The 144,179-nt window shown below is 36.0% G+C and overlaps 2 protein-coding genes, 1 long non-coding RNA gene, 2 other non-coding genes and 5 pseudogenes across 8 annotated transcripts; 8 read left to right on the top strand and 2 right to left on the bottom strand.

Annotated features, from left to right (window-relative positions):
- The first annotated feature begins 856 nt into the window (after window positions 1-856).
- LOC146904403 (malonyl-CoA:anthocyanidin 5-O-glucoside-6''-O-malonyltransferase pseudogene) lies at window positions 857-2,461 on the top strand (annotated as a pseudogene). Its single transcript, XR_015020356.1, has one exon. The product of XR_015020356.1 is annotated as a malonyl-CoA:anthocyanidin 5-O-glucoside-6''-O-malonyltransferase pseudogene (transcript).
- Window positions 2,462-37,618: 35,157 nt separating this feature from the next.
- Window positions 37,619-37,725, top strand: LOC146904404 (small nucleolar RNA R71). Its single transcript, XR_015020767.1, has one exon. It is a non-coding gene; the product is annotated as a small nucleolar RNA R71 (small nucleolar RNA).
- Window positions 37,726-46,488: 8,763 nt separating this feature from the next.
- On the top strand, window positions 46,489-55,026 carry LOC146904405 (uncharacterized; annotated as a pseudogene).
- A 9,543-nt stretch (window positions 55,027-64,569) lies between these two features.
- LOC146904406 (phenolic glucoside malonyltransferase 1 pseudogene) lies at window positions 64,570-66,554 on the top strand (annotated as a pseudogene). The gene has a single exon (XR_015017940.1). The product of XR_015017940.1 is annotated as a phenolic glucoside malonyltransferase 1 pseudogene (transcript).
- Window positions 66,555-69,044: 2,490 nt separating this feature from the next.
- LOC146904407 (uncharacterized) lies at window positions 69,045-70,520 on the bottom strand. The gene is made up of 2 exons (XR_015017941.1): window positions 70,252-70,520; window positions 69,045-69,538 (listed from the first exon to the last, which is right to left on the bottom strand). It is a non-coding gene; the product is annotated as an uncharacterized LOC146904407 (long non-coding RNA).
- Window positions 70,521-77,008: 6,488 nt separating this feature from the next.
- On the top strand, window positions 77,009-78,711 carry LOC146904408 (phenolic glucoside malonyltransferase 1-like). Its single transcript, XM_085724147.1, has one exon. It carries the CDS (start codon window positions 77,451-77,453, stop codon window positions 78,543-78,545), a length of 1,095 nt encoding a protein of 364 aa, XP_085580273.1. The 5' UTR covers window positions 77,009-77,450; the 3' UTR covers window positions 78,546-78,711.
- Window positions 78,712-86,035: 7,324 nt separating this feature from the next.
- On the top strand, window positions 86,036-87,617 carry LOC146904409 (phenolic glucoside malonyltransferase 1-like). The gene has a single exon (XM_085729756.1). The coding sequence runs from the start codon at window positions 86,624-86,626 to the stop codon at window positions 87,524-87,526; it is 903 nt and encodes a 300-aa protein (XP_085585882.1). The 5' UTR covers window positions 86,036-86,623; the 3' UTR covers window positions 87,527-87,617.
- LOC146904410 (malonyl-CoA:anthocyanidin 5-O-glucoside-6''-O-malonyltransferase pseudogene) lies at window positions 86,084-86,482 on the top strand (annotated as a pseudogene).
- A 3,891-nt stretch (window positions 87,618-91,508) lies between the features above and the next one.
- LOC146904411 (malonyl-CoA:anthocyanidin 5-O-glucoside-6''-O-malonyltransferase pseudogene) lies at window positions 91,509-93,134 on the top strand (annotated as a pseudogene). Its single transcript, XR_015020357.1, has one exon. The product of XR_015020357.1 is annotated as a malonyl-CoA:anthocyanidin 5-O-glucoside-6''-O-malonyltransferase pseudogene (transcript).
- An 18,365-nt stretch (window positions 93,135-111,499) lies between these two features.
- LOC146904412 (small nucleolar RNA R71) lies at window positions 111,500-111,606 on the bottom strand. The gene has a single exon (XR_015020974.1). It is a non-coding gene; the product is annotated as a small nucleolar RNA R71 (small nucleolar RNA).
- Window positions 111,607-144,179: the final 32,573 nt, after the last annotated feature.

Consider the following 144,179-nt stretch of genomic DNA (forward strand, 5'->3'; position numbering starts at 1 on the left):
ACTTATGTATGAGCAATTAATGTACAAAAATAATTTAGTTGTTTCTCTATGACAATATTTATGAGTTAAGATCCTCTCCGTTTGCTAAAAATAAATGGACAATGTCATCTAGTGATAGATAGATATAAAAAGCATGTAGTAGGTCCTACCACTAAGTAGATCCCACTTATTTTTTGTGTTTATCTCTCTCCAAATTGCAATAAATGGAACAAATTACAAATGGAGAGGATCTTAACCCCTATTAATTAATTGTACGGACCAACTTGAAACGAAATTCAACGAATTGGTTAATTGACTAATTTTGTTAACAACCACCCATGTATTCATTTAAAGGAGACTATTATTGTATAATTTTTTAGAGTAATGATACTTTGACATCTATTTAATGACAACTTTGTTGACAACCTTGGTTTTCTCACTTCTTATTGGTCAAAAACAATGGAGAGAGAAAAAGGAAGAGAGAGGATAACAACATCATGTGAGTATGAGAGAGAAAGTTGTCAAAAAGTTGTTAAAAAGTGGTTGTCAAAATATCATTTCTCAATTTTTTAATAAAATTTAATTCTGCTCCTAATCAGCCCGTGTATTCCATAAAGGAGTGCTATGTTATTAGCTTTCTATTATATAAAATTGCAAGTGCTATTATATAAAATTGCAAGTGCTGTGTCAATTAACCAATTTGTTGCTACTATTACTCTACCAACTACAATCAATAAATGTGCTTTAATAAATTATACCAAATTTATCTTTAAAATCAATTTAACTAGTCATTTTCTTAAGAATCACGCATAACTCAAACGATTATTAAAATGAGACAGAGGGAGAGTATATAACACACGTAAATGTTTCTTAGACCAAACATCATCTTCCAAATGGCGTCTCCAAACAACCACATCAAAATCCACGAACAATGCAAAGTTTCTCCTAATTCTGCAAACCAATTATCTCTCCCTCTCACTTTCTTTGACTTGTTTTGGCTAAGGTTTCACCCAGGTGAACGTATCTACTTCTACACCCTCCCAAATTCACAATCACACCCTTCTTTCTTTTTTGAAAACCTTGTTCCAAAACTCAAATCTTCACTCTCTTTAACCCTCCAAAACTTCCTCCCTTTAGCTGGTAACATCGTTTGGCCTTCTGATTCTCCAAAACCATTCATCAAATTCAATCCAAATGATGACGGAGTTTCCTTGCTCTTAACACAATGTAATGACGATGATGTTTCCTTCGATAAAGTTTTGGAGCACAATTCACCACAAGAAGCTTCTTTGTCTCGTTCGTTTGTACCTCACTTAGAATCAACAGATTCTTTTGCTTCTATTATTTCAATTCAGATAACCCTTTTTCCAAAACTTGGTTTTTCTATTGGTATAAGCACACACCATGCTGTTCTTGACGGAAAATCTTCAACCATGTTCATCAAAGCTTGGTCTTCTATATCTAAATCTTTTCAAGAAGAAGAAATGAAACCACCAAACTTAGATCCTTTTTTAGAACCCTTTTTGGAGAGGGGAGTAGTAAAGGATCCAAATAATTTTGACAGTCTGTTCATAAATAATTGGGACAAAATCCTATCACATTTTCATAAGTCCAATGTGAGAAGCTTAAAGATTATGTCAGACTCATTTGAACCAAAAGTTAAGGATTCTGTTCGAGTGGTATTCAAGCTCACACGCGGAGATTTAGAGAAATTAAACAAAAGGGTGTTGTCCAAATGGTACATTGTAAAAGGAGCACAAGAACATGAACAACCTAAGAAATTGTCAACTTTTGTTCTTACATGTGCTTATGTTTCCGTTTGTATAGCAAAGGCGATACAACAATCCGAAAGCGATAAAAAACAGAAATTTTCTTTTAGTTTTCCTGTGGATTGCAGATCAAGATTAGATCCACCAGTTCCTGAAAACTACTTTGGAAATTGTGTATGTAATCATATAGTTGATACTGAGTCAGATGATTTTACAAAGGAAGATGGTTTGGTAATTGTTGCTAATAAAATTTATGGCAAAACAAAAACGATGGATAAGGGTGTTCTTGATGGGATAGAGACATTGACGTCTAAATATTTGGCTATGATTGGTGAAGGAATTCAAGGAATAGGAGTTGCAGGGTCAACAAGGTTGGGAGTATATGAAATTGATTTTGGTTTCGGAAGGCCTTCAAAAGTGGAGATTACTTCAATTGATAGAGGATTAACTATTGGTTTAACAGAAAGTATGGATTTGAAAGGTGGTGTTGAATTTGGACTTGTTCTTGAGAAGCAAGTGATGGATTTGTTTCAAGCAATTTTTCGTGAAGGGTTGTATTTTGATTGATGGGTGAATTTTTATTTTTTTAATCAACAAGATTGGAAATTTGGTTTGTATTGGAATTTCTTCTAATTTCATTTGTTGTGGCAACTTTGTTATCTTTGTGTAATGGTATTGAATCACAAAAACTAAAGTTTGCTGGTTGCTACTTATTTGCATTGCATTACTAGTGGGTGTACTTGTTATTAAGAATTAGCAATGTGAAATTGATTTTTTTTTTAAGAAGCTAAATTAGCCTATCCAAATTGGTACCGGGGAAGAATAAAACATGAGACCTTGAGGAGAAGCACACTCCCAGGTCCCAAGCCAATACCACCAAGCCAACCCAAGTGGGTTTGTGAAATTGATTGTTGAATACATGTGAAAGAGTATTATTCACACAGCGAGTGGCTTATAATGACTAGCTAGAAAATTTAATTAACTTGTTTGTTGCCTGTAATGACCCAAAATAAGCTCAAGAGACTATAATAATCTAAGGGTGCGTTTGACCCAACTTTTTTCAGAGTTAGAAGCTACTTTAAACTTAAAGGTGATAATAACAGCTTCAAAAATATTAAGTAAAAGTTGTTTGGAAACTCTAATTTTTTTATTTAAAAGTAAAATTTAAACTAAAATTTCTGATAAATTATGTACTCATTTTTTTTCTTTGACGAAATTATATATTACAAAAAATGTCTAGAAATTGATTAGTAACATAAACATTATATTTATGTATTTTAAATATTTATATCCATGCATATACAATTTTATTCAAATTGTATATTTTTTTTATGATTTATAAACAATCAACTTGCTAGAATTATATTTTTAAATGAAAATATTTATCGTTTGAGATGTCATTAGGGCTGACAATGAACCGAACCAACTCGAAAATAGTTCGAGACTCGATTCGATAATTGATTCGTTGAACTTGGTTCATGAACCAAATGAGTCGAACTTGAGTTGAAAATTAAGCTCGTTAAATAAATGAGTCGAACTTGAGTTGAGTATGGTTCGACTCGTTTGGTTCATGAACCAGCTCGATATATATAAAATATTATTTTGCATATTTTTATATAATATGTAATTTATTACAAGCTTCTTCTAATAATTATGTACTTTTCTCATAGGAATTATTACTAATTTGATTAATAATCAACGATAATTGTAATGATAGAGGAAAAAAGTTAATATCTTTTGAAGGCTTTTAAACAAACATTTGTACACAAATAGTCCCACATCGGGTGTTTTGAAAATATTAGAGTAAGAGTGTATATATAAGAGAGGTGGATGATGATGAGTACAATGTAAAACATGTATGCGCTACACTAGTAAGTGCTACTGCCTTTCTACCTTTCATAGTTTTATTTAAGTTATATTTTTGTTTTTTTTTAAGTCAAAGACATGTATTTTGGACAAAAAAAAATTGAAGAAAAAAAGCTTTTGAAGTATACAATTCGAGTAGACGAGTTGAACCTAACGAGCTGAACCGAGTTGTTCGCGAACTTTAAACGAGCCGAACTCGAGCTAAAAAAAAGTTTCGTTTCAAACTCGAGTCGAATTTCGAGCGAACCAATTCTTATCGAGTCGAGTCGAGCTCAGACAGGTTCGACTCGACTCGACTCATTTCCAGCCCTAGATGTCATGAAGCACCACAAGTCTTCAATTAGAATTTTTTTTATAATGATATTGTCTGCCATTATAAAATTAAAGTTAGCAAATTGGAACGTGTTAAGAATTAAAAAAACCAAGTTGTAACAATTTATTATTTTGAAAGAACCAAGTTCTGACCATTAGCAAGCTTTACCTTTTTTTTTTTCGAAAGAATTCGCAAAGCTTTACTGGTTTATTTAACAAATTAACAAATAAAAATGAAAAACAAATGTGGCTGGCGGGATTCGAAACATAAGCGTGCAAAATGGTCAGCGAATAAGTTAACATAAAGTTCAAATACTGGCTTCTCCTTTTTCAGTTTTTTCTTCTTTAATTTTAAGCCTTTTTTTTATTAAGAGCTTCTTATGAAATGTGTTTGGCCCAACTTCTTCCTTAAAGTAGAAGAGAAGTTAAAATTAAGTCTGGTCAAACACTACCTACGATAAAGATTATGATGAATTAGTTGCATTAGATATTTTAGAAACTGCATTAATTTGTTAGAATGTCAATGCTATAAATAATGGATTGGTCATTGTAATCATTATCAAAAGAAATAAAAGAAGAAAGTAGTTATGTTAGAATAGTCTTTAGTGTAGTTTTTAGTCCCATATTTGAGTGATTTCTCCTTGCTTGTAGGCACCATCAAAAGTGGTACCTTACTATTGGTGCTTTCATTGAGAGTTAGACCACGGAAAGAGCTACCTATAGACTGGATTAAAATGTTCCACCAACTAATGATAGGTGAGTGAAGCTGCCAAAAAGGAAAGGGCTATCATCGGACCAGTGCCAATGCCCAATAGAGTGAAAGCCGTTGTGGTCATCGGCTCTTAAAGTGCGTGACAATGTTAGAAGTTCCATATCGAGTAGATAAGAGTGCTTGGTGTGTGGTATTTAAACCATGAAGCTTTCCCACCTAATGGACTAGTCTTTTGGGTTTGTCTCGCCTCATGGGCTTATGTCCTAACAATTGGTGATGTCCTTATAATATACATAATTTCGTTTTTAGTCCCTATAAAAAAATAACCTTTTAATCTATGTAATATTTTCCTTTGAGACAAAAAAATGTTGACGGAATATTATGCAGTAACCAAAGAGTGCTTTTTTTTTTTCAAGGACTAAAATCAAAATTTTAGATATCTATAAGGACCACTTACATAACTAAACAAAAAAAAAAACTTGTTTGTTAACAGTAAGATAATGGAGTGCGTGAAATTGGGTGAACATGGAAAATGAAACATTGTGGTTCAACGAAGCGCAGTGTATCGAGAAAGGCTCCAAAAATTAAGTCAGTGAAGATTTTTAGAAAACCAACGATTTTATTATGATACTCCATCCGTTTCAAAATATAAGCAAAATTCACTTTTTAAGTTCATTCATTTAATGATGTATGTTGTTCATAATATGAACCACATACATCATTAAATGGATGAACCTAAAAAGTAAATTTTACTTATATTTTGAAATGGAGGGAGCAGAGAATAATATTCGTTTTTTGAAGGAAGAGAATAATATTCGTTGATGACCTTGTTCAAAAATACATATTCGTTGATGACTTTTTATAGACAATTTTTCAGAATATACCGTTTACCAAGAGTTGATGACCTTTTATAGGTGCATTTGTTTGGATCTCGACCAATAACAGATCAATGAATTTTTAATAGTGGAGATATCTTATATATAAATTTGTAGCATCCGCGAACATATCTTAATTGGTAGAGACAATGTGACATGAATTTTTTGTCACTAGACTATTTGAACGGAAAAAGAAATATAAATCATAATTGTCCTTTATAATTGTTGATATTCTCAAGAACATTGAATAATTTGTGATAATTTTATTTCATAATAACTGTTATTGTTTTTTATTTTTAGAAACATGAAGGTTGTGTTTTTTTTTTTTTTTTGACCAAAACATGAAGGTTGTGTTGTTACTTATTGTGTCAAGTGATTGTATGTGTGGGCCAAGAGAAAAAGTATTTGTAATATGTGTGGGCTAGTCAAAATATCATTTTTTTTGACTATATTATACTACTAAAAAAAATAAATTAAGAACTTAGTGCAGACACAAGCCTACATAGGCTTCAACCTGCATCTGCTCCTGATCTTGACCCAATTTGTAGATCTCTGTTTGATTATCATCAGATTAAGAAAATTGTTTTTACCCAATAAGTTTTGCTTATTCCCTCCCGAGTCTTTATATAATAACCCCCATGTGGCTTAAGTCTCGTTCGATAGTATAGAAACAGAACAACAATCATTTTCTCCATTGTGTTTCAAACTCAAGGCATACAAATTTTCTCCCACAAAGCATGAATTTGATCAAACTCAACCAAATCAACATCAACTTCTACTTGAATCACAACTAAGTGTTTATGATCCTTTTACATTGCCTTTTTTTTTTTTTGTTTTGTTTAAAAGTTAGATTTCTTGGATGAAATTGTGAAACTTTTGGTTTTTAGGGTTTATTTTTCATGTTAGATTTTTTTTATTGTTGATGACGAAATAAGTTTGAAATTGTACTTTAGATGTTGATTAGAGCACATTTGACTCAAATATAGTAGGTTAGAGTTAGAAATTGTTAGATTTTATGTTGAACTATAGGTGTTCGATAAAATGTCTCAATGAAAAATTGTTTGATATTTTGCATGTTAATGATGAAATTAGTTTGAAATTGGATTGTTAATATTTATCATAATGATTTTGAGTGCAATGTGGCAGTTTAGAGATCGAAATGACACTAACAAAATTGAATTGTTGATGTTGATTAGTTAGAAATGACACAATGTCCCTGTGAAAAAATTCATTTATTTTTTGCATTGTTTTATGTTGTGTAGATATGTCTAAGAGACTGGACAGACAGAGAGGAGGCATGGAGACCATGACCTGGAGTGCATGGGCCGATAGGCAAGCTAGGCGCCCTCATGTTAGAAGGAGACATGGCGGTGGGAGTGGGGATGGGGAGGGGACGTCGTCCCAGACGGGTCAGTCCCAGGTAGTGTGAAGAAGATTTCCTTCTTAGACTTGGCTGAGTTTTGATGATAACAAATACATATCACAAAAGAAGAAAAACCATGGAGGCTCAAGTTGAAGAATGAAGACAATGAGACTTAGGCTTCATAGTTATATTTTTGTAAGTATGGTCCTTATCTTTGATTTATCATTCTTAACTTATGGAACAACTTACAGTACTCAGAAAATAATTCCGAACATTTTTCTAAGTCTCCATATGATGCAATGTTAATACTCATGAAAATAAATCACACACTCACAATATTTTTATTTAAATGTGATTTTGCCTTAAATAATTTTTACATGAAAATGTGCATGAAAATGTTTTTAATTAGAAAAATCATATAACCAATTATGCCACAAATAATTTTGTTTCAACACATTTATCTTTGTAGGCATGATTATGTATACATGCTTTAACGTTCAGCATATATTTTGAAATTCATTTAGCATGTATACATACTTTAACCTTAAGTACATATCGGCTAGTTTCATTTTTTTAAAACGGCTATTTTTTATATTAAAAATGGCAACGGCTAATTTTTTCTTAAATACATTTTTATGAATAGGTGCTATTTGAAACATGTGTCTATTCATTGATAAAACCTTTTGAAAAATAGCATTGTTTCATAAACATCTTTTTAGCCTCTATAAATTCAATTGAGAATCAAAACAAATGACTTAACATTATTACTACAACTTTCAATCTCAATTGTCATATTCAATATCACTTGATTTATCAAACTTTGACCATCTTGCTTTGAAAACTTTGTCCACATTTTTAACATTCATAAAGAAGTTTTCTGAGCACTAAGTTCTTACTGTTAATGTGATATTGATCAAAGCATAACAGCCATACATTCATTATTCTTCAATTGCCTTTGTAAAAAGCTTCTCACCATTGTTGGTGAAATCATTGTAAAAGATAGTGGAGTGCTATCTTGGTGTGTAGAGAAATATTGTTAGGGGGCCTTGGGATTAAGGTTGCTTTGCAACAAAGATTCTTTACATAGTGAATTCCTTCGCGGGGTGTGAAGGGAGTGGACTGACCCTAAGGTTTAGAGGGGAACCACTATAATTCTCTTGTGTCTTTTCTTCTTTCCTTACTCTTTTATTTTTCCGCATTCATACCTTCATATTAAGTTTCCGGAAAAATTATCAAGAACACTAATCTAAAAAAAAATTAACTAATATTCCTAGAAACCTAATTCACCCCCCCTCTTAGGTTACAATCTGAACTTACAATTGGCATCAGAGCAAGAGTAAAGATAACTTGCTTCTTTGATCCAGAAAATGGCTTCCACTAAAACATTTTTAGGAGAAGGTTCCGATGTCAACCGTCCACCAAGTTTCACCGGCGAACATTATGATTTCTGGAAAATTAGGATGACAACGTATCTAGAAGCCCAAGGTGAAGAAATTTGGGATGCTGTCAAGAATGGTCCTTATGTTCCCACAATAATTGTGAATGGTGTGACTGGTGTCAAACCACAAACATCATGGGATGATGATGACCGCAAGAAAGTGTTATTTGACAAAAAGGCGAAGAACATTCTTCAATCCTCTCTTGGGATGGATGAGTTTTTCCGAATTTCTAAATGTAAAAATGCCAAAGAAATATGGGACACTTTGGAAACAACACATGAAGAAAATGAAGAATGTGCAAACTTGACACTAATGGCATCTCATCATCCTGATGATGAAGAAAATGAGGTTAGTGATTCTGAATTAAATTATAAATATTCTTATGAAGAATTGCAAAATGCATTTAATGAATTGTATGAAGAATGCATTAATCTCTCTAAAACTTGTGCAAAGCAAAAGAAACAAATTGTATCTCTTGAAAGAAAAGCTTTTGATGCACAAGTAGAATTAGAAAAGGTTAAAAGTTCTTCATGTAATAAATGTAAAGAAAATGAAACAAAAATTATTGAATTAAATCAAGTGATCAAAAATTTTGAAAAAGGTCACAATGGTTTGGAAGAATTGCTTAGTAAACAAAGATATTCAAATAACAAAACCGGACTTGGTTTTTCAAATTTTAATAAACCAAGCACAAATAAAATGGTCATTGTTAAAGCAAGCACAATTTTCAACAATATAGAAACAAAGAAAATGCATGTGGTAAATTCTTCCAAAAGTATGAATCATAGAAATAATTATAAAGGAAGAAATTATAGTAGCAAGTTTTATAAGAAAAATAATTCTAATGTTAGAAATAATTTTTCCAATGGAAATAATTCTAATTCATATCATTATGTCCATAAATTAGCATGTTTCTATTGCAACATAAAAGGTCATACTCCAAATACTTGTTACATAAGAAACTTTGGTGTTCCTTATGGTGAATTTATTTGGGTAAAGAAAGGTATTAACCCACAAGGACCCAAATCACAATGGGTACCTATAAAGTACTATTAATTGTTTTGTAGGTACTTGAAGACCTTGTGCTAAAATTGTCATATTTTGATTGGGTTCTATAAGATACAAGATCATACGATACAGTTTGATTTATGAGTTATTTGTGGTTAAATAACGCTACAACTTTGATAGAAAGATGGACATTCATACATGTTGATGATGATGGTGAAAGTGATGCATGTGTTTGATGCTTCGTTTCTTTTTAGAAAATTACTGTAAACAAAAAGAATATTTAAGTTGATTCATATACATAACTATGATATTTCAAAAATCTATGTGAATCATTGAATATTCATTGTGAAGAAGATCAATTATTTTTACATAAAATTTATTATTTCCCTATATTTCGACCCTTTAGATTTTACCCTTTTTCTTCTTTTTGATGATGTCAAAAGTGGGAGAAAGTGTATGTTTGTGTTTTGTGCTTAAATTGTTTCAGGTATCCAATTGCAAAACAAAGGGGGAGATATACAAGATAGGGAGAGTTTTCGTTGAGCAAACATTGTCAAAAAGATATGGTTTGTCATCATCAAAAAGGGGGAGATTGTGAAGAAGATTTCCTTCTTAGACTTGGCTGAGTTTTGATGATAACAAATACATATCACAAAAGAAGAAAAACCATGGAGGCTCAAGTTGAAGAATGAAGACAATGAGACTTAGGCTTCATAGTTATATTTTTGTAAGTATGGTCCTTATCTTTGATTTATCATTCTTAACTTATGGAACAACTTACATTACTCAGAAAATAATTCCGAACATTTTTCTAAGTCTCCATATGATGCAATGTTAATACTCATGAAAATAAATCACACACTCACAATATTTTTATTTAAATGTGATTTTGCCTTAAATAATTTTTACATGAAAATGTGCATGAAAATGTTTTTAATTAGAAAAATCATATAACCAATTATGCCACAAATAATTTTGTTTCAACACATTTATCTTTGTAGGCATGATTATGTATACATGCTTTAACGTTCAGCATATATTTTGAAATTCATTTAGCATGTATACATACTTTAACCTTAAGTACATATCAGCTAGTTTCATTTTTTTAAAACGGCTATTTTTTATATTAAAAATGGCAACGGCTAATTTTTTCTTAAATACATTTTTATGAATAGGTGCTATTTGAAACATGTGTCTATTCATTGATAAAACTTTTTGAAAAATAGCATAGTTTCATAAACATCTTTTTAGCCTCTATAAATTCAATTGAGAATCAAAACAAATGACTTAACATTATTACTACAACTTTCAATCTCAATTGTCATATTCAATATCACTTGATTTATCAAACTTTCACCATCTTGCTTTGAAAACTTTGTCCACATTTTTAACATTCATAAAGAAGTTTTCTGAGCACTAAGTTCTTACTGTTAATGTGATATTGATCAAAGCATAACAACCATACATTCATTATTCTTCAATTGCCTTTGTAAAAAGCTTCTCACCATTGTTGGTGAAATCATTGTAAAAGATAGTGGAGTGCTATCTTGGTGTGTAGAGAAATATTGTTAGGGGACCTTGGGATTAAGGTTGCTTTGTAACAAAGATTCTTTACATAGTGAATTCCTTCGCGGGGTGTGAAGGGAGTGGACTGACCCTAAGGTTTAGAGGGGAACCACTAAAATTCTCTTGTGTCTTTTCTTCTTTCCTTACTCTTTTATTTTTCCGCATTCATACCTTCATATTAAGTTTCCGGAAAAATTATCAAGAACACTAATCTCAAAAAAAAATTAACTAATATTCCTAGAAACCTAATTCACCCCCCTCTTAGGTTACAATCTGAACTTACAGGTAGTGGAAACTCAAAGGTTTTCTAGTCTCTTTGGAAACTCAAAAGAATGAAGAGAACATATTTTGCATTCTACCAAATCATCTATATAGGTTTTCACATCGAATTCCTTCATATAAGATGAGTGTGATGAACGAGAATACATTTCTAAGATGTTGTTTTGAGCTTGATCATGCTAGCTCCTCTTTCAATTGAAACTTGTTAGTTGGTAGGGCAATACGATTAAGTTCAAAAGAATATGTTGGAATACATTTCTTTTTGTCATGGCTCATATTATATGAAGAGATTCGATGTGAGAACATGTATAGTTGATTTGGTAGAATACATGTGATGTGTTCTCTTCATCCTTTTGAGATTTTGAAGTGACTAGCAAATTTTTACACTAAGTATAAAGCACCTTCAATGCCAACATTTTCGGCAAACTTTCAAGAATTTAATTTAAATCCAACATCATTATGATACCACATATTTAGGGAGAATGCAATGTAAAATAACGTTTGGTTTATTGCCCGATTTGAACGGAGATGAAATTAAAACTAAATAAATTTGTTGTATTCTATTATTTTGAAATTGATTTCGCGTACTTGTGTATTTTTAGTTATGATTTATTTTGGATCATGACTGAAATGAAGCTAACCATGCTTTTTAAAAAAGGAAAAGAACATATTGTACGTTTAGGGGCTTAAAAAATAGTATCTTTATGAAGAATGGATGTTTTGTTTTCTTACCTAAAACCAACATGAGTTATCTCACGTTGACCACCAACGCAAGTTAAGTCACGTAGCTCAATGTGAGTTAAGTCAAGTTGTATTTACCAACATGAGTTAATTCACGGTGGAGTTATTTTCGGCAGTTTGAGGTGGAAATGAGCAAAAGTGTTTAAAAGAAAAGCATTTTTCTCATATTATAATGATTTGATCACAAAGATTTATCGGGTATATTGTAGAAACACAATGTTTGTTGTTAACTTGGACCTTAGATCACTCTAAATTTGGGCCATGGCTTAATCAGAAGAGTATTACTTTTCCCACCCTATGGCCTCCTCGCGCGCCCTATGCAAATTACCAACATACCCTCTGGAATATATATTCCGGAATAACTATGAAAATTCCGGATTATATAATCCGGACAATTGCGACGTATAAAAGGAACTTCACCCCCCATTTTTACAGTTTAACATTTTCACTTTCCCCATTCTCTCTCTCTCTACATTATCCCAAATTCCGAACACAACAAATCTTGTCCAAATTTGGAGTTTTTTTTTGCTCAAAAGCACCACATTTCAACCCTTGTCAAACATCATGGAAGGTAAGTTCGATTTCTGTAGTCATGCAAGTTCAATTAGTTCGTTTTTTTTTTAAATTCTGTCGAATCCAATCCGGATTTCGTTTTCCGGACTAGGTTGTTGCACTTCCAGAATTCGAAATCCGGACAAACCTAGAATGTTGTTTTGCTTCTGTTTTGTGCTGTTTGATTGTGCTGTTTGATTGTGATGGTTGATTACCCTAATTTGAATGTTACAGAAGGTTCAACGTCTAATACTCAGTGCATAAGGGAGGCAGGGTATGCTTCCCATAGGAGAGCGCATAGGCAACAGATGGAGGCTGAAGGTGTTGTTCCTCCGAGGCGTCAGGGTGCTAGAGGACGCCGTGCTGATGTCGATCCTGATGTCGAGCAGCAGCCGGATCAGCAAGAGGACATAGAGCAGGAGATGCCTGATGTGGAGTTGCAGCGTATGGAGGAGCAGGAGCTTGAGGAGGAGCTGCAGGGTATGGACGAGGAGATGGAAGATGCCGAGCCACAGCAGAGGAGAAAGAAGACGGAGAAGGTGGTGGACCCTGAGCCATTACAAGACTATCCCGGTGGCCCACACCAGACTGACCTGCTGTAGAGGTACCATGTGCACGTGGCAAGGAAGGTGGCTGATGGCGTGGTATGTATTGTTTAACTCACTTTATATCTGAAGCTCAGTTTATATCTGAAACTGTTTGGTTATGTACTGTTTATATCTGACTGGTTTATTTATTGTTAAATATGTTTTTAAAGCCATGAATTTAAACTCACTTTATTAATTATAAATATTTGCAGTGGCGTGGAAAATTAAAATGCATCAACAACGGAAAGAAGATAGAGGCGATGCATGATGATGACACCAGACCTATCATGGCTGCACGTTGGTGGGAGAGCAGATTGCGTCGCACAGGCCTTGGTTGGCTCCAGGATACGAGCTACACGATTATTGATCATGGGCTGATCTGTGCGTTCGTGGAAAGGTGGCACGAGGAGACTTCCAGCTTCCACCTTCCGTTTGGGGAGATGACAGTCACACTTGATGATGTGGCCTCTTTCCTGCATATCCCCATTGACGACATGCTCCTGTCCCACGGCTCCATATCACGGGACGAGGCGGTGGAATGGATGGTGGAGTACTTGGGGTCTGATCTGGGTGATGCACTCAAAGAGGTCGACAAGACCAAAGGTGCACATTGCAGATTTAACTACTTGGAGAGGATATTCAAGGAGCGGTTGAAGGAGCAGAGGGATTTGGCGGAGGAGTATGGTGTGACTGAGGAGGTGGAGAGGTTGCGGGACCAGGTTGTCCGCATATATTTGCTGTACTTGGTGGGCATCACGATCTTCAGTGACAAAAGCCAGTGGAATATCCATGTTGTCTACCTGAAGTACTTCAGAGACCTTGATATTTGTGCTAGTTTTTCATGGGGAGCTGCGGCACTAACTCAGTTGTATAAGGAGCTCAACAATGTTGCACGTTGGAACACCAGTCAGGTGGTAGGATACCTGAGTTTGTTACAGGTATAAATCAAGAACTTTGTTTTATTTTTTTTAATTTAAGTGTATATGGTTTGTATATTTATATGTGGTTGTCTTTGATGCAGGCTTGGGTGTTTCATCACTTCATAGGTATGGGAAGCAAGGATGTCTGGGACGGATATGTGGAGAATTTGTATCTACGCGCGATGCTTTTTGTGCCACTGCATGGTTTAGGCACGGTGGACAACTACAGGAACTATCTAAATGCGCTGGATTTGACGAGGGTTGTCATGGCCCCATATGGAGAGCACTGTCAGGCACGTCCGTTTGAGCGGATCAGCCTTTACTCTGGATGGTTGAGATGCGGAGACCGCATGGTGAGATATCTGCAGGAGAGGGTGCTTCGCCAGTTTGGGTTTGTTCAGACCAGACCGAGACATCCCGTTCAGAGTGCACCTGTTGATGTGAACTTGGAGGAGATCACAAACCGCTTTCAGCGTGCACTTGATTATGCGCTGACACCTCAGGAGTTGGGAGAGACTGCAGTCCATGGTGTGGAGGTAGTAGATGGATACATTGAGTGGTTTTACCAGGTGTCTCATCCACGCATGATTCTTCCAGACATGCCGGTACCGGTGCCACAACCACCAGAGCGTGAGGTCCTTGATGCCCGAGCTGCTGAAGATGATGGAGACCTTGCGTACTTACAGCTTAGCAGAAGGATGAGCCGCATCAGAGACCACATTTATGCTGTGATGAGAAGCGGTCTGGCGCCGAAAGAGAGTGAGGAATGTCAGCATTTGGAGGATGCCTTGAGAGAGGTGCATGATGCCAAAGTTTACCGTCGTCGGAAAGCTACTGAGGGTGGCAGGGGTGGTGGCAGAGGTGGTGGCAGAGGTGGTAGCAGAGGTGTAGTTATTAGGGACTGATACTATTTTATGTAATTTTAATGTTTGAATATTTTGGATAATTATGTAATGTACCATTTGGATAATTATGTTTTATTAAAGTTTAAAAATTATATTATGTTGTTAATTTTGATGTTATAATTTGATTTTCTGGTTTGCGTATGGTCAAAGGCCAAAAACATTGACTGAATTTGCTCTAAAACAGAGGCTCAGCCAAAACAGATGGCTTCTGCCTCTGAACTGATGCACTCCAGATTATTAAATCCGGACATATTTAGCGCATTTCGGATTATATAATCCGGAACTGTCGTTCACACCCCCTTTTGTTGACTTTCAACGGGGTGATTTACATGTTTCAGATTATATTTTCCAGAATATCTCTAACTTTTCGGATTATATAATCCGGACCACTATTTTTATAACTGGTATCATCAACCATCAGGGTGAATGGAGAGTCAAAATACACGAATGAATCCCGAATATATGTTCCGGAATACGTTCGGATTATATAATCCAGACTAAGGGTATTTTGGGAAAAAAAAGGGCGCGCTAGGAAAGGCATAGGGTGGGAAAAGTAATACTCCAATCACAATAGAGGTAAAAAACTTTGACAATTTTTTAACTATATAAGAACATCATACTTAAAATATGGGACTTTTCCTAAAATCATACACGGGAAGTGCGACTTTGCCTAAAGTCAAACATGTCAATTGTGCCATGGTCAAGTGCAACTTTGATGAATTTCAGAAAAAAGAAAAAATTAAACATGTCAATTGTGAATTTTATGAAAAAATAATGGATTCTAGCACATCATTCCATATACCATTCAAATAATAACTTTTTGGATTACATTATATTGAAAATTTTGTTGGTCAAACTACATCAGTGAAGTAAAAAAACCATCAAAGGTATGACACTGTTACTTTTTTCATGCTATTATTTTCTCACACGTCCTATTTTTTTTATTTTTTCTTTTTTTATAAATTTCTCCATGAGGTTTCGGATTATATAATTTGAATGTGTTCAGATTATATAATATAAATTGTGTTAATGTATGAGCAGCAATCAGAATCTTTTCCATTTCAATAGTTGCGAATTTTGTTTTTAAAAACAATCAAAAAAACAAATTAGAAAATAATAAAACATGTAAAATAACATAATATATATATATATATATATATATATATATATATATACAAGAAAAAAATTCTAAAAATCAAATAAAACTAACACAATTTTTTTTGAATTTTTCTGAGAATATGAAAAAAAATTAAAAAACGAAAAATGGGTCTAAACGATGAAAGTTTGGATTTTGAGGGGTGGAGTCCCATAAGAAGTCCCTTCTATGGGAATCTTGATCCCTGATTTTTCTTCTAATTTTCTATGAAAGTTTCAGAACAATCTGATCAAGTAGCCCGAAAACCGGTTTTTCGACAGGGAACAACTAACAATGACCTAAAACAGAAGGATGACTTAGAAAAATTTATATGGTACTAAATTGGTTATCCATGTTAGAAACGAGGTTCTTAAAGAATTAAAACACTAGGTTCACAAACAAAGAGGGGGGACTGTTAGAAATAGTCTCGAGGTTGCAGTAGGTGATTGCAGTGCCTCAACTACTACTTCTCAGGTGTCTGTTAAAAATGATTGGCAAAATTGGGTTGTATTGCATAGTAACGAAGAGGTGGCGGTGTAGGATGTATGGGGTATAGGGAAGGCGATTGATGTAAAATTTAATGGGGATAAATCTAATATGTTTAATGTGTTGTTCCGAAGAGGGAGAAGGAGTGTGATTGGAGAAGGTGGGTCAGTTGGGGAGGGTGGTGAGGTTAACGTAGGGAAGGTGAAAGGGTAGGTGAATGTGGCGTGAGGGGTGGGTGTGTGGGGTGTTGGTGGTGGTCAATGAAGATTATTTCTTGAAATGTCAGGGGTCCGGGGGCCTTTGAAAAGAGGAGGGAGGTCCATAAGTTGGTGGATGAGAAGAAACCTTTTACTCTTTGTCTTCAAGAAACTAAGCTCATGTAGTTGGATGATTTTATGTGCTCTTCATTGGGGAGACCCGTTCCTCACGGTTATTCATACAAGTCGTCTATAGGTGCCTCTAGTGGTTTACTCATTATGTGGGATAGAGAGGAGGTGGAGATTTTTTCCTCTTTCTATGTTGATCATGTGTTGGCCGTAAGTGGTAGGTTTGTGAAGTCAAATGAAAATTTTGTTCTCTTCAATGTTTATGCTCCTTGTGATGCCGGGAGTCAGAGTACCTTGTGGGGGTTGCAATCTACTAGACTGGGAAATTTTTGTGGCTATAATATATGTGTATGTGGTGATTTTAATGTAGTTCGGGGTGTGCAGGAGAGACAGAGTTCATCCACAACAACTCGATTGGTGGGTGTTTCCGCCTTCATTTGTTTTATTGACAATAACACATTGATTGATCTTCCTCTTGTTGGGCACCGGTTTACCTGGTATCGCGGTGATGGTCACTCTATGAGTCGGATTGACAGATTTGTATTATCAGAGAATTGGTGTCTGAGGTGGCCTCATTGTCTCCAAGTGGCTCAGTTAGGTGGCTTGTCTGATCATTGTCTGTTAGTTTTGTCAGTAGACGAGCAGAATTAGTGACCGGAACCGTTACAAATGTTAAAATGTTGGGCGGATATACCAGGTTATAAGAGTTTTTTTTGTTCCAAGTGGAGGTCATTTCAAGTCGAAGGTTGGGGTGGTTACATAATGAAGGAAAAATTGAGATTGATCAAAGAGGCTCTCAAGGAGTGGCATACTCATAATTTATCAGGTAAAATTACTAATGCAAAACACCGTATTGCTGAGTTAGATGAAAAAGGGGAGACTTATTTGTTGGGGGAGGAGGAGGTGGAGGAATTACACAATCTCTTTGAAGATTTGCATCCTATGTTTCAGATTCAATCTAATATTTGTTGGCAACGGTCTCAATTGATGTGGTTGCGGGAAGGGGATGCTAATTCAAAAAAAAAAAATCATGGCACTTTGGCTAAGAGGCATCGTGTTAATAATATATCTATCCTGAATGTCGGTGGAGTCCAGGTTGAAGGGGTTGGTAACGTTAGGGCGGTCGTGATTAATCATTTTCCGGACTATTTTAAATTAGATAATGAGTTGCACCCCCGAGCATTGGACTTACACTTCCGCCATCTTTCATATAGGGAGGGGGCAAACCTTGTTAAACCTTTTACTATGGAGGAGGTGAAAGCGGCGGTGTGGAATTGTGATAGTTTCAAGTGTTCTGGCCCAGATGGTGTTAATTTCGATTTTATCAAAGACTTCTTGGGGGGATGAAAGAGGATCTGTTGCATTTTATTTCAGAATTTCATCGCAATGGAAAGCTAGTGAAAGGTATAAATTACACTTTTATTACACTTATTCCTAAAAAGATTGCCCTCAAAGTTTGCATGATTATCGCCTTATTTCCTTAGTGGGAAGTTTGTACTAGGTGCTGGCAATAGTTTTAGCAAACAGATTGAGAAGTGTCATTGGAAGTGTAATATCCGATACCCAGTCTGCTTTTGTAAGTGGGTAACATATTCATTATGGTTTTATGGTTGCTAATGAGGCGGTCGATGAGGCCAGAAAAATGAATAAGGAGCTGCTTCTTTTTAAGGTTGACTTTGAGAAGGCATATGATTCGGTAGATTGGAGATATTTGGATGACGTTATGGTGAAAATGTCATTTCTGGTTCTATGGAGGAAATGGATGAGAGAATGTGTAACTACGGCTTCAGCGGCGGTTTTGGTGAACGATAGTCCCACCGAAGAGTTTCTTTTGGCCCGAGGGTTACGTCAAGGAGACCTTTTATCTCCCTTCTTGTTTCTTTTGGCGGCGTAGGAGTTTCATGTGATGATGGAGGCGATGGTTACTAATAATCTTTTTTCTGGCTATATGGTAGGTAGGATTCGACCTTTAAGGATGTCTCACCTCCAATTTGCAGACGACACCTTAATTTTAGGGGATAAAAGTTGGGCTAATGTAAGAGCTATGCGAGCTGTTTTGCATCTTTTTTGCGGTTATGCTCGGTTTAAACGTCAATTTTCATAAGAGTGAGTTGGTTGGGGTTAATGTTAGCCTATCCTAGTGTAACACCCATACTAGACGTATCTAGAAAGTCTAGCATGTGCGTTAGATTAGTACTGGATACATTAAAATTTACAACAAAACAACTACGAATGAATATATATGTATACAACCAAATGCGTTCGTACATAATAATACAACTCAACTTTTCTAAAGTATAAAGAATGCATCCTTGCATATCCATCTCATCCTGCAGCGGTACGAACGAACACTTGTCGCATCATCCATTCGGCTACTAGCTTGCTAATCCAACCTATTTATCTGAAACAAATAAGGATTGGGATGAGACATAATGTCTCAGTGAGTTCCCCTAAATCCTAGGCTATAGGTAACCTCAGGGGAAACCTACGGTCACCACGTGTCTAAAATACAACCTGACGGTTGATTGTACGTGTGTGGGGACTTGCATACTTAGACGGTCGTGCATACTAGGGCCGTCGTAGTCTTATCTCACTTGTTATAGGCTTCACTTCCTATACGTGTCATGGCGGTCAAGGGGAATCTAAAACCGCAATGCCAAGAATACGCTCTACGCATCAAGGCCTAAGCATACTATAATCATGACACAATTCTAAACCGGACGATTAGGGGGAACCTAAGATCGTCATCGGTATATCTTTCTCTATTCTTGCTCTATGCATAACTATGTTGTATCTAACAACATATTCTATCTTGTTATCATGCTAGTTTTGACGATCTACGTCTATGCTCTACTAATTCTTGACGATCTACGTCAAGGCTCTATGACATAACATAAATATATCTAATAAATATGCATAGTCAAGTTCATTCATAAAGTTAGCGTTTAACAAACAATTATTATCTGAGTTCATTTTATGGAAAGCCCCGAGTGGAGTAACCCCGAGCGCAATCCCTATCTATCCGATGGAAACCTATCTAAGGTATAACCAACTGCACTCCTGCAGTGACGTGCGGGATCCTTACGGCTAACCCCATTTCACCTAATGGAAACCTTTTGAACCAACCTAGTGTGGACACAAGAGACACGACCACTACATCTTACTTACTAAGTGACATGCGGGTTCCTTGCGGCTAACCCCGTTTCACCTAATGGAAACCTCTTGAGCCAACCTAGTGTGGACACAAGAGACATGGCACCTTAACTTTAAAGTCTTGGTCTATGTATATACATGAGTATTAAATCTATGCTAGCTATCTCTTTTACCTCAGATGCCTATACGATCCAACTAGAGGTAAACTATATGCTTGTTTAACTTGCTATGTGAAGAGATGTCTAATCAATTCACGTCTTGCCATACTCGTATGGCTCTCTAGTTTCTATACGAGGAGAATACTCTATATCTCTTTGTTTTATCTTGGTTTTTCGGGTGTCAAACATTGATTAAGTTTGAACCTTTTAACCGGTTATATCTCATTTTTTCTCGGGAAGGGAAAAATAAGAAAAACCCTTGAGAATCGAGGTCCGGGAGTTGTTTTCGCTACAGGAAGGTGTTAGGCACCCATAACGACTATAGTATCCTATAGGAACCGTCTTTAATTCTACGCGCGCGCTTTATTTTTAAATGCTATTTGAAAGTGTTTATTTAAACCTAAGAGTTTCTAAGTGAAGAATTGGAGGGAGAAGAATGTGTTTGAATTTTTATTTTTATTTGAATTGAAGGAATTTTGTCCTTGCCTACGTACCCGTTTAAGGGATCAAATCCACCGTAGTTCTCTTCCAAAAATATTTTTGTTTTTGTTGGTTGATTTTAAGTTTGAAAATGGAATTTTGAAGAATGAGAGAGAGAGGCCTCAAGGGCATAAGATTGTGAAATTGTGAGGTTGAATTAGTTATTTTGCAAAAGAAAGTCAAAGTATGATTAATTTTCATTGAAATTTGATTAAGAAAATAAAGAGAAAATGCAAAGGAGGTTTGACTCCTATATTTTTTGGAAAAGGTTTTCAAGTGATGTTGTTCAAGTTTTTTGGAAAATTGATTTTTCTAAGTGTAAATCCTAAGCATTCATCTAAACATGCATAACCTAAGCATACATCTAAAAATATCTATGTGATGTGTGTGCATGTGTCGGTGCTTGTGTCGGTGTACATCATTAGAGTCCATTGTCCTTTACATCATTGGCCTAAATACATGCTATGGTCTTGCAAGAATTTAAAAGCAATATTACAAAATACCTAAATTTACATACTAGTTCTTGGCAAAAAATTAAATTGCAAGAAAATAAAGGTGAATATGAGATGAGATGGGGATGTTTATGAAGTACTTATAGAACAAGAAATGAAAGGTTAGAAACACAATATAGAGAAATATCATGATGATTATAAGCAATCAAAAGGCTATTAAACACATAACTAGAATTAACAAAGAGAAGATGCTAAATACACCTAAAAGTTCACTACAAGATAGTGGCAAGTGTAGGACTTATAATTCCCATATTATGGCAGTTTTATAGAGCATTTTTCCTTCAGCCATAACATGGAAATTAAGTGAAAACAATCAAGCCAAGCAATCCTAGCAAGATTTTAGGTGTATTCATCACTTTATTTCTACACTTTTTTATCAAGATTCAAGTACAAACTTAACAAACGAACAAGAATGAAAATCACATGTATTTTCCACATTTTGGAGGTAAAAGTTAATATGCACAAATTCAAGAAACACACACAAGAAAAGACGATGCAAGAAATACATGATTAGTTTGGAATTTTTCTCAACATTTTAACAAAAAATGAGAATCAATGAATTAACAAAGAAATCAATATATTTTCACATGTTTTAGATCCAAACTAATCATGTATTAATACTAAAAACAATTAGAATTAAGAAGAAACAAGCATTGCAAATTTTAGAAAGATTCTAGTGCAAGATTCAATCAAACAGGGGGTGCAGAAGCACACATAGGGATTTAACAAGTAAAATGGTAGAGATGCAGAAAACAAGATAAGCTAATAGGCCCAAAGGGAAAAAGGGTTGGGTTTGGTTTATGGAGCAAAAACGGGTCATGGGTCAAAGAACCACATACTTTCTTCTTCTCTTCTTAAACATGAAAACGGTGCTGCTCTTTCTTTCTTCATCTTTTCAAAACGTTTCTTTTTCCTTCCTAAACACACAACACCATAACAGATACACACACGCACCTCTCATCACTTCTCTTCTCCTATCGAAAATAACATCACACAGAAACCAAACGCAGACATAAGTGCAAACGTGTACACTTCCACCAAGACTCAGCATCGAACAAGAAAATGACAGGATCAAACACATACACCAGCAACGAATCAGACTTAAAACACGTTTATAAGCGCTAAACAGACGGTAGATCGGGGAAAAGGAGGAAAACGACGATACCTGAGTTAGAAATAGGGAATACGATGAAGCTTAAGCCGGAAAACTTCTAGCCAAACCTCTGTGTCGATCTAAACCCTTGCAGCTTGAAGATTTGATTCGAAGAAGATCTATTGAACCAGTGCGGTTTTGATAGAACTGAGATTGCCTTGCTTCATATCGTCGCTGAACAAATCGATCCGGTTCTGATTCATTCTTTTGATTTGGTTTCGATTCTGAATCTTCTTCTTCTTGCTGCCGTTTTCAGTTCTGATATGTTGTAGCTTCAAGTCAGTTTCAGAATGTGTCGTTGTGGTTGATAGGATCGGTTTATGTGATGACGGTTATGGAATGATTCGAATTCACAGTTTCGTGGTGGATAGGTTCGCAATCGTTGTGATATGGTGATTTCGATTGAAGATTTGATGATGATGATGTTGAGGGTTGAATGATGAAGATGATGATGGTTGTTGTAATGGTTTTGTGGTGGTTATGGAGGTTGAGGTGATGAATGTGGGGGTTTATGGAGGTTGAAGTGATGAATGTGGTTGTTTATGGTGGTTATGGAGGTTAGAGGAGTTAGTTAGGGTGGTTTTGGTGGTGGTGAGAATTAGTTACGGTGGAGGAAGAAGGAGGGAAAAAAAGAAATTGGTTTTTTGTTATTCTTTGTGTATTTTTGTGAAAAGTGATTAAAAAAATGGTGAAAGAAAAAAAATGATTAGTGTGTATCAACCTTGACCATGACTTTGACCTATTTATAGGTGATGTGGGAATGCTTGGACCAATGATGTGATGCCATGTGGCACTTGGACAAAAAATCTGCAAGATGAACAAACAAGGACCAAAATGCAAATATAAAACTAAAAAGGACTAAAATGTAATTAAAATAAAATTGGTAAAAAATGTAATTTGAAAATAACGTAAAGCGAAACTATTAAAAATGACAAAACGGACTAAAACGAACCAATTACTTAAATGAGGTACTTTAAAGTAACCTCTCTCTGCCGAAATTTCGTGTGAAAAGACCAAAATGCCCCTGGGGACTAAAATGACTCGAAACGACTCAAATGCAATTTTGAAATGGTTTTTGACATGGTATTAAAGCAAGAGTTTATGCAAGCAAAGTTAAAAGACTCAGAGACAAATTTTAGAAATTAAACAGGGTTTTAACATATGAAAAGACTAAAATGCCACTAGGGGCTAAACGGACTAAAAATGATTTTAAATGCAATTCTTAAAATGGATTTTAACATGGATTTAAACAAAGACTCATTCAAACCAAATGAAAGGACTCAGGGACAACTTTTCCGAGATTGATAGGAATCTTGACATAGAAAATGACTAAAATGCCCCTAGGGGCTAAACTGACTCAAAATGACTTCAAATGTAATTTTTTGAAATGGATTTTAACATGAGAGTGAAACAAGGACTTATACAAACCAATTGAAAAGACTCAAACAATTTTTCAAAGATTGAAAGAAATTTTAACATAGGAAATGACTAAAATGCCCTTTTCCCATGAATTTTGCAAGTAACATTGAAATAATATGCAGAGAAAGATGCAATTGATCAGAGACAATTTTAAATGACTTAAAATGCAAGAAAAGGAGAATTGAGCTAGTATTTTTAGGTCCAAAATTAGGGTATAACAGCTGCCCCTATTTAAGTTTCTTTGTCCGAAGAGTCAAGAGACGGAGTCTTTGACTTGACGGGATGAAGATACTTAAATATTAACATCTGCACTGTTTTTGGACATAAAAATACGCTCTTAAATTTTCAAAACATGAATGCCATGCAACATTTTGATTATGAATGCAAGACAAGCAACTGGAGTCTAACAGAGCATGTCATATCACTGGGGATTTAGGTAGACATTGACAGGGTAGACAAACCAGGGGACAAAAGATAGGTACAAGCTGTTCTTTGGATCGAACCTGCCACTTGACCGAGAGATACAAACAAGAGATGGGTACAAGCTGTTCTTTGCATCGAACCTGCCACTTGACCGAGAGATACAAACGAGAGATGGGTACAAGCTGTTCTTTGGATCGAACCTGCCACTTGACCGAGAAATACAAACAAGAGATGGGTACAAGCTGTTCTTTGGATCGAACTTGCCACTCGACCAAGAAATACAAACAAGAAAAGGGTACAAGCTGTTCTTTGGATCGAACTTGCCACTTGACCAAGAAATACAAACAAGAAAATGGTACAAGCTGTTCTTTGGATCGAACCTGCCACTTGATTGAAAACATAGCCATATAGGCAGATACAAGCTGTTCTTTGGATCAAACTTGCCGCTTGATCAATACCACGACATGTAAGTAGGTGCAAACTGTTCTTTGGATCGAACTTGCCACTTGATCGGAGATATAGACAAAGGGTAGATACAAGCTGTTCTTTGGATCGAACTTGCCACTTGATCAATACCACAACATGTAAGTAGGTGCAAACTGTTCTTTGGATCGAACTTGCCGTTTGACCGATAACAAAACATAAGAAAGGGTACAAACTGTTCTTTGGATCGAACTTGCCGTTTGACCGGAAACATAGACATATAAGTAGGTACAAGCTGTTCTTTGGATCGAACTAGCCACTTGACCAATAACGAGATACAAATTGGAAGTTGGATTTAGAAAGATTCAAATTGAGAGTAAGTTGATATTGGCTTGATTTGAAAATAGACATGACCATTTTTGTTGGCCCAAAAGCAAATTGAGAGTGGATTAACATTGACACAGACATTGAATCGAAAGTTTGAGATTGAAAGAGAGATTGAAAACTTGAGATTGATCAGAGACATAGACATAGACATTGAATTGAGAGTTTGAAATTGAATTGAATTGGAGATTGAAACTGAATCGAATTGGGAATTGAAATTGGATTGAATTGGAGATTGAAATTGAGTTGAATTGGAGATTGAAATTGAATTGAATTGAAAAGGGAGATTGGACTGAATTGAAGGTGGAAACTGAGTTGGATTGAAAGTTGAAATTGGAAATGCAGCATGTATGTATGGTATAACAAGATTATTGAATGTATGAGCACATAAAATGCATGATTATGCATGTATGAATGCTTGAAATGCGTGATTGGTTTGCAGTTTGAGAGAGAAGTTTCACAGAGACAGACAAAACATTGGAAGATTGGGCACGTAGTGGCTCGTGCTGCAACATATTCACATAGAAATCCTCTTTGGAGAGACCGTCATTGAGAGACGTATCGAAACCATGGCTGAGGGCAATAAAGCTTATAGAGGAGGGACCTTTGGAAGATTCTTGGATACAAGTCGCCGTTGTTAGGCGTGTCAGTGCTGGGTAAACATTGGATGTTCGTATCTGTGGTCAACGCTTTTCAATATTTCATTTTTATTCTTTCATTTTTCATTTTTCAATCCCATTTTTGTCTGAACCGCCCTTTCAGGTTTTCGATTCACCGGGGAGTAAATTCTTTTCATTGCCCCATTTTTGCCTGAATTGCCTTCATAGGTTGTCAATCAGCAGGGTGCTCATTTTTGCCTAAGCCGCCCTTTCGGGTTTTCAACTTAGCGAGCTTTTTATTTTCATTTTTCAATTTTTTCATTTTCATTCTGTTTTTTCATTCTTGCCATTGACCACAGATCATCCTGGGGAGTAACCTGCTCGTAACATGTATTGAAATAGACATTGACATTCATTTATTCATGCATGTTTCATTGAAAAGTACCCTATTGCTCAGGTTTGCTTTCAAAATAGACAGGAAAAGATTTTTCAATTTTCAAAGATGTTTGTTTCAGACATTGACATTATCAGATAGAAAGAAAATATTTTGTATATAGCATTGAAAATAGAAAGAAAATAGAGTTTCAAACAATAGCACAGGCTCAAATTGATGTAGAAGAGTGAAAATTAGCCAAAGGCATAACTCCATGGATTTACAAAGCTTGGAAAATGGTAATTTTTATTGTTTGGTGATACATTGAACACGATGACCGCTACATTTCATAGAAATTTTGAATTCACAAGTACAGAAGCTTCTGATGAAGACGATCATTGACCGCTGCAGATGCCCCAAGGGGTGATGGTGATTTGCCAGATATAGTTACTTGTCTTTTATTGTCAACCTCATTTTTGCATGAACCGCCCTTTCGGGTTTTCGGCTCATCGAGGCGCTCATTCTTGCCTGAGTTGCGTACAATCTCAGCGAGCTTTTTCATATTCATTTTTTTGTCCGTAACTTTTGCCTGGATCGCCCTTTCGGGTTTTCGATCCACCGGGAAGCGCATTTTTGCCTAGGCCGCCCTTTCGGGTTTTCGACCTACCACGCTGTTCTTTTCTTTTTAGACAAAGTATTTCTTAATTATATCGGCATTAACAGGATTCGGAAGTTCAACACCATCCATGTGTGTAAGAATCAAGGCACCACAAGAGAAAGCCTTCTTGACAACATAAGGACCTTCATAGTTAGGTGTCCACTTGCCCCTTGGGTCGGGTTGCTGACTTATCCTTCTTTTCAATACAAGTTCGCCTTCCTTGAATTCTCGAGGTCGGACTTTCTTGTCAAAAGCATTCTTCATTCGCACTTGGTACAACTGTCCATGAGCCATAGCATCCATACGTTTCTCTTCAATCAAATTCAATTGATCGTACCGACTTTGACACCATTCAGCCTCAGTTAATTTTGCTTCCATGATCACTCGAAGAGATGGAATCTCCACTTCCAGAGGGAGAACTGCTTCCATACCATATACTAAGGAAAAAGGTGTTGCCCATTGAACTGCGCACCGTAGTACGGTAACCATGCAAGGCAAAAGGTAGCATCTCATGCCAGTCCTTGTAAGTAGTGACCATCTTCTGAACAATCTTCTTGATGTTCTTGTTAGCGGCCTCAACTGCACCATTCAATTGAGGTCTATAAGGAGAAGAGTTGTGATGTTCGATTTTGAATTCTTCACATAAAGCTTGCATCATGCTATTGTTCAGATTGGAACCATTGTCAGTGATGATTTTGTTGGGAACACCATATCGACAGATGATGTTATTCTTGATAAACTTGACAACCACTTGCTTGGTTACATTTGCATAGGAGGCAGCCTCAACCCACTTGGTAAAATAGTCAATTGCCACTAGAATGAAACGATGACCGTTGGAAGCTTTTGGTTCAATTCTTCCGATCATATCAATGCCCCACATAGAGAAAGGCCATGGGGAAGTCATAACATTGAGAGAATGTGGAGGCACATGAATCTTGTCAGCATAAATTTGACACTTGTGGAATCTCTTAGCATGTTTGTGATAGTCACGCTCCATGGTTATCCAGTAATAGCCGGCTCTCAATAGTTTCCTTAACATGGTGTGGCCCGAAGCATGGGTCCCAAAAGTACCGTCATGTACATCATGCATCAATTTCTCAGCTTCCTGTTTGTCAACACACCTCAATAGGACCATGTCATAGTTCCTCTTGTATAGGATTTCTCCGTCCAGAAGGAATCTGCTAGCCCATCTTCTCAAGCTCTTTTTATCCCTGTTGGAAGCACCAGGTGGATATTCATGATTCTGCAAGAATTGCTTGATGTTATGATACCAAGGCTTTCCATTATTCACATCTTTATCAGCTTGATCTGGCATATTTTCAATAGTAAACACATGAGCGGGTCTATCAAGACGCTGCACCTTGATTACGGGCACGTCATTCTAGTGATTTACATGAAACATGGAAGACAGAGTAGCAAGAGCATCAGCCATCTGATTTTCATCCCGAGGGATATGGTGCAACTCAACCTTGGTAAAGTATGTCAACAGACGTCTTGCATAGTCACGGTAAGGGATCAGCTTCTCATGATGAGTCTCCCATTCACCTTTTATCTGATTAATAACAAGTGCAGAATCTCCATAGATGTCAAGGTGCTTAATTCTCAGGTCAATGGCTTCTTCTATGCCCAAGATGCATGCTTCATATTCAGCTATGTTGTTTGTGCATTCAAAAGTGATTCGAGCAGTGAAAGGAATGTGGTGCCCCTGCGGAGTTACAATAATGGCCCCAATCCCTTTACCATAAGCATTAACGGCACCATCAAACACCAATCCCCATTTGCTATTGGGATCCGGCCCTTCATTGATCAATGGCTCTTCACAGTCTTTTGCTTTCAGATACATGATCTCTTCATCAGGGAAATCAAACTTGATTGGCTGGTAATCATCAAGAGGTTGACAAGCAAGATGCTCAGCAAGGATACTTCCTTTGATTGCTTTCTGAGTTTTGTACACAATATCATATTCAGACAACAACATTTGCCAACGTGCAATCTTTCCAGTAACAGCGGGCTTCTCAAAAATGTACTTGATTGGATCCATTCGGGATATCAACCAAGTTGTATGATTCACCATATAATGACGCAGGCGTTTAGCAGCCCAGACTAAAGCACAACAAGTCTTTTCAAGCATTGTATACCGAGTCTCACAGTCGGTGAACTTCTTGCTCAGATAGTAGATAGCATGTTCTTTCTTTCCAGTCTCGTCTTGTTGACCGAGAACACAACCCACTGAATCATCTAACACTGACAGATACATAATCAAGGGCCTTTCTTCCACTGGCGGGACAAGGATAGGTGGTTCCAACAAATATTCTTTAATGCTATCAAAAGCTTCCTGACATTCATCATTCCATACAACAGGCTGATTCTTTCTGAGTAATTTGAAAATTGGCCCGCAAGTAGTAGTCATGTGAGATATAATCTTGAAATATAATTCAGGCGTCCGAGGAAACCTCTGACTTGCTTTTCAGTTTGAGGGGCCGGCATCTCTCTGATGGCTCGGACTTTGTCAGGATCAACTTCAATGCCTCTTTGGCTGACAATGAAGCCTAGCAACTTTCCAGATCTTACACCAAATGTGCATTTGTTAGGGTTCAACCGCAGCTTGTACTTTCTCAACCTTTCAAACATCTTTTTCAAATACACAACATGCTGCTCTTCATCACTTGATTTCACAATCATGTCATCAACGTATACTTCAATCTCTTTGTGAATCATATCATGAAACAGAGTGGTCATACCCCTTTGATAGGTAGAACCAGCATTTATCAAACCGAACGGCATCACCTTATAACAGAATGTTCCCCATGGAGTAATGAAGGACGTCTTTTCTCTATCTTCAGGTGACATTCGTATCTGGTTGTAACCGGAGAAACCATCCATGAAAGAGAACACTTTAGACTTAACAGTACTGTCGACAAGCACATCAATATGAGGCAATGGGAAGTTATCTTTTGGACTGGCTTTATTCAAATCTCTGTAATCAACACACATTCGAACTTTCCCATCTTCCTTTGGTACTGGTACAATGTTGGCAATCCATTCAGGATATTCAGCTGTCATGAGGAAAACCGCATCAATTTGCTTTTGCACCTCAGCCTTGATCTTAAGAGCCATGTCTGGACGAGACCTTCTCAATTTCTGTTTGAGAGGAGGACAATCAGGTCTTGTCGGTATCCGATGTTCCACAATCTTGGGATCTAGACCCGGCATATCTTCATAGGACCATGCAAAGACATCTGGATAATCATGGAGAAGCTGAGTAATCTTCTTTTTCACTTCTGGCTCAAGTGCAGCACCAATCTTGATCTCTCGCTTATTCTCTTCAGTACCCAGGTTGATAAGCTCAATCTCTTCCTGGTGAGGCTGAATGACTCTTCTTTCTTGTTCAAGCAGTTGAGTGATCTCATACGGTATCTCTTCATCATCTTCCTCATCTTCGGCTTCATATACAGGGAATTCAAAATTTGGAGGAACCATAGGGTCACTGTGTTCAACGGGTTTATTGTGGTTCAATCTGCATAATATGATTGGAATGATTTTTAGAAAAATGTTTTTCATGCAGATTTTTGAAATTAATAAGAAAATAGAGGTGTTTTGGTTTTTTTGGCATTACCATTATTTCCAAGAAAAAGGCACTAAAAAGTAAAAAAAACAAAGAGTCGTGAGAAAGACGACAACTTTTATTGATAACGGCAATGCCGAAACAAACATGCCCTTACAATGATATCACTTTCGCCTTGGGCAGAGCGAAAGGATTGTTATTTTGAAAACAAAGAAAACATGAGCAACAAGACACATTACATGGAAGTATGCATGACTAAAGGAACATCAATGGCTTTCCAATTTCTCACGGTGCCTCCTGGTATAACAAATGTAGGCACATAACTACTCTCAGCAGCATCTTCAGCAATAGCATTGATAAACCCAGCACTGTAGAAAGTCCCTGTTGAAACGCCTGAGGTCGGGGAGAACCCAAGGCCCTTTTTGCGCATGTTTTCCAAAATCTGAATCACTTTGCCCCAGCCGGCAGCTTGCCCTTCTTGAACAGCTTTCTGGGCGTCTTTCAGTGAAGCCATACTAGCACTAGCTCTCCGAGGTTCTGCCCCTTCAACGGTCAAGCCTTGAAATGACGTCCCTTCAGCGGACCCTGCTTCAACACAAGAGAAAGATGACACTTGGCTAACCAGATATGCTTCTTCACCATGTACAGTGACAATCTTACCATTCCTCAAAAACTTGAGCTTCTGATGCAGAGTAGAAGTTACTGCTCCAGCGTCGTGAATCCACGGTCTTCCAAGGAGACAGCTGTAAGAAGCATTGATATCCATGACCTGGAAAGTGATCTGAAATGTCTCAGGACCAATGGTGATTGGCAAGTCTACTTCCCCAAGAACATCTTTGCGAGATCCGTCGAAAGCCTTAACCAGATAGCTGCTTCCCCTCAGAGAAATTCCATGATGACTTAATTGTCTCAGTGTAGATTCAGGCATTACATTTAAGGATGATCCAGTGTCCACCAACACATTGGATATCATGTCAGACTTGCAGTGCACTGAGATATGTAGAGCCAAGTTGTGGTGTTTCCCTGCTTCGGGGAGTTCATCGTCACCAAACCCCAAGTTATTGCAAGCAGTAATGTTACCCACTATTCCATCAAACTGATCCACAGAGACTTCATGATCAACATAGGCCTGTTCCAGTACTTTCATCAACACTTTCCTGTGAGCTTCTGAACTCAGGAGCAGAGACAAGATGGATATCTTTGATGGAGTTTGCAGCAGCTGGTCAACAATCTTATAATCACTCTTCTTGATAAGCCTCAGAATTTCGTCCAGATTAGACTCGTCAATAGATTGGCCTGATGGACCGGCGTTCTTGTCGACAGGAGGAGCAATTGGCGGAGTTATTGTAGCAACATGTGTAACAACCTTCTTTTGGAACAAGGGTGGACGGACTTTTCCACTTCTCAGAGCTGTAATTTCACCGGCAACATTATCAACCGTAGCTGGGGATACCAGAGGCACTTTGATAGGGCCAAACCGCAAGTGCACGGCCTATCGAAGTAATAGTAGTAAGTAAGAGTATCGTTCCGCTAGGGAGTTGGTCAATCTAATTAACTTTTAGATATTGATTAGAGGAGAAAGAATTAAGAAGTTGGAGAGTGCAGTTTTTGAAAGTAAATAACAATGATAATAAAAAGCCTCGGGATCATTGGTTCATCATAATAACGAATCTTTTCACAAGCAAGCCTTAAACTTATAATTAAACGTTAATCCTAATTACTAAGGACAAGTTTCTCTTTAGCATATCACAGCTCCTCTCGAAGTCAGTGAGTGTATCCCTCCAACAACCACACCTATTCTCATGGGTGATTGCCTTTGGGACCCTTGAAGATCGAAACTTTATGTGTCCCAAGGTTTGCTAGACTATTCTCATGTTTCGCAAACCTTGCCTAAATTCACTTGATCGGATATCAAAGCTCCGCGTTCGCTTTATGAATTGATATCTGTGATGATGAATTAACCATTATCAAACCCTCCGCGTTCGCTTCCACAGTTTGATAATAATTAATTCATGTTAAAACGGTGAATTTAGATTAGGAATTAGGGTAACAATTAATTAAGGTTTAAGACTTGGCTTGATCCGGACTACGTCATTAGACTTATCCAACGATCCCAAGACAAAGAAGTCTACTCACTCATGTTCATCGTAGACATGGGGGAAGAAGAGAGAATGCGATAAAAGTAAATTGCAAAGGAAGTAAAAGGAAATAAAGACTTTATTGAAATAGCAATTGAAATAAACAAAGTAAAACGTGATTGTTTATGGTGGAGAGCTACTCTATTTATAGCTTTACAATCGACTTAGAAACTAAGCAACTAAAAGGGTAAAACAGTAAAGCTGCAACAGGGTAACTTGGGCCCGAAGAAAAAGCAGCAAAAGAGGCTCTGGGAGGTGGCACGGCCGTGCCACATGTTGGCACTGGCCGTGCCAAGCTTCTGACTTGGTGGGAACATATTTTTGTCCCGTATCTTCGTATTCTTGCGCTGTATTTGCTCCAGTCCTCTTTCTTTTGCTCCAAGATACCTTCCACCATATATTTATTCCTAAAATAAAATAAAACACAATTTGAAGTAAAATATTCTAAACTAAAATAAAATGCAATAAAATAAAATCAAATCTAAAATAAAACTAAACTAAATAAGGCAATAATTAATACTATCTATGACTCATCAAACTCCCCCACACTTGAATCTTTGCTTGTCCTCAAGCAAAAGGCAACAAACATAGCAGCAACAAAGATTGATTTATGGCAATATTAAGAACATAAGTCTCAAAGAAAGGTTTTGCCTCAAGTACACTAATTACAATTTCAAATACTTCTCATGAGCCTATTCTACCCAACATCAAGTCTCAAGTGAGTGTGTGTGTGCAGTCCAACCCTTTTCTTGCTCCTGTATAAGACAGATATTATGAGGAATAGGTTCTATCCTTAGTGCTAAAGTAACCGAGAAAAGTCCTTTCTTCATTTCATATAAGAGTGATGGGAATTTTGAGTTAAACATTAAATTAGATATAACAATTAAGCACAAGGGGCTGCAGGTGCTTAGGGGCTATCTATCCTCGTAGGGAGTCTTCTCGGATGTAATTGTCCTTTCCCCCTAGATTCAAAATCACCCTAAGTAGTGCTGCAAAATTATTGTTTGTTTCATCTCCGCGTAGGAAGTCTTTTTGGATGTAATTGTCCTTTCCCCCTAGCATTGATGAATTTGTTTCACTTTAGGTTCAAATTAAGGAGTCACCACCACAATTAGGAAGTTAGGGATTGTCCTTTCCCCCACATGTTGGTGCCATTCTCCCGCCCCATTTAACATTAACAAATTAATAAGAATATAACAATTAAGAACAATTTGATTAATTTTCCCACACAAACTTATACTACTTTTACTCTTAAGACTTTAAAGGGTCTAAGTTAACACTAAAGATAGAACGTGTTCCTTAAAATACCTATTCATACATTTACTCAAGGATTGCAACCGGGTGCTTTTCTCATTGGAGAATTTTCACAATAAAACATGATATGGGTATAGCAAGAACATAAGAAACACAAGAAACTATTTTCATGTACAAGAAGCAACCTAAAGAAGAGACAAAACAAAAATTTTCATGCCATATTTACATTAAAAACAAGCTACTAGTCATGCCTCTTGCTATAAAAACAAAACAAAAGAATAAAGTTCAAGGGAGTTTGGGAACACTACGACTCTAGACACTTTATTAGGCCCCCCCCACACTTAGGGGAAGCATTGTCCTCAATGATTCAAAAGAAAAAGAAATTAAAAGAAGAAGAAGAAGAGGAAGAAGAAGATGAAAGAAGGAGATGAGTAGAAGAATGAGAGAGATAGGGAGAAGAAGAAGGGAAGGGAGGAAGAGGAAAGCTCACATTTGTTTATTGAGGTCCGTAAGGAGGACCTTGAAGTTGGAGGTGTTGCATCATCCGACGGAGCATCTCATTATTTTCATCATTGACACGGTTGCCCCTTTGAACTTCATTGCGAAGGCCGGAGATCTCAACACCTTGCCTTTGTTGCTCGGTGCTCATCCTCTCGATTTCATTGTGAATCCATGTCCATTGTTGATTTTCATGAAGCTCACCGGTTTCATGGCCATGGTGCCCCTCTTCATGGTGCAAGTTAGCACCTTCTCCTTCATCACGGTGCAAGTTAGCACCTTCTCCCTCATCATCACCAAGAACCTGCACATCATTAACATACAACCAATTTTCTTCCACCTCGGTGGTAGTCCGAGATGGGTTAGGCAATAAAAACATGATTGGCACATTTATCTTAAGTTGGTAATGGAGGGGTGGACGATGTTTGATGAAATTCATAGCAATAAGGGTTTCTATGTTAAGCCTATTATTTCCCTCAATTGGTTTGATCCCCTCATCTTCACCCACTCCAAAACACCTAGCTATATATGTAATGATGCCACCCACCACTATGTCTCCTCTACCGGCCGGTCTAGTACCGACAAAGTCTAGGTGATCAATCAAATAAAAACAGGTATTGACGGGGTGGTTGTGGAGCATTGCCCATAGCATGAACAACTCATCGGTTCTAGTGTTTCCTAGCTCGGTTCTACCCCAAATAGTGCAAGCCATTACCCTCTGAAGGTACCTAAGTACGGGGTTGTGAATATTGCTTGCTTTGTTCGCCCTAGGGACGTATTTGTTAAGACCGGTGATTTGTTTCCAAAAGGCAGCTGGGTCATAGTTATCCGGTTTAAGGCTGGGATCCCAATGATCATGAATATATCCCTCATTTGCAAAGCCTAAGGCATCACAAAAGTGCTGAAGTGACATGTCATAATCAATATTCATTAACCGGAAAACAACTCTATGGTTAGGGTTATCAAAATTCATCTTATCTTTAGTAAAATCTATTGAGCTCAAGAATTCATAAGTGAAATTTTCATAACCCCTCATAGGTTTCAGCAATTCAGTCCAACCTAACTTTCCTATCAACCTAGAAACATCATCAAGCAGCTCTAGCATATCTAAAGTATGGGAATCAGGATAACGAGAAGGGTGCAGATGTTTAGGGATAAGATTTTTATACCTGTCCCTTTGCTTGTTGTTTTTGAACTGGATCCCATGATTCTTCACTTGGGCTTGCTTCTTTGGGGGAGGTCCTCCTTGAGAGCTTGCTGGTTCTTTACCACTTCTTCTTGAAGCCATTGACCTTTGGTAGAATTGGTTTTGAAGGTTTAGGGTTTGGGAAAATTTTTGGTGGAAAGGATTGGTTTAGGGTTGGGGTTGATGTTTAAGGAAGTTTTGTTGGTTTGGATATGGAGATTGGTTAAGGTTTTGTGGTGTTTGGGTTAGGTTTTGAAGGATTAGGGTTTTGGTGAATTGTGGGTTTGGATGGATGAAAGATGTTTTTGATTGGTGGTTTTTGTTTTGGGTGAAGTTTGTGGTTGATTGGTGAAAGAATGGAGTGATTTGGTTAAGAATTGAGGGAGATATGGTGGTTTGAAGGTTTGAAGGTTATGGAGGTTTAGAGAGAAGTTTGAAAGATGAAAGAGGGTTGTGGTTTGTGAATGAGGAAGAAGGAAGAAAAATTTGATGTTATAGGGTGCTAGAAGTCGGGCACGGCCGTGCCACCTATTGGCACGGGCCGTGCCATCATTCTGACTTTGAACCTTCAGTTTTGCTTAAAAAAACTGGCACGGCCGTGCCAGTCTTAGCACGGGCCGTGCCAACCTTCTGGTCCAGGGGGCTTCAAAAATTTTCATTTTCTTGAATCTTACTCGGACAATTACCTATAAAACATCCTAGAACAAAGAAAAACAAACAAAACAAAAGCAATTAAATGCGTGGGTTGCCTCCCACGAAGCGCTCTTTTAATGTCATTAGCTTGACGGTTAGAAAGAGTCCTTAGAATGGATCAAAGATATCATATTGTGTAGATGACGCTATAAAACGTTCTTTCACAACATGATCGTTAAGCAAGCAACAAGAGTAAAGAGCGGGACCTTTCATAACGTTTTCCAACTCGTATCCTACCATTTTATCACTCACTTGAAAGACTATCCTACCAAGTTTCACATCAATGAGAGCTCCCGCAGTTGCAAGGAAGGGTCTACCTAGGATTATAGGGACGTCATCGTCCTCTTCAATGTCAACGACTACAAAATCAGTGGGGATGTATATCCCCTCTATCTTAACAGGTATGTCCTCGACAAATCCTACAAGTTTCATGGTAGAACGATCAGCTATCTTCAGTTCCATTTCGGTAGGTTTCAATTCTCCTATCCCTATCCTTTTAAGAAGAGACAAAGGCAGCAAACTAACACTAGCTCCTAAGTCACATAAGGCCTTGTTTATGGTTTCATTCCCAATTTCACATGGTATGGCAAAGCTACCTGGATCTCTAAGCTTAGGGGGTGCTTCTTGGATGTTTGCACTAGTTTCCTTAGCCAAGGCTATTGTCTCATTATGCTCTATAGCCCTTTTCTTTGAAAAAATTTCCTTTAAAAACTTGGCATAAAGAGGCATCCTAGACAAAGCTTCAGCAAAGGGAAGTTTAATGCAAATCTTCCTAAGTATGTTAACAAATTTTTCAAATTTACCCTCTAATTTAAGCTTTTCGGGATTTAAGGGGGATGGAGTTTTGTTTTCTTCAAGTGGTTTAGCTTCTTCTATCACAACTTTATCACCTAAGGGCTTGACATTTTCTTTCCCAATGTTTTTAACCTTAGCAAAAGTTTCGCCTAACTTACTACCCCTAAAAGATATGACATTAACTTGGGCTTTAGGGTTGGCTTCGGTTTGACCAGGAAAGACTCCCGGTGTTTGGGAAGATGTAGCCACTTGTTGGGCTATTTGAGCGATTTGAGTTTCAAGCATTTTAGAGTGAGTAGCAATAGAATCAACCTTGGTATTGAGCTTGGAAAGAGAGTCATTCAGAAATCCAGTTTGGTTTTTAAGTTCTTGAAGTTGTTTGTTTTGGTTGGCAATAGAATTTTCCAACAAAATTTCCAAATTGGATTTTTGAGTGAATCTTTGGTTGTTTGCATGACCGGGTGGTGCTACTTGTCCATAGGGATTTTGGTTTTTATAAAAATTTTGATTTTGTCGCATCCCTTGGTTGTATTGAGCATAATTCATTTGCTCAACACCACTAGTAGCACTACCTAGTTGGCAATCAACACCAGCATGACCAGTTATACCACATATTTCACAAGAAGGAGTAGAAGCAGAATTGATAGCACTAACATTGAATTTTTCAAGTTTTTCAGTTAGTGTATCAATTTTAGAAGCAAGGTGATCATAGTTAGAGACTTCGTGTATACCTGCCTCCTTTTTGGAGGATGAAGAGCTAGGGATGGCTCTCTCGTCGGTCCATTTGTAATGATTTTGAGCCATGTCTTCAATTAGGGCATACGCCTCCGTGTAGTTTTTGTTCATAAGTGCTCCACCTGCAGCTGCATCAACAGACATCTTAGTGGTATAAGACAAGCCATTATAAAAAGTGTGGACTATAAGCCACTTCTCTAGGCCATGGTGGGGACAAAGTCTTAGCATTTCTTTGAAACGCTCCCACGCCTCATAGAGAGATTCCCCATCTTTTTGATTGAACCGTGTGATTTGGTCTCTAAGTTTAGCGGTTTTAGATGGTGGAAAGAAACGGGCAAGGAATGCTTGCCTCATCTGATCCCATGAAGTAATGGAACCGACTTCGAGGGAATGGAACCAAGCGCTAGCTCTATCCCTTAAGGAAAAGGGAAAGAGATGAAGTCTTACGGCTTCTTGGTTCTCCTTCATGGTTCCACTAATTCGTAGGAAAACAGAGATGTGAAGATTGGGATCCTCAGTGGGGGATCCCGAGAATTGGTTTTGCTGCACCAAGTTAAGTAGGGCAGGCTTGATTTCAAAGTTGTCATCCTCAACCGTTGGGTACACGATAACAGCTTGTGGCTCAGCCGTAGACGGCGTTGCATACTCTTTGAGAGTGCGATTGGCCATGTCGGTGTTATTTTGTGCTGCTCTCCTCCTTCTATGTAAGAACCTTTCGATCTCGGGTATGAATACCGCTTGATTTCTAGTTCTTCGCATACAAGGTTGAGAACCCAAGAAGTTAACGATAACAGAAAAAAATAAAAAGAAAAAGAGGAAGAAGAAGAGAGAATTCTAATCACTAAGAAAAAGCTAATTAAATTAGTTAACTCCCCGGCAGCGGCGCCAAAAACTTGATAGGGCCAAACCGCAAGTGCACGGCCTATCGAAGTAATAGTAGTAAGTAAGAGTATCGTTCCGCTAGGGAGTTGGTCAATCTAATTAACTTTTAGATATTGATTAGAGGAGAAAGAATTAAGAAGTTGGAGAGTGCAGTTTTTGAAAGTAAATAACAATGATAATAAAAAGCCTCGGGATCATTGGTTCATCATAATAACGAATCTTTTCACAAGCAAGCCTTAAACTTATAATTAAACGTTAATCCTAATTACTAAGGACAAGTTTCTCTTTAGCATATCACAGCTCCTCTCGAAGTCAGTGAGTGTATCCCTCCAACAACCACACCTATTCTCATGGGTGATTGCCTTTGGGACCCTTGAAGATCGAAACTTTATGTGTCCCAAGGTTTGCTAGACTATTCTCATGTTTCGCAAACCTTGCCTAAATTCACTTGATCGGATATCAAAGCTCCGCGTTCGCTTTATGAATTGATATCTGTGATGATGAATTAACCATTATCAAACCCTCCGCGTTCGCTTCCACAGTTTGATAATAATTAATTCATGTTAAAACGGTGAATTTAGATTAGGAATTAGGGTAACAATTAATTAAGGTTTAAGACTTGGCTTGATCCGGACTACGTCATTAGACTTATCCAACGATCCCAAGACAAAGAAGTCTACTCACTCATGTTCATCGTAGACATGGGGGAAGAAGAGAGAATGCGATAAAAGTAAATTGCAAAGGAAGTAAAAGGAAATAAAGACTTTATTGAAATAGCAATTGAAATAAACAAAGTAAAACGTGATTGTTTATGGTGGAGAGCTACTCTATTTATAGCTTTACAATCGACTTAGAAACTAAGCAACTAAAAGGGTAAAACAGTAAAGCTGCAACAGGGTAACTTGGGCCCGAAGAAAAAGCAGCAAAAGAGGCTCTGGGAGGTGGCACGGCCGTGCCACATGTTGGCACTGGCCGTGCCAAGCTTCTGACTTGGTGGGAACATATTTTTGTCCCGTATCTTCGTATTCTTGCGCTGTATTTGCTCCAGTCCTCTTTCTTTTGCTCCAAGATACCTTCCACCATATATTTATTCCTAAAATAAAATAAAACACAATTTGAAGTAAAATATTCTAAACTAAAATAAAATGCAATAAAATAAAATCAAATCTAAAATAAAACTAAACTAAATAAGGCAATAATTAATACTATCTATGACTCATCACACTTCCACTCCATTCTCAATCATGGTTGCATCGTACTTGTAAGGGATTGCTTTTGTAGAGGCATAAGATACCGGACCAGGTAACCTGATCACCAAAGGTTCAACATTCCTTGTCTGAGATGCAGTTTCAACCGGGGAATCATGAAACACTGGCACAATCACGCAAACATCACTGGCAATCAAGTACTTGTCATTCATCAGGCTCTGAATATCATCTTGCACCACACAACAACCCATAGGATTTTGAAGGCATTCTGAACAAGAAGCATGATCGTGATTGAACAAAGAAGCCTGGCAAAGTTTGACATGTAGCGGTACCAAGGGAGCAGCAACATTGCGGACATCCAACATGGGATCCTCTTGAGGAACAGGAATTCTTTCGAAAGCCTCGATCATGTTAACAGCAGCATGGTTTGGAAGTGGATTGTCAAGAACATGAGGAACACTGTTCTCAATGGTCAACCTTCCTCTGTCTATTAGATCCTTCACAACATATTTCAAAGCATAACAACCTTCAACATCATGGCCTTGGGCGCCCTGATGGAATTTACATGTAAGATCCTGTCGGAACCTAGGAGGCAAAGGATTAGGCGGAGGCCTGCCTGGTCTGGTGACACAATGTCCCTTAGCAAGTAGAGTTGGGAGCAGATCAGCATACCGCATTGGTATTGGTGGAAAATAAGTCCTGGGCCGAGGACCCTGTTGTTGCTTCTGCTGTTGAGCAGGAGGCTGTTGTTGTACTTGTTGAGCAATGGCATTAACGGGCACTAGTGGTTGACCTGGTGGCAAAGGATATTGCTGGTAGAATGGTGCGAAGAAGGGATGTTGAGAGTACTGCATGTATTGGTAGGGTAAAGGTAACTGAGTAGCATTAGCAGGTGTAGACTGATTACCAGATACCATCCCTACTTCGGATTCTTTCTTCTTATGGTGGCCATTACCATACTTCTTAGGTGCGCTAGTTGAGGATTCACCCTTCTCAAGAAAAATAATACCCTCTCTGACAGCCTCCTCTAGACGAGTTCCCATAGTAACCATGTCGGAGAAATTATTTGGAGCAGAGACTATCATTCTTTCAACATATTCCTTCTTCAAAGTCTTCAGGAACGTCTGTGTTAATTCTTCCTCATCAAGCCGAGGAGAAACACGGGCAGCTGCCCCTCTCCACCTCTGAGCATATTCACGGAAGGTTTCATCTGACTTCTGAGACAAAGACTTAAGAGAATCCCTATTCGGCTTCAAGCGGGTATTGAACTCATAATGACTCTCAAAAGCAGCTGCAAGTTCTTCAAAAGTATGGATGTTGTCTTTGCTCAAGCCAGTGTACCAATCTGCCGCATCTTCCATCAAGCTATCCTGGAAGCAGTGGATCATTAGGGCATCATTATCTGCGTGGTTAGCCATCTTTCGAACGTACCAAATGACATGGCTATGCGGACAAGAGGTTCCATTGTATTTGTCAAAATCTGGCACTTTGAATTTCTTAGGAACCTCAAATCGGGATACCAAGCATAGATCACGAGCCTTAGCAGAAACACCGTTCCCACGGTTAGCTTTAACCTCACGGAGTTCTCCAGCTAACTCTCTCAACTGTCTTCTCATAGCTTCCATTATAGGGTCTTGTCCACGCGGAGTGTCAACATCAATCACCTGTTGCACAGTGTGTACAACAGGGTCGGTAACAACAGTAGTCACTTGAGGCATAGAAGTACTTGCACCAGCAAAAGTTGTCATAGGAATCTGTCCTTGACCAGCAAAACCAGAGACACTAGCAGCAGTATTAGGAGAATAGAAAGCCGAGAGCCCATAAGGACGTCCATTGGGCATAACAAAACGAGCATCAGTAGCCACAGTAGAGAGTGGGATAGTCGGGATCCCTTCAGTAGAAACTGGAGCATATGTGGCAGGTTGTTCTTGTGCAGCCATCATAGTGGACATAGCGTCATGAGCCTTAGCCAAGTCTTCTTTCATAGCAGCCAATTCGGCATGGAGCTGAGCATTTTCTTCTTCAAAGTTAGCCATGATTCTTCTCTTGTAAAATCTTGTTTGATGAATTCTATCTGGTTGGTAAACTTTACGAGCACGAGCCACCTTTCAGACTGCGGCGGACAAAACCAGGAGGCAATGAGCACGAGAGAAGTCTTTTGTGACCAATGAATGCATATGATGCATGAAATGTGTAAATGCATATGCAAAAAGATTCTTTTTATGTTATCGAAGGGTTTTAGACAAATTGGAGCTCTTGTAAACATTACTAAACAACAATTAACATAAACGGGAAACCAACATATAGTTTTACAAGATGATTCCCTTTGAAATGCTAAGCCAAGGGATAGACTTTGAAGTGTAAAACAACATAAACAAATGGAAATAACAACAGGAAATGGAGATCCTCAAGCATAGGAAGTGGAAGCATCATCCTCAGACTCGGACTCATACTCATAGCTGCAGTATCATGCATAGAAGTCACGGGCCCCCTAGCCCTCTTAGAGTCCCTCATAAGCAATCTATCCTTTTCTTCAATTTCCTTCCTAGCTTTAGCCAACTCTTTCTTCAGTGTCATCACCTCATGAGTCTGCTGTTCATCCTTTCCATCCAAAGTCATAATCAAGTTCTTAGCCTCATAATATCTAGTCCTCCACTGATGCTTCTCCCGGCTCTCCATAGCTAGATGCTCCTGATACATCTCCTGAGTAGGTGGGAGTAGAGGTAAAGGCATGGTAGGAATAGACGCAGACACGTATCTCATAGAGGGGTAAGGCATACCAATCTCCTCAGCTTGGTTTATCACCCACTGTGTATAGGCCTCATGAGCAATACCAGACCTTACACCCATATGCTTCACCTCTTTCTTCCGAAGCTTGGACCAAGCTTCCATGAAATCCTCTCTAATTCCTATGGGTGCATTGGAGTAGTGGAAGAAGTAGGGAGATGTAGCAAGATTGATGGGCTTTTCTTTCATCGGGAAACCAAATTGTCGCAAGGCGAGCTCCGGGTTATAGTTGATTCCACCCCGGGTACCAAGAAGAGGTACATTAAGAAACTTCCCGCCACCGAAGATGATTTCCTTGACTCTAGAAGCTGGAGTGAGCCAAACCACTTCATTAGGAGTGAGAGCCATAATCCTCTGTGAAATGGACCAATTCTCCAGATTGTCGTGGAAAGACTTCGGAAGGTGCGAAATAAACCACCTATAGAGGAGAGGCACGCAACAAAGAATGTACCCACGACCCTTGCCGGATCGATCGTGAATAGCATGGTATGTGTCAGCTAGCAAGGTAGGAACCGGATTCTTGGAGTGGAAGATCATAATAGCATTCATGTCCACGAAGTCATCAAGATTTGGAAAGAGAATAAGCCCATAGATGAGAAGTGCAAGAATGGCTTCAAGAGTGTCTTGACAGGTGGTCTTGAGGTTGGCTTTCTCAAGTAGATACTTTGAAGTGAACCCTCGGATGCGAGCCTTAGTGACAAGATTCTTGGAGACATCGGTGGTCTTGAGATAGAGATCTTTAGCAATAACCAATGGAGTAGGAGGATTCTCAAGTCCCGCGAAGGGTACCCCCTTAGCAATAGATAGACCCATCAAGCAAGAATAAGCCTCTAAAGTAGGCACCAACTGAAAGTCCGGAAAAGTGAAGCACCGATAGTCCCGATCATAGAATTGCACTAGAGTGTGCACAAGCTTCTCATCCACATTAGTCTGGAGAATAGTAAGTAAAGCCCCGTAACGATGTCGGAAACCAGTCGGATCCTCGATCTTGAGTGCCAAATCTCTCAAACTAGCCAAATCCACTTCCTTGAACTTGTACGACTTAGTCTTCCCCATTCCTACAATGTTTACAAATTCAATTCGTCTAAGCCCTTCGATAACAATGCATGGAAAAAGTTTATGCATGTATGCATGTATGCATGAATGCATGATCATGTTCAAATTCGGAGAAAACATGGTGGGTTGAAGTTCAAAGTCGAGGAGTCATGGGTGGACACGGTGTCCGGTGAATCTAGGGCTTTAGGATAATAGTAACCGGGTTCTAAAAAAGTTCCCAAGTTGCAACCTCTCCGACGTATATCATGGTGCCACGAGACGAACACTCGCTCCATGATTATCCGTAAGAAGGTCTAACTTGAGTGTAGTACCGCGTGACGACTAAAATTCGAGACAACACTCGGTTTAGCCTCCGCACTACATCCTAAAAAATGGCCATGGATGGGTTTGGTTATCTACGGTTCATAGCGTCATAGAACAATTGGAAGTAAAGTGCCTAAACGCGACAACACGCGCCGACAACATCACCCCCAAAATGCCTCAGCTATGTGGGATTGATCGCATAATCCAAAACACGAGGCAACCCCCGGAATGAATTGTCGATTATATCCCTCCTAAATCCTAAGTTCACTCAGCCCGGGTGTAGGACTTTTGATATTTTCACCCCACACGTTTGCAAGAAATTAAACATTTATTCACATAGGAAAGCAAGTAAAAGAAACAAGTAAAGTGTATTTTGGGAAAAAAAAGGGCGCGCTAGGAAAGGCATAGGGTGGGAAAAGTAATACTCCAATCACAATAGAGGTAAAAAACTTTGACAATTTTTTAACTATATAAGAACATCATACTTAAAATATGGGACTTTTCCTAAAATCATACACGGGAAGTGCGACTTTGCCTAAAGTCAAACATGTCAATTGTGCCATGGTCAAGTGCAACTTTGATGAATTTCCGAAAAAAGAAAAAATTAAACATGTCAATTGTGAATTTTATGAAAAAATAATGTATTCTAGCACATCATTCCATATACCATTCAAATAATAACTTTTTGGATTACATTATATTGAAAATTTTGTTGGTCAAACTACATCAGTGAAGTAAAAAACCATCAAAGGTATGATACTGTTACTTTTTTCATGCTATTATTTTCTCACACGTCCTATTTTTTTTTTATTTTTTCTTTTTTTATAAATTTCTCCATGAGGTTTCGGATTATATAATTTGAATGTGTTCAAATTATATAATATAAATTGTGTTAATGTATGAGCAGCAATCAGAATCTTTTCCATTTCAATAGTTGCGAATTTTGTTTTTAAAAACAATCAAAAAAACAAATTAGAAAATAATAAAACATGTAAAATAACATAATATATATATATATATATATATATATATATATATATATATATATATATATATATATACAAGAAAAAAATTCTAAAAATCAAATAAAACTAACACAATTTTTTTTGAATTTTTCTGAGAATATGAAAAAAATTAAAAAACGAAAAATGGGTCTAAACGATGAAAGTTTGGATTTTGAGGGGTGGAGTCCCATAAGAAGTCCCTTCTATGGGAATCTTGATCCCTGATTTTTCTTCTAATTTTCTATGAAAGTTTCAGAAGAATCTGATCAAGTAGCCCGAAAACAGGTTTTTCGACAGGGAACAGCTAACAATGACCTAAAACAGAAGGATGACTTAGAAAAATTTATATGGTACTAAATTGGTTATCCATGTTAGAAACGAGGTTCTTAAAGAATTAAAACACTAGGTTCACAAACAAAGAGGGGGGACTGTTAGAAATAGTCTCGAGGTTGCAGTAGGTGATTGCAGTGCCTCAGGTGTCTGTTAAAAATGATTGGCAAAATTGGGTTGTATTGCATAGTAACGAAGAGGTGGCGGTGTAGGATGTATGGGGTATAGGGAAGGCAATTGATGTAAAATTTAATGGGGATAAATCTAATATGTTTAATGTGTTGTTCCGAAGAGGGAGAAGGAGTGTGATTGGAGAAGGTGGGTCAGTTGGGGAGGGTGGTGAGGTTAACGTAGGGAAGGTGAAAGGGTAGGTGAATGTGGCGTGAGGGGTGGGTGTGTGGGGTGTTGGTGGTGGTCAATGAAGATTATTTCTTGAAATGTCAGGGGTCCGAGGGCCTTTGAAAAGAGGAGGGAGGTCCATAAGTTGGTGGATGAGAAGAAACCTTTTACTCTTTGTCTTCAAGAAACTAAGCTCATGTAGTTGGATGATTTTAAGTGCTCTTCATTTGGGAGACCCGTTCCTCACGGTTATTCATACAAGTCGTCTATAGGTGCCTCTCGTGGTTTACTCATTATGTGGGATAGAGAGGAGGTGGAGATTTTTTCCTCTTTCTATGTTGATCATGTGTTGGCCGTAAGTGGTAGGTTTGTGAAGTAAAATGAAAATTTTGTTCTCTTTAATGTTTATGCTCCTTGTGATGCCGGGAGTCAGAGTACCTTATGGGGGTTGCTATCTACTAGACTGGGAAATTTTTGTGGCTATAATATATGTGTATGTGGTGATTTTAATGTAGTTCGGGGTGTGCAGGAGAGACAGAGTTCATCCACAACAACTCGATTGGTGGGTGTTTCCGCCTTCATTTGTTTTATTGACAATAACACATTGATTGATCTTCCTCTTGTTGGGCACCGGTTTACCTGGTATCGCGGTGATGGTCACTCTATGAGTCGGATTGACAGATTTGTATTATCAGAGAATTGGTGTCTGAGGTGGCCTCATTGTCTCCAAGTGGCTCAGTTAGGTAGCTTGTCTGATCATTGTCTGTTAGTTTTGTCAGTAGACGAGCAGAATTAGGGACCGGAACCGTTACAAATGTTAAAATGTTGGGCGGATATACCAGGTTATAAGAGTTTTTTTTGTTCCAAGTGGAGGTCATTTCAAGTCGAAGGTTGGGGTGGTTACATAATGAAGGAAAAATTGAGATTGATCAAAGAGGCTCTCAAGGAGTGGCATAAGAACAATACTCATAATTTATCAGGTAAAATTACTAATGCAAAACACCGTATTGCTGAGTTAGATGAAAAAGGGGAGACTTATTTGTTGGGGGAGGAGGAGGTGGAGGAATTACACGATCTCTTTGAAGATTTGCATCCTATGTTTCATATTCAATCTAATATTTGTTGGCAACGGTCTCAGTTGATGTGGTTGCGGGAAGGGGATGCTAATTCAAAAAAAAAATCATGGCACTTTGGCTAAGAGGCATCGTGTTAATAATATATCTATCCTGAATGTCGGTGGAGTCCAGGTTGAAGGGGTTGGTAACGTTAGGGCGGTCGTGATTAATCATTTTTCGGACCATTTTAAATTAGATAATGAGTTGCACCCCCGAGCATTGGACTTACACTTCCGCCATCTTTCATATAGGGAGGGGGCAAACCTTGTTAAACCTTTTACTATGGAGGAGGTGAAAGCGGTGTGGAATTGTGATAGTTTCAAGTGTTCTGGCCCAGATGGTGTTAATTTCGATTTTATCAAAGACTTCTTGGGGGGATGAAAGAGGATCTGTTGCATTTTATTTCCGAATTTCATCGCAATGGAAAGCTAGTGAAAGGTATAAATTACACTTTTATTACACTTATTCCTAAAAAGATTGCCCTCAAAGTTTGCATGATTATCGCCTTATTTCCTTAGTGGGAAGTTTGTACTAGGTGTTGGCAATAGTTTTAGCAAACAGATTGAGAAGTGTCATTGGAAGTGTAATATCCGATACCCAGTCTGCTTTTGTAAGTGGGTGACATATTCATTATGGTTTTATGGTTGCTAATGAGGCTGTCGATGAGGCCAGAAAAATGAATAAGGAGCTGCTTCTTTTTAAGGTTGACTTTGAGAAGGCATATGATTCGGTAGATTGGAGATATTTGGATGACGTTATGGTGAAAATGTCATTTCTGGTTCTATGGAGGAAATGGATGAGAGAATGTGTAACTACGGCTTCAGCGGCGGTTTTGGTGAACGATAGTCCCACCGAAGAGTTTCTTTTGGCCCGAGGGTTACGACAAGGAGACCTTTTATCTCCCTTCTTGTTTCTTTTGGCGGCGTAGGAGTTTCATGTGATGATGGAGGCGATGGTTACTAATAATCTTTTTTCTGGCTATATGGTAGGTAGGATTCGACCTTTAAGGATGTCTCACCTCCAATTTGCAGATGACACCTTAATTTTAGGGGATAAAAGTTGGGCTAATGTAAGAGCTATGCGAGTTGTTTTGCATCTTTTTTGCGGTTATGCTCGGTTTAAACGTCAATTTTCATAAGAGTGAGTTGGTTGGGGTTAATGTTAGCCTATCCTAGTGTAACACCCATACTAGACGTATCTAGAAAGTCTAGCATGTGCGTTAGATTAGTACTGGATACATTAAAATTTACAACAAAACAACTACGAATGAATATATATGTATACAACCAAATGCGTTCGTACATAATAATACAACTCAACTTTTCTAAAGTATAAAGAATGCGTCCTTGCATATCCATCTCATCCTGCAGCGGTACGAACGAACACTTGTCGCATCATCCATTCGGCTACTAGCTTGCTAATCCAACCTATTTATCTGAAACAAATAAGGATTGGGATGAGACATAATGTCTCAGTGAGTTCCCCTAAATCCTAGGCTATAGGTAACCTTAGGGGAAACCTACGGTCACCACGTGTCTAAAATACAACCTGACGGTTGATTGTACGTGTGTGGGGACTTGCATACTTAGACGGTCGTGCATACTAGGGCCGTCGTAGTCTTATCTCACTTGTTATAGGCTTCACTTCCTATACGTGTCATGGCGGTCAAAGGGAATCTAAAACCGCAATGCCAAGAATACGCTCTACGCATCAAGGCCTAAGCATACTATAATCATGACACAATTCTAAACCGGACGATTAGGGGGAACCTAATATCGTCATCGGTATATCTTTCTCTATTCTTGCTCTATGCATAACTATGTTGTATCTAACAACATATTCTATTTTGTTATCATGCTAGTTTTGACGATCTACGTCTATGCTCTACTAATTCTTGACGATCTACGTCAAGGCTCTATGACATAAGATAAATATATCTAATAAATATGCATAGTCAAGTTCATTCATAAAGTTAGCGTTTAACAAACAATTATTATTTGAGTTCATTTTACGGAAATCCCCGAGTGGAGTAACCCCGAGCGCAATCCCTATCTATCCGATGGAAACCTATCTAAGGTATAACCAACGGCACTCTTGCAGTGACGTGCGGGATCCTTACGGCTAACCCCATTTCACCTAATGGAAACCTCTTGAACCAACCTAGTGTGGACACAAGAGACACGACCACTACATCTTACTTACTAAGTGACATGCGGGTTCCTTGCGGCTAACCCCGTTTCACCTAATGGAAACCTCTTGAGCCAACCTAGTGTGGACACAAGAGACATGGCACCTTAACTTTAAAGTCTTGGTCTATATATATACATGAGTATTAAATCTATGCTAGCTATCTCTTTTACCTCGGATGCCTATACGATCCAACTAGAGGTAAACTATATGCTTGTTTAACTTGCTATGTGAAGAGATGTCTAATCAATTCACGTCTTGCCATACTCGTATGGCTCTCTAGTTTCTATACGAAGAGAATACTCTATATCTCTTTGTTTTATCTTGGTTTTTCGGGTGTCAAACATTGATTAAGTTTGAACCTTTTAACCGGTGATATCTCATTTTTTCTTGGGAAGGGAAAAATAAGAAAAACCCTTGAGAATCGAGGTTCGGGAGTTGTTTTCGCTACGGGAAGGTGTTAGGCACCCATAACGACTATAGTATCCTATAGGAACCGTCTTTAATTTCTATGCGCGTGCTTTATTTTTAAATGCTATTTGAAAGTGTTTATTTAAACCTAAGAGTTTCTAAGTGAAGAATTGGAGGGAGAAGAATGTGTTTGAATTTTTATTTTTATTTGAATTGAAGGAATTTTGTCCTTGCCTACGTACCCGTTTAAGGGATCAAATCCACCGTAGTTCTCTTCCAAAAATATTTTTGTTTTTGTTGGTTGATTTTAAGTTTGAAAATGGAATTTTGAAGAATGAGAGAGAGAGAGGCCTCAAGGGCATAAGATTGTGAAATTGTGAGGTTGAATTAGTTATTTTGCAAAAGAAAGTCAAAGTATGATTAATTTTCATTGAAATTTGATTAAGAAAATAAAGAGAAAATGCAAAGGAGTTTTGACTCCTATATTTTTTGGAAAAGGTTTTCAAGTGATGTTGTTCAAGTTTTTTGGAAAATTGATTTTTCTAAGTGTAAATCCTAAGCATTCATCTAAACATGCATAACCTAAGCATACATCTAAAAATATCTATGTGATGTGTGTGCATGTGTCGGTGCTTGTGTCGGTGTACATCATTAGAGTCCATTGTCCTTTACATCATTGGCCTAAATACATGCTATGGTCTTGCAAGAATTTAAAAGCAATATTACAAAATACCTAAATTTACATACTAGTTCTTGGCAAAAAATTAAATTGCAAGAAAATAAAGGTGAATATGAGATGAGATGGGGATGTTTATGAAGTACTTATAGAACAAGAAATGAAAGGTTAGAAACACAATATAGAGAAATATCATGATGATTATAAGCAATCAAAAGGCTATTAAACACATAACTAGAATTAACAAAGAGAAGATGCTAAATACACCTAAAAGTTCACTACAAGATAGTGGCAAGTGTAGGACTTATAATTCCCATATTATGGCAGTTTTATAGAGCATTTTTCCTTCAGCCATAACATGGAAATTAAGTGAAAACAATCAAGCCAAGCAATCCTAGCAAGATTTTAGGTGTATTCATCACTTTATTTCTACACTTTTTATCAAGATTCAAGTACAAACTTAACAAACGAACAAGAATGAAAATCACATGTATTTTCCACATTTTGGAGGTAAAAGTTAATATGCACAAATTCAAGAAACACATACAAGAAAAGACGATGCAAGAAATACATGATTAGTTTGGAATTTTTCTCAACATTTTAACAAAAAATGAGAATCAATGAATTAACAAAGAAATCAATATATTTTCACATGTTTTAGATCCAAACTAATCATGTATTAATACTAAAAACAATTAGAATTAAGAAGAAACAAGCATTGCAAATTTTAGAAAGATTCTAGTGCAAGATACAATCAAACAGGGGGTGCAGAAGCACACATAGGGATTTAACAAGTAAAATTGTAGAGATGCAGAAAACAAGATAAGCTAATAGGCCCAAAGGGAAAACGGGTTGGGTTTGGTTTATGGAGCAAAAACGGGTCATGGGTCAAAGAACCACATACTTTCTTCTTCTCTTCTTAAACATGAAAATGGTGCTGCTCTTTCTTTCTTCATCTTTTCAAAACGTTTCTTTCTCCTTCCTAAACACACAACACCATAACAGATACACACACGCACCTCTCATCACTTCTCTTCTCCTATCGAAAATAACATCACACAGAAACCAAACGCAGACATAAGTGCAAACGTGTACATTTCCACCAAGACTCAGCATCGAACAAGAAAATGACGGGATCAAACACATACACCAGCAACGAATCAGACTTAAAACACGTTTATAAGCGCAAAACAGACGGTAGATCGGGGAAAAGGAGGAAAATGACGATACCTGAGTTAGAAATAGGGAATACGATGAAGCTTAAGCCGGAAAACTTCTAGCCAAACCTCTGTGTCGATCTGAACCCTTGCAGCTTGAAGATTTGATTCGAAGAAGATCTATTGAACCAATGCGGTTTTGATAGAACTGAGATTGCCTTGCATCATATCGTCGCTGAACGAATTGATCCGATTCTGATTCATTCTTTTGATTTGGTTTCGATTCTGAATCTTCTTCTTCTTCTTGCTGCCGTTTTCAGTTCTGATATGTTGTAGCTTCAAGTCAGTTTCAGAATGTGTCGTTGTGGTTGATAGGATCGGTTTATGTGATGACGGTTATGGCATGATTCGAATTCACAGTTTCGTGGTGGATAGGTTCGCAATCGTTGTGATATGGTGATTTCGATTGAAGATTTGGTGATGATGATGTTGAGGGTTGAATGATGAAGATGATGATGGTTGTTGTAATGGTTTTGTGGTGGTTATGGAGGTTGAGGTGATGAATGTGGGGGTTTATGGAGGTTGAAGTGATGAATGTGGTTGTTTATGGTGGTTATGGAGGTTAGAGGAGTTAGTTAGGGTGGTTTTGGTGGTGGTGAGAATTAGTTACGGTGGAGGAAGAAGGAGGGAAAAAAAGAAATTGGTTTTTTGTTATTCTTTGTGTATTTTTGTGAAAAGTGATTAAAAAAATGGTGAAAGAAAAAAAATGATTAGTGTGTATCAACCTTGACCATGACTTTGACCTATTTATAGGTGATGTGGGAATGTTTGGACCAATGATGTGATGCCATGTGGCACTTGGACAAAATATCTTCAAGATGAACAAACAAGGACCAAAATGCAAATATAAAACTAAAAAGGACTAAAATGTAATTAAAATAAAATTGGTAAAAAATGTAATTTGAAAATAACGTAAAGCGAAACTATTAAAAATGACAAAACGGACTAAAACGAACCAATTACTTAAATGAGGTACTTTAAAGTAACCTCTCTCAGCCGAAATTTCGTGTGAAAAGACCAAAATGCCCTTGGGGACTAAAATGACTCGAAACGACTCAAATGCAATTTTGAAATGGTTTTTCACATGGTATTAAAGCAAGAGTTTATGCAAGCAAAGTTAAAAGACTCAGAGACAAATTTTAGAAATTAAACAGGGTTTTAACATATGAAAAGACTAAAATGCCCCTAGGGGCTAAACGGACTAAAAATGATTTTAAATGCAATTCTTAAAATGGATTTTAACATGGATTTAAACAAAGACTCATTCAAACCAAATGAAAGGACTCAGGGACAACTTTTCAGAGATTGATAGGAATCTTGACATAGAAAATGACTAAAATGCCCCTAGGGGCTAAACTGACTCAAAATGACTTCAAATGTAATTTTTTGAAATGGATTTTAACATGAGAGTGAAACAAGGACTTATACAAACCAATTGAAAAGACTCAAACAATTTTTCAAAGATTGAAAGAAATTTTAACATAGGAAATGACTAAAATACCCTTTTCCCATGAATTTTGCAAGTAACATTGAAATAATATGCAGAGAAAGATGCAATTGATCAGAGACAATTTCAAATGACTTAAAATGCAAGAAAAGGAGAATTGAGCTAGTATTTTTAGGTCCAAAATTAGGGTATAACACTCTTCGCCTCTAGTCAAGCATACCACTCATGCCTAGCATTCTATTCTTTACTAACTATTCTAGTTCTTGACAAGCTATGTCAAGGCTCTATTTTCATCCCATGCCTAGTTCTTTGCTACCCGAGTAACTCGGCTAAACTCTCTTGAATCACTCTTGCCATTCATGTTAAGATTGCCATGATTTTCATTTCTAGAATCGTTTGATGTTATGTGCATTGCCTAGATGTTGTTTTGGGGTTATAAAGTTGTAAAACATCGAAAGAAAGTCTTCGGAATGCACCACCGACCCTAAAATGGGCCAACAGGCCAAAATCATATTGGCAAGGTCAGAGGCCTGCGCTATTAGCGCACCTGGGGCGTGGCCTGCCTGGAGAATTTCGCTATTAGCGTAGATTTCGCTAATAGCGTAGTTCTTCGGGTCTGTGGTACCAAATTTCCCATTTTGACCCAAAACTTGTTCAGTTTGATCCTGCAATGCACCATAATCATCCAACAACATATATATACATTTATAAACATATTTCATGGCAATTTAACATCTAATCAACAAGAATTTATCAAAAGGGTATTAGGGTTCTAATCCCCTCATAAACATGAATCAATCCTTTAAACATGGAATTGCACAACCCAAAGGGTGGTAATCTATCTATGGAACTCACCTAACATGATCCTTGCAATTTCCAAGCATCAACCCTAGCGTTGCTTCATGCTTGATCTATAGCCCTTTCCTCCAAAACCTTGCTTTAATCTCTTCCTCCACTTGTTTCTTGGTTGCTAAGCTATCCAAACCATACTTGATCATGTATTGAAGGAAGATTGGATGTCTTGGAGAGGAGAGGGAGGCGAAATTCTAGAGAGAAGGAGGAGAGAAATATTTTCCCAAAAACCTAGAGAGAGAAAGTGAAGTGGGAAATGAAGAAAAATGGCCCTTGTGGCCTTATATAGTCACTTGCGACATTTTACCACTTTGCCCTTCGCCTTAGTCGTGTTTACCTGACACTGACACATAAGCCCATGCTTGACTGATATTTCATAAAAACATCTTCCGTCGTACTTGACGTTCTATAACACTTAATCTCTGATATCTAGCTCATACCTGACTTATGCCATTAATAGACATTTCCATGATCATTTGTCCTCTGACGCGTCTAATGGGTAATATTCTGTTACTGTTAAGCGGGATATTACACCTAGTTACTTGAAGCAGCGTCGGTTCTGAATTGTAGAGTCTCTACTTTGCCTATTGTGTGCCTTGGCCTTCCTGTGGGCGGTGACTTTCGTCGGTTAAATTTTTGGGAGCCCGTTTTGAATCACATCAAAGCACGCCTGTCAAGTTGGAAGAATAAGTATTTATCTTTTGGCTGTCGTCTTGTTCTTCTTAAGTACGTCCTGACCTCGCTTCCTGTCTATGCTATTTCTTTCTTCAAAGCTCCCTCATGTATCATCTCTTCTATCCAATCTCTTTTTATTCTTTTTTTTAGGAGGGTGTGAGGATAATAGGAAAATTTCATGGATTGATTGGGAGGTCCATTTGTTTGGAAAAGGAGGTTGGAGGTTTGGGGGTAAGGAGTCTTTGGGAGTTTAATTTAACTTTGTTGGAAAAATGGTGTTGGAGGCAGATAGTGGATAGAGAGGGTCTCTGGTTTAGAGTGTTGGTTGCCAAATATGGCATAGTGGAGGGTCGGTTACAGGCTGGAGGTAGGGAAGGATCGACATGGTGGAGGGAGATTGTTAATATTCGTGATGGGTTTGGTTCTCTGTTTGGTAGTTGGTTCCCCGACATCTTACGCTTAAATGTCGGTAATGGAGCTAATTCTTTTTTTGGCTGGATATGTGGGTTGATGATGTCCCTCTTCGAGTGCGCTTTCGCAGGTTATATGATTTATTAGAAAATAAATTGTTGACTGTTGCGCAAATGTTCGACTTGTGGTGGGAGGAGGGAGAGGAGGCTTAGAAGTGGAGGAGGAGATTATAGGTGTGGGAGGAGGAGATATTAGCAGAGTGTAGAATGTTAATTCTTAATGTTGCTTTGCAGGTTGATATTGCCGATGTGTGGAATTTGATTCCAGATTCTCAAGCATGGTACACGGTTAGAGGGACGTACCGTATTCTCACTCGTGGGACGCCTCCAAATATTACAAACACTTTGGTTTCGACATATTTGCTTTGGAGGAAGGACGTCCCTCTTAAGGTTTCAATTTTTGCTTGGCGTCTTTTTCGGAATCGATTGCCTACGAAGGTGAATTTATTTCGCAGGGGGATTATTTCAAATGAGGCTTAGTTATGTGTCTGTGGTTATGGAGTGCAGGAATCTGTCATTCATTTGTTCTTGAATTGTAACTTTTTTGGTCAGATATGGGATCTTGTTCGAAACTGGATGGGTGTTCAATCCGCGGTTCCTTCTACCTTACATGAACATTTTATTCAGTTTGGTAATTCTTCAGGTTAAGCAAAATCACGGGTTTCTCTCATGGTTTTAGTTTGGTATGCAACTTATTAGACGATATGGAAGGAAATAAATGCTCGAATTTTTTGAGACACTAACAAATCTCTTTTTTAGATTTTAGAAAGTATTAAATTGCTTTCTTTCTGGTGGTATAAGGCCAATTTTGCTGTTTTTCATTATTGATTGAACTCTGTTGTATCTTTTTGCCTTCTTTCTCTAGCACACCTTGTGCCAGGAAAGTAGTCTGTTGTTGTTAATATATTTCATCCTGATTTCAACAACAACAAAAATGCTCAAAATTTGTGCTGTTACAGTTTGGATTATATAATCCGAACTGTTTTTCCCCACCTATCCCACCCCAACAAAATGGTAAAACACATTTCGGATTACAGAATCCTAAAATCACGTGGGATTTTGGTAAAAAAAAAGTATGGTGCACAAGAAATGTGCATGGTGTGAAAAGTAATAGCCAAGGTATAATCGGCTATACCAGACACTAGAGTAGTTGTGCAACTAAACTCGTACGCAACAACGAGAACCAACATGACTTTATGAAAAACTAGTGAAATAGTGGGTTTTTTATGTCAATTGTTTTGTTTAAAAAAGAGAGTAAATTACACTCCCCTCCTCTGAAAGATGTTTGAATTACACTCCTCTCTTCTCTTATGTTAAAATATACACTTTCCACCCCTTTTATTCAAAACATATTAGAAAATATTTCACTCCCCTCCCCTGACAAAAGCTTGAATTACATTCCTTTTCCCTCTTATTTTAAAATCTACACTTACTTTACTCCCTTAATAATTATTTTTATCTCTAATAATCAAGCAAAAAAAGTAATCTAACACACTTCGAAGAAAAATAGTATTGCATGTTCGTTTTATATAATCAAAATTTGAATGCATATTTTTTGCTATTTTTTTATTCACAATTTCATTAACATAAGAGGAATAATATAAATTTATCATTGACATTTAAATCATAAAGAAATTAAATTTAAAACCAATTAAATTATCATTGGCATTTAAATGTGAATTTTATACTCAAAATTATATAATTAATAACAAAATAATTAAATTTAATTATCTTTGACATTTAATTAATTAAGAAATTAATTTATTTAAATGGTGCTTCAAAATTAGTTTATATCTTAAAAATATTTATTTATGTCAAAATAGATTAAAGTGCATTGTATATTTATTTATTAAGGGATTAGATTGTAGGGGAGGGAGTGTAATTCAAGCTTCTCTTGGGGTCTGTTGGTTCAACGAAGGGGAGGGAAGGGGAAGGGAGGGGAGATATTTTAATTAAACATTGTTGAAACAAGGAAGGGTCTTGTACAATTCCTCTAAGGTTTTGATGATAACAAAGTATTGAAGAACAATTGGACATACTAATATTTGTTCAAGTGTGCAAGATCATAGAATATATCCATCAAGTATTAAACAAGTATAAAAGCATCAGAAGCACAAGAGAAGCTCAAAGACTTTGGTAGAAGATCTGAAGAAAGGTCAACTAGAAGTTAACAAAGTGGACCAGAAGAAAAGGACGGCTCTTCAGAAGCTGAGGAGATCATCAGACTCAGAAAACGTAGCAGGACACATAAGACACCTTCAGACTTGAAAGACCTTCAGACTCCAAAAGCACCTGAGGGACCAAGACTCCACGTCAGTTTTGTCGTCTTCTGCAGTTGTCCACATCAAAGGATCTGAGCACTGTTTTGTCTTCTTCTAACCACGTGTAGAAACAGACAAATGACTTCATAAGCAAGAAGAATGAACAAATACTTCATGTTTGAAGAAAGGATTTTCAAAAGACTATCCAACGAAATTATCCATATCCGGCAATGGTTGAACATCCTTGGTCTGAAGCTTCTCAATGACTCTTTATGCGCTGGCACTCTTCTCCAACGTCTCTCAAATCCCTTCCTATATAAGGAGTTTAAGATCATGAAGAAGATTAACAATACTATGCTATTTTAACTGCGCCATTACTTTGCCAAATCAAATAGCGCATATACACTTAGGGTTTTCGTTTTAACTTGTGTAATCTTAGAAATCCTAGAAGTTGTAAGAGTTTGTTCATATTGTTAAGTCTATACCGAAATTGTTAAATCCGATAGGAACAAGTTTGTTTCTATTTGCTGTAAACAAACATAAGTCTCTTGCTTGTTAAGCTTAAACATATAATTCTTTTGGTGAAACCGTGAGCATCAAAGTCTCAATCTGTTGTGATTGAGCAACATAAGTCTCATTCAGTTGTGTTTGAGCAATAGAAGTGTCTAGGTGAAACCTAGAGCACCAGAAGTCTCTTAGGGGAGCCCTTTGAGCAAAAGAAGTATTTTGCCTGTGTGCTTGAGCAAATGAAGTCTCTCGGAGTTCTCCTTGAGCATTGGAAGTCACTTGATAGTGAACTTGAGGAAAGAAGTCTCTTGCAAGTGTGTTTGAGCATTGGAAATCTCTTGGAAGAGTCCTTGAGCAATTGTAATCCAGAGTGATTATAGTAAAATCTCTTAGAAGAGCAAGGGGACTGGACTACTCCTGCATTGTGGGAGGAACCAGTATAAAATTGGTTGTGTCTGCTTCCTCTCTTCTATTTTTAACTTTGTGTTCAGTATTTTCGCTGCACTCAGAATCTGAGTCAGACTCCAAACCATAAGAATATGACCGATACCAAACACTTAGAAAAAGAATCAAGAAAAAGTCAACACAACGATAATATGACTAATAATAAGATAAATTGTTACAAGGATAATATTGAGTTTTTTAAATTAATCTAAGGATAATTGTGTAATTTACTCCCCTCTCGTTCTTAAAATTAAACCAAAAAACGTCAAATTAAAAATATTCCCTCCCCTTCCCACCAATGCTCTCTAACCAAATGAAGAAATGTGTAATTTACTCATATTTTAATAATATTCAATTGCTCTACTTTTTGTGAAAAAATTACTCTATTTCTACTATAATTTTTTTTAAAAGAAATTTTGTGATCAATTTTTAGTAAAATCACTAGACATTGATTTTAATATATTAGAAATAGATATCTAATTCTTACACTTTTGTAAAAAAACCGATGAGAGATTAATAAAATTGTTACACATAGATTTTAATTTTTTTGAAGAATACATATATATTTTAATATATTAGTAGTAGTTATCTAATTCCTACACTTTTTAAGAAACAATAAAAAAATTGCTCATCTTTATACTATAACCGTCTTTTTTTTAAAAGAAGTTTTTTATCAATTTTAAATGACCATGTGTCGCAGATGACCATATAGTCCATTAAATTATGAACATTAAGAAATTGACCTAAGGTCCACCCATGCTCCTTCCTACATGATTAGCAATAGTAGGTATATGTACATACTTTCCATTCATACTATGGGAACATTGTTTAAATGACAAAACTAACCACAGAAAATTATTAATTTACTGTGTAATCCTTTGGTTCATTCACGATCTAGAATTAGGATAAGATTGATTAAATAAATTCTGGTTTCCATTCACCACAAAACTTCATCGTCCTTGCTATTCCACTCTAGAAACAATTTTTCCTATTTTCCCTTCTACCTGCTTAACTGCCATGGTGACTAACATCCATTTTTCTATTTTTTTTTCACATAAACATAAATATATTTGTGTCATAATCGGAAGTAGTGATGTTAATTATTTAAATTATGAAGATTATGAAACAAATTTAAAATTAAACTAGGAATTTGATTACCATCACCATGGAACTTGTGTATCTCAATGAGATTGTGATAATGGTTTTGGGCATCCATTTGAATAGTATATATATCAATAGTATATAAATAGTATATATATAAAGTAATGTTTTTTATGCCACGTGTTGCATCTATGTTTATTCAAAATAATTTTTTTTTTTTATTTTCCAAAACTAATATTTTATTTGGCATAATTATCTCAACAAACTTCATATATATTTTTTTAACAATCAACAAACTTCATATATTACTTTGATCTTATCATCTAAATTTTTTATTAAAAATTTTAATTTATTTTTAAAATTTATGTAGTAAAGATATAATATATATCTCAACAAACTACTTATTATATTAAAAAAAAAATTAATCATCAATAGTATCAATCAATATTATATTTATTATTGATGAGTCATTAGTGTTTTTAAATGGTTATTTGAGTCTATTTTATTTAGATTTTATGTGTTTTTATTTACTTTCTAGAACTATTTTGCTACAATTGCTTGTTATTTAATTTCAGAAACAAATATATGAAAGATTGAGTCTTGGAGCAAAAGAAAGGGGATTTGCAGCTGATTGATGCCAAAAACATGAAGATCTAGTGCAAAAATATCAGGCACATCCGTGCCTAGCAATGGTGTGGCCGTGCCTCCAATGTATCAAAGGAGGCCACTTTCCAGAAGGATAGGCACAACCGGTGCCTCCAGGCGCACAGCCGTGCGCGACATGGCCTCCCCTTTTTGCTGTTTTGCCAGCCAAGCTGGCACGGCCTGTGCATGTGGTGGCACAGTCGTGCCAAGGTCCCAGCTGCTTTCTTTTGTTGTTTTTCTAACCTAAAGCCCATGGGTTGCTTGTGGAACATTCTAGTGATGTATTTCTTGGGACTTAAGTTAGTTTTAGGCTATAAATAGAGCAGCTAGCAGACATATCGAATCATCTTTTGTTCTTGGGAATTATATGTGACAATTGTTTCCATTAATAAAAGTTCTTCTTTTTATTTTCTTATTTACTTTCATGCTCCTCCTCCTCCTCCTCCTCCTCCTCCTCCTCCTCCTCCTCCTCCTCCTCTTCTTCTTCTTCTTCTTCTATGTATACGATGAACATGGGTGAGTAGACTTCTTTGTTTTAGGATTAGGGCTGGCAATGAACCGAACCAACTCGATAATAGTTCGAAACTCGATTCGGTAATTGATTCGTTGAACTTGGTTCATGAACCAAATGAGTCAAACTTGAATCGAAAATTAAGCTCGTCAAATAAATGAGTCGAACTTGAGCTATGTATAGTTCGACTCGTTTGGTTCACGAGACAACTCGATATATATATATATATATATATATATATATATATATATATATATATATATATTTGTTAAATCAATTACACTAATCTTAAATGACATAGTATTTCTACCTTTTTTTTCAAAGTTTTTTTTGGTAAACTTGTCAAAGTTTTTTTTAGAGGATGTCAAAGTTTTTTATTATACCACTTTATTAACAATATAAAATAAAAACGTACACTTGAGTAAAAAATTATGATAATACTCACAACCATAATTTTGATAGAGTACTATATGACATAATCCATAATTCCATATACACTTGATAGATTTAAGCTTGTTTGTCAAAAAAAATAAAAATTAAACGCAGTTTATGTCCCACATCGGTAGTTTTATGAAGGACACAAAGCAAGTTAGCTATAAAAAGTGGCGTGCACAGTGATTTAAAATGGCAATAGAAAGACAGTGATATTAATATTAATTAATTAATTAATTTAATATTAATAATGCTGTTACCCACTTACATAAGTTGTTTTTACACAATTAAGAGGTTTATGAGTTGTTTTTGTGCTCATTTAAACCATAGTTTTCTTTGTCTCTCTCTTGGTTCATTAAGCTATCGAGCTGAATCGAGTTTTTTGCGAGCACGAATCAAGTCGAGTTCGAGCATAAAAAAAAGTTTGTGACGATCTCGAGTCGAGTTTCGAGCTGAGCTGATTTTTATCGAGTCGAGCCATGCTGAACTAAGTTCGACTCAGCTCAACTCATTTCCAGCCCTACTTGTTATTGTTGGATGAGTCTAATGACCTAATCCCTATCAAACAAAGCCTAGAACCCTAATTTTATGTAAATCTATTTTCCAATCAATTTCACTGTTTTTCTAATGAAATAACAAGTATTAATCGACGAACCGAAATGTGAAGTTTAATAGTTATTATTTCATCATCATAAATATCAAGCGAATGATCGAAAGATGAAGTTTTGATATTGGAACAAGTGAAATTAGACAAGGATTGCAAAACATGAGAATAGTCTAGCAAACCTTGAGACATTAAAGTTTCGTACTTAAAGTGTTTCAATAGCAATCAACCATGAGAATAGGTGTGGTTGCTATTGAAATACATTCATTGAGACCGAAAGGAGATATGAAAAGTCAAAGAGAAACTTGTCTTTAGAAAATAGATCCAACGTAAGATTTAGGTTTAGGGTTTGGTTTGTGAAGGATTTGTCACCAAGATGAACCAATAATCCCAAGGCATTTTTTATTATTGTTATTTTAAATCAAACAAAAATCCCAACTTTTTAACTTTGAACTTTCAATCTACTCATTGTTTAAAAGTGAATCAAATTCATAACTCCCTGTCAGAACGATAATCTTTATTACTGCATCGGTAAACTGTGCACTTGCGGATTTACGACATCAATTATCTATTTATGAAATTTGAATCGTACATGATACCTTGAGGAGGAGCACGCTTCAAAGTCTCAAACTAACACCAGCATACCAACCCAAGTGTGGTTCTATTTATGAAAGTTAGCGACAAGCTTAACGTCTCTTTTGAGCCAAACAATCCAACGTCAAACAGGTAGATTGATGAGGGTTTTGAAAATATCCAAATTCAATCAAAAAATGATTATGACAGATTGAAGATCACAATGGAACAAGATGAGTTTAACAAAACCCATCTTTCTATGGTGTATAAGCTGACTGCCAACACAAACTCATTCACAGACGAATAACCCCTACAATAAACACATCAAGCATCAAAGCTTTTTCGAGCCCATCAAACTCTGACCAAGCAAAGAATCCACAAACAGAGGATTCATCATGGTGCGAGACAAGTCTTTGAACAGCAAAACCAATATGCGTGGTGGCAGCAACCCAAAAGCCTTGAAAATTGCAGATCTTAGCAGATCTGGACACAACCAAAGATCATAGGCAAGAAAAAACCACCAAGCATATGTTACACAGTCGCACAATGTCTCCACCATAAAATCAGCAACACTGTCATTATGAAACAACGAACAAGAACTGCCAGTGCCTTTCAGCAGATCGATGCTAGCACACACCAAGAACGACGTATCAGACAAAGGACAAAACAGATCGCGAACAAATCGTGTCAAACATTTATCAATTTTGAATCAATTATCGTAAGGTTGTGTTGTTCTTTGTACTCAATTAATACTTTTTTTCTTCTCTCTTTATACTTTCAGATTTTTTTTTAAAGAAAGTGTTACTTTATTATTATTTTATAATAATAATAATAATAATAATAATAATAATAATAATAATAATAATAATAATAATAATAATTTTATTGTTGTTGATGCTACTATATTATTATTAAGGATGACAATGGATGTCCATGGGTATACATAGTAGTTAAGTCTATCTATTTAACAAAAATGATATTGTTCCGACTTTCGTGTCAAGATATTTACAAATATTTGTAAATATCGATGAATAAATGATTTTTATACTAAAAGATGCATTATTATAAAATAATTGAAATTAATAATTGTGGCACCAATTATCATTTCACAATTCCCTAAAAAAAATCATTTTACAATTGTTCCATGTGAGATTTAGACAACATCTCTTGAAGTTACAAAGTCAAACCTCTTGAACTTATTTCTTATATTTTTTTAAGACAAAAATATTATACCACATATTTTACTTTGACAACAAATTATTAATAAAACAAAAACCATAAATTAGGAAATCCTGTTAAATTTTATTTCATGATGAGAAGATTTTTATTTTACAATTCGACAACTATATAATTTTACTAATTTGATAATGGGTACAAATTTCTACGAGTTTGGTACTTAAAATGTTTAATTTATGCTATGTGTGTTAATAATTTTATTAAATGCAGTTAATTTCATCTGTCTATGCATCTATTAAATTAAGGGTACTTAACGTGTGGGTTATTTTATTCTATTTGTGTATATCCATTAAGAAATTCATTATGTACCGATTTTCGGATATCATGCAGACAAAATTTTGTTCATCTTTAATTATATGTTTAACCCGAGCAACGCCGGCTAAATACACTAATAGAAATTAAAGTCGAGTTTGAGTTCAGGGTGTTTTTCTTAAGTTAGGTAAAAGATTTAAGAACAATTTGAGAATTATCAGAAGATGCAAGGTGAAGCGGCACCTACAGAAACAATGGTGGAAGGGGGGAGAAGATGAGACCTTGAATATCAACTTTTGATTTCATGTTTTTAAAAAAATTAATGACGTGTCATTATTTAATTTGTGTGCCTAATAGAAGTGTAAACTACCTACCTATTATTGCCGGTAATGTAAGAAGGAGCATGGACGGACCTTAAAAAAAGGGTCCATATTAGAGGCTCCAAAGAGAATTGAAAAGATAATATTGCTAACATTTCTCATAATAGTTTTATAGCGATCCCACGCTTTGAGCATGGTGTACTTCGAAAACACAAGAGTAAATAATAGTGACTGCATATAAATATACCATCAACCAAATACCAACATCTTGTCCAAAAAAAAAAACAAATACCAACATCTTTCATTAAAATAGGGGCCAGTATATGGTTGAAGTTGTCAACACACGATAGAGAAATCTTCATTGTGCAATAAATATGATTGCAGGGGAGGATGCATTCATAGTGGTGGACCGTCATTAAAAATTTAATTGAAGATGGAAGAGGACTCACTTGACATTGTTGTATGATCTCCACCTTATGTATGAACAATTAATGTAAAATAACATTTTTGTAAGTTTTTGACAGTACTCTTTCTATTCCATCTAATCATTGAGAGCTAAGAAATTTTATTCAAATCATTTGAATACTCATGCTTCCGGATCTGCAATGTTGATCCCCAAATCATTGACTGAAATTGATATTTCAATAAGAACCAAACTAACACCGCAACAAGACGCAAAATCAAACAACACTGCACAATACAATGAACAACACAACGCCGCACTCAGACGACAAAATCACGAAAAAATATAAAAGAAAAAACTTGATATATGTGGAAATCAATATTTAGATTGCAAGAAAGAGGAAAAAAGATGCAGAGAGATGATTCTAGATCAAAAAATGACCTAAAATCACTTGTCCTCGATGAGTGAAAGAGAAAGAGAACTTATAGAGAAGAAAGTGGAATTTCTCTCTCATTATAAAATTTTATCTCAAAATAATTTTTTTTAAGGAATGTCTCAAAATAATTGTTAATTTAAAATATCAACGTAACATTTATTATTATTTTTTATTAATATACTCTTATTTATTGAATTTATTTCAATTAATTACTCTACTAAGTACAAGTAATAAATGTGTTTTAATAAATTACAATTGTCCTCGTGAACTTAGCTCAGTTGGTAGATACAATGCATAATATATGTAAGGTTCAGGGTTCAAACTAAAAAGAAAAAAATTATAATAATTTTACCTTTAAAATCAATTCAACTAATCATTTTCTTAAAAACCGCGCACAACTCTCAAACTTTTATTAGAACTAGACACCGGGAGTATATATCACAAGCAAATGTTTCTTAGATGAAACATCATCTTCATTCTTCATAATGACTTCTCCAAACAACCGCATCAAAATCCGTGAACAATGCAAAGTTTCTCCTAACTCCGCAAACCAATTATCTCTCCCTCTCAATTTCTTTGACTTGATTTGGCTAAGGTTTCACCCAGTTGAACGTATCTTCTTCTACACCCTCCCAAATTCACAATCACATCCTTCTTTCTTTTTTGAAAACCTTGTTCCAAAACTCAGATCTTCACTCTCTTTAACCCTCCAAAAATTCCTACCTTTAGCTGGTAACATTGTTTGGCCTTCTAATTCTTCAAAACCAGTCATCCAGTTCAATCCAAATGAAGATGGAGTTTCCTTGCTCTTAGCACAATGTGATGATGATATTGTTTCCTTCGATAAAATTTTGGAGCACAAATCACCACAAGAAGCTTCTTTGTCTCGTTTGTTTGTACCTCACTTAGAATCAACAGATTCTTTTGCTTCTATTATTTCAATTCAAATAACCCTTTTTCCAAAAAAGGGTTTTTCCATTGGAATAAGCACACACCATGCTGTTCTTGATGGAAAATCTTCCACCATGTTCATCAAAGCTTGGTCCTTTGTATGTAAATCTTTTCAAGAAGAAGAAACACAATCACCAAATTTAGATCCTTTTTTAGAACCCTTTTTGGAAAGGGGAGTAGTAAAGGATCCAAATGATTTTGAGAGTATGTTCATAAATGGTTGGAACAAAATCTCATCACATTTTGATAAGAGTGACGTGAGAAGCTTAAAGGTAATGTCAAACTTATTTGAACCAAAAGTTAAGGATTCTGTTCGAGTGGCATTCGAGCTCACACGCGGAGATTTAGAGAAATTAAACAAAAGGGTGTTGTCCAAATGGTACATTGTAAAAGGAGCACAAGAACAAGAACAAGAACAAGAACAACCCAAGAGATTGTCAACTTTTGTTCTTACATGTGCTTATGTTTCTGTTTGCATAGCTAAAGCGAAACAACAATCTGAAAGCAATCACAAACAAAAATTTTGTTTTTATTTTTCAGTTGATTGCAGATCAAGATTAGATCCACCAGTTCCTGAAAACTACTTTGGAAATTGTCTACGTAATCATATAGTTAATGCTGAGTCAGATGATTTTACAAAGGAAGATGGTTTGGTAATTGTTGCTAATAAAATATATGGTAAAACAAAAATGATGGATAAGGGTGTTCTTGATGGAATAGAGACATTGATGTCTAGATATATGGCTATACTTGGCGAAGGAGTTCATGGAATAGGAGTTGCAGGGTCAACAAGGTTTGGAGTATATGAGATTGATTTTGGTTTTGGAAGGCCTGGAAAAGTGGAGATTACTTCAATTGATAGAGGATTAACTATTGGATTAACAGAAAGTAGAGATTTGAAAGGTGGTGTTGAGTTTGGGCTTGTTCTTGATAAGCATGTGATGGATGTGTTTCATTCTCTTTTTCATGAAGGGCTATGTTTTGATTGATGGAAGAATGGTTGAACAAGAGTTTGTACTTTCTACTTTCTTTAATAAATAAAAAGTAAAATATTCTTTTGATCTATGCAAATATGACGAGTTGGAGTTTTGGTCCTTGAAAAAAAATCTTGAGATATAATTTTGCAATTTTTTTTTGTTTTTTTAAAAAGTACCGGAGCTCAATTTCTTGCTGATTTGACTCATTTTTATTTATGTGGTAGTTGTTGACTGTTCAAAGTTTGCCATGTGGAATCCAGATATCAATTATGTTATTTTTACATATTTAAAAAACATTTTATAAATCCAATAATTTTATTTTTTTCCGAGACCAAGACTCTAAATCGTCATATTTGAATAGGCGAGAAACATATTTTAGCCATAAATGTTATTTGTTATTGTTACTCATTTTGGTTTTCACATGCCATGTGATTTTCGACTCGCCATCTTTTCTTTATCACCTAGTTTGATTCACTTGTTTGTTCTCGAACCTTACAAGATTTGAATTTTCTTTGAGTTTAAAGTATCTTTTGCTAGAGTTTTCTTTGTTCATGTACTTGAGAAAAACTCAAGTGTCACATCGAATAATGACAGAACCTAAATAGAGTTTATAAAGAGTGACACCGATTATCACATCACTTGATTTTATAAGGAAGAAATAGGCTAAATATAAAAACATAATATTGTGTCAGAGTCTCTATACGGACGAGTTTGGATCGATGAGTTATTCCACAACTTTCTTTGTCAATGTTTTCTTGAGAAAACTCTTATTGAAGCACTCAACTTATTCTTCAACCTCAGAGAAGTGGCAACAACGAGCAAATGATGGTTCCAGAATGGGTGTACCAAATCAAAATGCTTGCAGACACCACATTTTGGATTGCAACTTGCAAGAACGTATGACAGCAGAACCGATTTAGATATTGCAGCCAACATTATAGAAGAACAATTGGATGCATTCAAGAACGTAGTGTTAACCATTATCAACAATTATAAATTCTATCCATGAAGAAAATTGATGGTTAAGCAAAAGTTCATTTTTTTAATCTAATTGGCATTTTGGATTCAATCCAAAAATAAAAAATGGTGGTAAAATAAAAGATGTATTTTTCCTTATTTCATATTCTTTTCTGTTGATGATTTTCCAAAGTTCTTTATTTATTTATTTATTTGTAATTTTAAAGCTGGAAATGTAGATAAATTCCATCTTGTCGATGATTTTTATCTTTGTTGCTTGTTATGTTCTCCTCCTTTTATATTTGTATCTATTGTAATTCAATTCATCAAACTATCTATAATACTAGTCTAGTACCCGTGCGCGACGCACGGGTGGAAATAAGATGAAGAAAGACAGTACGCAAAAGACAGATGCAATGAACCAAAAGACTATGATTACTTGAACAGATACCATACAACAACATTACAACCAAATACACAGATACTTAACATACACAATATTCAATAAAAAATCAATGGCCGAATAAGAGAAAGACACGGGTGAATATCATCGTTACTTTCCAAGTCTATATCGATTGGCTTCAAACTATCAAGACAATAAAAAGAAGTAGAGAAGCTACATACAAACGATGTCAAATGATAATGATGATCGAACTAAAAAGGATAATATTAGAAATAATTAAACACAATACTACCAGTCAACGAAATATACGATGCATAACATTATTGAAATAATTAAAGTAACCTAAAATTGAAACAAAAATTAAATAAAAAAGCTAAATATTTGAATAAGATATCCCAATACATTATACATATCAGACAACAACCAGTTACTAACACAAAAGAAGTTTGGCACAAAACAAATATCATAATCAACTAACTTCAAACATGTAGATCCGTAACATGAGCACACAACTATTTTATATAAGAACATTGCACAATAATAGCTGTATTTAATTTTAGCATTATCCATGATAGTTTGATATCGGCATGAATAAATAAATTAAGTATTAGTTTGCAAAACAATTTTTAGAATTTCTATGGAGGTTTAAGACAAACTCAACTTCAATTTCATCCCAGGATTTAGTAACATGCAAGAAATATAAAGTAACCTTAAAATTTAGATAGACTTCATAAGAGTTTATGCATTCTTCTGGATCATGAAGTACCGTTTAAAAAGTATTCTTGAAGTTCTATGAAGATAAATTAATATTCACTGTAAACTTCTAAATCTACCATTAATTTTAATTATATACAAATCAATTTAGTTGTTTTTACAATTTTTAAAATAAAAAAAATCCGATCAGCCATCAATTCGAATAGCGTAGGTTTAAATAAAAAATTTATAGGTAAATTAAAGTTCAACAATAAGAAATAGCATCTAATTTCTCTTCTTAAAAAAAAAAGCATCTAATTTCTCAAAAAAATAAAATAAGGAATCAAATATTTTTTTTTCAAACAAATTTAAACAAATTACTATTAACACCACCATTTTTGGTGTGCAACCCCATGCACTAACCAGAATAATTGGGCCAAGCCCATTGTCTCTAATCAAACCAGCGGTCTCTCTCCCAAAATATTCCTTCTTGTTGCTCTCCCTTTTATTTCTTCTTTAACTTTGCTATGTGATTTATTGTTATAGATACATACTCTTTGCTTTGCTATATCTCCCTGTTTCTTTTAAATTTAAAATGATTTTTAACTGAGTTAATTTTTTGTCCTGCGTTTCATTTATAATTAACTCATATTCTGATCCTTATCTTAAGATACATGTGTTGAATTTCCTTTTCTTTAGCCTCACAATTCATCTTTACAGAAGAAAATCTAGTGTCCCGTAATATTTGATTTGTACAATTTTTTCATATATTTTTTTTTTTTTTTAAATTTAACCATTGTTTCAGATTTCGAACCAACAAATCAAATGAAAAATCCATGTGAAAACTTGTGTTTAAATATGCAATATTTTATTAACGACTTGCTATGCTAGGCTTTTGTTTTTATGTACAACCACTTGCAACGCCTTTTGTGATACTACAATACTATAATCTTATAGATATGCAGCAACCACTCTATCAAATATTAAAGTAATGCAAATTATAATATTAACTTTACATTATTGACACTTTGAAGCTACTTTAAAATAAAAAACAATTTAAACTTGAATAAAATGTTTTACTAGTAGGGTTCATTCAAGATGCTTAGAATTCGAATCATCAACTTGAATATAACATAAAAACTGCTCCATAATAATAATAAAAATCACCGATAGCATTTTATACGGTTAAGGTGTTTTACCACTTGGTTTTAATCTTTCCATATCACCAAAACTAAAGGAAAGTTTGGACTTTTTTTAATGTCCAAACATGCACTATCTCTTTGCATTTCTCTAATTCAATCTGCCTGTCTTTCTCTGATCACTTCACTGACTCATAATCTATACCTTCAGTGCTCGGATTACATTGTAAAGGTAAAGCCTTGTTTGAAGCATCACTACCATTTCACTGTGGAGTCTCAAGATTACTCACATGAAGGCTGGTATTTTAATGCACTCTGTCCAGAATTGCAGGTAAAATTTCATGTCGGTGTTCAAATAAATACTGTGTTTGAATTGAAATTAAAGACCTCTAAACTTATGTTTGAACATCAAACATTATTTTCTTCGCAATTTCTGCCTCAAATGTTTGCAAAATATAGTTAAAGTTAGCAAACTTTAATCCAAATAGTTAAAGCAAATCAGTTTGCACCTATTTTTTATTATATGGAAGAATTACTGATTTTGTTGTCTTGCTTATAAGGGCATCCAACTGTTGTTAAGATTTAAATGTGTGTTTAGATAGATTGCATTTTATAATAGAAAATACAAAATTTAAACTTGAATATAACATGTTGCTGGTGTGGTTGCTTCAGGCACTGCTCAATAACTAATAGACTGAATTCTTGAATAGACATGAGAACCTTTTTGTTAAACTATATTTACACTTTGGACAGATTGTATAAAAATCAGAAGATTCAATATTTCTTTCACACTTTAATCATCTTTCCTTTCAAAATAAAATTTAAACCTTTGGGACTAATTGTTGTGTATTTTTTTTTGTGCCTTTGTTGCCGGTGTGGTAGCTTCAGAAGTCCCATGTGTAAACCTATGGATTGGAGACTAAGAAGAGGCATGAAATTGCACTCATAAAGATGATGACAGACAAATGAAGAAATATAGACAAAAAATTTCATGGATTTTTACATATTTTGTATAGAAGACTACATACCAATAACAAAACCTGTTGATCTATATCCTCCAATGGACCACATGCATCATCACAAATTTAGAGCATGGAGCATAGTCATGAAGATAAATCTAGAATGAAGGACAAATTTATCAGACAACATGAGAAATGCATATAACATGAGATATGCATAAACAACAGTAGTTCACTTTGCAAAGAGAGTATGAAGGGGTCAAGGGATTCATCCCAAAGAGAGAGTATGAAGGTCTCAGGAGCACAAGGGATGGAATGCACTTCAACAAAGGTAACATATATAGAAAAATAAATCCGAACAAGACAAATTTATATAGTAGGTTTGTAACCTATATAGTAGCTCTGTGGGTATTATATGGGGAAGGATTATTTAACAAGTGGATGCAAAAAATGACAAACCATTGCAAGTGGATGTTAATTTAATTTGATTTAATTCATTGATTGAAATAATATGTTTTATTTGTGTTTGAACAGTATAATTTTAATAAGGCTGTGGTTAAGATTATTGATTAGTGCATCACTTTTCTATACTTTTCTCTCATTTATGAATTCTATCAATAATTGTAATAATTGCAAAAAAACAGTATTAGTGAAATTAATTTTATGAATATTTGAAGCAAAGAAATTTCAAATGTCTTTTCAACGACATTAATTAAATCAAAAAACATTCCAACGTGTATGATCAAACTTCTCATGGACTCAAAGTAATGCGCTAACACATCTCTAACGTCTCTCAGATTTCTCTATATATAAAGCTGAAGACTTGAAGAAATTAACAAGACTCGGCATATTTTGAAAGTGACTTTACTCTGTCAAAATCAAAGTGCATTTATATTTAAAATTTCTTACAAACTTTATATCGTAGGAATTCTTAAGTCTTAAGAGTCTATTTTGTTTTGTATTGCTTATACCTTTAATTGTATATCAAGTGTAAATCTCAAACAATTATTTATTTGATTAAGTTAGATTGTACAAGTCTCTTGCTTGTGTGCTTGAGCATTGAAAGTCTATTTCTTGTGTGATTGAACATTTGAAGTATCTTGTTTGTGTGTTTGAGCAACTGTAATCTTGAGTGATTATAGTGAAAATCCCTTGAAAGTGTAAGAGGACTAAGCTACTATCGTTTTTTGTGAGGGACTAATATTAATCTCTCTCTCTCTCTCTCTCTCTCTCTCTCTCTCTCTCTCTCTCTCTCTCTCTATATATATATATATATATATATATATATATATATATATATATATATATATTTCCTTCATTTTTAAACTAATTTTCTTTCCAAAATCTTTATGGATCGATCCCTTTTGTGCTACAACAATTTCGTTTTTCAGTGGACAATTGAAAGAATGTTGAATTTCATAGTTTTATTACAATGAATTTCATATTGAAAATATGAACATTATAAGAAAAATCAATTATCCAAAATTATGTTTCATATTTGATTCAACAGCCTTGTCCATTGAAAGAAATTCAAAAGCTGTGATGATTTTCTAAACAGAAAGCATAGCACAATAATGGCCTTGAGCAGGAAGTTGAGAAGTCAATTTTAAAAGTGCAGAAAAAGTAACTATGAGAGAGAAGAATGTTGAATAGTCGATGCATCCAAAGTTATTTTCCAGTAGTAAATTCAAAGAGTGTTGAATCTCCTAGTTTGTTTTACAATGAATTTAATTGTTAAAGGTATCGATTATCCCGAATTTGATTTCATAGTTAGATTCAAAGTCATGTGGGCAAACAAAATTCAAAAGTAATTTTTTTTAACAAAATAATATACAGTTGATGAAACAAAATGGCCTCAAGCGGGAGTGGAAAAGTCAATTTTAAAACAAATAGAATGGAATTGTATTGAGAGAGAAAGACACAGAGATGGGTTCAATACTTTGATGGTTTGGATTTTTCGGTAGAATTTGAATGATTGGTTTAAAAAAGGCTTGATTCTTTGGTAATAAAGAAAGAAATATAACTGAATCCATAAACGGGTTTTGTCAAGAATTAGAAAAGCCAAGGAAGAAAGAAAAGATGAAGAAGGAAATGAGGTTTGAGTATCATGCGGTTGTTAAAATGAAATAACACAATAAAGATTAGTTCAAGGGTCAGGATCTAACCCTCTCATCTCTCATTTTAAAAAGTGCTCTCACTTGATATGCCCTATATATATATATATATATATATATATATATATATGGGTAATGCTAATGCACACCCACTCAAAAAATAGAAGGTGTGTTTTAGCATTGTACACCTTTTACATTTTGACCAAACCCACACTATTCTTTTTGAATGCCACTAAACCAAATGGGTATGAAGGTAATTTAACTATTTTTCTCTCTCATGCAATAAATGAATCATCCCTCTTGGACAACATTCTTATCTCTCATGGCTCCAAATAATCCATGTTCTCAGATTAATACCATTGTTTCTCACACGTCTGGAAGCTTTCTCACTTTTTTTTTCTTTTCTTTACGGATGAAGCATCTTCACTCTTGTTTAATTAGTCTTTAGATTGGAATCACTGTTTTACCATTTCAATTTTGTTTCCTATTTGACTAAGTATTAATGCTCAAATTTGTGGACCTCCTGTTCTGGAAATTTTGCGTTGCCAATATCGTCAAACTTAACAATTCCGTTAAGTCTTTAAAAAAAATCCATTAAGTTTTAAACAACTGTGCAAGGCATTTTTGTTAGAAAGAGCTGTGCAAGGGAACATCAAATGTTTATGATTCTTGTTTTTATCTTCAACTCCAATGGAACAATGAATAAAGAGGTACACGTGAAGGTAAAATTCATATGGTTTTCTTTATAAATGAAGAGGTACACGAACAGGGATAATGTTGCTTCCAATTCTTAACAAAGAGGGCGACATGTTTTAAACCGCTGCATTTCATAACTCAGCTTCAGACTCTGAATTGTAGCTTCAAACTTTAATCAATTTAAAAGCTTAGAAAAAGTTTGAAAAGACCAACACAATTCAAACCCCTTCTTGTGTTTTTCTCACATTCACGGTGAACCAAAAGAGTGAGAAGAATATCAGGGTGGACATTGCGACTACGTCAGTACCCCCGAGAGAGAGAGAGAGAGAGAGAGAGAGAGAGAGAGAGAGAGAGAGAGAGAGAGAGAGAGAGAGAGAGAGAGAGAGAGAGAGAGAGAGAGAGAGAGAGAGAGAGAGAGAGAGAGAGAGAGAGAGAGAGAGATGTACAAATAGGGGGATCAAAATAAAATGGGCAAAATAAATAGAAGGTCCGTAGAAAAATAAATTAAGGAAAGATAAAAGTAGGTAACTCAAAATGGTTCCTAAAGAAATCCTCCTGAATAAAAACCCTTTGAACGTTATGATGTGAATCACAAATTCTTGAACGCAACCTAGAGTCAGAATTGTCAATTTCCCTAATATTCCAATAGAGGAACTTCATTGACATGGAGGGGAAGGAGGACCCTTTGAACTGGTTTGGTATCCTGCACAATTCATCTTTTTCTTTAGACTCTTAGAAGTTCAAGATCCTTTATTATTACCATGTATCTATGAGGAATAACTGTAGCAAAAGAATGTTGATCCGTATGCGTTTGAACCACATAGCAAGTTGCAGGGACAACCTTGTGGTCAATGTTTTTAGATATTTGTTCTGAAGTGATTACAATATTCGTGTCAAGTGCAGGGGATGTTTTTCTAGAGTCCTGTCATGGCGGATATGATCATTCTTAGGTTGCTATATTGATGGTGTCGATGCATTATTACTAGGTCAAACAATTTCATCTGTCACATTCTGCAATAATGATTAACATCGACATTTGTTTCGGTTTCTGGAGGCACAATTAGGGAAGTATCTGGGACGTGAGGAATAATAGCAACCTACTGTGTGTGCAACAAATGTTGTGCATCATTATTTACATCAACGTTGGTTTTAGTTTTTGGGCACTCAACTTGGGGAATATTTGGAGAGGCAGTAATAATAGCAACTTGATGATTGACAACCTTATCAAAAGCTTTAGATGATCCAGTACCATCCAGATTCTCTTTTTCCTTCCATCTCTAAACTTTTGTATTGTGAATTGGCATTGGCTTTTTACCGTTATCCACTTTGCTATTTTTTAGTTGGTGCATCCAACGACAATTAGAGATATTGTGGCCTATTATTTGAAAATGTGAGGAAAAACTCGGAAGCCACTCGTAAATTACTTCCACGGTAAAAGCAAAATCGTCTTGTTCCACCATAATTTTATAAAAGATACGATGGGGCCCAAAATTCTGTTATGAGTAGAACTATCAATAGTTAAGGGGTGTACCAAATGCACTAGCCCATAAGTCGTATCCACACCTAAGCATGTGTATGACTCTGCGTATGAGCATTGAAATCCGTCGTCCATTGAGATAGACGCAGGGGCGGTTCTAAGGCCCAGCGAGCCCGGACACTCGCCCGGGCTCCGGCCCAAATTTTTTGCAATTTCTTATGTAAATTCCCTTGAATTTCTTATATAAACCCCTATAAATTGGACAATTTCTTTAAATTTTTTATTATTTGCTTGCAATTTCTTATGTAAACCCCTATAAATATATTGCAAATTTTTTTTTCGCCCAGGCTTTATAAAAATCCTGGCTCCGCCACTGGATAGACGTAAGACTCCCGGCTTCATATTGACAGTATACAATGCCCAAACATAGTGCACATCCATGTATGAAGTGAAAGAAAATTCATAAAAACTCCGACTGAGAGAAACCATCTTCCATTGCCCGATAGTTTTCCACTGTTTCGAGAGTTTCGTGATTTTGTCGTTAGTAATGTAGCGCATAACACTTTTGTTCAGAACAAGCCTACCATGGAGCTTGCACTTGCAAACTGCAATCCATCTTTCGTACTCCTCCAATAGTTATTTTAATGCATAAGGCATCACCGATGATTGATGGTAACAAAAGTAGGTGAGAAGTCACAACCGCCGCAAATGATATTTAACAAAAGGGAAATGATAGATACAGTGACCAACTGTATCAAGAAAATTTCAAGACGGTGTATTTGCTAGAACATTTCATTAATTACACACCATTACCTCCCTTGATTTGCAGCAAATAACAAATTTAATTGGTTCAAACCTTTTCTTGATAAAATCTTTCTAGATAAATAACAATGCTCTTAACAAAAATGTGATATTTCTTTGAGCTTTATTCAACGTGTATGAAACTAGTTAAAAAAATTTAATTAATGAGTTTTTATTGAATTTTATTGGTATTAAGTCATAAACATTTTGGAATTCCTTTTAATAGAGCACGAGTCATGCTGTTTAATACTCCCTCCATTTTTTTCTTTTGATGATTTAAAACTTTAACCATTTTTCAAAATATTTGATGATTTAGTATATTTAATATTGTTTTTCAAGTTTACCTATGTCGAAAAACACATCATAAAACTATGGGGTAATAGTCACTTTAGTCCCTGAATATGTAATGATTAGTCATTTTAGTCCTTCATTATATCAAAATTTCAAAATAGTCTCTAATTGTACATTCTGTTAGTCAAAATAGTCATTGACACTAAAATAACCTCTCCATATTCACAATAACTCTTTTCAAATAGGGACTAAAATGACAATAAACATGTACTTATAAGGACTAATATGACAATAAGTATATCGGAGGACTAATCTGACAATATTAATGAAGTATTTTAACATTACGAACTATTTTGACTAACAAAATGCACAATCAGAGACTATTTTGAAGCTTTCATACATTTAAGGACTATTTTGACTACTCATTACAATTTCAGAGACCAAAGTGATTATTACCCCTAGAACTATTAAAAGAGTTATGTCCTTTAAGTTATCACGTGTGAATTTAATCATAAATAATGACATTTTTTAGTCCAAAACATACAATTATTTCTATACTTTAATTAGTTCTTAAAAAACCACTTTTCATGCTTTTTGTTTAAAGGAATATACTTTTCAAAAAACAAGACAGAGCTACTCATATATATCAGCCAGAGAAGCCTGTGACTCATACACTATCAACCATAGTGTATACCAGAAAGAAACTTCGTCTAACACCAGAAACTTCGTCTAGCCGTGCATGACTTTGCCTTTTTCTAGGATAGAGAAAACAATTTTTGTGTCAATACTGCCATACCAAACACAATTTCTGATCCATTTGTCAATTTGTTTCACATGCTTACAAGTCAAAACATAAAATTAATTTAACGAAATGGACTAGAATGATTAAAGGAAACAAAAAGATATGAGAAAATTAGTAGTCTAGAAGAAAACCAGAAGGGTTGCTAAGAAAAGTCAGTATTCAAATATGGAGAAAATTGATTCATATCTATCTATCACATCTGTTCAAAATAATTGAAGAAAGTGCTAAGAAAAGTCAGTATTCAAAATTGGATCCAACTTATCATATCTATCACATCATTATACACCCACCTAAGATGTAGATATGACATTTTTCATATGAGCAATGTCATTTGAACATCCAAAAAACAACTATATGATACTGAGTAGTTGAGTTTTTGAGTGTTTTTGTCAAGTATTGGTGCATTCTTCTTTATCATAAATATAAAGTAGAATATATTGAATTGGGAGTGATAAAAGTAGTATTAATTGGAGTTTTAATTAAAAAAGTAATTAATGTTGTATTAAAAACTGAAATGAGTCAAGATTCTTGGGACAATATTTTTTTTTATAAATGGTTCAGTTATTACGGAACAGAGGGAGTAACTAATATAAAAATTCGTAGTTTATAATTAATGATATGATAATAAGAAAGAGAAATAAGAAATTCAAAAATAAAATAATACTTATACGATATAAATATGTGGTAACATTTCTCTTCTCATTTCATATATAACACAAGCAAATATTTCTTAGATCAAATATCATCTTCCAAATGGCTGCTGCAAACAATCACATCAAAATTCATGAAGAATGTAAAGTTTCTCCTAATTCTGCATACCAATTATCTCTTCCTCTCACTTTCTTAGACTTGAATTGGCTAAGATTTCACCCAGTTGAACGTATTTTCTTCTACCCTCTCCCAAATTCACAATCACACCCTACTTTCTTCTTTCAAAACCTTGTTCCAAAACTCAAATCTTCACTCTCTTTAACCCTCCAACACTTTCTCCATATAGCAGGTAAGATTGTTTGGCCTTCTGATTCTCCAAAACCAATCATTCAGTTCAATCCAAATGATGACGGAGTTTCGTTGGTCTTAGCACAATATGATGACCGATAAAATTGTGGAGCAGAATTCACCACAAGAAGCTTCTTTATCTCGTTCTTTTGTACCTCACTTAGAATCAACAGATTCTTTTGCTTCTATCATTTCAATTCAGATAACCTTTTTTCCGAAAAACGGTTTTTCCATTGGAATAAGCACACACCATGCTGTTCTTGATGGAAAATCTTCAACCATGTTCATCAAAGCATGGTCTTCTATATGTAAATCTCTTGAAGAAGAAACACAATCATCAAATTTAGAGCCTTTTTTGAAACCCTTTTTGAGTAGGGAAGTAATCAAGGATCCAAATGGTTTTGAGAGTGAGATCATAAATTTTTGGAACAAAATCTCAACACATTTTGATCAGGGCAACGTGAGAAGCTTAAAGATTATGTCAAATTTTTTTGAACCAAAAGTTAAGGATTCCGTTCGAGTCGCATTCAAGCTCACACGTGAAGATATGGAGAAATTAAACAAAAGTGTGTTGTCCAAATGGAACAATATTGAAGAAGGATCACAAGAACAAGAACTACCTAAGAAATTGTCAACTTTTGTTCTTACATGTTCTTATGTTTCCGTTTGCATAGCAAAAGCAAAACAACAATCTGAAAGCAATCAAAAACAGAAGTTTTGTTTTGGTTTTGCAGTGGATATCAGATCAAGATTAGACCCACCAATTTCCGAAAACTATTTCGGAAATTGTGTAATTAGTCATATAATTAATATTGAGCCAGAAGACTTTACAAATGAAGATGGAGTTGTGATTGTTGCAAAGAAAATTTATAGCACAATTAAAAAAATGGATAAGGGTTTTCTTGATGGTGTAGATACATTGTTTTCTAGATATATGGAAATTGTTGGTGAAGGAATTCAAGCAATAGTAGTTGCAGGGTCAACAAGGTTTGGAGTATATGAGATTGATTTTGGTTTTGGAAGGCCTGCAAAAGTGGAAACTACTTCAGTTGATAGAGGAATAACAATTGGATTAACAGAAAGTAGAGATTTGAAAGGTGGTGTTGAATTTGGACTTGTTCTTGATAAGAATGTGATGAATTTTTTTCATACCTTTTTTCATGAAGGGTTATGCTTTGATTGATGAGGTTGCTTCAGTTGGAAATTGAATATGGAAGGATGAATGAAAGAGTTTGTACTTTTTTTTTTTTTTTACCTTTTTTAATAAATAAATGTTATTTGTTTTTTTTTTGGGTTAAATATGTTTTTGGTCCCTATAAATATACAAACTTTTTGTTTTAGTCCCTCTAAAATTTTCCTTCAACTTTTAGTCCCTATAAAATTTTCAATCACTACTTTTGGTCCCTATTTTTAAGTTAATTTTTTTATTTTTTAATGAAATTGTGCAGAAATTTGTAGAATATTGTAAAAAAATTCCCAAAAAAATTAAAATTTTTTAACAAAACACATATTAAATATGAATTTTTAATCGTAAAAAATATAAAAATTCATATTAAATTCATGTTTTGTTAAAAAATTCTAATTTTTTTGGGAGAGATTCTCATAATATTATAAATTTTTCGACAAAAGTTTATTCAAAAATATGAATTATACATATGAGTTTACTTTAAAGAAGGGACCAAAAGTAAAGATGGAAAATTTTGGAGGGACGAAAAAGCTTAAGAAATTTTTTAAAAGGACTAAAACGAAATGTTGGTATATTTATAGGGACCAAAAACATACTTTACCCTCTTTTTTTACCAGAATAAAACTATCTCATTTCATTATCAATAAGAGCTTCAATACAATCTGACAACATCTAAATAAACAAATGGAAACTAGGTAGAAATGTGACCGTCCTAGTTAAACTATGAGCAACATCATTAGTTTGTCTCTTAATAAACTTAACGTGAGAGTTTGTAAAAAAAAAGTTGAGAATGTTCTACGGCATTATCTCATAATATCTCCAAAATCAAATTCATCTATGGTAGCTATCCACTACTTTCTAAGAATCAAGTTCAAAACTTACATTATTTATGCACAGGTCCTTCAACCCTTTGTATTGCAAATAATAGACCTAAAGCTTCTGCTTCATCAACTTAAATAATGTTATGTGTTATTTTATCCTTGGTTTATATTCCTCTCAAAACAGAAACAAAAAACCTTGGTGAGAGTATTTGAATTTCTTCAAATTTCATTTGTTTTGGCAAGTTATTTAGCTTTGTTCAATGGTATTGTATCATAATAAGACTTTAATCAAAAAGTATATAAGAAATTAGAAATTATAAGAAATTAAAATTATAAGAAATCAAAAAGTATTATAGGTTAGTTAGATTGTTGAGTATATGATTGTAGTTCGTTAGATTAAAATTAAATTGGTGGGCCTATATTCATCATCTTCTAAGTTTTCTCAACATTTTAGGATGTTCTTTTCTAAAGGAAACTTTGCAAGCATCTCAAGAAAAACTCATTATATATCTAAATTTTATACTTTGTATCATATTTGGTTCTTGATGAAGACAAGACCTTAGTGAAGGCTTGACGAATTAGGGTGTAGTCTATGCGCTGGTCACGATATAATTTGGGTCGTGACATAATTGTAGTTGACCAAAGTAATAGCAGATTGAGTCCAAATTTAACATTTTGTCTACAATTTATCGATTGTATATATTGAGTCAGTATCCGTTGACACCAGGTGTAAGTCTTTTGAGTTACACCAAATCTCAACCATTAAAATTAATACATCCTATGGTTCATATTAAATGAATTAAAAAAGGAGAAATGTTTACCAGTGTCCCATGTCCCAGTTAAGTAAGCATATATAGTAATACTACATTGGAACTTGTGAAGTCAACTCTTTAAAGGTTTAAAAAAGTATTATTTATAAACTAAAACTTTCTTTTTTTGGTTTCCTTAACCAGTGCCCCGGGGCACCGGTTAACACAGCCCTTAAAAAGGATATTTTCCTTTCCGTGCACCCTAACTCAAGATTTGTATTGTCACTGGCAACCCATCTCTCCACTAGAACGCTACAGCTTCTGGCTTTTTTCTCCATCTTTGGTCCTTTAATAGAATCAATACCCTTTAACATCTCCCAATTTCATATTATGTTTATCAATCGATGATGATAAATCATGGTAATGATACAATTTTATAATGAATCCATAGTAATTTTTCTTAATTTCTCTTTTGATACCCTCTAACATCTCTTTTTGATATCGTTGAACTGTTCTTAATCGAAAACTTCAATTTTATATTCCAATTCATTGATTATTTAATTTTTTAATCTTTCAATTGCAAGCCTCACAGTTGATAAAAACAAAGGCTTGTATTGAACCAAAAAAAAAACAAAAAACAAAGGCTTGTGATAAGCTAATGCTTACGACCATGTTTGTGATTTGAATAGTGATTTCTATCGATTCAAGGATTAAAAGGCATACACTATGCTTGACTGGAACAATAGAATTTATTAAAGATGAGAAAGGGTCACACATGGAGATGTGTTATTACCCGTAAGATTAATTTGTTTGGACGACCGATATTTGGTGTAAGTTAAAAGACTTACACCTGGTGTTAATGGATTCTGACTCGTATATATTATAACAAATATGCATAAAAAAATACAAACTTAATTTGCTGACATTATACTCTTTTTTATATGCCTTTACATATGTTTTCACTTCTTTAAGTAGTTATCTACATCAATTACCTTACTTTACACTATTGTTGGAACAAAGGGTTATTTAATTATGATTTTGGGAGAGAAGACAGAGAAGAGAATAGAGAGAGTTCGGGAGAATAAAAGTTGAATTGTATATAGAATATCTCTTTTAATGCAAACACATACATGAGCTTGTTTTTTATAGGCTAACCATTGCTTGAGTTACAAGTTAACTCTATAACAAACTTTACAACAAACTGTACAAACTAAATTAACTAACTTGTAACACTTTTCCTTAATTCTTGTTTGTTGAATTCACCACGTCCATCATGCGTCTCAATCTTTCAAATGTTTCAATCTTCAAGGACTTTGTCATGGCATCTGCAACTTGAACCTCTATCTTGCAATGCTCTGCCATTTACCATGAAATCCTCTGCCATGACAGTTTGCAGATTACCAAATCTTTTGTGTAACAAATAACATCACAACTACAAGATACATGATAACCCCTTATTGCTACAAAATGCTATATATTTACCATCTCCAACCTTCCAAATGCTACATTTTTTAATTGTCAAGAAAGATTTTTTAATGTCCTACCATATTGAAGAAATAATATAAAAATGTTCTAGGCTTGGTATTAGAAAAGACTTGCTTGTAAAAAAACAAGACCAATGTGATTTTGATCGCATTAAGATCCAACACACTTTCATAATACATCAGCAGGCAATGCGAATAAAGCTCGGTGGTAACAGCCACGATAAAAGAGATTTAAATGCAATGTAGATGCATCTTTTTCGCTACATCAAAACCAAATAGGTATATGTATGTGTTTGAGGGATGATGAATGTGCTTTTGTGTTCGCAAAAACCATATGACTATATCCGGTGTGTTATGTCGAATTAGGTGAAGCTCTCGGTGTTGAATCAAAGTTGGTTTTAGAATAATATCTCTAAGGTTTTAATGATAACAATGTAGAAAAGAACAATTGAGTACTCTAATGTGTGTTCAAGTGTGCAGTGCCATATAATTAAATTTTGACTTCTAAGTCACGTTATTGATTATGATACATAATGCTCTGAACACCAAGGAAAGCATTTTGATACTCAAGAGAAGCAAAGAAGACTTGGGAGAAGATCTAAAGAAAGGTCGACAGAAAGTCAAAGTTCCGATCAGAAGATGCATCAAGCATGAAGACTTTGATGGAATCAGACTCTGATGATAGCCAAGTTATGAAGGCAACAAGTTCGAACGGACACGTCAGTAAGTCAACACTCTAAAGAGACTCCAACTAGTTTTGTCATCTTCTGAAGGAAATAACTTTCAAAATTCTGATAGTATTGTTTATCTTCTTCTCACCACGTGCAGAAACAAACAAAGAAGTTCAATGGCAAAGAAAATGTAACACACCATTCTATAATTAGATAATGACTTCTCTAATACAATTTAACGACATTATCCATCAGAGGCAAAGTTTTCAAATCTGATGAAAGCTTCTCAATGAAGAATTTGATGCTCTGACACCCTTCAAACAACGCCTTTTTCATTCTTTCCTATATAAGAACTTGAGCGGTTTGAAGAACATAAAAGACTACATACATTTTACAAGTGTCAAAATACTGTCAAATTCAAAAGCGCACAAACACTTAAAAATTGTTGTAAAAACTTTATATCTTAAAATTTCTTAATGTCATGAATTACTTGAACTTTAAATTTTGTTTACCGCTCTTTTAGTACAAAGTGTAAACACATATAAATTTATTTGATAAACTCTGATTTTATCAGTCCTCTTGTGTGAGGCAAGGAAGTCTCAAACTTGTATGTCTGATAAATTGTAATTTGTGAGATTATAGTGAAAAATCTCTAGGAAGGGTAAAGGGACTAGACTAACCTCGGATTGTGGGGTGAACTAAGGATAGTTGCTTGTATTGTATCTTCTCTCTCTCTCCCTCCCTCCCTCCCTACACACACACACACACACACACACACACACACACACACACACACACACACACACACACACACACACACACATATATATATATATATATATATATATCTTCTCTTTGATTATCTGTTTGCTTTGTTTCATTTAAACACTTAGAAAGATTTTCAGAAAAAGCCAACACAATTCAACCTCCTTCTTGTCTTTTTCTCATCTTTCACCCAGTCTTCTTCATGCCATTAATTGGACTTGAGATTTACACTTTGATAGTGTTAACATATGAAGCACAAACACAGACACAAAAATTGCGGTGTCGTTGTCAGACATCGACACAAGTCTGACACTGGGACATAACTAATGGAGGAGTGGTCAAGCTTCATAGTTGTTGAATTTGTCATTGACTCAAAAATTATGGTGAACGTTTTCTACAAAGACTGAGAGCATGCGACGAAATTTGGTTATGTTTTATGAGAATGGAAGCATTTTTTTGCTACCAATTTACAAACTCACATGTTGAGTTTAATTGGAAACAAGCAAAACAACCGCACAAGTAAGAGATACACCACACTTTTACACACAACCTTACTGCAATGGATTTATAGGTCTCCTATTTTCTAACAGATGTGGGACACTGTGTCAAGAAGACTTATTCGGTTGAACCTCGGCCCAGATACGACTGCTGGGTCCATGGGGGGCCAGGGGACCACACACAACAGGCATACCAACCACACACTTGAGAGATACACTACACTTTTATCCAAAACCTTAAGGCAATGAGTTTATGGGTCCTCTCACTTATAAAGTGCTAAACGTGTGATCTCATCAATTCATCTTGATCAACCCCTTAAATGGAAAGCTCTTTCATCTGCACACGCTTTGCATGTACCATTTCGTCGTGCTCTTAACGGAACCCACGGCCTTAATACCTTGTTAGAAAGAATTTCGACACAAGGAGTCGGTCGAAACTTAGATCTTATATCACTGTTAGGTCACGAGAAGAGCCCGGGAGACCACCCACACTGTGTAACAAGCACAAAAGTGAGAGACACTCATGCTTCTACCAAAAACTTTGAAACAATTGATTTATAGATCGTTTCACTTATAAGTGTTCAACCTATATTTTTCTAAACAATGTGGGACCTAAACCGACGATTGCACACAATTTCTTATAACCTTCCTCGTTCATTTTAAATGAACATACTTTTCATGGTGAGGCCTACGTTACCCTCTCTTGTTTAGAGGGTAATTACCTCTCATGAAATCAACCAATCAAAATGTAATGTACATAGGTAACATTAAATGTCAAATAAACGAGTCGATTTTTTCTAAAAATAAAAGAGTTAATCTTAATCATAAAGTAATTTTTAATACTTTTAATTTTTATTTAATTATATTAAGGTGTTCAATCTTAATTAATTTACACTACAAGACTTATAACAAATAAAATTTTATATCAAATTTCTTTCATCTGGATGTCCTTAAATTCATTACTTGCATTCATAAAATTTCTTGCATTCCAGAACCCCGAACGTGAGAACAAAAACATTTCCTTCATTCAAATTTCTTCTTCTTTATTCTTCCCTATGAATGTAACTGATAAATTTAAGGACATTCAGATGAAAGAAATTTGATGTGAAATTTTAATTGTTCTAAGCCAATCATGTAGTGTAAATTAATTAAGATTGAACACCTAAATATAATTAAGGCAAAATTACATTAGGGGTCCTTTATCTTATTTTTTGTAACACTTTGGTCCTTTATCTTTATTTTTTCCCGTTTAGGTCCTTTATCTCTCTTAAAATTATGTATTTTTTTAATAAAAAATGAGAAAAAGGATGTATATGTGCTTTTATGAGAGATAAAAACCTAAATGGAAAAAAATAAAGATAAAGGACCAAAGTGTTACAAATAAATAAGATAAATGATCTCTAATGTAATCTTGTCTATAATTAAATAAAAATTAAAAGTATTACAAGTATTAAAAGTTACCTTATTTATAGAAAAAATTGACTCATTTATTTGATATTTAATGATGCCAATGTATATTACATTTTAATTTGTTGATATCATGAAGGGGTAAATACCCTCTAAACCAGAGAGGGTAATCTAGAAAAAACCACTTTTCATGCTTTTTGTTTAAAGGAATATACTTTTCATGACTTTGCCTTTTTCCAGGATAGAGAAAACAATTTTTGCTGTCAATACTGCCATACCAAACACAATTTCTGATCCATTTGTCAATTTGTTTCACATGCTTACTAGTCAAAACATAAAATTAATTTAACGAAATGGACTAGAATGATTAAAGCAAACAAAAAGATATGAGAAAATTAGTAGTCTAGAAGAAAACCAGAAGGGTTGCTCAGAAAAGTCAGTATTCAAATATGGAGAAAATTGGATTCATATCTATCTATCACACCTGTTTAAAATATTTGAAGAAAGTGCTAAGAAAAGTCAGTATTCAAAATTGGATCCAACTTTTCATATTTATCACATCATTACATTTTTTTTTTCTTTAATTCAATGTGTATACACCCACCTAAGATGTAGATATGACATTTTTCATATGAGCAATGTTATTTGAACATCCAAAAAACAACAACTATATGATACTCCCTCCGTCCCAATTTAACTGAGCTAGATGAGTTTTTCACACAGATTAAGAAAAATATATAAATGAAAGAGAGAGAAAAATGGTTTTGAGTGTCTTTGTCAAGTATTGGTGTATTCTTCTTTATCATAAATGTAAAGTAGAATATATTGAATTGAGAGTAATGAAAGTAGTATTAATTAGAGTTATAATTGAAAAAAAGTAATTAATGTTGTATTGAAAACTGAAATGGGTCAAGATTCTTGGAACAATATTTTTTTACAAATGACTCAGTTATTACGGGACGGAGGAAGTAACTAATATAAAAATTCGTAGTTTATAATTAATGATATGATAATAAGAAAGAGAAATAAGAAATTCAAAAATAAAATAACACTTATACGATATAAATATGTGGTAACATTTCTCTTCTCTTTTAATATATAACACAAGCAAATATTTCTTAGATCAAATATCATCTTCCAAATGGCTGCTGCAAACAGTCACATCAAAATTCATGAAGAATGTAAAGTTTCTCCTAATTCTGCAAACCAATTATCTCTTCCTCTCACTTTCTTAGACTTGAATTGGCTAAGATTTCACCCAGTTGAACGTATTTTCTTCTACCCCCTCCCAAATTCACAATCACACCCTACTTTCTTCTTTCAAAACCTTGTTCCAAAACTCAAATCTTCACTCTCTTTAACCCTCCAACACTTTCTCCCTATAGCCGGTAACATTGTTTGGCCTTCTGATTCTCCAAAACCAATCATCCAGTTCAATCCAAAAGATGACGGAGTTTCGTTGCTCTTAGCGCAATATGATGACGATGTAGTTTCCTTCGAAAAAATTGTGGAGCAGAATTCACCACAAGAAGCTTCTTGATCTCGTTCTTTTGTACCTCACTTAGAATCAACAGATTCTTTTGCTTCTATCATTTCAATTCAGATAACTCTTTTTCCGAAAAGTGGTTTTTCCATTGGAATAAGCACACATCATGTTGTTCTTGATGGAAAATCTTCAACCATGTTCATCAAAGCTTGGTCCTCTATATGTAAATCTTTTGAAGATGAAACACAATCATCAAATTTAGAGCCTTTTTTGAAACCCTTTTTGAGTAGGGAAGTAATCAATGATCCAAATGGTTTTGAGAGTGTCCTCATAGATAGTTGGAACAGAATCTCAACACATTTTGACAAAGGCAACGTGAGAAGCTTAAAGATTATGTCAAATTTCTTTGAACCAAAAGTTAAGGATTCCATTCGAGTCGCCTTCGAGCTCACACGTGAAGATTTGGAGAAATTAAACAAAAGTGTTTTGTCCAAATGGAACAATATTGAAGAAGGATCACAAGAACAAGATCAACCAAAGAAATTGTCAACTTTTGTTCTTACATGTGCTTATGTTTCCGTTTGCATAGCAAAAGCAAAACAACAATCTGAAAGCAATCAAAAACAAAAATTTTGTTTTGGTTTTGCAGTGGATATCAGATCAAGATTAGACCCACCAATTCCCGAAAACTATTTCGGAAATTGTGTAACTAGTCATATAATTGATGATGAGCCAGAAGACTTTACAAAGGAAGATGGAGTAGTGATTGTTGCAAAGAAAATTTATAGCACAATTAGAAAAATGGATAAGGGTTTTCTTGATGATGTAGATACATTGTTGTCTAAATATATGGATATTGTTGGTGAAGGAATTCAAGCAATAGTAGTTGCAGGGTCAACAAGGTTTGGAGTATATGAGATTGATTTTGGTTTTGGAAGGCCTGCAAAAGTGGAGACAACTTCAGTTGATAGAGGAATAACAATTGGATTAACAGAAAGTAGAGATTTGAAAGGTGGTGTTGAATTTGGGCTTGTTCTTGATAAGAATGTGATGGGTTTTTTTCATACCATTTTTCATGAAGGGTTATGCTTTGAATGATGATGTCACTTTAGTTGGATGGATGAATGAGTTTGTACTTTTTACCTTTTTTAATGAATAAATGTTATTTGTTTTTTTTACCGGAATAAAACTATCGCATTTCATTATCAATAAGAGCTTCAATACAATCCGACATCTCAATAAACAAATGGAAACTAGGTAGAAATATGGCTACCCTAGCTAAACTATAAGCAACATAATTAGTTTGTATCTTAATAAACTTAACGTGAGAGTTTGTAAAAAAAGTCGAGAATGTTCTACAGCATTATCTGATAATAGCTTCAAAATCAGATTCATCTCTACGATACTATGGTAGCTATCCACTACTTTCTTCGAATCAAGTTCAAAACTTACATTATTTATGCACAGTCCTTCAACCATTGTATTGCAAATAATAGACCCAAAGCTTCTCCTTCATCAACTTTAAGAATAGTATGTGTTTTTGTTCCTTGGTTTATATTCCTCTCAAAACAAAAAAACCTTGGTCTGTATTTGAATTTCTTCAAATTTCATTTGTTTTGGCGAGTTATTTAGCTTTGTTCAATGGTATTGAATCATACTATGACTTTAATCAAAAAGTAAAGCAGAAAAGAAAAGTAAAAAAAGAAAAGCAGCATACAAGGACAAGTTTGCTTTTTTTTTTTTTTTTTGAGAGAACAAGGACAAGTTTGCTAGTTGCTAGATTGTTTTGGCATTATAAGTTTTTCTTGAAGAAGCAAAATAAAAATATTAAATTCACAAAACCACAAAGTACAAGAAGTACTTTGAGGTGATCAAGTTACAAACAATACTCTATCACCCAATACTATATGGTTTCAATTGCTCCAAGACTAGACACCCAACATTGGAATTATAAGTGGCTGTACATCCTTGTTGGTTTGTTTGAGGATAAGAATTAGCAAGGTGAAGTTGATTGAAGAATACGTGTGAAAAACTGTGGTTCGCAAAGAACAGTGTGTGGCTTAGAAAGAGACTGGTTATAGAATTTAATTAACTTGTACTTTATTGTTGTGTTATTGTAATGTTGATACGAAATTTTCACTGTCGATTAGCACTAACTAATCTTCTGTGTGGCACAAAATATAGGTTCATGTACAGAATTGATAATTTACAATTATATACAAGCATCCTTTATAGAAGCTTTCAATTCTTAATAACTAAGAAATGAAAGATTTATCTACTAAGATTTTGTTTGCGAGTTTGGACGGAAATGGAGAGGAAGACTTGGGAAAAAAATGAATGAGAAAGTGGAAGAAATAAAGGAAAATGAGAGGGGAGGGCTATGGGGGTTAACTTTTCTTCATAATACTAAACCCTCCTCATTTGGGGGAACTAAAAAATTGTATTGGAGGAGAGTTTTGGGGGTTTTAAAGGGTTTATATGAATTATTTAAATTTAATCTATGTTGTTATATTATTTTTAAAATAAAAAATATAGTAATCATATGCATTATTAATTTATCATTCTTTAAAAAACTACTCTTTTAATTTTTTTTAAAAGATTTCTCTATTTTCCCTCATATTTTCCACCTATCAAAGTTTTCCCTTCTCATCTCCTCCAAACTCGCAAACAAAACTTAAGTAGAAACAGAGACGGTGATAAAGCAAAACATTAAAACAGTGCAGGATAGCTGTAATGAAGCGTCACCTCCTAATTTTGTGGGCCAGGGACGGATGTATGGCCAAGCATGTGTGGGCTTGTGCCTTCACAAAGTTTTTAAAAACCTTTTTTTAGTAGTATAATATACCAATAGTTAACAATTTAATCACATGGCCCACACTTATCACATATCATCTTTCTCTTCGATCACACTTATCACACGATTTGATAATATGAATCAAATGCGAAATCGGATGGAAGATGACTTGTTAAATGATTGTTTAGTAATTTATATAGAAGGAGATATTTTTATTTCATATTGAAAATGAGAAAATCATTCAATATTTCTAGAATATAAAAAATCATAGAGGACAATTTTGATGGGTATTTATGCTTTCGAAAACGAAATGTAACATGTATATAATGCTACAAATTTTTGATATATGATGCCCCCACTGTTCAAAATTCCTTTATCCGTCACTGTTGTGGGCCAATCATAATCATGCTTTTTTTTGGTAGTGAAATCATAATCATGCTTAATGATGCGGTATATGGTTCTAATTGCTTCTAAAAATGTCAAGACTTACTTGATTTAATTCTAATATTGGCTACCTTAAATCTAGCTTTCATACTTGTCATTCCAAGCATTTTCTTCGATATGTAAAATAACTCAATTTTCAACTGCTTTGTAAAAATGCATGCAATTTACTCTTCAATAGAACAATACTCAAACATCAATTCTTTCTCATCAACTAGTTCTAGGATCTTATGAAATCGAATATCAATATGTTTGGACAGTCCAAGAAAAACTTGATTTTTAGACAATGTAGTCGTTGACTTGTTATATCACTGTTGGGTCACGAGGAGAGCCCGAGGGACCACCTACATCAAGTGTAGCTAGCACAAAAGTGAGAGACACTTATGCTTTTACCAAAAACTTTAAAACAATTGATTTATAGGTCGTTTCACTTATAAATGTTCAACCTATATTTTTCTAACCGATAAGAGACATAAACTCACAATCGCACGCAATTTCTTGTAACCTGCCTCGTTCATTTTAAATGAATATACTTTTCATGCTTTCTTTATAGGAATATACTTTTCATGCTAAGACCAGACCACCATCTGACAAAGCCGTGCATGTCTTTTCCCAAGATAGAGAAACCAATTTTTACTGTCAATACTACCACACCAAACACAATTTTTTATTCATTTGTCAATTTGTTTCACTAGCCTACAAGTCAAAACATAAAAGTAAGTTAACGAAATGGACTAGAATGATTAAAGGAAACAAAAAGATATGAGAAAATTAGTAGTCTATGTTTGGATCCATGGAAAGATAAAGGAAAGAAAGGATAGGGAAAGAAAGTGAGGGGCTACAGTACTTTTCCACTGTTTGGCAGGACAAAGAAAGAGTAAGGAAAGAAAGTTTTGAGGTGGGACCCACGCTCAAAAACTTTCCACAGCCATAAGGACGGAAACAAAGAGGAATGCACCAACTTTATGGGAAATGTCCAAAATAGCATTGTCTTTTTACAATATTTAATTTAAAATGACATATGTAGCCAAAACTTTTTAAGGATGTAATTGTCTTTTTACATATATACACATCACTCTTTCCTTTCACTTTCTATTCCACTTTCTTTTAAACCAAACAACCAAAACAATCCTCTCACTTTCTATTCTTTTTCTATCCTCATATAATCTTTCCTCACTCTTTCTTTCCTTTCACTTTCTTTGATCATCCAAACAGACCCTAGAAGAAAACCAGATGGGTTGCTAAGAAAAGTCAGTATTCAAATATGGAGAACATTGGATCCATATCTATCTATCACATCCGTTCAAAATATATAAAGAAAACCAGATGGGCTGCTAAGAAAAGTAAGTATTCAAAATTGGATCCAACTTATTATATCTATCACATCAATTATTTTTTTACTTTAATTCAATGTGTATACATCCACCTAAGATGTATATATGACATTTTTATATGAGCAATGTTATTTGAACATCCAAAAAACAATAACTATATGATAACTAATATAAAAATCTGTAGTTTATAATTAATGATGTGATAATAAGAAAGAGAAATAAGAAATTCAAAAATAAAATAATATAAAATAATACTTATACGATATTATAAAAAACAATAACTATATGATAACTAATATAAAAATTCGTAGTTTATAATTAATGATGTGATAATAAGAAAGAGAAATAAGAAATTCAAAAATAAAATAATATAAAATAATACTTATACGATATTTTTTTTTTTTGGTGGTGTTCGGGGTTCGATCCCCTGGTGTTCGGGGTTCGATCCCCAGACCTTGCATATATTATGCATTGTCCTTTCCAACTGAGCTAAGCTCACGGGGACAATACTTATACGATATAAATATGTGGTAACATTTCTCTTCTCCTATAATATAATATATAACACAAGCAAATATTTCTAAGATCAAATATCATCTTCCACATGGCTGCTGCAAACAACCACATCAAAATCCATGAAGAATGTAAAGTTTCTCCTAATTCTGCAAACCAATTATCTCTTCCTCTCACTTTCTTAGACTTGAATTGGCTAAGATTTCACCCAGTAGAACGTATCTTCTTCTACACCCTCCCAAATTCACATTCACACCCTACTTTCTTCTTTCAAAACCTTGTTCCAAAACTCAAATCTTCACTATCTTTAACCCTCCAACACTTTCTGCCTATAGCAGGTAAGATTGTTTGGCCTTCTGATTCTCCAAAACCAATCATCCAGTTCAATCCAAATGATGACGGAGTTTCGTTGCTCTTAGCACAATATGATGACGATGTAGTTTCCTTCGATAAAATTGTGGAGCAGAATTCACCACAAGAAGCTTCTTTATCTCGTTCTTTTGTACCTTACTTAGAATCAACAGATTCTTTTGCTCCTATCATTTCAATTCAGATAACTCTTTTTCCGAAAAGTGGTTTTTCCATTGGAGTAAGTACACACCATGCTGTTCTTGATGGAAAATCTTCAACCATGTTCATCAAAGCTTGGTCCTCTATATGTAAATCTTTTGAAGATGAAACACAATCATCAAATTTAGAGCCTTTTTTGAAACCCTTTTTGAGTAGGGAAGTAATCAATGATCCAAATGGTTTTGAGAGTGTCCTCATAAATAGTTGGAACAGAATCTCAACACATTTTGACAAAGGCAACGTGAGAAGCTTAAAGATTATGTCAAATTTCTTTGAACCAAAAGTTAAGGATTCCGTTCGAGTCGCCTTCGAGCTCACACGTGAAGATTTGGAGAAATTAAACAAAAGTGTGTTGTCCAAATGGAACAATATTGAAGAAGGATCACAAGAACAAGAACAACCAAATAAATTGTCAACTTTTGTTCTTACATGTGCTTATGTTTCCGTTTGCATAGCAAAAGCAAAACAACAATCTGAAAGCAATCAAAAACAAAAATTTTGTTTTGGTTTTGCAGTGGATATCAGATCAAGATTAGATCCACCAATTCCCGAAAACTATTTCGGAAATTGTGTAACTAATCATATAATTGATACTGAGCCAGAAGACTTTACCAAGGAAGATGGAGTAGTGATTGTTGCAAAGAAAATTTATAGCAAAATTAGAAAAATGGATAAGGGTTTTCTTGACGGTGTAGATACATTGTTGTCTAAATATATGGATATTGTCAGTGAAGGAATTCAAGGAATAGGAGTTGCAGGGTCAACAAGGTTTGCAGTATATGAGATTGATTTTGGTTTTGGAAGGCCTGCAAAAGTGGAGACAACTTCAGTTGATAGAGGAATAACAATTGGATTAACAGAAAGTAGAGATTTGAAAGGTGGTGTTGAATTTGGGCTTGTTCTTGATAAGAATGTGATGGGTTTTTTTCATACCATTTTTCATGAAGGGTTATGCTTTGATTGATGAAGTTACTTAAGTTGGATGGATGAATGAGTTTGTACTTTTTACCTTTTTTAATGAATAAATGTTATTTGTTTTTTTACCGGAATAAAACTATCGCATTTCATTATCAATAAGAGCTTCAATACAATCCGACATCTCAATAAACAAATGGAAACTAGGTAGAAATATGGCTACCCTAGCTAAACTATAAGCAACATCATTAGTTTGTATCTTAATAAACTTAACGTGAGAATTTGTAAAAAAAGTCGAGAATGTTCTACAGCATTATCTGATAATAGCTTCAAAATCAGATTCATCTTTACGATACTATGGTAGCTATCCACTACTTTCTTAGAATCAAGTTCGAAACTTACATTATTTATGCACAGGTCCTTCAACTATTGTATTGTATTGCAAATTTTTTATACCCAAAGCTTCTCCTTCATCAACTTTAAGAATAGTATGTGTTATTTGTTTCTTGGTTTATGTTCCTCTCAAAACAAAAACAAAAACAAAAAAACCTTGGTGTGTATTTGAATTTCTTCAAATTTCATTTGTTTTGGCGAGTTATTTAGCTTTGTTCAATGGTATTGAATCTTACTATGACTTTAATCAAAAAGTAAAGAAGAAAAGAAAAGTAAAAAAGAAAAGCAGCATACAAGGACAAGTTTGGTTTTTTTTTTTTTTTTGAGAGAACAAGGACAAGTTTGCTAGTTGCTAGATTGTTTTGGCATTATAAGTTTTTCTTGAAGAAGCAAAATAAAAATATTAAATTCACAAAACCACAAAGTACAAGAAGTACTTTGAGGTGATTAAGTTACAAACAATACTCTATCACCCAATACTATATGGTTTCAATTGCTCCAAGACTAGACACCCAACATTGGAATTATAAGTGGCTGTACTTCCTTGTTGGTTTGTTTGAGGATAAGAATTAGCAATGTGAAGTTGATTGAAGAATACGTGTGAAAAACTGTGGTTCGCAAAGAACAGTGTGTGGCTTAGAAAGAGACTAGCTATAGAATTTAATTAAATTGTGATTTATTTTTGTGTTATTGTGACGTTGATACGAAATTTTCACAGTCGATTAACAATAACTAATCTTCTGTGTGACCCAAAATATAGGTTCTTCTCTAACAACCAAATTTGTTAGCATTTTCTTATAAAAAATAGTAGTATGTCAACAAAATGAAGAGTATAAATAAAACAAAATCTGACTCGATTAGTTTAATCATAATTTTAAAACCTAGATTGGATCGGCTATGACTGGCTAGAGCCAAATATTGAATTTGTCATGCTGTGAAACCAATGAGATGCAGTCGATTTTATGGAAAATCGATGTCGAACTGTTTCTTGATTTTTTTATTAAATTAAAAATGTTATAAACAATTCAATGTTTTATAATTTAATACTATGACCAATTTCTTTTATTTTAAAAAGAGATTTTTTTTCAACCATTTTAGACAATTATTTCGATAACTGTTTTTCTCATATTTTCTTTGTTCTTATTTCTATATCTCCCGACCAATCACGATTTGTATATCTAAAAAAGTGTCACATTACTATTACTACTATAAAAATTTTCATTGGTCAAAGTACTTTTGATATAAAGAGTCATTATGGCTCCATGCAAGTGACTAACACACGCATCCTCCATAAATCTGCTAAGAAATCCAACACCACATACTATATTTGGCCTTGCCGCATTCAAATATCTATGACTTCCGATCAAACTTTTACAATGAGTCAAGTCTATTCTTTGGCCATCACTTTCTCAAGCGCCGTTCCTAGCAGTTTATGGATCTTAGGCCAAGTTTGAAAATAGGGTCCCTTAAATAATATTTCATAATATTTTTTTTCGATAAATAATGAATGCGACACACAATAATTATGGCGGTTGATAACTCAACTATACTATCACCCCAAGTTACCATAATACGATGTTTTGAGATCCACATGTTGATATCCTAAAATGTTAGCCAAATGCACCTCATCCTATGTATTATTAAAACTATATGTAGCCACATCAATATATCTAAAAAATCAGCCTTAATAAAACTAGAATATATAAATCATCATTGAGAATCTACAATTATTTTACAAAATATCAACATCAACAAAAAAGCTTCACTTTTATTGGAAAGTCATAAGATTGTAGTTTCTTCGAGCATTTTGAGATGAAAAATCATTTCAAATGTCTTCAATTTCTCAAATCTATTTTCACAAGTAATTGTTATATAAACAACAATAAGAAAATAGTTGATTATTATGAAATCTTAATCAAATAGTTTGCTGTAATAAATATTAGGTTAATTTAAATGTACTATGAATTCTTGATCAAGTAATAAAATGTGTTCAATTCTTGACAATTTGTATTATGTCTCTTTAAATTTTCCTTTTCATTTATGTCAATTTAATAATTTATGTCATTGTTTTGAAAAAACTAGTTAATCACAATTCGGATAAAAAATCCGAAATACAAAAAATAATCTTCGAATTATAAAATTCAAATAGGAAATGATGATGAATTTCAAGGCGCTTGAGAAGTTAGTACGGTGAGAAGAGAAATTCCCAAAAAAAAAAAGTTGAAGGTCAGTTGGGCTTAAGTCTGCTTGTGTTTGAGGCCTTTTGAAATAGTTTTGCAAAAAAAAAAAGAGTGAAGAGATGCTGAGTTTAAGTATGTTGGGGTCTTTTTATATGTTTTACTATAGATACCCCCATAAATGAATCCTTACTGTATTCACCCCATCCCTACATACTTTTTTGGGCCCCTTACAGGGATCGACCCTAGGCCGTCGCACCCCTAGTCAATGCCTAAGGCGGGCCATGACTTTCTCTTGTGAGCTTAAACTTTTCATCAACTGGCGTAGAAATTAACTTTGAATGCTTCGTCTTAAACTTCTTCAATATATCACCTACATACTTCTTTTGAGAAATAAAGTTTCCATCATTTTGTTGAACGATCTCAATGCGGAGAAAATACGACATTAGGCCCAAGTCTGTCATTTTAAAACATCTTATAATAGCCTCCCTGAATTCCACAATCATCTTTGAATTCTTTCCGGTGAATATTAGATCATCAACATAAAGGTAATTGATAAGAATATCTCTAGGATCAATAAATTTTATATAGAATGTATGCTCAAACAGACATCTCTAAAAACCATTTTGACCGAAATAAGAATAAATCTTTTTGTACCACACTATTCGCACCTGTTTCAAGCCATACAATGATTTCTTCAACCTATAAACTTAATCTCCTTTTTTGCTTAATACAAAACTTGCAAGTTGTTTAACACACACTTCTTCTTCTAGAGTACCATTGAGAAATGCTAACTTAACATCCATTTGATGTGAATTGGCTTGGGATCTGGGAGTGTACTCCTCCTTAAGATCTCAGGGTCGATTCTTCCTGGTGTCAATTTCGGTGGGCTAATTTAGCTTCTTCAAAAAAAAGCATTCATTTGATGTGTTCTCCAATTATTTTGAGCTGATAGTGGAATAAGCATGCAAATTCTATCTTATCTCGCAACAGGGGAAAATATCTAAAAATAATAAATACATGGTTTTTTCTTGTAGCCTTTAGACACCAACCTTGCTTTATAACAATCAATGTCATGTTGGGTTTGTACTTTGTCTTATACACCCACTTGAATCCTATTAATTTCTTGTCTGATGGCAATTCAGTAAACTCTCATATTTTATTCTTCTCAGTTGCATTGATTTCTCCATCCATGGCTTTTATACAATTTTCATCACCTGAGGTTTCTTCAAATGTAACTAGTTCACAATCTTAAAATAAATCAAAATTGATAATCTCTTCATTAGATCGGCCTTTATTCGTACCCAAAACAAAATCTTACAGTCAGTCTGGTAATATATGTTGCCTTTGTTCTTTGTTCAATGTTTCTGGATGAACATGTGTTGTATCTACATGCCCAATCTCCTTTTCAAAATCATTTGAAGTCTCTATTAGCTCCTCTACTGTCATTGATGACCAATTCCACATTCCTTCTTCATCAAAATTCACATTTTAAGTGATGGTCACCTTCTTGATCTCTAGATTGTAAAACATGTATGCCTTTGAATTTGAATTGTAGCCGATAAAGATGCATCTTTTGCCTTTATCATCTAACTTCTTCCTGATTTGATTTAGTAAATGATAATAAGCAATACATCCAAAACCTCGGAGGTGTCTTATTCAAGGCCTTCATCCACTCCATACTTCTTCGGGAGTCAACTATTGAACGCTTCTTGTTGGACATATTGAAAATATAAACTACAATAGCAACTGCTTCCGCCCAAAATTCTTTTGGCATTTGGTTATCTTTGAACATGCATCTCACCATATCCATGATTTTTATGTTCTTTCTGTCAACTACTCCATTTTGTTGAGATGTGCATCTGGTTGTTAATTGATGTTGGATTCCATGTTGCTTTAAGAAATTTGTGCTGACGAGGTATTCTTGGCCTCTGATAGTTCTAAGTGCTTTGATTGGACAACCACATTGTTTTTCTACTAACGCTTTGACTGTCTTGAAGGCATCAATAACCTCTGACTTATGCTTCAGATTACACACCCAAGCTTTTCTGCAAATTTTAATGAACTATCTCAAAGAGTTTCTTCGCTGTCCAAGACTTTCTAGTTGGAAGTGATTCTCTATGCTTCTTTCCAATTTGCCATGTCTCACATACACCACTTGGAATGTTCACAACAAGCAAACCTGAAACATATTCTTTTAATAACAGATAATTCAAGCCAGAAAAATGAAATTGACCAAATCTCATGTGCCACAACCAATCATCATTTGTAATTATAAATCTCAAGCAAGGAAATCTTTCATGTTGAATTCTCAAAGAGAAGCGGCGATTAGGAGTCATTTTTACCTTTGTAATGAATTTTCCATTTCTGTCAGTCAACGTGCAGTAATTGTTGTGAATCTACATGTGTTAACATTTCTCTAACAGTTTTCTCATACTCAATGTGATGAACACCAGGAGCATAGAATACATCACCAATAAAATTGTTCAATCAATCTTTAATGTGATAAAAATTCATCCTTTCCTCAAAATCAGAATATTTGAATTATTTCCAAACTCCACAGTAAATTTTACAGTTTCGTTCAAATAGGAAACTAATTTCTTTTTCCCATACATATGATTTCTACAACTAGTGTCCAAATAACAAGTATTTTCTTCTTCTCAAAGTGTATTGCTTTGCTAAAAATAAACTATGCGGATTTTCATAAGACTTGCCATTATTTTGATATGAACTTTCTACCATGTTTGCCTTATGTTTGTATCTGCAATTCGTTGCTTTGTGCTCAAACATTCCGCAATGAAAACAACTAAAATTTGTTCTCTCTTAGTTGTAATAACATCTTCCTCTACCACGATTGTTAGAAATAACATTATTTCCATCTCTTCCTTGATTTGATTGATTAAAATTGTTGTCTCTCAATTGGTTGAAGTTGCCACATTCTCTTCCTCAATAGGTAACTCGATCACTATCTCAAAAATTTCCTCTTCCTCCATCGTTGAAATTATCACGACCTCTATATTCACCCGTTTGACTAGATTCGGGAACAAAAATGGAACTCTTCAACCAATCCTTAATCTAGCTACCTACAGAAACTTGCAATACGCGAGCCAAGCACCGATGCCAAACATCGTAGGCACGACCACAAAGGGACAAGCCATGCAGAATATCTTCACTTGAATCACCACAAACAGGGTAAACATATGAGGCAATGATGCCCCTGAAGGTGAGAAAAACACAAGAAGGGGGGGGGGGGGGGGGTTGAATTGTGTTTTGAAAAATTCTTCGTTTCTCCTAAAAACTGAACACACTGATCAGAAGCTAAGTGAGACAGCTTCTGAAGTGATAATCAGAATCTAAATGCAGCGGAATAAAACAGAGAGAGAGAAGAAGAACGACACAAAGCAATTATACTGGTTCCTTCCACAATCCTGAAGTAGTCCAGTCCCCCTTGCACTTCCAAGGAGATTTCACTAAGAGTAATATCTGATTACAATTGCTCAAGCACACAAGCAAGAGACTTCCTTTGCTCAAGCACACAAGCTAGAGACTTCCTTTGCTCAAGAACACAATCAAGAGACTTCCTGCTCAAGCACAACTGCAAGAGACTTCCTAACTAAACAAAATTACACAGAAAATTGTTTAAGGTTGAACACTTGATATACAATCAGAGGTGCTCACAATACAAATCAGATACAGACTCAATGGACTTAAGAATTTCTAAGATATGACTATGAGACACAGAAATTCTAAGTGAATGCAGAACAATTTCAGCAGAGGTTTGGCACTTGTAAAAATGTTGAGAGTCTGTCGTTCTGCATTAGCGTTCTTGCATTACCAAAACTCTAAGTCTTCACTCCTTTATATAGAGGTGTGAAAGAGACGTTGTGAAATTGCCAGCACACCAAAGAGTCGTTGTTTGAAGCTTGATCTTTCACCAATAATCTTTTGCCTGATTTGGTTGTTGTCCTATGAAGAACCAAATTGAAATCCATTCCTTATCCAAAGGAACATCTATGCAGGCGAAGCCGTATTCTGGAGCTGTTTTCTTGTCTTGTAGCGTGGACACAAAACAGATTAGTGGAGAAGGTGGTTGTACAGTTCGTACAATAGTACAATGTCAACGTTTTCGTCCAAATTGCAAGCACATGCCTTCAAACACCTTTGAAATGACCGTTGCAATGTTCCACTAATTTTCTGCTATGTTTTCGAATCCAATAGACAGCTTTTGCAATGTAGATTCTTCAATCTTTGAATCTTTTGCAAATCCAGTTGATCTTCAGCTTCTGGTGAAATGACTTCTGATGAGGCAGCTTCTGCAGCTTCTGATGGTGCAGCTTCTTCAGCTTCTGATGATGCAGCTTCTGATGATGCGGCTTCTGATAATGTGGCTTCTGGACCTCTTGTCTTCAGGAGCACTATTCTTCAGGAGCGCTTTTACTATCTTCAGGAGTAGCTTGACTTTAGGAGCGCTTTCCACTTTCAGGAGCGTATTGCCTTCAGAATTGTTTAAGCTTCATTTTCTTTTGCTCTTTATTTGCTCATTCAGAACCAATTAATGATGTAACTTTTTAACTGTGGTCCTGTACACTTGAACAAATATTAGCTAGTCCAATTTACCATTTTTAATACCTTGTTATCATCAAAACTCTTTGAGGTTCATTGTTAAACACATTTTGTTCCAACAATCTCCCCCTTTTTGATGATGACAAACAATAGTATTTAAAAATTGTCAATTGTTGTTAATCTAATTAACGAGTTGACTTTGGGGTTTCTGAGGTTTGTAAGCTCAGAGTCTGAGGTTTGTAAGCTCTAACTCCCCCTGAGTCTGATAGTCTTTAAGGTGAGGTTTGTAAGCTCCCCCTATGTTCTATCCAGGTTAATTAAATTCATTTTTCGCACAATAATATCAGAGCTTAAAAAAATTAAAAGAATTGACTTATAGATAAGAAGAATGGTTCAATTAATTTTTATTTGAAATTTGATACTCCCCCTTTTTGATACACCGTTTTAAGGTTAAAAACAAAAAAGGATAGAAATTTTCAAAATTTTCAAATATAAATTAATAGGGCTCAGAGCCTTTAAATACTATCACATATACTCCCCCTTTTGTCATTAGCAAAAAGACATAAACAAAAAGAAGAGATGAGAAAAACATAAGTTTAAAGGTTCAGAGCATAATTCTAATAAATTTAAAGCATTTTAACCATCTTCAAAAATTAAATAAAACAGGTCATAGCAAGCATTATTATCAAAGCAAATAACAACACACATGATATAAACAGTTAATGATATTCAGAAGCAAGAAGAATTCAGAAGCTTATAATATCAGAAGCGAAAAGAACTAAATCAGAAGCAGAGATGATCAAAGAATATTAAAAGCCTAAAGAGACAAAAAAAATAAGCTAAAAGTGTGCAACTATGGGTTTGGCTTATTTCTCTAAAATCTTCTTCAGAAGCTCTTGAACATCAGCATACTTCTTGTCCATATCTTTTCCGTAGTTGTCTTCTCTGATCTTGGCTTCTTGCATATCAGCTTCCAATTTTGATATCTTCAGCTTCTGCTCTAGTAGCTCTGTTTCAAGCCTTTCATTTTCTTCTTTGAGCTTCTTGTTCTCCTGAGCTAGAGCCAGGTTAGGTGCATCATTCTTCTCCAGGATCTCAGAAGGAATAATCAGATGCAGCTCCTTAGGCAGGAATTCATCAGGTTCTCTGCCTCTGATACTGAGTGGATTCTTCACCCAAGTACCAAGAACTTCAACATCTCCAGTATTCTCTTCTATTCCATTCAACCAATCTTCCAGCTTCTGCTTGGCTTGCTCTTGAGCCTCAATGCAGGAATCATGCAAAGCTGAAATCAGGTTGACGACCCTTTCTTTTATCCTCTTCCATTACTTTTGATAGCTTATTGTATGACCCAAGTCATTTCTACCTGCTATCAGTCTGAGAACTTCAGAAGCAATATCTTCCCACACATCTTGTAGTACTTGAGAATCCAGGAAAATGGTGGGAGGTGAAGGTTGTTTAGAGGGTTTTGGAGGGGCTAAGTGTACAATGGGTAGGTTTGATGATGATTGGTCATTTGTAGTTAAGGATTGGCTAGTTGATGGTTGGTCAGGAGTGGGGTCAACTACCATATCAGAGGCATGATCATCTTGATCATCCTCAGAGTCTGTGTCCATATCACATACACCAGTATGATGGGTGATCTTGATAACTTGTACTGGTGAAGGAGTTATGGAAGCAGGGGTTGGCTCAGGAACAATGTGTTCAGGAGCAGCAGTTTCAGATGCAGGTTCAGGAATGGGTTTAGTAACTGGTTGGTCAGGAACAATATGTTCAGGAACAGTCTTTTGAGGAGTGACTTGTTTAAGAACAGTTGGTTCAGGAACAGTTGGGGGTGATGAAGTTGTAGGGGGTGAAAAGGCTTTTTCTGGTGAAGGTTTTTGTTGTGGGGGGTCTTCTGAAACAACTTTATCAGAAGCAGCTGCTTCTGGAGTTGTCTCAGAGGCTTTCTCTGAGGTTGACTCAACATTTTCTGGTACAATCATGTTGAGGGGTTGAATGTTAAGAGGTTGAGGGTGATGGCGGAGGATAGTATCAATGACTCTGTCTCTCTGCTCAGCCATTTTTTCTATCTTCTGATTGATTATATGACCAACTGGCTTAAAAGTGCTTGACTGAGAGGACTTTTTGTTGGTCTTGGTTGATGTTGAATGGCTTTTTACTGGCTTACGAAACAGAAGACTTATAGGTTTATCATCATCAGAATCAGAAGATGATGATGAGGATTTTGAAGAGGGTGAAGGAGAGTCACTGGATATCTCATGTACTATTGGTTCTGAGTGCATGAAGATATTGCCTGTTGTAGAGGGTTCTGAACAATCAGCTGACTTTAATTGATCATCTTCAGCAGTGTCAGTAATTTTAAGAAGTTCTGATGCTTCTGTTATTACCCTCTCTTGAAGTTCAGAAGCAATCTCCATAGCTTTGCCAATAGCTTCTGACACATTAGTAGCAGCTTCAGCCTTCTTGGTAATAAGAGGAAAATCCTTGGTCCTCCTTACTGCTTGCTTCCTTTTCTTCTTTGGTATTGCAGGTTGATCAAGAGCAATACCAATACTCAGGACCACGCTAGAGTTGATGTCTTCAGCCACTTCTTCAATTGATGGCATTGCAGAACCACCAATGTTAAGCTTATCAGAAGTGACTTTAGACTTCTTCGCAGATTTTTCAACCTCTAGGTATTGCTCTGCAGTCATCTTCCTTTTTGACTTTCTGCCTCTAGCTCGTGGCAGAGCACCACCATACATTTCCTCTGGTACATCTTCCAATCTGATTCTCTCATTGGTTGCCTCAAAGTGTTCCTTGATATAGTACATCTGCACTTTAAGAGGATCCTTCTTGCAGATGGGTGGAAAGTCCTTCATAAGGTCAGACTTAGCAAGTGATTCACTCAAATCAGTTTGAAGCTTGGTGACAACAGTGATCAACTTCATATTCTTGAGGGTTTGTGCATTTATGAACTTTCCAGTTTTAGTATCAAGCAGCTCATCTGTGAAGGCTTCAGCACTGCTTAGCTTGTCCAAGACTCCTCCTTGATAGAATATTTCTGACAAGAGTCTTCCATAAGGTACCCAGGTTCTATTCTGCAGCTGACTCTGTTTCAGACACTCTATCAAGTACTTGAACATATATTTTGGCACGTTCACTTTCTCCTTCTTAATGAAGTGCTGGAGAAAGACCTTCTATGCCAAATTGGGTTTCTCACTTCCACCACATGGAAGTAAGTCCTCATTCTGAATCTTCAGAAGCAGCTTCTTATCCATGCTCAGATCAGCATACTTTCCTGCTTGCATGGAGTTGTACAGAGCCAAGTTTACTTTCTCTTTCCAGAAGCGTTCTTCAGCTGTACTTGAGAGATCAATTCCAGAGTATTTTCCAGAGGCTTCTCTACGGAGTACAGCTTCTATCTGCCATTCTGCAATTCTCACTGGAATACCACAAATACTTGACCTGATTTCAACACCTGTAAATGGCTCAAGTCCCATTACTTCTCTGGTCTTCCCTTCCAGTTCGGGATAAATCAACACCATTTGACTTTCTTCAGCTATAGACGCAGCTTTGTCATAAACCTTAGCTCTCACCCAGAAGTGTCTAACCAATGCTTCGTATGTTGGTCCATTCAACATCTTGAAGTAATGCATAAGTTCCTGCTTTTCATAGTAGCTTCTGTTTTATCTTGGTTTTCGGGTGTCAAACATTGATTACATTTGAACCTTTTTAACCGTTGATATCTCATTTTTTCTTGGGAAGGGAAAAATAAGCAAAACCCTTGAGAATCGAGGTCCGGGAGTTGTTTTCGCTACGGGAAGGTGTTAGGCACCCACAATGACTATAGTATCCTATAGGAACCGTCTTTACTTTCTACGGGCGCGCTTTATTTTTAAATGCTATTTGGAAAGTGTTATTAAGTCTAAAGGTTTTCTAAATGAAGAATTGGAGGGAGAAGAATGTGTTTGAATTTTTATTTTATTTGAATTGAAGGAATTTTGATTCCTTGCCTACGTACCCGTTTAAGGGATCAAATCCACCGTAGTTCTCTACCAAAAATGTTTTTTTTTTTGTTTTTGTTGGTTGATTTTAAGTTTGAAAATGAATTTTGAAGAATGAGAGAGAGGCCTCAAGGGCATAAGATTGTGAAATTGTGAGGTTGAATTAGTCATTTGCAAAATATGGTCTAAGTATGATTAAAATTCATTAAGTTTTTATTAAGAAAGAAAAGGGAAAATTCAATGGGATTTTGATCCCAAGGTTTATTAAAAAATATTTGAGTGATGCTATTCAAGTTTTTTGAAAAATTGATTTTTTCTAAGTGTAAAGCCTAAGCATTCATCTAAACATACAATCCTAAACATACATCTAACAATGCATATTCTAGCTATGTACCTAAAGTGATGTGTGTGCATGTGTCGGTGCTTGTGTCGGTGTACATCATTAGAGTCCATAGTCCATATTACATCATTGGCCTAGATACATTCTATGGTCTTGCAAGAATTTAAAATGGCATAAAAGTAAAGTACAAAAAATCCTAAGTTTTACATTCTAATTTTGGGTGAAGCTTAAAATGTAGAAAAATAAAAGGATGAAGGTGTGAGATGGGGGATGAAATGATCATGATGTATGAAATACAATAGAGGAAATTGTTAGTAATATAAGGCATAGAGGGGTAGAGACATTGGTAAGTAAGATGGCACTAACAAAGTAGCAAAATTTAGCAAAAAAGGAAAAAAAAAAAGAAAGAGTAGTAACATATGCCTAAAAATTCACCCAAGATGACAAGGCTAACACATGGCCTATAATTCTCACATTATGACATTTTCCAAAGGTTTTTATTTCCATCATAATCATGAGAATTAGAGACAAGTACCAAGCCAAGAAATCATGACTCACCCTTAGACATATTTTACACTTTATTCACACACTAAAGTATTTACATAACTTGTAACACAAGAGATTCACAAATCAACTCATAAGATAATGAAACAATCACAAATTCAGAGTCATATTCAACACAAAACCACATACCAAACATTCACATCATATGCCAAAACATTGTGGCCAAATCATAGTAAAATTTCACACAATTTTCACAAAAAAAGTAGGGTATCAATCAAGGAGTTATCACATATATTTTCATCAATGTTATCATGTAAGAAAATGTCACAAATTCATCAAACAACACGTTAAAAAGCACATAGTATTTTTTAGGAATTTTAAAAAAAAAGCAAGAATCAACGATGAAATAGCAAAAGAACACCAAAAACGAAGGCAGCATGAAATCCAGGCCCAAACCCAAACTAAAGGTGGATCTTGGACTATCCAGGTGCCTCAGAGGCGTTGGATAGATCCAACTCCTCCAAAACCTTAAATCCAAGGGCTGGGAGCACGTGATGCATCGTAAGCCAAAGAGAGGACATGAAAACGTTGGATCTGCACCGTACATACAAATAAGAAGCAAATCGAATGGTCCAGGATGAAGAAAGGACCGGTTTGAGAGCGAACCAGCCTGGTTCAGGTGAACCGGTCTGGTTCACCTCCCTATAAAAGCTGGTGAGCCGGTCCTTCTTCATTCTTAACCGATCTTTCTCTTTCTTTCCTCGTTCTCTCTCGTTCTACCTCGTCTTCTCTCATGGTTTTCACTCATTATCTCATGACTTTCGAACCGTAAACTATGAATCAATCCACAAATCAACATAGATCGGACACAAAACACTTCGATCTTGCCATTTTCTGAAAAAAGTTGTTCAAACCGTTTCGATCTTGATGATTCTTGAAGAAAAAGAGTTCGAAACGTTTCGATCTTGATGATTTGCACAGGTTTGATTTTGAATCCTTACGGTTTTTAGGTTTTCAACTTTTTTCAAAGATTTTCTTGATATGAAACCGTAATTCACTCTATTTTCTACTCTGATGATGAATTCGAACTCTGATTTGAAAGGTGAACGGTGAATCTTCATGATTTTTTCAGTTTAGGGTTTCGTTTCGAACTTTCTTTGAATCTTTTCTAACTTTTCACTTCGATTCACCGTTTATTTTCAATTTTGAGCTTTCGATGATGATTTACAATACAAGGCGAGAAGGTTCTTTGAATATACCTGGATTTTAATGGAGGTTCGAACGAAAATCCTTGAGAAAACTTTCGATTCTTCTTCTTCTCACTCTCTTTGTTCCTGTGATCACGCTGGTTTCTCCGTTGGATGATTCAGTGTTGGAATTGCAGGGACTTTTGGTTCGATGATGAAGATTCTCTTCGAATCTCTGAGAACTTCGAAAAAAAAAAAATCTAATTCGAACTGATTTTGCTATGTGATAGCTGGATTGAGTCTTGTGTGATGAAATCGATGAGAATCTGTGGTGATTTGGCGTGGATTTGTATTCTGGAAATTTGGTTAGGGTTTGTTAGATGATGAAGTTCTTCTAGAACTTCATTGTGTTCTTGGTGAAAAGTGGCCTTTGATTTGTTTTCCTGGAAAATGGAAATGAAATTGTGTTTGTGGTGATTTGTGATGAGTTGTATGATTCTGACTGGAATGGCAATGATTGGGACCTCTTATATAGCTGACATGTGTATATGTAGGCCAATGGAAAGTTGACATGTGGACTTAGACCCTAACTGATTCGGCCTTGGCATATTTTGGACTCAGGGACCACTTTGCAATTTCCAGGACTTAAAGGATTGACCTGCAAAAATTGTTAAGGACTATTCTGCAAATAAAACAAAGACTTTAAGAAAAAATAAAATTTCGAAATGGATAACAACAAAAAAACTCAAAAAAATATAAAATTTGGACTTAGAAAAAGGACTTGAATGCAAATTTGGAAACTTTAGGACAAAAAAAAATGAAAAATTAATAAAATTGAATTAAAAAACGTAATTTGAAATAAACGTAAAGTGAAACGACTAAAATTTGACAAAACGGACTAAAATGAACCAATGGCTTAAATGAGGTACTTTAAAGTAACCTCTCTCTGCCGAAATTTCGTGTGAAATGACCAAAATGCCCCTGGGGCTAAAACGACTTGAAACTACTCAAATGCAATTTTAAAATGATTTTTTAACAAGGGATTAAAGCAAGAGTTTATACAAGCACAATTAAAAGACTCAGAGACAATTTTAAGAGATTAGACAGAGCTTTAACACTTGAAAAGACCAAAATGCCCCTAGGGGCTAAACTGACTCAAAATGACTTCAAATGCAATTTTAAAAATGGATTTTGACATAGAATTGAAATGAGGATTTATTCAAACCAGTTGAAAAGACTCAAACAATTTTCCAAAGATTGAAAGAAATTTTAACATGGGAAATGACTAAAATGCCCTTTTTCATGAATTTTGCAAATAACATTGAAATAAAATTCAGAGAAAGATGTAATTGATCAGAGACAGTTCAAATGACTTGAAATGCAAGAAAAGAGGAATTTAACAAGTATTTTTAGGTCCAAAATTAGGGTATAACAGCTGCCCCTATTTAAGTTTCTTTGTCCGGAGGGTCAAAAGACGAAGTCTTTGATTTGACGGGACGAAGATACTTAAATATTAACATTTGCACTGCTTTTGGACATAAAAATACGTTTTCAGATTTTCAAAGATATGAATGTCATGCAATATTTTGATTATGAACGCAAGACAAACAACTGGAGTCTATGGAGCATGTCATGTCACTGGGGATTCAGGTGGACATTGACAGGGTAGACAAACCAGGGGATAGAAAATAAGGTACAAGCTGTTCTTTGGATCGAACTAGCCACCTGACCAAGGAATACAAAACAAGAGATGGGTGCAAGCTGTTCTTGGGATCGAACTTGGCACTTGACCGGAAACATAGACATATAGGCAGACACAAGCTGTTCTTTGGATCGAACTTGACACTTGATTGAAAATACAAACAGATAGACAGGTACAAACTGTTCTTTGGATCGAACTGGCTGTTTGGCTGGAGATATAGACAACAGGGTAGATACAAACTGTTCTTTGGATCGAACTCGCCGTTGGATCATCACCTCATTATGTGGGTAGGTGCGAACTGTTCTTTGGATCGAACCTGTCGTTTGACTGATAACAAAGCATAAGCTGGGTACAAACTGTTCTTTTGGATTGAACTTGTCGTTTGTCCGGAAGTATAGGTATATAAGCAGGTACAAGTTGTTCTTTGGATCGAACTAGTCACTTGACCGATAACAAAATATGTATTGGAAGTTTGATTTGGAAGGATACAAATTGAGAGTAGGTTGATATTGACTTGATTTGAAGATAGACATGACCATTTTTGTTGGTCCAAAAGCAAATTGAGAGTGAACTAACATTGATTTAAATTGAATTGAGAGTTTGAGGTTGAAAGAAAGATTGAGAATTGAGATTGATTAGAGACATAGACATAGACATTGGGTTTGGAGAGTTGAAATTGACATTGAGATTGGGTTGAAAATTGAGATTGAATTGAGCTTGACACTTGAAATTGGATTGAAGGTTGAAATTGGATTGAATTTGACAATTGAAATTGGAGTTGAGTTGAAACTGAAATTGAGATTGGATTGAATTGAATTTGAGGTTTGAGAGTTGAGATTGCATCGAATTTGAGATTCGAAACGATTTGAAATTGAGATTGGAGAGTTGAGATTGCATCGAATTTGACAATTGAAATTGAATTGGATTGAAATTGGGATTGGAGATTTGGAAATTGAATTGAGTTGGAAAGTTGGAATTGAAATTGTGATTGAAATTGTAATTGGAGATTGAAATTGAGTTTGACAGTTGAAATTTAGATTGAATTGAAATTGAGCTTGGATTGAAATTGGAAATTGAATCGAGTTGGAAGTTGGAATTGGGTTGAATTGAAAAGGGAGATTGAATTGAAATTGGAAGTGGAAACTGATTTAGATTGAAAGTTGAAATTGGAGATGCAATATGTATGCATGGTATAACAAGATTCTTGAATGTATGAGCACATAAAATGCATGATTATGCATGTATGAATGCTTGAAATGCATGATTGGTTTGTAACTTGACAAAGAAATTCCACAGAGGCAGACGAAACATTGGAAGATTGGGCACGTAGTGGCTCGCGCTGCAACATATTCACAGGGAAATCCTCTTTGGAGAGATCGTCGTTTAAAGACGTATCAAAACCATGGCTGAGGGAAATAAAACTTGTAAAGGAGGGACCCTTGGAAAGTTCTTGGATACAGGTCGCCGTTGCTAGGCGTGTCAGTGCTGGGTAAACATTGGATGTCCGCACCTGTGGTCAATGCTTTTCATATCATTTTCATTCTTTCGTTCTTTCATTTTCAACCCCATTTTTGCCTGAACCGCCCTTTCGGATTTTCGATTCACCGGGGAGTAAGACTCTTTTCATTGCCCCATTTTTTCCTGAATTGCCTTCATAGGTTGTCAATCAGCGGGGTGCTCATTTTTGCCTAAGCCGCCCTTTCGGGTTTTCAACTTAGCGAGCTTTTCATTTGCATTCTTCAATTTTTTCATTTTCATTCTGTTTTTTCATTCTTGCCATTGACCACAGATCATCCTGGGGAGTAACTGATGACATTCTGTCATTACGTAATATTAGGGACTTATTGTGACATTTTGATAGAGTTCTTATGCAATTTCTACTGTTCTGGAGTGCAAAAAGCTTAAATGTTGAAGTCTGTTCGAAGGAAATCGCGCCACGCCAATTTCAAGCCGTGCTGCGATTTTTGAAGCAAAAATACACACTTCCTGTAAAGAGGAAATCGCGGCACGCCAATTAACAAGGCGCGGCGCGATTTTGATGGGTCAGGCCCATGACTTCTATAAATACTGCACTCAAGCTGAAGAACAGGGGTTACGATTTTGGAGAGCAAAATGCGATTTTGAGACATCAGAGACGGCTAGAAGGGCGATTTCTTCAACCTTTTACCAATTCATGTATGTTTTAATTATTTCATTGATTATGCTATTTGTAAACTCAATTATGAGTAGCTAAATCTCTTAGAGATTAGATCCGAGATGAATCTTTGTAACCCTAATTGACACATGTTGCTGTGAAACTCTATTTTGTTTATGAATTCAATTCTAGTTTATTCAATTCAATTGTTCTTAATGCTTTTTATATCTTGATCACATATAACTTGATTTCCTGAGAATGAATGACCACTGACCATGGCTTTCAACTTAGACCTAATTGAATTGTTCTAATAAACAGGGTTAGTCTAGGAATAGATAATCGTTTGTTAGTGATAATAGGTTAACGTTCGGTGAACCTTCAAGAATTATTAGACCACCTAAGGAATTAGGGGCTGTAGTTTAAGAAGAGGGTCCTAACTCAAGGGATTGATTAGGGCTATTTTGTTAATCATCGTAAATTAGAAAAGGATTCATAACAAATAGGTGCAGTAGACCAATTAGGGGAACTTAGAGGATTCGAAGGATCTGATCTCATTTTTCTCTCTTATTTTCTAACCAAATCTTTATTTTATGTTCATTTACTTTTTACGCAAATCAAATCTACTGCCTAGTGGCAAACTAAAAATAACTCTTACACATCCTAAATATTAACCTTATTGCTGAATTGAGATTAACACAGTCCTCGTGGGATCGATATTTTTACTACTTCGATAGTATTTGGTACACTTGCCAAACGTCTATCAAGTTTTTGGCGCCGTTGCCGGGGACTGTTGAATTATTTCAACAAGGCAATTACGTTATAATTTAGGGTTTTTGCAATTTAATTTTCTGTTTTTTTTTTATTTTTATTTTTCTGTTTTCATATTCACTTGATTACTTTGCGTTGTGCAGTTGCTACTAAGGTATTTTGCTGTTTATGCGAGGTAAACAGAGCTCTGACGACTTAGAGTACGATCCGGAGATTGAAAGAACTGCTAGAGCACTTCGGAAAGCTGTCCGATCGCAAAGGTTAGCTCAATCCGTTCCACCGGGTGTTCGAGAACAAGTACCGGAGCAACTCTCAAGTGAATCTGAAACAATCTCTTCTCCTAAATCTGCAACGATGGAAGGAGAAGGAGTTGTACCACCAAGACCTAAGCTTGGAGACTACGGGTTAGCCACTCATCGCGGTCAACTGACCCACACTTTTCAACCAGCTAACCCCGTAGCGTTCGACATCAAGACAACTGTCCTCAATGGTTTGAGGGACAAGCAATTCGATGGGACTGAAGCTATGAGTCCTCATGAACACTTGAGCCGTTTTGCTGAAACCTGTGAGTTTTGTGTGCAACCAGCCACCGTGACTGAAGCACAAAAGAAGCTAAGGCTATTTCCTTTCACCTTGACGGGAAGAGCAAAAGATTGGTTGCTAACAATTCCAAACGGGACTGTCCAAACATGGGAAGAGTTAGAGCTGAAGTTCTTGGAGAAATACTTCCCTATGTCTAAGTATTGGGACAAGAAGATGGAGATCTCTAACTTCAAGCAAGGAGAAGGTGAATCATTGTATGATGCTTGGGAGCGATTCAATTTGCTTCTCAAGAGATGCCCTAATCCTGAGTTCACCGAGAAGCAATACCTCCAAATCTTCACTGAGGGGGTAACACCAAACACTCGAATGTTCTTAGATGCTTCCGCGGGAGGTAGTCTCAAAAGTAAAACTGATCATGAAGTTCAAGCTCTAATTGAAAACATGGCTGGCAATGAGTATCGTGATCAAGCTAAAAAGAAAGAAAGAGGAGTGTTTGGGGTGAGTGAACAAACTGCTATCCTTGCTAACCAAGCAGCTATGAACAAACAAATCGAAGCTCTAACTAAGGAGTTTCAAGGCTTCACTTTGGCTCAAAAGCAACAACAAGTAGCTGCAATCAAGTGTGACTTATGTGGTGAAGAACATCCAAACGGTGAATGTGTTCCGGAAGGATCAAGTGAAGAAGCTAACTTCATGGGAGGATATCAAAGGCAGAATCAATACTACAATTCAGGCATTAATAAGCATCCAAATCTAAGCTACTCAAACAACAATGCTTTGAACTCTCAGATGCTAACTCCTCCTCAACAACAACAAAGGAAGCCATCCGCTCTTGAGGAAACTATGATGAACTTCATGAAGATGACTCAAGGCAACTTTGAAGAGATGAAGAAGAGTCAAGAAGCTGAAAGAAAGAACAATGAAGCTTCTAGGAAGATGCTTGAAACTCAACTGGGGCAATTAGCTAAGCAGTTGGCTGAACAAAACAAAGGCGGATTCTCAGGTAACACTAAAGATAACCCTAAGAATGAGTCTTGTAATGCTATTGAACTGAGGAGCAAAAAGGTTTTGACACCTTTAGTTCCAAAAGCTCCAAAGAAGAATGATGAGGGTGTAGTTGAAAAAGAAAATGATCATGGAGTAGTTGAAAACGAAAGGAAGAAAAAAATAGAGGGAGAAAAAAGTGAGAAATTAATTGATGAAGATTCAATCTTGAGGAAGTCGAAGAGTCAAATTTTGAAAGATGGAGACAAACCACAGGTTATTCCATCATATGTGAAGCTTCCATACCCTCACCTTTCGAAGAAGAAAGAAAAGGATGAAGGCCAATTCAAGAAGTTCATGCAACTTTTCTCACAACTTCAGGTAAATATTCCTTTCGGTGAAGCTCTTGATCAAATGCCGTTGTATGCTAAGTTCATGAAAGACTTGTTAACTAAACGAAGGAAGCCTAAGGATGATGAGAACATAGCACTTTCTGAGAATTGTAGTGCTATTCTTCAAAAGAAGCTGCCACCTAAGCTGAAAGATCCTGGTGCTTTTACTATCCCTTGTTCAATTGGACCGGTAGACATTGGAAGAGCTTTATGTGACTTGGGAGCAAGTATAAATCTGATGCCACTTTCAATGATGAAGAAGCTTAAGTGTGGGGAACCAAAACCAACAAGAATGACCATTACTTTAGCTGATCGGTCAATCTCTTATCCTTTCGGTATACTTGAAGATGTGCTAGTCAAGGTTAATGACTTGGTATTTCCAGCAGATTTTGTGATCTTAGATATGGCTGAAGATGAAGATATGCCACTCATTCTAGGAAGACCATTCCTTGCGACTGGCCGTGCTTTGATTGATATTGAGAAAGGAGAGCTAATGTTGAGATTCCATAAGGAGCAAGTAGTGTTTAATATATTTGAGGCCATGAAGCACAAAGATGAAAATCCCAAGTGTTACCGGATTGACATTGTTGAAGAAATAGTTAAAGATGACTCTTGTGAACATCAACCAACACACCCTCTTGAACGTGCAATTGTGAATTCTATAGCAAAAGGTGAAGATGATGAAGATCTTGAAGTAAGTGATTGTGTGAAGCAACTAGCAGCAAGCAAGCAAGAGTTGGGTCCGGTAAAAATAGAAGAATTAATGGGTAAGCACTCTATGGATGCTCCTAATTTGAGTGGAGAAGGAGAGAAAAATCCAGAATTAAAAGAACTCCCTTCTCATTTGAAATATGTTTTTCTCACTAAGGATGCCTCTAAACCAGTAATCATCAGCAATACCTTGACACCTTTGGAAGAAGAAAAATTAATGAGGGTGTTAAGAGACAATCAAGGAGCTTTGGGGTGGAACATTTCTGATTTGAAGGGTATTAGTCCAGCTTATTGCATGCATAAAATACACATGGAGGCTGAATACAAACCGGTAGTTCAACCTCAAAGAAGACTTAACCCAACAATGAAGGAAGTGGTGAAGAAAGAGGTGCTGAAGTTACTAGATGCAGGTATGATCTACCCTATCTCAGATAGCTCATGGGTAAGTCCAGTTCATGTGGTACCCAAGAAAGGAGGAATGACGGTGGTAGCAAATGAAAAAAATGAATTGATACCTACCCGCACCGTCACTGGTTGGAGAATGGGTATAGACTACCGGAGGTTGAATACCGCAACAAGAAAGGACCACTTTCCATTACCATTCATGGATCAAATGATTGAGAGATTAGCTGGCCAAGCCTTTTATTGCTTCTTGGATGGGTATTCGAGGTATAATCAAATTGCAGTGGCTCCGGAAGATCAAGAAAAGACTGCCTTCACTTGTCCATTTGGAGTGTTTGCTTATCGAAGGATGCCCTTTGGGCTGTGTAATGCGCCGGCAACCTTTCAAAGGTGCATGCTTTCCATCTTCTCTGATATGATAGAGAAGAACATTGAGGTATTTATGGACGACTTTTCTGTTTTTGGTAAGTCTTTTGATCAATGCTTGTTCCATTTAAATGCTGTACTTAAAAGATGCACCGAAACTAACCTTGTTTTGAATTGGGAAAAATGTCATTTTATGGTAACTGAAGGTATAGTTTTGGGACATAAAATAAGTGCTAAAGGCATTGAAGTGGACCAAGCTAAGATAGAGGTTATAGAGAAACTTCCTCCACCAATCAATGTTAAAGGAGTGAGGAGTTTCTTGGGGCATGCCGGTTTCTATCGGCGGTTCATAAAAGACTTTTCTAAAATTTCCAAACCCCTCTGTAACCTCTTAGTCAAAGAAAATGAGTTTAATTTTGATTCTGAATGTCTAAATGCTTTTTCTTTGATTAAAAACAAGTTGGTGACTGCACCAATAATCATTGCACCCAATTGGGATTTACCTTTTGAACTTATGTGTGATGCAAGTGATTATGCTGTTGGTGCAGTCCTAGGCCAACGCAAGAACAAATTTTTCCATGCAATTTACTATGCAAGCAAGGTTTTAAATGAAAATCAAGTTAACTATTCCACAACTGAAAAGGAATTGCTTGCTGTAATCTTCGCATTGGAAAAATTTCGTTCTTATCTAATAGGCTCCAAAGTCATTGTTTTTACAGATCATGCAGCTCTCAAATATCTCTTAACTAAAGGGGATTCAAAGCCTCGACTGTTGAGGTGGATCCTATTATTGCAAGAATTTGATCTTGAAATTCGTGACAAGAAGGGAGTCGAGAACGTGGTAGCTGACCACCTCTCAAGGCTGGAAAATGATGAGGTAACAAAGAAGGAGAAGGCCATCAAGGCCGAGTTCCCTGATGAACAGCTGTTTGCTATTGGAGAAAGACCTTGGTTTGCTGACATGGCAAACTTTAAGGCCGGTAACATAGTTCCTGATGATATGACCTATCCTCAGAGGAAAAAGTTCTTCAAAGATGCGAACCACTACTTGTGGGATGACCCTTATCTGTTTAAGGTAGGTACTGACGGTTTGATTAGACGTTGTGTTGCAGGTGAGGAAGCACATAGTATCATGTGGCACTGCCATAGCTCAGCTTATGGAGGCCACCACAGTGGAGAAAGAACAGCTGCAAAAATTTTGCAAAGTGGATTCTGGTGGCCCACCCTTTTCAAAGATTGCCACGACTTCGTCACAAGATGTGACAAATGCCAAAGGACAGGTAACATATCAAAGAGGAATGAAATGCCCCTAAAAGGAATCATTGAAGTTGAACCATTTGATTGTTGGGGTATTGATTTTATGGGACCATTCCCTTCCTCTTACTCTTATCTCCATATTCTAGTCTGTGTTGATTATGTCACAAAGTGGGTTGAAGCGATACCATGTGTTGCTAATGATGCCAAAACGGTTGTCAATTTCCTTCAAAAGAATATTTTCACTAGGTTTGGAACCCCTAGAGTATTGATCAGTGATGGGGGGAAGCATTTTTGCAATAATTTTCTTGAAAATGTGCTCAAAAAGTATAACATTAAGCACAAAGTTGCAACTCCCTATCACCCACAAACTAGTGGTCAAGCAGAGGTTTCAAACCGACAGCTGAAACAGATTCTGGAGAAGACAGTTGCGTCAAATAGGAAAGATTGGTCCAGGAAGTTAGATGACGCACTGTGGGCATATAGGACAGCCTTTAAGACCCATCTTGGGTTCTCACCCTATCAGTTAGTATATGGGAAGGCATGTCATCTTCCAGTCGAGCTAGAACATAAAGCTTATTGGGCCATTAAGGCCTTAAATTTTGATCAAGTAGCCGCTGGTAAGAAAAGAATTTTGAAACTTAATGAACTTGAGGAGATGAGGCTTAGAGCGTATGAAAATGCACTCATCTATAAAGCCAGGACAAAAAGTATCATGACAAAAACTTAGTGCCTAGGGATATTAACTGTGGACAACTAGTTTTGTTGTATAATTCCAGGTTGAAGCTGTTTCCTGGGAAGCTCAAATCAAAATGGTCCGGACCATTCTTGGTCAAAAGTGTGTCACCATATGGAGCTGTTGAACTAGTGACACCTGAAGGAGATCGAAGTTTCAAAGTAAATGGACAAAGAGTTAAACCATACCTAGGTGGCGACCTACCTAAAGGAAGGGTGGCACTCATTCTGAAGGACCTTTGAGGATCCTTAGCAGTCAAGCTAGTGACGATAAAGAAGCGCTGGGTGGGAGGCAACCCACTAGATTTACTTTGTTTTTCAATACATTCAGTTTTTTTTATCTTCTTTTTAATGTCGAAGTCCATTGAACTATTTCCCTATTGTAATTGCTCCTGCACTTGTTTTATTAATGAATTTGTTTTGTTTCATGTGACCTATTCCAGTTTAGTAACAGTTGTTTGATGAAACGGTATTCCAAAAGTTCTAAAGGAGGGGTGACTTGATTCAAAGGCGAAGTGTACGGCGTTGCTAGGTAGTCACATACTCCCAGAAATCTCAGCCATAAGGTTCATTGCCAAATTTGTTTTTCAATTTACTTATATTTAGATTAGTTTTCCATGCAACTACATTTCTAGAACTTGCATTGTTTCTCTATTATTGATTGGTCTTTGTCAATTACACACTGAGGCAAAAGTGCTTGGTCCTGTGAGCCTTTTTGAAGCCTACCCTGTTTTAAATTGTTGAATTTATCCTTTCTTAACCAATTGTGAGCCGGTAGGATTAGAACTTTTTGTTCGGTGACAAACTACATTACAAGCCTAGAGACTTTTAGGATTTGTCCCTTAATGTATTTTCTGAGTTAAGGCATTGTAGTATGTTGCTAAAGATTAAGTTTGGGGTTGCTATTGGAATTTGCAACCAACTAAGTTTGGGGTGGGGGTACTAGAGAATTAGAGAACAAAAATGAAAAGAATTATGAAATTGTCATGCAAAATATACACAAAAATGGTGTATCAAAAAAAAAAGAAGAGAAATTGAATGATGAAAAAGGGACAAAACATTGAAAATCCGAGTAACTTCAAACTCGAGAGTCCCTAAATGTTAAAAATATTCTCTAGTACCTTTGCATTGATTGTATTTCCACAAGGTGAATGAATGAAGGATTGAATTTTGTGCTTTAACTTCCGTAGGAATGCCTAACTCAAATTTTGTGTAGCCTACTTATCCAAATATATCCCACCTTCACCTAAGCCCCGTTATAACCCTAAAGACCTCAAAAGTGTGTAATGATATTGACTTTGATTGATGTTTAGAAACTTTTCAAGCGTATGGTAATATGTAGACCTGCATGTCGACTGGTAGAACCCTGTTTCAATTTGATGCGAGGAGTTGTGAATTGGTGGATGCGAACAAGTCAAACTAGCTCATCTTTAGCTAGAAGGAGAATGAACTTTTGGGTACTATCGTTTTGTCAGGTAACTGTTATTTTACTGTCGTTTGTCACTGTTGCAAGCAAATTCCTTGAGGACAAGGAATGGTTTAAGTTTGGGGTTGTGATGACATTCTGTCATTACGTAATATTAGGGACTTATTGTGACATTTTGATAGAGTTCTTATGCAATTTCTACTGTTCTGGAGTGCAAAAAGCTTAAATGTTGAAGTCTGTTCGAAGGAAATCGCGCCACGCCAATTTCAAGCCGTGCTGCGATTTTTGAAGCAAAAATACACACTTCCTGTAAAGAGGAAATCGCGGCACGCCAATTAACAAGGCGCGGCGCGATTTTGATGGGTCAGGCCCATGACTTCTATAAATACTGCACTCAAGCTGAAGAACAGGGGTTACGATTTTGGAGAGCAAAGTGCGATTTTGAGACATCAGAGACGGCTAGAAGGGCGATTTCTTCAACCTTTTACCAATTCATGTATGTTTTAATTATTTCATTGATTATGCTATTTGTAAACTCAATTATGAGTAGCTAAATCTCTTAGAGATTAGATCCGAGATGAATCTTTGTAACCCTAATTGACACATGTTGCTGTGAAACTCTATTTTGTTTATGAATTCAATTCTAGTTTATTCAATTCAATTGTTCTTAATGCTTTTTATATCTTGATCACATATAACTTGATTTCCTGAGAATGAATGACCACTGACCATGGCTTTCAACTTAGACCTAATTGAATTGTTCTAATAAACAGGGTTAGTCTAGGAATAGATAATCGTTTGTTAGTGATAATAGGTTAACGTTCGGTGAACCTTCAAGAATTATTAGACCACCTAAGGAATTAGGGGCTGTAGTTTAAGAAGAGGGTCCTAACTCAAGGGATTGATTAGGGCTATTTTGTTAATCATCGTAAATTAGAAAAGGATTCATAACAAATAGGTGCAGTAGACCAATTAGGGGAACTTAGAGGATTCGAAGGATCTGATCTCATTTTTCTCTCTTATTTTCTAACCAAATCTTTATTTTATGTTCATTTACTTTTTACGCAAATCAAATCTACTGCCTAGTGGCAAACTAAAAATAACTCTTACACATCCTAAATATTAACCTTATTGCTGAATTGAGATTAACACAGTCCTCGTGGGATCGATATTTTTACTACTTCGATAGTATTTGGTACACTTGCCAAACGTCTATCAGTAACCTGCTCGTAACATGTATTGAAATAGACATTGACATTCATTTATTCATGCATGTTTCATTGAAATGTACCCTGTTGCTCAGGTTTGTTTTCAAAATAGACAGAAAAAGATTTTTCAATTTTCCCAGATATTTGTTTCAGACATTGACATTATCAAATGGAAAGAAAATATTTTGTATATAGCATTGAAAGTAGAAAGAAAAATAGAGTTTCAAACAAAAGCACGGGCTCAAATTGATGTAGAAGAGTGAGAGTCAGCCAAGGGCATGACTTCACGGATTTACAAAGCTTGGAAAATGGTAATTTTATTGGTTGGTGATACATTGAACACGATGACCGCTACATTTCATAGAAATTTTGAATTCACAAGTACAGAAGCTTCTGATGGAGATGATCATTGACAGTTGTAGATGCCCCAAGGAGTGATGGTAGTTTGCCAGATATAGTTACTTGTCTTTTATTGTCGACCTCATTTTTGCATGAACCGCCCTTTCGGGTTTTCGGCTCATCGAGGCGCTCATTCTTGCCTGAGTTGCGTACAATCTCAGCGAGCTTTTTCATATTCATTTTTTTTTGTCCCTAACTTTTGCCTGGATCGCCCTTTCGGGTTTTCGATCCACCGGGAAGCGCATTTTTGCCTAGGCCGCCCTTTCGGGTTTTCGACCTACCACGCTGTTCTTTTCTTTTTAGACAAAGTATTTCTTGACAATATCGGCATTAACAGGATTTGGGAGTTCAACACCATCCATGTGTGTAAGAATCAAAGCACCACCAGAGAAAGCCTTCTTGACAACATAAGGACCTTCATAGTTAGGTGTCCACTTGCCCCTTGGGTCAGGTTGCTGACTTATCCTTCTTTTCAATACAAGTTCGCCTTCCTTGAATTCTCGAGGTCGGACTTTCTTGTCAAAAGCATTTTTCATTCGCACTTGATACAACTGTCCATGAGCCATAGCATCCACGCGTTTCTCTTCAATCAAATTCAACTGGTCATACCGACTTTGACACCATTCAGCCTCGGTTAATTTTGCTTCCATGATCACTCGAAGAGATGGAATCTCCACTTCCAGAGGGAGAACTGCTTCCATGCCATATACCAAAGAGAAAGGAGTTTCCCCGGTTGAACTGCGTACTGTAGTACGGTAACCATGCAAGGCAAACGGTAGCATCTCGTGCCAGTCTTTGTAAGTAGTGACCATCTTCTGAAAAATCTTCTTGATGTTCTTGTTAGCGGCCTCAACTGCACCATTCATCTGAGGTCTATAAGGAGAAGAGTTGTGATGTTCAATCTTGAATTCTTCACATAAAGCTTGCATCATGCTATTGTTCATATTGGAACCATTGTCAGTGATGATCTTGTTGGGAACACCATATCGACAGATGATGTTATTCTTGATAAACTTGACAACCACTTGCTTGGTCACATTTGCATAGGAGGCAGCCTCAACCCACTTGGTGAAGTAGTCAATTGCCACTAGAATGAAACGATGTCCGTTGGAAGCTTTTGGTTCAATTCTTCCGATCATGTCAATGCCCCACATAGAGAAAGGCCATGGGGGAGATATAACATTGAGAGCATGTGGAGGCACATGAATCCTGTCAGCATAAATTTGACATTTGTGGCATCTTTTGGCATGTTTGTGGCAGTCACGTTCCATAGTTATCCAGTAATAGCCGGCTCTTAATAATTTCCTCGACATAGTGTGGCCCGAAGCATGGGTCCCAAAAGTACCATCATGTACATCATGCATCAATTTCTCAGCTTCTTGTCTGTCAACACATCTCAGCAAGACCATGTCATAGTTCCTCTTGTATAGGATTTCTCCGTCCAGAAGGAATCTACTAGCCTATCTTCTCAAAGTCTTTTTATCCCTGTTGGAAGCACCAGGTGGATATTCATGATTCTGCAAGAATTGTTTGATGTTGTAATACCAAGGCTTTCCGTTATTCACACCTTTATCAGCTTGATCTGGCATATTTTCAATAGTAAACACATGAGCGGGTCTACCGAGACGCTGCACTTTGATTACGGGCACGTCATTCCAGTGATTGACACGAAACATGGAAGATAAAGTAGCAAGAGCATCGGCCATCTGATTTTCGTCCCGAGGGATGTGGTGCAGCTCAACCTTTGTAAAGTATGTCAACAGACGTCTGGCATAGTCACGGTAAGGGATCAGCTTCTCATGATGAGTCTCCCATTCACCCTTTATCTGATTAATAACAAGTGCAGAATCTCCATAGATGTCAAGGTGCTTAATTCTCAGATCAATGGCTTCTTCAACGCCCAAGATGCATGCTTCATATTAAGCTACGTTATTCGTGCATTCAAAAGTTATTCGAGCAGTGAAAGGAATGTGGTGCCCCTGTGGGGTTACAATGATGGCCCCAATTCCTTTACCATAAGCATTAACAGCACCATCAAACACCAATCCCCACTTGCTGTTGGGATCTGGCCCTTCATTGATCAGTGGTTCTTCACAATTTTTCGCTTTCAGATACATAATCTCTTCATCAGGGAAATCAAACTTAATTGGCTGGTAATCATCAAGAGGTTGACAAGCAAGATGCTCAGCAAGGACATTTCCTTTGATTGCTTTCTGAGCTTTGTACACAATATCATATTCGGACAACAACATTTGCCAACGTGCAATCTTTCCAGTAACAGCAGGCTTTTCAAAGATGTACTTGATTGGATCCATTCGGGATATCAACCAAGTTGTATGATTCACCATATAATGACGCAGGCGTTTGGCAGCCCAAGCTAAAGCACAACAAGTCTTTTCAAGCATTGTATACCGAGTCTCACAGTCGGTGAATTTCTTGCTCAGATAGGAGATAGCATGCTCTTTCTTACCAGTCTCATCTTGTTGACCGAGAACACAACCCACTGAATCATCTAACACTGACAGATACATAATCAAAGGCCTTTCTTCCACTGGTGGGACAAGGATAGGTGGTTCCAACAGGTATTCTTTAATGCTATCAAAAGCTTCCTGGCATTCATCATTCCATACAACAGGCTGATTCTTTCTGAGCAATTTGAAAATTGGACCACAGGTAGTAGTCATGTGAGATATGAATCTTGAGATATAATTCAGACGTCCGAGGAAACCTCTGACTTGCTTTTCAGTTTGAGGGGCCGGCATCTCTCTGATGGCTCGGACTTTGTCAGGATCAACTTCAATGCCTCTCTGACTGACAATGAAGCCTAGCAACTTTCCAGATCGTACACCAAACGTGCACTTGTTAGGATTCAACCGCAGCTTGTACTTTCTCAATCTTTCAAACATCTTTTTCAAATACACAACATGCTGCTCTTCATCACTTGACTTCACAATCATGTCATCAACATATACTTCAATCTCTTTATGAATCATATCATGTAACAGAGTTGTCATACCTCTTTGATAGGTAGCACCAGCATTTATCAAGCCAAACAACATCACTTTATAACAGAATGTTCCCCACGGAGTAATGAAGGACGTCTTTTCTCTATCTTCAGGAGACATTCGTATTTGGTTATAGCCAGAGAAACCATCCATGAAGGAGAACACTTTAGACTGAGCAGTACTGTCAACACGTACATCAATATGAGGTAATGGGAAGTTGTCTTTTGGACTGGCTTTATTCAAATCTCTATAATCAACACACATTCGAACTTTCCCATCTTTCTTTGGCACTGGTACAATGTTGGCAATCCACTCAGGATATTCAGCTGTCATGAGGAAACCCGCATCAATTTGCTTCTGTACTTCAGCCTTGATATTAAGAGCCATGTCTGGATGAGACCTTCTCAATTTCTGTTTGACAGGAGGACATTCAGGTCTTGTCGGTATCCGATGCTCCACAATCTTGGGATCTAGACCCGGCATATCTTCATAGGACCATGCAAAGACATCTGGATAATCATGGAGAAGCTGAGTGATCTTCTTTTTCACTTCTGGCTCAAGTGCAGCACTGATCTTGATCTCTCGCTTGTTTTCTTCAGTACCCAGGTTGATGAGCTCAATCTCTTCCTGGTGAGGCTGAATAGCTCATCTTTCTTGCTCAAGCAGTCGAGTGATCTCATACGGTATCTCTTCATCATCTTCCTCATCTTCAGCTTCATATACTGGGAATTCAAAATTTGGAGGAACCGTAGGGTCACTATGTTCAACGGGTTTATTGTGGTTCAATCTGCATAATATGATTGGGATGATTTTTAGAAAAAGTTTTTCATGCAGATTTTTGAAATTAATAAGAAAATACAGATGTTTTGGTTTTTTCTGGCATTACCATTATTTCCAAGAAAAAGGCACTAAAAATTGTAAAAAACAAAGAGTCGTGAGAAAGACGACAACTTTTATTGATAACGGCAATGCCGAAACAAACATGCCCTTACAATGATATCACTTTCGCCTTGGGCAGAGCGAAAGGATTGTTATTTTGAAAACAAAAAAACATGAGCAACAAGACACATTACATGGAAGCATGCATGACTAAAGGAACATCAATGGCCTCCCAATTTCTCACGGTGCCTCCTGGTACAACAAATGTAGGCACATAACTACTCTCAGCAGTATCTTCAGCAATAGCATTGATAAACCCAGCACTATAGAAAGTTCCTGTCGAAACACCAGAGGTCGGGGAGAATCCAAGGCCCTCTTTACGCTTGTTTTCCAAAATCTGAATCACTTTGCCCCAGCCAGCAGCTTGCCCTTCTTGAACAGCCTTCTGGGCATCTTTCAATGAGGCCATAGCAGTACCAGCTCTTCGAGGCTCCGCTCCCTCAACAGTCAAGCCTTGAAATGACGTCCCTTCAGTGGACCCTGCTTCAACACAAGAGAAAGATGACACTTGGCTAACTAGATATGCTTCTTCACCATGCACAGTGACAATCTTACCGTTCTTCACAAACTTGAGCTTTTGATGCAAAGTAGAAGTGACTGCTCCAGCGTCGTGAATCCACGGTCTTCCGAGGAGACAACTGTAAGAAGCATTGATGTCCATGACCTGGAAAGTGATCTGAAATGTCTCAGGACCAATGGTAATCGGTAGATCTACTTCCCCAAGAACATCTTTGCGAGATCCGTCGAAAGCCTTAACCAGATAGCTACTTCCCCTCAGAGAAATTCCATGATGACTCAATTGTCTCAGGGTAGACTCAGGCATTACATTCAAGGATGATCCAGTGTCCACCAACACATTGGATATCATGTCAGACTTGCAGTGTACGGAGATATGCAAGGCCAAGTTGTGGTGTTTCCCTGCTTCGGGGAGCTCATCATCACCAAACCCCAAGTTATTGCAAGCAGTAATGTTACCCACTATTCCATCAAACTGGTCCACAGAGACTTCATGATCAACATAGGCCTGTTCCAGTACCTTCATTAACACTTTCCTATGAGCTTCTGAGCTCATGAGCAGAGACAAGATGGATATCTTTGACGGAGTCTGCAGCAGCTGGTCAACAATCTTATAGTCGCTCTTTATGATAAGCCTCAGAATTTCGTCCAGGTTAGACTCGTCAATAGATTGGCCCGTTGGGCCAGCATTCTTGTCGACATGAGGAGCAACTGGTGGAGTTATTGTGGCAATAGGTGTAACCACCTTCTTTTGGAACAGGGGTGGACGGACTTTTCCGCTTCTCAGGGCTGTAATTTCTCCCGCAACATTATCGACTGTAGCTAGGGATACCAGAGGCACTTCCACTCCATTCTCAATCATGGTTGCATTGTACTTGTAAGGGATTGCTTTTGTAGAGGCGTAAGGTACAGGACCGGGTAACCTGATCACCAAAGGTTCAACATTTCTTGTCTGAGATACCGTTTCAATAGGAGAATCATGAAACACTGGCACAATCACGCATACATCACTGACAATCAAGTGTTTGTCATCCATCAGGCTCTGAATATCATCTTGCACCACACAACAGCCCATAGGGTTTTGAAGACATTCTGAACAAGAAACATGATCGTGATTGAACAAAGAAGCCTGGCAAAGTTTAACATGTAGCGGTACCAAGGGAGTAACAACATTACGTACATTCAATGTGGGATCCTCTTGAGGAATGGGGATCCTTTCAAAAGCTTCAATCATGTTAATAGCAGCATGGTTTGGAAGTGGATTGTCAAGAACATGAGGAACACTATTTTCAAACGTCAACCGTCCTTTTTCTATCAGGTCTTTCACAATATATTTCAGAGCATAGCAACCTTCGATATCATGGCCTTGAGCACCCTGATGGAATTCACATGTAAGATCCTGTCGGAACCTGGGAGGCAATGGATTAGGCGGAGGTTTGCCTGGTCTAGTGACACAATGTCCCTTAGCAAGTAAAGTTGGGAGCAGTTCAGCATACCGCATAGGTATTGGTGGAAAAGAAGGTCTGGGTCGGGGACCCTGTTGTTGCTGTTGTTGTTGCTGAACAGGAGGCTGCTGTTGTACTTGTTGAGCAATGGCATTGACGGGCACTGGTGGTTGACCCGGTGGCAAAGGATATTGCTGGTAGAATGGTGCGAAGAAGGGATGTTGAGAGTACTGCATGTATTGATAGGGCAGAGGTAATTGAGTAGCAGTTGTAGATGGGTTACCAGATACCATCCCTACTTCGGATTCTTTCCGCTTATGGTGGCGATTACCATACTTCTTTGGTGCACTGGCTGAAGATTCACCCTTCTCAAGAACAATGATACCTTCTCTGACGGCCTCCTCTAGACGAGTTCCCATGGTAACCATGTCGGAGAAGTTGTTTGGAGCAGAGACTATCATTCTTTCTTTATATTCCTTCTTCAGAGTTTTTAGGAATGTCTGTGTTAATTCTTCCTCCTCAAGCCGAGGAGAAACACGGGCAGCTGCCCCTCTCCATCTCTGGGCATACTCACGGAAGGTTTCATCTGATTTCTGAGACAAAGATTTAAGAGAGTCCCTATTTGGCTTCAAGCGGGTATTGAACTCATAATGACTTTCAAAAGCAGCAGCAAGTTCCTCAAAAGTATGAATATTGTCTTTGCTCAAACCAGTGTACCAATCTGCCGCATCTTCTGCTAGGCTGTCTTGAAAGCAGTGTATCATCAGTGCATCATTATCTGCATAATTGGCCATCTTCCGGACGTACCGAATGATATGACTATGTGGACAGGAAGACCCATTGTATTTGTCAAAATCTGGCACCTTAAACTTCTTAGGAATCTCAAATCGGGATACCAAGCATAGATCACGAGCCTTAGCAGAGACATTGTTTCCACGGCTAGCCTTGACCTCACGGAGTTCTCCAGCCAACTCTTTTAACTGCCGTTTCATAGCTTCCATTACAGGGTCTGGTCCACGCTGAGTATCGACATCAATCACCTGTTGCACAGTGTGGACAATAGGATCGGTAACAGTAGTCTCCTGAGGCATAGCAGTAGATACGGAAATCTGTCCTTGACCAGCAAAACCAGAGACACCAGCAGCAGTATTAGGAGAATAGTAAGCTGAGAGCCCATAAGGACGCCCATTGGGCATAACAAACCGAGCATCGGTAGCCACAGTAGACAGTGGGATAGATGGAATTGCTTCAGTAGAAACTGGGACAGATGTGGCTGGTTGTTCTTGTGCAGCCATCAGAGCAGACATAGTGTCATGAGCCTTAGCCAAGTCTTCTTTCATAGCAGCCAATTCGGCACGGAGCTGAGCATTTTCTTCTTCAAAGTTAGCCATAATCCTTCTCTTGTGAAACCTTGTTTGATGCACTATATCTGGTTGGTAAACCTTGCGAACACGAGCCACTTTTCAGACTGCGGCGGACAAAACCAGGAGGCAATGAGCACGAGAGAAGTTTTTTGTGACCAATGAATGCATATGATGCATGGAATGTGTTAATGCATATGCAAAAAGACTCTTTTTTGTGTTATCGAAGGGTTTTCAGACAAATTAGAACTTGTAAACATTACTAACAACAATTAACATAAACGGGAAACAAACAACCAACATATAGTTTTACAAGACGATTCCCTTTGAAATGCTAAGCCAAGGGATAGACTTTGAAATGTAAAGCAGACATAACAACTGGAAATAACAACAGGAAAAAGGAATCCTCAATCATAGGAAGTAGAAGCATCATCCTCAGACTCAGACTCATAGCTGCAGTATCGTGCATAGAAGTCACGGGCACCCCTAGCCCTCTTAGAGTCTCTCATAAGCAGCCTATCTTTCTCTTCAATCTCTCTCTTAGCCTTGGCTAACTCTTTCTTCAGTGTCAAGACCTCATGAGTCTGCTGATCATCCTTTCCATCCAAAGTCATGATCAAGTTTTCAGCCTCATAGTATCTAGCCCTCCACTGATGCTTCTCCCGACTCTCCATAGCTAGATGCTCCTGATACATCTCCTGGGTAGGTGGGAGTAGAGGCAAAGGCATGGTAGGAATAGATGCAGACACATATCTCATAGAGGGGGGTAAGGCATACCAATCTCCACTGCTTGGTTTATCACCCACTGTGTATAGGCCGCATGAGCAATACCGGACCTTACACCCATATGTTTCACCTCTTTCTTCCGGAGTTTGGACCAAGCTTCCATGAAATCCTCTCTTATTCCTGTGGGAGCATTGGAGTAGTGGAAGAAGTAAGGATCTGTAGCAAGATTGATGGGTTTTTCTTTCATTGGGAAACCAAATTGTCGCAAGGCGAGCTCCGGGTTATAGTTGATTCCACCCCGGGTACCAAGAAGAGGTACATTAAGAAACTTTCCACCACCGAAGATAATTTCCTTCACTCTAGAAGCGGGAGTGAGCCAAACCACTTCATTAGGAGTGAGAGCCATAATCCTCTGTGAAATAGACCAATTCTCCGGATTGTCGTGGAAAGACTCCGGAAGGTGTGAAATAAACCACCTATAGAGGAGAGGCACACAACAAAGAATGTATCCACGACCTTTGCCGGAACGATCGTGAATAGCATGGTATGTGTCAGCTAGCAAAGTAGGAACCGGATTCTTGGAGTGGAAGATCATAATAGCATTCATGTCCACGAAGTCATCAAGATTCGGAAAGAGAATAAGCCCGTAGATGAGAAGTGCAAGAATGGCTTCAAGAGTGTCCTGACAAGTGGTTTTGAGGTTGGCTTTCCCAAGAAGATACTCTGAAGTGAACCCTCGGATACGTGCCTTAGTAACAAGATTCTTGGAGATATCGGTGGTCTTGAGATAGAGATCTTTAGCAATAACCAATGGAGTAGGAGGATTCTCAAGTCCCGCGAAGGGCACCCCCCTAGCAATAGATAGACCCATCAAGTGAGAATAAGCCTCTAGAGTAGGCACCAACTGAAAGTCGGGAAAAGTAAAGCACCGATACTCCCGATCATAGAATTGCACTAGAGTGTGCACAAGCTTCTCATCCACATTAGTCTGGAGAATAGTAAGTAAAGCCCCGTAACGGCGTCGGAAACCAGTCGGATCCTTAACCTTGAGTGCCAAATCTCTCAAACTAGCCAAATCCACTTCCTTGAACTTGTAGGACTTAGTCTTCCCCATTCCTACAATGTTTACAAATTCAATTTGTCTAAGCCCTTCGATAACAATGCATGGAAAAAGGTTTATGCATGTATGCTTGAATGCATGGTTATGTTCAAGTTCGGAGAAAACATGGTGGGTTGAAATTCAAAGTCGAGGAATTTTGGGTGGACACGGCGTCCGGTGAAACTAGGGCTTTTAGGAAATAGTAACCGGGTTCTAAAAAGGTTCTCAAGTTGCAACCTCTCCGACGTATATCACGGTGTCACGAGACAACACTCGCTCCATGATTATACGTAAGAAGGTCTAGCTTGAGTGTAGTATCGCGTGACGACTAAAACTCGAGACAACACTCGGTTTAGTCTCCGCACTACGTCCTAGAAAAATGGCCATGGATGGGTTTGGTTATCTACGGTTCATAGCGTCATAGAACAATTAGAAGTAAAGTGCCTAAACGCGACAACACGCGCCGACAACATCACCCCCAAAATGCCTCAGCTATGTGGGATTGATCGCATAATCCAAAACACGAGGCAACCCCCGGAATGAATTGTCGATTATATCCCCCCTAAATCCTAAGTTCACTCAGCCCGGGTGCAGGACTTTTGATATTCTCACCCCACACGTTTGCAAGAAATTAAACATTTATTCACATAAGGAAGCAAGTAAAAGGAAACAAGTAAAAACGAAGCGCAAGCGTGGAAATAAAGACTAGGCGTAACTCTCGAATCTCCCCAGTGAAGTCGCCAGCTGTTTTATCTTGGTTTTCGAGTGTCAAACATTGATTACATTTGAACCTTTTTAACCGTTGATATCACATTTTTTCTTGGGAAGGGAAAAATAAGCAAAACCCTTGAGAATCGAGGTCCGGGAGTTGTTTTCGCTACGGGAAGGTGTTAGGCACCCACAAAGACTATAGTATCATATAGGAACCGTCTTTACTTTCTACGCGCGCGCTTTATTTTTAAATGCTATTTGGAAAGTGTTATTAAGTCTAAAGGTTTTCTAAATGAAGAATTGGAGGGAGAAGAATGTGTTTGAATTTTTATTTTATTTGAATTGAAGGAATTTTGATTCCTTGCCTACGTACCCGTTTAAGGGATCAAATCCACCGTAGTTCTCTACCAAAAATGTTTTTTTTTTGTTTTTGTTGGTTGATTTTAAGTTTGAAAATGAATTTTGAAGAATGAGAGAGAGGCCTCAAGGGCATAAGATTGTGAAATTGTGAGGTTGAATTAGTCATTTGCAAAATATGGTCTAAGTATGATTAAAATTCATTAAGTTTTTATTAAGAAAGAAAAGGGAAAATTCAATGGGATTTTGATCCCAAGGTTTATTAAAAAATATTTGAGTGATGCTATTCAAGTTTTTTGAAAAATTGATTTTTTCTAAGTGTAAAGCCTAAGCATTCATCTAAACATACAATCCTAAACATACATCTAAACATGCATATTCTAGCTATGTACCTAAAGTGATGTGTGTGCATGTGTCGGTGCTTGTGTCGGTGTACATCATTAGAGTCCATAGTCCATATTACATCATTGGCCTAGATACATTCTATGGTCTTGCAAGAATTTAAAATGGCATAAAAGTAAAGTACAAAAAATCCTAAGTTTTACATTCTAATTTTGGGTGAAGCTTAAAATGTAGAAAAATAAAAGGATGAAGGTGTGAGATGGGGGATGAAATGCTCATGATGTATGAAATACAATAGAGGAAATTGTTAGTAATATAAGGCATAGAGGGGTAGAGACATTGGTAAGTAAGATGGCACTAACAAAGTAGCAAAATTTAGCAAAAAAGGAAAAAAAAAAAAAGAAAGAGTAGTAACATATGCCTAAAAATTCACCCAAGATGACAAGGCAAACACATGGCCTATAATTCTCACATTATTACATTTTCCAAAGGTTTTTATTTCCATCATAATCATGAGAATTAGAGACAAGTACCAAGCCAAGAAATCATGACTCACCCTTAGACATATTTTACACTTTATTCACACACTAAAGTATTTACATAACTTGTAACACAAGAGATTCACAAATCAACTCATAAGATAATGAAACAATCACAAATTCAGAGTCATATTCAACACAAAACCACATACCAAACATTCACATCATATGCCAAAACATTGTGGCCAAATCATAGTAAAATTTCACACAATTTTCACAAAAAAAGTAGGGTATTAATCAAGGAGTTATCACATATATTTTCATCAATGTTATCATGTAAGAAAATGTCACAAATTCATCAAACAACACGTTAAAAAGCACATAGTATTTTTTAGGAATTTTTAAAAAAAAGCAAGAATCAACGATGAAATAGCAAAAGAACACCAAAAACGAAGGCAACATGAAATCCAGGCCCAAACCCAAACTAAAGGTGGATCTTGGACTATCCAGGTGCCTCAGAGGCGTTGGATAGATCCAACTCCTCCAAAACCCTAAATCCAAGGGCTGGGAGCACGTGATGCATCGTAAGCCAAAGAGAGGACATGAAAACGTTGGATCTGCACCGTACATACAAATAAGAAGCAAATCGAATGGTCCAGGATGAAGAAAGGACCGGTTTGGGAGCGAACCAGCCTGGTTCAGGTGAACCGGTCTGGTTCACCTCCCTATAAAAGCTGGTGAGCCGGTCCTTCTTCATTCTTAACCGATCTTTCTCTTTCTTTCCTCGTTCTCTCTCGTTCTACCTCGTCTTCTCTCATGGTTTTCACTCATTATCTCATGACTTTCGAACCGTAAACTATGAATCAATCCACAATTCAACATAGATCGGACACAAAACACTTCGATCTTGCCATTTTCTGAAAAAAGTTGTTCAAACCGTTTCGATCTTGATGATTCTTGAAGAAAAAGAGTTCGAAACGTTTCGATCTTGATGATTTGCACAGGTTTGATTTTGAATCCTTACGGTTTTTAGGTTTTCAACTTTTTTCAAAGATTTTCTTGATATGAAACCCTAATTCACTCTATTTTCTACTCTGATGATGAATTCGAACTCTGATTTGAAAGGTGAACGGTGAATCTTCATGATTTTTTCAGTTTAGGGTTTCGTTTCGAACTTTCTTTGAATCTTTTCGAACTTTTCACTTCGATTCACCGTTTATTTTCAATTTTGAGCCTTCGATGATGATTTACAATACAAGACGAGAAGGTTCTTTGAATATACCTGGATTTTAATGGAGGTTCGAACGAAAATCCTTGAGAAAACTTTCGATTCTTCTTCTTCTCACTCTCTTTGTTCCTGTGATCACGCTGGTTTGTCCGTTGGATGATTCAGTGTTGGAATTGCAGGGACTTTTGGTTCGATGATGAAGATTCTTTTCGAATCTCTGAGAACTTCGAAAAAAAAAAATCTAATTCGAACTGATTTTGCTATGTGATAGCTGGATTGAGTCTTGTGTGATGAAATCGATGAGAATCTGTGGTGATTTGGCGTGGATTTGTATTCTGGAAATTCGGTTAGGGTTTGTTAGATGATGAAGTTCTTCAACAACTTCATTGTGTTCTTGGTGAAAAGTGGCCTTTGATTTGTTTTCCTGGAAAATGGAAATGAAATTGTGTTTGTGGTGATTTGTGATGAGTTGTATGATTCTGACTGGAATGGCAATGATTGGGACCTCTTATATAGCTGGCATGTGTATATGTAGGCCAATGGAAAGTTGACATGTGGACTTAGACCCTAACTGATTCGGCCTTGGCATATTTTGGACTCAGGGACCACTTTGCAATTTCCAGGACTTAAAGGATTGACCTGCAAAAATTGTTAAGGACTATTCTGCAAATAAAACAAAGACTTTAAGAAAAAATAAAATTTTGAAAGGGATAACAACAAAAAAACTCAAAAAAATATAAAATTTGGACTTAGAAAAAGGACTTGAATGCAAATTTGGAAACTTTAGGACAAAAAAAATGAAAAAGTAATAAAATTGAATTAAAAAACGTAATTTGAAATAAACGTAAAGTGAAACGACTAAAATTTGACAAAACGGACTAAAATGAACCAATGGCTTAAATGAGGTACTTTAAAGTAACCTCTCTCTGCCGAAATTTCGTGTGAAATGACCAAAATGCCCCTGGGGCTAAAACGACTTGAAACGACTCAAATGCAATTTTAAAATGATTTTTTAACAAGGGATTAAAGCAAGAGTTTATACAAGCACAATTAAAAGACTCAGAGACAATTTTAAGAGATTAGACAGAGCTTTAACACTTGAAAAGACCAAAATGCCCCTAGGGGCTAAACTGACTCAAAATGACTTCAAATGCAATTTTAAAAATGGATTTTGACATAGAATTGAAATGAGGATTTATTCAAACCAGTTGAAAAGACTCAAACAATTTTCCAAAAGATTGAAAGAAATTTTAACATGGGAAATGACTAAAATGCCCTTTTTCATGAATTTTGCAAATAACATTGAAATAAAATTCAGAGAAAGATGTAATTGATCAGAGACAGTTCAAATGACTTGAAATGCAAGAAAAGAGGAATTTAACAAGTATTTTTAGGTCCAAAATTAGGGTATAACAGCTTCTAATCCAAAACTCATGGAAGGCGAGTGATTCAAAATCCACCTGATTTTCTATTTGAACCTGTAGTTCCCATTCTTCCAGTTTCATACTTCTTCCTCTGTAGTCATATTCAGGAACCATTCGTGCAGAAGAGTCTGAAACTTCCTGTTGCGAGCTTGATGATGCCATTTGATGATGATTGAAAAAGATTTAGAGAATTTAGGGTTCTAAGGTTTTTTCGCTTACTTCGCAAGAGGTTTGAGAGCAAATGTGTTTGTTGTGAGTGAGTAGTGTGTGAATTGAAAAAGTGTTTAAGAGTAAAAACGTTTGCAATTCAAAAGAGACAAACAAACATAACATTAATGATAAATTGGGGGCGCGTGAAAAGTACTTTCAAAGCTATTAAATCATCATTGCCCTTTTAGTTATACACCAACACATAAAGGCCACATAAGAAGTTCACAGAGTAACTACCAAGTTAGTGGGCCAGAAGTTACTTTTAAAAAGTAACTCCCAACGTTTCCACTAATTCAACTATTCAGAAGCAATAAATCCAGCTTCTGGACTTCAGATGCTGACGTCATCATTATCAGAAGCGAGTTTTCCTCAGAACCTCAATAAAGAGCTTCTGATGGACTACTGCTTCTGAACTAACTTCAGAACCTAAAATCCTATTCAGGAGCAAGCAAGCATTTAATCAGATACAAAGTGCATGTTCAAATTTTTCTTTATAAAATCAAATCTTTCAACAGTTAAAGGCTTAGTAAATATGTCAGCCCATTGATTTTCAGTATCAATGAATTGTATATCTAAAATTCCTTTTTGAACATAATCTCTGATAAAATGGTGTTTGATTTCAATGTGCTTAGCTCTTGAATGCAAAATTGGATTTTTAGACAAACAAATAGCAGCAGTATTATCACAATAAATGGGAATACTGTTAGCAATTATCTGATAGTCTTCCAACTGATATTTCATCCAAAGTAGTTGTGTACAACAACTTGCAGCTGAAATGTATTCTGCTTCTGCTGTAGACATAGCAATAGTTGTTTGTCTTTTGCTAGCCCAGGATATAAGATTATCACCCAGAAATTGACAATTGCCATTGGTTGACTTTCTTTCAATCCTATCACCAGCATAATCAGCATCACAGAATCCAATTAGCTTATAATCTAAGGATTTCTTATAAAGGAGTCCAAGATTAGTTGTTCCTTTCAAATACCTGAAGATTCTCTTGACATCAGTCATATGAGATTCTCTAGGATCTGATTGGAATCTTGCACACAAGCATACACTGAATAAAATATCTGGCCTAGATGCAGTGAGGTATAACAAAGAACCAATCATACCTCTATACAGCTTCTGGTCAACTTTAGCTCCTTCAACTTCTTTGCTTAAGGTGCACGTAGGGTGCATTGGAGTGTTCATCTCTTTACAATCTTCAAGCTTGAACTTCTTCAGAAGCTCCTTTGTATACTTAGACTGATGAACATAGACTCCATCTTTGCATTGATTAATTTGAATGCCCAGGAAGAACTTTAGCTCTCCCATCATGCTCATTTCAAATTCATCCTGCATTAACTCAGAAAATTCCTTGCAAAGAGATGCATTAGTAGAACCAAATACTATATCATCAACATATATTTGCACAACAAGAATATCTTTCCCAAGGGTCCTTCTGAAGAGTGTTGTATCAACCTGTCCTCTTTTAAAATCATTCTTGATTAAGAAATTACTTAGTCTATCATACCAAGCTCTGGGAGCTTGTTTCAAGCCATATAGTGATTTCTTCAGTTTAAAAACATGGTCAGGATATTTAATATCCTCAAATCCAGGAGGTTGCTTGACATATACTTCTTCTTCTATGACACCATTTAGAAATGCACTCTTGACATCCATTTGATATAATATTATGCCATGATTAACTGTATAGGAAAGAAGTAACCTGATTGCTTCCTATCTTGCAACTGGAGCAAACGTTTCAGTGTAATCAATGCCTTCTTGTTGACTATACCCTTGTGCAACAAGCCTGGATTTGTTTCTTGTTACTTCACCTTGCTCATTCAGCTTGTTTCTGAATACCCATTTTGTTCCAATAATGTTCTTGTGCTGAGGTTTGGGTACCAGATCCCACACATCATTTCTTTGGAATTGATTCAACTCTTCTTGCATAGCTAGGATCCATCCATCATCTGAAAGTGCTTCATCAACTGTTGTAGGTTCAATCATTGAGATTAGTCCAATCATTGACTCTACTTGTCTGAAATGTGATCTTGTTCTTCTTGGACTATCTTTGTTTCCAATGATTAGCTCCTCAGGATGTGAAGACTTGTGTTTGAATGTGTTTCTGGGAGGATCTGCTTGATGTGAGCCATCTTGTGCTTCATCAGAAGCAGCTTCATCTTGCGCTTCTGATGTGGGTTCAACTTCTGGACTATCTTCAGATTCAGCTATCTGATCAGGTTCTGGAGTAACTTCAGGAACCTGTATCTCTGCAAAACTTTCATCTTGCTTTGAAGTTTTATCTTCAAGCTCCTTGTCATCAAATTTAACTTGCATAGATTCTTCAACACAGAGTGTTTCTGAATTATACACTATGTATGCCTTTGACCTTTCAGAGTAACCTAAAAAGATTCCTCTTTGGGCCTTGGCATCAAATTTCTTTAGGTAGAGCTTGTTGTTCAGAATGTAACATGTACATCCAAATTGATGAAAGTAAGAGATATTGGGTTTTCTTCCTTTAAAGAGTTCATATGCTGTTTTCTCCAAAATAGGTCTAATATAAATCCTGTTTTGAACATAACATGCTGTATTCACTGCTTCTGCCCAAAAATGTTTAGCCAAATTGTTTTCATGGATCATGGTTCTGGCCATTTCTTGTAAAGTTCTATTCTTTCTCTCTACAACCCCATTTTGTTGTGGAGTTCTAGGAGAAGAGAATTCATGGATGATTCCATGTTTTTCACAAAAAGCTTCAAATGGCTCATTTTCAAATTCTCCACCATGATCACTTCTGATTTTCAAAATTTTTGACTCTTTTTCAGTTTGAATTTGTGTGCAGAAGTTACTGAATACCTCATATGCATAATCCTTACTTTTCAGGAATTTCACCCAAGTCCATCTGCTGTAATCATCAACAATGACTAATCCATATTTACTTCCATATAAGGATGCAGTACTCACTGGTCCAAATAAATCAATATGGAGTAATTCTAAAGGTCTTGAGGTTGAAACAATGTCTTTGGTTTTAAAAGATGATTTCACAATTTTCCCTCTCTGACATGCACCACAGAGTGCATCTGAATGATAGTCAATGTCTGGTATCCCTTTCACAAGTTGTAACTTACTAAGCTTAGAGATTAACCTCCAGTTAGCATGTCCCAACCTTCTGTGCCACATCCATTTCTTATCATTCACTGATAGTAGGCAAATCACCTTCTGATCAGCCAGTTCAGAAAAATTGATTTTATAGACATTGTCAACTCTCTTTCCCTTGAACACAATGGATTTGTCTTCCTTGTTGATTACTGTACAGTTGGGTTTTTCAAAAAGCACATCATAACCATTATCACAAAATTGACTAATGCTCAAAAGGTTATGTTCAAGACCATCTACCAACCATACATTATTAATTGAGGTAGATGAATTACCAATAGTTCCTGTACCTATGATCTTGCCTGACTGGTTGCCTCCAAACTTCACATTTCCTCCCTCTTTCATTTTTAGGCTGAGGAACATGGACTTGTCTCCTGTCATGTGTCTTGAGCAACCGCTGTCTAGGTACCATGATCTTTGCTTTGGCACTGCTCTTAGACATACCTCGTTTTCATCTTCTGAGTCTGAATCTGATCCAGCTTCTGAAGTTGCTGTTGCTACCAACCCAACAGCTACCTTTGCATCTTCATCAGCTTCCTCTTTATCAGATCCAGATTCACTTCCCAAATCATCACAGGTTGCCATTAAACTCTGCTTAATCTGCTTCTTGAATTTGCTTGGTTTGAATGTAGACCTCTTTGACTTGTCCTTTGACTTTTCTCTTTGAAGATCAGGGCATTCAGCAATGAAGTGTCCAAGCTTCTTACAGTTGAAGCATCCCTTCTGATCTTCTTTCCTTGAGCTTCTGGAGTTACCCCTTCTGGCGAGAAACTTTCTGTTCTTCTTGGCCAGATACTGAAGTCTGTTTGAGAGCATGGCCATTTCAGCAGCATCTGGTTCAGAATCTGAACTTGACTGTTCTTCCTCTTCAGATTCAACCACTTTGAGAGCTTTTGATGACTTGCCTTTGGATGGAAGAGCTATTGATTTACTCTTCTTAGTAGACTCATGTTCATTAAGACTTAACTCATGAACTTTGAGAGAACTAACAAGATCTTCGACACTTAAAGTGTTTAAATCTTTAGCTTCCTCAATGGCAGTCACCTTTGGTCTCCATCTGGCAGGTAAGCTTCTGAGTATCTTGCTTACATGATCAGAAGCAACATAGCTCTTCTTTAGAATCTGTAGCCCAGAAACTAAGGTTTGAAACCTTGAGTACATCTCCTCAATAGTTTCATCATCCTTCATCTTGAATAACTCATACTGATGTACAAGCAGGAGAGCCTTTGCTTCTTTGACTTTCTTGCTCCCTTCATAATTTGAACAGAGAGAAGCAAACATAGCTTTAGCAGTGGATTTGTCACTCATCTTCATGTATTCTGCTTTGGGTATGGCAGTGACAAGGGCTCCTCTGATAATATGATGCTTCTTGTAGAGTTTCCTCAGTTCTGGAGTATGTTTCTTTCTATCCACAGCCGCTCCTTCTTCATCAAGGACTAAATCACCAACACCATCTTCCAGAATATCCCATAATTCTTCATCTAGGCTCATGATGTAACTGTAAAAGTTGGTCTTCCACCAAGAGAATTCTTCAGCATCTCCATTGAATTTTGGAATCTTCCCAACACTGGATTTCTTACTATCACTATAATCATGTGAGACATTTTTATAGCTAGTATCACCAGAACCAGTAGGAGGAGGAGTAGACATGTTTTTCTCAGATCTTTGACTGTTGCACGGTTAAGTGTTACACAACAGACCAAGGCTCTAGATACCAATTGAAGGTGAGAAAAACACAAGAAGGGGGGGGGGGGGGGTTAAATTGTGTTTTGAAAAATTCTTCGTTTCTCCTAAAAACTGAACACACTGATCAGAAGCTAAGTGAGACAGCTTCTGAAGTGATAATCAGAATCTAAATGCAGCGGAATAAAACAGAGAGAGAGAAGAAGAACGACACAAAGCAATTATACTGGTTCCTTCCACAATCCGGAAGTAGTCCAGTCCCCCTTGCACTTCCAAGGAGATTTCACTAAGAGTAATATCTGATTACAATTGCTCAAGCACACAAGCAAGAGACTTCCTTTGCTCAAGCACACAAGCTAGAGACTTCCTTTGCTCAAGAACACAATCAAGAGACTTCCTGCTCAAGCACAACTGCAAGAGACTTCCTAACTAAACAAAATTACACAGAAAATTGTTTAAGGTTGAACACTTGATATACAATCAGAGGTGCTCACAATACAAATCAGATACAGACTCAATGGACTTAAGAATTTCTAAGATATGACTATGAGACACAGAAATTCTAAGTGAATGCAGAACAATTTCAGCAGAGGTTTGGCACTTGTAAAAATGTTGAGAGTCTGTCGTTCAGCATTAGCGTTCTTGCATTACCAAAACTCTAAGTCTTCACTCCTTTATATAGAGGTGTGAAAGAGACGTTGTGAAATTGCCAGCACACCAAAGAGTCGTTGTTTGAAGCTTGATCTTTCACCAATAATCTTTTGCCTGATTTGGTTGTTGTCCTATGAAGAACCAAATTGAAATCCATTCCTTATCCAAAGGAACATCTATGCAGGCGAAGCTGTATTCTGGAGCTGTTTTCTTGTCTTGTAGCGTGGACACAAAACAGATTAGTGGAGAAGGTGGTTGTACAGTTCGTACAATAGTACAATGTCAACGCTTTCGTCCAAATTGCAAGCACATGCCTTCAAACACCTTTGAAATGACCGTTGCAATGTTCCACTAATTTTCTGCTATGTTTTCGAATCCAATAGACAGCTTTTGCAATGTAGATTCTTCAATCTTTGAATCTTTTGCAAATCCAGTTGATCTTCAGCTTCTGGTGAAATGACTTCTGATGAGGCAGCTTCTGATGATGCAGCTTCTGATGATGCAGCTTCTGCAGCTTCTGATGGTGCAGCTTCTTCAGCTTCTGATGATGCAGCTTCTGATGATGCGGCTTCTGATAATGTGGCTTCTGGACCTCTTGTCTTCAGGAGCACTATTCTTCAGGAGCGCTTTTACTATCTTCAGGAGCAGCTTGACTTCAGGAGCGCTTTCCACTTTCAGGAGTGTATTGCCTTCAGAATCGTTTAAGCTTCATTTTCTTTTGCTCTTTATTTGCTCATTCAGAACCAATTAATGATGTAACTTTTTAACTGTGGTCCTGTACACTTGAACAAATATTAGCTAGTCCAATTTACCATTTTTAATACCTTGTTATCATCAAAACTCTTTGAGGTTCATTGTTAAGCACATTTTGTTCCAACAGCCCATTCTTTTCAGAATTGCATGAAAATGAATGAAATTATGGGAAATCTGCCAAAGGAAGAATTGAACACCACACGGAACCTTTAGCCGCCAAATCCAACTCCAACCAAAATGATTCAGATGCCAACTAGAAGGATCCAAAAGCCACTTATATGCATCATTAGTAGAGTATGTACCTAATATAGCATTTTCCCAAACCCAGATGTTAGGGATGTCATCCACTAATAAAGAGTTCATCATAGAATTTTTTTGTTTTGCATCTTAGTCCAATAAAGTATAAAGAGAGGACAAATCCCAAGCATTCCCATCAAGAATAATGTCTTTAATGTGCCAATGGAGATCATAGTTAACATAGAGAACGCGGTTGCACAAAGGCTCCTTCTCCTCCCAAGAAGTTTTCCAAAAACTCATCTCACCACTCCTAATCTTAAAATGGAACCCATCCTTCAACATGTGAATGGCTCGCATCGTAGAATTCCACGTTGGAGAACAACTAGTATATCTAGGGGGAGAAGATATCTCCATCCTTAATATACAAATCCTTAAAAATAGCAACCCATAACAGAGGGAAATATTATAGATTTTTTGGTACTTACTTTAAGCCCAGAACAAGAGCAAAATTTCTCCAACACTCCATTGACAATGCAAGTTTGAGACGACTTAGCCTTTGCAAAAGAAGCACATCGTCCGCAAAAACAAATGCGAGAAAGAAGGACCGTTATTCGATAGCTGTACCGGTGACCATCAATGCTCATTGACCTCCTTAGTAATCATCCCACCAAGCCATTTCATGTAAAGAAAACCATTTTTTACCAAAACTATCTAAACAATAATTATTTCAATTCGTAAATATATATTTGAACATTAGTTAATTGGTTTTTAACAAAGGCTTATCAACCTTCTAGCCCATAAAAAAAATGAACCTAACAAATTTAGAGTTTAGCATGAATAGAAATATAGTTTTTATTTTCTGTAAGTTTAACTCAGTTGGTAAGGATATTGTATAATATATGTAGGGATTGAGGTTAAAAGATGAATTTATATATACTAAATTATTTGACTAAATAAATAAATAAATCAATATAGTTTTTTTTTTTGAGGGAAAATATAGTTCTCATGTATTCGATCCATTCCCTTATACTTATATTTATTGTGACAAGATTTAACATTTTATATATTTTTAGCTTATACAAAATTTGAAAAATCAATCTTCTCCACCTTAAAAGGTTAAAAGGTGTTTGGCGATTTTTTTTAAAAAGTTCATCCCAGTAGAAGTAACCAATAACCATATTTATGATATTGTTTGAGAACTATCAACTCTGACCGATAATTATGACCAATTCTCTATTTGGAATTTGTACTTTGATCCACAACATTGCGAGACTATTGGTAATTTAAACGCAACCTATCAAATTTCACTAACCTTAATTTCTATTCTCTCTAGTCATTTTTATCAGAGATAAATGAGTCAACATAACATAAGTTATTGTATTGAGAAACTCTTGTGTGAACCAGGACCAAGAAATTTGGTTTGGTCACACATAGTGTTTTTGCCTCTCTCTTCACAAATAAACAAATACTTTCCATTTCTCTCTCTTCTCTCTCCTCTCTCTTCTTTCTTTGGTTGTGACCAAAGAAAATTTCTTGATCCTAGACCACCTAAGAATTTCTCTATTGTATTTTATTTATAGGGTCTTGTTATTTTGTGCCTAAGGGCACAAGTTAAGAAATCTAAAATTAGAAGTTTTTCATAGAAAAGAACAAAATGTTGACTTTAAAAAGTTGAATAAAGTTGAATGCACAACTTTTAAGATATTTATTTCTATTTTAAATTTCTTAACGTGTGCCCTTGGGACACAGGTTAACATTTGCCTTATTTATATTATAAATTAAATACATTATTTTTGTTGACTCATTAGTCCTACGTATAATTCAGAGAGAAAATCTATATGTATTAATTTCTTTCATGCAGATCTTTTAGGTTTGAATTTAAACATTGGCTTTTTAAAAGCACAAAAATATTTTAAACCATTGGCTTTTGATATTCTCACGTATATCCTTCTAGAACTAGGACTATTTTTATTGAATGAAAAAAGTGTAAGTATAATTTTTCGCTGACTAAGGCATCGTTTGGCTTAGTTTTTTAACATTCTAAAAGTTACTTTAAAACAAAGTTAAAAATTAAGGGCTTTAAGAAAGAAATTAATTTTTTAACATTCTAAAAGTTACTTTAAAACAAAGTTAAAAATTAAGGGCTTTAAGAAAGAAATTAAAGTTGTTTGGTTACTTTATTATTTTTGGTTTTACAGCTATTTTGAAGTTAAAAGTTGTTTTACAAAATATTGTACAAAGCTTTGAATCTAGTAATTGTTTTTTCTTTTTTCCAATTATACCTGTAACAAATTTGGTTATAAGAATACTATATTTTTGATGTCATTTAAAAAGATAAAAATTTATATTATGATATTATATTTGTTACATTGTTGGTGTCATTGAAAAAAATATGTATAGTTTTTTTTTAATAAGAAAAATATATGCATAGTTTGTCACAACATGTTTTATCCAAAAGATATGTATAGTTTGTTACTAACGAGTAGTTTTAAAGTTAGCAACTTAGCATTCAACAACTTTTAGACAAAACTCATTCCATTCAATTTTATGCTAGCATTTAACAACTTTTAGCCAAAACTCATTCCATTCAATTTTATGCATTCTAAAACAAGTACTTTTTTTAATAAGTACTTAATTGATATTGTGTTTGGCCTACCTTCTCTTTAAAAATGTAGAAAAGTAGAAAAAAAAATCGGGCCAAACAATACCTAAGTACAATTAATTATAGAATATTTGGCCAAATAAAGTATACATGCATACATAATGCCCATCATCTCCATCCCATCAGATGTATACATATATATTTTTTCCCATTCAGCTAATTAATATATATAGTTCTCATGTATTCAACCCATTCCCTTGTATATTATATTTATTGTGACACGATTTAACATTTTACTCCCTCCGTTATGTTTTAAGTATCGTTTGAGTGCGGATTTAACATTCCTATTTAACTGTCGTTTTAGTATTTTAAGAGTACGATTTGTCGATTATACCATTTGTCAATTGCTCTTATCTTTTTTCAACAAAACTAATTGAAGCTATATATTTTGAAAAATTAAAGTTTTTTTTAAACAAAATTGTTACTTATAATAATGGTTCAATGAATAGTTAAAATTCTATAAAAAAGATGAGTAGTAATTGTTAAAAATTTTAAGTGCAAAGTAAAAGAATTGAGAGAAAAAAATAAAATATCTCAATGTTCAAAATGAAGAAAGAGTAGAAGACTCACTACTGATGGGAGGTGAAGAAAAAGAAATAGATGAAGACTCATTTGTTTCTTGAGAGAGAGAGAGAGAGAGAGAGAGAGAGAGAGAGAGAGAGAGAGAGAGAGAGAGAGAGAGAGAGAGAGAGAGAGAGAGAGAGAGAGAGAGAGAGAGAGAGAGAGAGTAACAATTGTTTGTTACAAGAGAAGAATAACATATTAAATTTATTGGAAAGAGAAAGTGTATGAAAAAAAAATTATTGATGAATTATAATGAGGGTATAATATGAAAAGAATGTGTAAAAATACACTTCATTAATTTAGGCCCCGTTTGGATTGGCTTATTTTGAGCTTATGTGGGCTTATCTATTCCCATAAGCCTTTCTAAAGGTGTTTGTGTAAATAAATAAAAATAGCTTATCATAGTTTCATAAGCTGCTTATGCCATATTTTAATAAGCCAAAATTTTCAGCTTACCATCCGGCTTAACGAGGAGCTTATGAATTTATGTAACCTCCTTCGATTCTCTCTGGCTCCACTTTTTCGAAACATATATTTTAATTATAATGTTAGTTATCTTTGGCGGTGCATGAGTAACAAAATTGCTATATGCTTATCTTAAGTAACACACGTAACTAAGATTTTTATTATTATTTTTTTTTGAAGGAAGATTTTTATTATTTTTTTGTTACGTAAAAAAATGAAACTGAATAAAAAAACAAACTTAACTTGTCTTTTTTTGGTAACAAATTGTACACTAGTATCTATATATATGGTAAGTTTATTTACACCTCTAATGTTAATTTTGTCTTATATGAATATTGATATTTTTTTAAGGACGAATATTAATTATACTATATATATAATTATAATTCATATATTGTAATATTGTTTTTTACATCTTGATTAATTTTATCAAAAAAAATCTTGATAATTGTGGTTCGATTCTTTGATTTTTTTTGTTAAATTAAAAATATTTAAAATTTCGATAATTGCTTATGTAATGTCACATCCAAACACTTCAATTTATGTAAGTACTTTTTAGTGTACATATCCAAACATAAATAGCTTATCAAGTATAAGAGCTTGTGATGTAAGTTCTAATGTTATAAGCCATAATGCTATAAGCATCTATATAAGCTGTTTATCCAAACGGGCCCTTAGTGTTAATATTCCAAAATGACACTTAAAAAACAACGGAACGAGTATATATTTAGCTTATACGAAATTTGAACAATCAATCTTCTTCCCCTTGAAGGTGTTTAGTGACATTTTTCAAAAGTTCATCCCGAGTAACCATATTTAAGATATTGTTTGAAAACTATCAATGACCGATAATTATGACCAATTTTCTATTTGGATATTGAACTTTGATCCACTAACATTGTGAGATTATTCGTCATTTAAACTCAACATATGAAATTTCACAATCCTTAATTTCTACTCTCTCATCATTTTTATAAGAGATAAATGAGGTAACAAAAGTTATTGTATTTGA

The sequence above is a fragment of the Medicago sativa genome, chromosome 7 (assembly GCF_051527215.1).
Source record: "Medicago sativa cultivar Bolivia chromosome 7, Bolivia_mono, whole genome shotgun sequence".
NCBI classification, from domain to species: domain Eukaryota; kingdom Viridiplantae; phylum Streptophyta; class Magnoliopsida; order Fabales; family Fabaceae; genus Medicago; species Medicago sativa.

Excerpts from the sequence above, each read along its gene's own strand:
- LOC146904408 (XM_085724147.1), top strand. The coding sequence starts at position 77,451 with ATGATGACCGATAAAATTGTGGAGCAGAATTCACCACAAGAAGCTTCT.
- LOC146904409 (XM_085729756.1), top strand. The coding sequence starts at position 86,624 with ATGTTCATCAAAGCTTGGTCCTCTATATGTAAATCTTTTGAAGATGAA.